The following is a 144179-nucleotide window of genomic DNA, read 5'->3' on the forward strand; positions in this document are numbered from 1 at the left end:
GATTTTAGATAACATGGAAATTTACAGTACATATATTGTTGTAGCAAAATGACTCTTTGACTATTTATTGTTATTATTTAATTTTTACTGGCAGGGAGGGGAAGTCCAGGTGGGATTAGGAAAAGTTAACAAACCGAAAGAAACAGAAACAAAAAGAATTAAACAGAATGCAAAAACAACAACAACAGAAATACATGCAGAAAAAATATAGATCTATAGAAAACTTAATAATTATAGTTTTGTGAACTTTTAATATATTTTTTTAAAATAGACTTTTAAAATGGACATTTCAAGCAAGGATCCACAGAAGCAGCACCTTCTAGTTTCTGAGCAGGAAAAAAAAATAGTAGTTGCATCTCTTGTCATCTTTAGTCACTGCCTTGTGAGGGCCAAATAGCTTATGACATATAAGACGCGGTTCTCAGCCTAGAGAGCCTCTGCTTGCAATATTAATGTTTTTCTTTTGGGAAGACAAGCAGTCCTTACCGCACACAGAGATATCGATCCATTAATCTCAGCTGGTGCTCTTCCTTCACAGCCGTTCGGATTTTTATGTAGACAGAGGGCAGCCGGGGATTTCGATGAGCTGTCACCGCTTTTCTCTTGCTGTCGTTCGCTGCCTTTTACATATTCGGGCTAGCAGCTGTCTTGAAGTAATCCAGCAGAAGCTGAAGGAAGAAGAGGGGAAGGTAGAAGAAAAATATTTCTTACAAAAAAGAAGAAGAAAGTGTGTGTTAAATGGTGTTAAAAAGGGATGTGTGTGTGTGTGTGTGTGTGTGTGCACCCTACATCCCAGGGAGCCTATAACAAAAAATAATTGGTAATTATAGGTAAAATCAATCAATCAATCAAAGAAAAATATGTAGTGGCACCTTAAAGAGCAATAGTTAATTTTTTTAATGAGAGCTTTCATCGACCAGTCAAACTAAAATCTATCTTTTTCTCCTGTTGTATCTTTAGGATCAGCAACCGTAACCTAATAGAATGATACAAGTGGATTATCTGAAATATATTGTCATGTTCATAAATATACTTTGAGATCAGATTATTTGATCTCAAAGTATATTTATTATCATGACAATAATGGCTTCTAATCTGTTTCTGCAGACACGGGAAGCATTTGTAACTTGAAATTAATAACCTCAGAAAACAACACATTGAAATTCCCTAAAATACTCTCTTTTCATCTTTTGAAATAGGTTCTTTAAGCAAGATATACAGGAACACTCACTTTAATAGGGCTGTTCTTTGTATCCTGTTCTCCACCAATGGATTTTGACACGTTTTAGTCCGTTTAAAAAATGAGTGTATCTATAAAACGGGAGCCTTCGTTGACACGGCTTTGATATCATGTACCACAATTCTGAAGGAAGAGACGTCATTAGGTGCTCCGCCTTAGGCAGCAAAATGCCTTGGGACGGCCCTGCTCCTGGCACATTCCACAGACCTTCTTTGATCTCGGATCACCCATGACAGACATGCATGTCAGCAAATCAAATGTTATTTGCCTGCTTTGCCCCTCCCTCATGCTTCTTCAGAAAGGTTATCCGCTTCTTGTTTTTATTTTAAGCATATGGTTACTTCACCATGACAGCAGTTGCGTTGCCAGTACACGGAGATGAATGCTTTGAGCGGGTGCCTTCTCCTCAGTTCCTCATAAGCTACTGGGGAAAAAAAAGTGTCAAATCTTTTCTTTTGTCCATTGGTTTGTTTAGACAAGGTAGAAGGAGCGTGCTACAGGGCCATCAGCATTGCAAATTTAATCAGCTTTAATAGGGACTAAACATAATGGTTTATAAATCATCAGTCGGAAGATGGGCTTATTACTTACCCTACTCTTAGCGGGCATTAAAGCAGAACTTTGATTAAAGACTCAAGTCTATCTCCAGGATGGATAGGAAGAATATATAGCTATGCTAGTTGTCCATGTCGGTTTAGACTGCCTCAGTGCTATGAGAAACCTTGGTGGGAAATGTTACAACCCCACAAGATTCTTTATTTTCACATAAGGCTGTGGAACAATTTGACAACCCAGTTTTCCTGGTCAGTATTGATCTGAGTATGCGCTTTGAGATGGAATATGTTGTTTGGGGCAATTCTTGCATCCACATGCAAGGATTGACCACATTGCATCTCAAGCAGCCCTGTTTATTACAAAAAATATATATCCCCCTCCAGTCTCGTCTCTGCTTTGCATAAGCTGCTTAATAATATTGACAAATGGAAAGTGTCCTTCCTGCCCCCCCCAAAGAGGGGAGTGGAGAGGAATTTTTTCATTTCTTTTTATTATTGCTCTTGCAGTTTTTCATCCATACTGGCGAGGACAAGAAAAGGAAGATATATTTCCTTTACCTCCAGGATAGACTTTGGTTTCCTTCAGAAATCTGTGTGGTGTGCCACATGCTGCTGGACTCCCAGTCCCATCATCCAAGATCACTTCAGGGGCAGGACTGACTGTTAGGGATGACGGGAACTCTGGTGGTTACAATAGGGCACTAGGATTAGGGAGATCTGATTGCCATCTATGTCATCCCCACCGTCACCGGGTGGCCTTAGGCCTGTCAGTGGAACCTAACTTATAGGACTGTTGTGAATATTATAAAGTGACAATGGAAGGAGAACTATGCATGCCGTCTTAAATGTCTTTGAAGAAAGGCCGGATAAACATGTAATAAAATAAAACGTAAGCCACCCTAGCTTCTTGGGATGCCAATTCCTTAAATCTACGTTCTGGAATGAAAAGAGTGTGCTTTGAAAGAAAATGTTGATGATAAGAAAAAAGACACAGGAAAATATTTTGTCTGTCTATCTAGTGAGTCACCACGTTTATTACCTTCTTCCCTGTCTCTTGGCATCCTTTCATTTAATAATTTTTTAAAAAAAAGATGGCTGGAAGTGACCAGAGTCAACAGGAATCCAGACAAAGAGTGGTTCATTTGTGCTCCCAACATTCATAAAGATTGGTTGACCGATAATAGGATACAAAGAAGAACTGCATTCCAGCCGGGCACAGTCAAATAAACAAGAAAGTATGGGCCGTTCCCTATATCTTTTAGGCGAGAAGGCAGAGAGAGATACTTGTGAAGGCAGTATTGCCTGTGGGCACCTGTGGCCACCAGACCTTTACTGTGGCTACTGAACTCTAATGCCACGAGAAGAATTTGACAGAAAAAAGGGCCACCTGATCCTTACGTGGCTGGGCACAATTGGTCATTATTTAGCCCCTGGACTCCTCACCCCACCCCACCCCCACCATCAGTAGCCTTTCAAAGAATCTGGATGCCACCAAAGGTGCCCAGCAGGGGGTTGCAAAATGTTGGCTGCTGGGCACAACAGCTTCATCAGCCTTTGATCCAGCCAGATCTGTGAGCAAACAGTCTATTAAAATTCCCCTTATGGGTAGAGACGGTTTCCATCTTTCCAGAAATGGTGCTCGTAATACGAAGAATTTGTTTCTACAAATGGCTAGAAGATTGGAGAAGGGATTAAATCACCAAGTCGTGAAAATAGATTGATTGTTGTTTAGTCATTAAGTCATGTCCGACTCTTCGTGATCCCATGGACCAGAGCACGCCAGGCCCTCCTGTCTTCCACTGCCTCCCGGAGTTTGTTAAATTCATGTTGGTACAGTGGACCCTTGACTTACAGACGGCTTGACTTACAGACTTTTTGAGTTACAGACTTCTCTGGCCACAAAATTTAGGTTTGACTTGCAGACTGAGATTTGACTTACAGACCAGAAAAAAACCAAAATGGAACAAAAACGGCCTGTTACGGGATTAATCGGTTTTCAATGCACTGTAGGTCAATGGAGACTTGACTTACAGACTTTTTGACTTGAGAACCGCCTTCCAATACGGATTAAGTTCTCAAGTCAAGACCCCACTGTAGCTTTGATGACCCTGTCCAGCCATCTCATCCTCTGGCATCCCCTTTCACTATAAATTTTGGCAAAGCAGGGAGGGGATCATTTCATTTAATAATGCTAGATTCCCCTCTTTAGCTCCAGTTTTTCATCATAGTCTATATTTTGTCAGAGAATGAAACTGTACCATCATTAGGTCCATAACTTAAAGCCAACTTCCTATAGAACTTTGCACTTAGTTATCAAACCAAAGAAAGGCTGGGGAAAAAACATTATCAAGAAATGAAGATCAAAAACCAATTCAGAGCTAGGCTTAATGTCCCTTGAGTTGTATGACTTGTATTTTCCTATGTCGGTGCCGGTAAGCAGACCACGTAATTGAGAACAGAATTCCAGGCCGCAAACAAGAGGTGGTACAAACCCGTTTTATTCTACAATACAATCAGTACAAACCATGACTTGTAATTACTTTGCCCAGAAGGTTGTGAAAACAATTGCTTAGCCCACATTTACAGCAGAGGATAATGACTAGACAATGGTAACTTTGGGCACCCTAAATGTATACCTACAGCGGTAGGAATAACAGCCCTCTGATTTTTGGAGAAAAATATAGTGTTAGTACCTGGAATCATCCCATGAATTTGAATGGTGGGGGAATCAGAGCCAATAAAAGAACGTACTTAACACAGTGGAAAGTTTATGGGTCAGAGCCCAAACAAACCGGGTAGCAAGCTGGAAGTTGATGGCAGGGCCAAACCAGAGCTCACGATGACCTTGTGGCTCAAGCAGGGCGCAAGTGCAACACGACGTTCCCCCCTATGCTTTTTCCCCCCTGTTCTGTAAGACTCAGTGGGTTTACAGTGATTGTTCAGGGCCTGAAGGACCTTCACAAAAGTGGCCAGTTACAGTACAGTAGCTCTCCCAAGCCCATAGAGGCTCCTCTACGGGTGCCATGAACACTTGGCAGGATGCTGAATTTCTTCTGGATTTACTTTCAAACTTCACAAGAGCTAGCCACATTGCTGAACCCCTAAATTTGCTCAGCACTGGATTACCAGCCTCAGCGGCCCACAATGGGACATGGTATGGCAATTTTCCTCAGATACAATGCCAATGTTCTTTCCCAGTCTATGAAAGTTTGCTTCCCTGGGGGTAATGGAATTACCCTTTCGGCTTCCTATTCACATCCTGGTGCCACCCTTCTACAGGACCTGAAAGCAATGGAAGAGCTCATTAGCATGTCCCTCAGATCTGTCCGTGGTGCTGACCTCTACAGCCTGGATCAGGGGTTACTGAATCCTGCACTCGGCACATCATCAGCTCTGTGATCGGAAGGCCCCCTCATCTGGGGGGAGGGAGGAGAGACTTCTGCTACCCAAATGACCAAAAACCCAGGATTTTCAGCCTACACACAAACAGGAACTACTTCTCTTTACTCTTGAGGAAAGCAACAATGGAAAAGGGTGGACTGAGTGATCCGCTCTAAGTATGGTCAGAACCCTGGATTCAGTATTGCCTGATTAAGGCTCATATGTTCCACATTGCATTGCATTTTGACACTTACGAGAGTCCCCTCCCTATGTTGCTTGTGTGAATGGGCAAAGTATCTGTAAAGGAGCCCTTTCTCATTCATTCATGGTTCCTACCTACTTATCCTAGCTTGACTTTTCTTGTGGAGGTCGTCTTAAAAACCTAAAACAGCTGTGCATGATCAGGGTGGGACTAATAGATGGGTCTAACTAAAGATGATTAAATCTGGATCCACCCTTTATTAGAAAATCTTTTGATTTTAATCAAGCATATAAGGTGACATTGCTGCCGTCCACTTCTGTATGTGCAAGGAATGTTATACCTCTTTTTAAAATAAAAAATAAGTTGACTTCCCCCCCTACTGTAATGAGTAAACAAGTAAAAAGTTACTTTTCAGATAAGCAGTGGAAATAAATGACTTTCTAAGTATAACTTTTTAAGCCCCATGTTAGCCAATGACAGCTCAAGTTCTCTTTTGAATTGGGAAAGCATTGTTATACATGTCCCAGGTTTAAAATGGATTTCAAGTTCATTTGAAAAAGAAAACTCCTCCATGGAGAAATGCGTAAGTTCTGTGCCAAGTTCAAATAACGACAGATGCAGAAAAGTTTAGTTTTCATAGGCTTGTTTATCCATGATCTCCTTTGCTAATGAAATTACTACGGGGAAGTTTCCCAAGGGAGGACAAACAGCACGACTGTATTTGAGGCGAGGGGCTTCTTCCAAGGAGAATCAGCTTTTCTTCATTAAAATCAAGAACTGCTATTAGCTCTCCGTAGTCTCCAATCCCCTTCTCAGTCAGCAGAATATAGATTCAATAATAAGCACAGCAGAGCAGCAGCATGTTTTCATACAAAAGCGAGTGATAAAATAATTGGAAAAAGCCCTCCCTCCTGCATTAAAAAACATGCAGTTTTTGAGGCAGTTAATGTATTATCTTTGCTTCTAACTTTTTCACAGCCTTTATGGATTTGGGGCCACTTTATAAGTAAATAAGGGCAGTAATCAACACTACTGAGAAAGGAGGGGGAAAGGCAAAACCATATCTAGAAGGCAAAACCATACCTTCATCTTAGTCTGTTTGTAGCTGCTCAGAATTGGACCTTGAAAAGGATACTATAACTCCCAGAATCACGAGCCAGCGCTACTGGTCATTTGGAAACTGTAATTCCCCAAAGTAATTTTTCTCAGGCTTTGGAACCACAACCTATTTCTCCATCCCAAATCATATTGCACTCCATGAACTTGAGAGGATACGACCAACAGGTTATCTTGCTGAGCATGTTGCTCAGTCCAGCCAGAAGTCTTTGAGATGCTCACAAAGGAGGTAGGAAGAAGAAGAAAAAACCTTTGTGGACATTCTTCCCAAATCTGTTGTTTTTGTTTTTATGTATCACCAAGTTGCCCCCAACTTAGGGTGGCCCTATGAAGTAGTGACCTCTAAAATGTCCTGTCCTCAACATTTCTGCCCGGCTCTTGTTAACTTAAGCCTATGGACACTCTCTAGACAAAGGCTAAAATCAAGGAAAGGTTTTCTGCACATATTTCGATCTATCAATATTAAACCAGAAGAGGCCGGGCTAAATCTGTGGAGAACAAAACAACACACCTAGCTGAATGGAGGAAGGCTGAAGAGGGTCTTCTATCAGGACAAGGGTCTAGCTGGACCATCTGGAAGTCCCTTAATAGACTTTGAAGCAAAGTAGGTAAATAAAAGCCTGATCAAGTAAAAGAGGGCTACTTGGATAAAGCACACAATCATTTTCTGTGATTGTGGAGAAATTCAACCCATGCAGCGATGTAGCAATGCAGTACATGGAATTTATGCCCCACAAAAAACATCTAGCACATGACTGAGGTAACACGACTGAAGTAGCCCACTTCTGATCAAAAATAATCATATTATCTTAACATTTTAAATTTATTTGTAATTTTACCTATATTTCATCTACGGCCATAATTGTAAGTTGTGCAACGCTCCGATACGGAAGAATAAATAAAGATGGCCCTATTTTCTCTGCCGCTCCAGCTCTGATGTTTCCCTAATCCCAGCGGACGGCCTCGATGTTTGGGATTCTTATCGGAAGATCAGAGATGAGCAGCCGACTGCCTGTCTCCGGGCCCCTGCTAGGCGGAGGAGAAGAAGTGCAGCTAGTAATTCAACAGCGACAAAGAAACGGCCGCGGATAAAAACTGCAGAGCACTATGGCCCCCGTCTCCATGAACAACAACATCGTGGGTGTTGCATGTGCCAAATGCACTGAATTGGTGTACAACAGGTTTAGGAAGGAAAGAAGTGCATTGCTATTCAGCAGAAGGAACGTTAGGCCAGCTGCTGCAACATTTACTAGACTATAGTTTTGAGATTCACCCACAGAAGACTCTCTCAATTGGCGATGTTTAGAACTTCAATTCCGAGAATTGTGGACAATGATAAAGTCCCTGGCCTAGATGCCTTTAAAAGGGGATTGGACGGATTCCTGGAGGAAAAGTCCATCGCAGGTGACAAGACATGATGGGGATGTACAATCTCCAGCCTTAGAAGGAAGGGACCTCCAGATGCAGGGGAGGGGGATCAGGAAACAGGAATCTCGTTGTCTCGTGGGCTCCCAAAGGCATCTGGTGGGGCCGCTGTTGAGATACAGGAAGCTGGATTAGATGGGCCCTTGGCCTGATCCAGCAGGGCTCTTCTTATGTTCTTATAAAGGTTTCTGGGAAATGAAGACCAGGCTCTTTGGAAGGTTGAAATCCACTCTTGTAGGCCGTACTCTTCCCCAATTTAGTCTAATTGCTCCCTCCCTCCCTCCCTTCTGTTTTAAGTATTCATTACACTTTAATCTTATATTTTCTTCTCCACAGAGCTCATAGTCTATAGCAGAACCAAGGTCTAAATGTGAGTAGTTGACGAGCAATGGAATCATCTCCACACCCCATTCTCTTCAGGCTTTCCTGAGCTCAGCTGCCTCCTGAGCGTTGCTGAAGAGAGGATGGATTTTCTCAGCAACAACATCTTCTCATAAACTAGCTAACCCTGTTGCACTGCAAGTACTTTGGGACTTTGTTTTGAATGGGCAACATAAACCGAAGGAAACACATTTTTCAGACAGCTTCCTGTCTGAAAAATTAGAAAGCAGACAAACCCTTTATTTATCTCCTGCTGATCGATCACAAAACAAAGTAAGCTCATTTTGAAGGCACGAGAGAATAGAAAAGCTCACAGTGACAGTCAGAGGACTTTTAAGGCTTGAGGATTTGCTGCTTCTAACAACAAGCTCTCTGTAGCAGATAGCCTTATACTGATATGAGGATATAGCTATGAAAGAGAGAAACTGACTGTTGCAAAGTGATCCCTTAGGTTTTGTGGTCACATTAGGATCTGATCTGAAGCTGGATCTCGTTTCTCAAAGTCAGACGCAAGACTCTTGTCTATATCCACTAGACCACATGGACTTTCTGACCTCACGGTGAGCCACGCAGAGCAAACAAGAGCCCTGGCAGTGCCTGTTGCAAACCTCCTGTACAACAGAGTCACCTTTCTGTATTTGGATCTTCGTTCTGCTTGTCTAACAACAATCCCCCTTGCAATAAGACCACATAAGCAAACAAAGATGAAAGCTTTGGAGTACAAACCATCAGTCAGCGTGTTCAGCCAACAGCTGACTTAGCCCCGCAGGACCTTTCTGTCTTTATTTTTATTTTATTTTAATGGTTTTTATTTTATTTTTTTGCAGAGCTCAGATTGCTAAGCCCTCTAGGGTTATTGAGAAGCTCATGTTCTATGTCCTTGGAAAAGAAGGCGCTGTGTTAAAAGAGTAACTCTTCCCCACAAGGAAAACAATCACTTTTAAAAGCAGCATTCAACATTTATGGCTGTCAGCACCCTAAGAGAGCCATGAAACTTTTCTGTGGAAATCCTGCAGAGGGCCAGAGCAAGTACCGGCATGATAAGAGTATAATCAACGTAGAGCAATATGCCATCCAAAGCCCAAGCTTGATATCTCAATAGCATTAGAAGTAGCAAGCAAACTGAGTCAGCAAATAGTCTTTGGAGGGAAAGAGAGAGAGAAAAGCAAGGAGACCACCTGAGCTGGCCACAGACTGATAACAGAAATACATACACACAAAACCAAAATAGAAAAGCTGACCCAAGATACTTTGCCACCTGAGGCAGCATGGCAAATGTCACTCTCTCCCAGTCCAGTCACAAAAGACTCAAAGCCAGCCGAGCTGTTTTGATCCAGCTGGCACCACATTCCAGGTCCCCCGGTCTCAACAGGAAAAAATGCAACAAGGGATCAAAGCTGGAAATGCAGAATTACAAGAAGTACCACTGAACGATGTTTCCTAGTCACGCTGGCCATGTGGCAACAGAAACTGTCTCTGGACAAGCGCTGGCTCTATGGTTTGAAAATGGGGATGAGCACCACCCCCTAGAATCGGACACAACTGGACTAAAAATGTCAAGGGGAACCTTTACCTTTACCTTACCACTGAAACCACAGTGAGTCCTAAGCTAAGAAGCAGAACATAGACCTGTAGGTCCTACATACTCAGTAGATTTCGGATTCGTTGCTAAACCTTGCTAAAAGAGGGACTGGTGATGTGTCGTTTCCTGCTGTTGATATGCTGAGAGCCAGCCCTGTATTGGGCACAGTGAGGCAGCCACCTTGAACGGCACATGCTAGAGGAAAGCAGCAACAATCCCACCATAGCTAGTCCACCTAAGCCCCTCAGCTGTTCTCTCTTTCTGGATGACAAAGCTGTGTCTCTGCCACACAATTGATTCTGAATCCTTTAGCCCAGAGTGCTCTGGTGTGTTTATTTTCATAAACGAATTTATTTATATAACTTTTACTCCACCTTTCTCCTTAAAAAGGACTCAAGGCAGCTTACATCATTGAAAGACAGTTGTTTTTTTTTTTAAACTAAGGGCAGTGAGTATACAATTACAAAAAAAGGATCAAAAGAATACCATATTAAAAGCATAAGCAGCAGCAAAATATATTCAGAGCAGTAAAGTACACCAATCCATTAAAAAACCCCACTCAGGCAGCTAGTCGCTGAGGGAAAGCTTGCCCGGAGAGGTCTTCAACTGCTTGCGGAAGGACAGTAAAGGTGGGGCCAGGCTGGCCTCCCGTGGGAGGGAGTTCCAAAGTCTCGGAGCAGCCACAGAGAAGGCCCTCAGGCCAGCAACCAGGGTGTTGAACGGGAGTCCCCCCAGCACCATCTTCTGAGTTTTGTTCTCTTCCACTACACTCTGGTGTAGTGGAATACCCCACGCAGCAAAATTTGAAGTCTTGAATTTCCAGTCTAGTCAATTTCTACAAAAAGAAAAAAGATTGGGGACATGTTTTCTCTTTTGCTTCAAGCAGCAAAATGTCTTGAGCTGGCCCTACATGTGTTCATCTTTGACTGCTGCCACGTTGGCGTCCAGCAGAGAGATCCTCCTTGCTGATTAGATTGCTTCACACACACACCCACACACACACACACACACACACACACACACACACACACACACACACACACACACCTCCTTGCTGATTGGTTCCCTTTTTTTTTTTTTTAAATCTTCAAAATTTAAATAAAGGTCTTGCCATTTATAGTAGCCTATGAAAACCATGAGTGTACACCTTGACATTCCAGAGGCTGCTTCTCTCACAGCTGAGCAAGAGATACTTTGCCCTTGATTGATATGCAAATATCAGTTCAGCTAATTGGCTTTCACAGCTGCCTCGAAAGAGCGAATGCATTATTCATAGGCTTCTAGATTCTGCTCTATTCAGGATGCTAGAATTAATAAACTAGAATATTTGCAAAATTCAGAATTAAAAGAATCGCTGCGATGTCTACGACCCTAGTCAAGTCAGAAGCTGGTTACTATTGCATTGGTTGATAGGAAAACCAACTCATTCCTTGTACAACTGAAATGTCTGAAACCCTCTGGAAGTAGTTATCTAATTTGTATTTAAGTGCTGTTAGGATTTTTTTTTTAATGTGTATATGGGCCTGTGTGTATCTTGATGTCTGTCTACTGGATGCATTATCTACATATAAGATATTCCAACATATTTATTTATTTGTCCGTTAGGGCTTTTCCAAATGCATCATCTGTTCTCCATATTATACTTGTTTAATCCTCGGTGATACCTGTGTTTTTCCTGCCATCCGTAGAGCATTAACAACTGTCCTGGTTACAACAGTGACCTGCTGTTCCATGAGTTTTTTTATCTCTTGAAGAAACATGGTTTGTTTTGTTTCAGAGTTTGTTCCGGGTGTGGGGTGGAATTTGGCCCCATGCTGCTGCTTCTCATGGAGATCATGACACTGATCGGAATTCCCTGGCTGGAAGTTTGCAATCAAGTTTCAAAGTAGCTTGGAAACGCAAGCACATACAATGGCACCACAAGTGAAGCTGTAGGACGGAAAGGGGCGTTGCATCCATTTATTAGAGAATTCTTAGGATTTATAGAAAAGTGACTCTTACAGCTGATGTTTGGATGCAGACCCAGTTAAGTCCCAGTTATGTTCCCTCACAATGAGCAGAAATGAATGGGAGAAGCATGATATCTCCTCATCTGGTTGGTTAGTGGATTGAACCAGCTGCTTTCTTATGAGCCATCCTGAGGCATGGAATTTTGTTCCGTTGATTGATATTCCATTTGAGGAGTCAGAAAACAACAAGGAGATTTTTTTAAATCGTCAGATCTGCCCGGGAAGAGGCAAAAAGCAGAAAGGCTTGCACTAAGTCTGGGGTGCAAGGAAGCCGAAGGAGGGGTTGGGGGTCAGTTGGTGGATGAGATGAGGAAGAAGACTGGCTGGATATCCCTGCGTGGGGGGGGATGAGGAGCAGAGTGTAGAGGCATCTGCTGGTGTCGTAGCTTTGTAAGGCCACCCTCCTCTGGCTGACGTCGCAGATTATATGAAGGAGCCCGCAAAGACTGGACGTTGAGATGCCCAGAAGGTGTTGAAGCAGGGGCAGGTCTGCTGGGAGGACTTGAACTCAAGTCTATGGCACGGTCTACACAAGGAGAGACAGTTCCAGACGTCGTGCCAGTTGGCCCGGGACAGAAAGCAGGGGTCAAATCCCGATCATATTTGCTGACTCCCCATTATTGCAGTCTGGTGGAGAAGTCTTGTAAGTAGTTCCCATTAAAGGTGTTCTCTGTTTGGGTACCAACTCTGAGGTTTCCTGTTCAGTGATGCAGGACACATTTGGGATTCCATCCTCTTGAATGAGGCAGAAAACCTTCGTAGCATGAGCCGCTCTGTGCAAGCTGGGCACTCAACAAGGCGCAACTAACCATGATTTATTTGGAAGACGAGTATAAAAGGGAATTAAAAAAGAAAATGTCTAAGGCAGTGAAAAAGGAGAAAGCCGTTCAAGAGAGAAGGGCGGGGGGCAAACAGTGTTGGATGAAGTGAAGAAACCTTCCACGAAGGGAACCTGCTGTGCCACCAGGAGACAAACAGCATCACAGTTAATGGAAACGGCTCAGATGATGGCATGTATAATAAAATAGTGGGTGCATTATATCAAATCATAATATTTTCCTGGCAGGGAACTGTATTTTCATGTTGTACGGCACCTGCCCCACCTGGGTTTCAGGAAAGATGAGCTATGAATGTTATTTTATTTTTATTTTATTTTTTAAAAATGAGCTGGCAGAGAGGAAAACTAAGGCTGAAGCCTGTTTTATCACCCAAGAGCCTTGGCGTTTTTGTGTTATCTGCTCCCGACAACTGCTGAATAATACATGGCATCAGCCTTGCCATTCCATTTTTCTTCACTGTCTAGCTTTTCCATTTCACATTCAATTTAGGACTCAGTTATTTATTTTCAAGTATACTCTTTCTCTAGCTTCTGCTTATCTTTCATCGCTGATGTCTGTATATCCCTTTTTTTGCCATTATTCATTGCTTGCCAAGCCCTGTATTCCATCCACCTCCATAACATACACACTTTATTTTACATCTTCAGGTTTCCCACTACCCTGTATCACTGGCTGACTTTAAAAATCCATATTCCCTTAATTAATTTCCCACCTACTCCTTTTATTTCACCTAGAGGTCCTATCTACAGTCAGCACCTCTACGTGAAATAAGATTTTTGTGGTGTTTTTTTCCCAGTTTTGACCTCTGTTAACTATGATGGCTTGTTAACTAGTCTAGGTCTGCTCACAGTTAGAATGTAACCATTGTTTAGCATTGTTGGATTGGTTGGACATCTCCCCACCCAAAAAAAACTGTCACTCACAATATCAAAGTAAGCTACTCAGGATGAATACTTATAAGTAAAGGTACTCCTGAAATTCTTATGGTCTTTTCAGTGCTTAGAACTCAATCAGAGAGAACTTGTTTGATGGGGGAAGGTCCACATCTTAAGTTCAGTGTAGTGGAATCGGGTCTTAGAGGGTCAGAATGTAAGGACTGTTTGATGAGTATGTGCAATGGTATTATATACACTTCTTTAGCTTCCATTTCTCCTCCCAGCTTAGCTGCACTCCTCACAGTTTCAGGAGAGGGGTGTGGATTATCTCAGCAATAATCCATAGTGTACTATTTTGAGTGGGTTGGTTTTGAATGGACAGTTCAGAACCATTGACTTTGCAAAAGGCTTGTTTGTAGTGCAAACAAAACCCACTAGCACTATAAGGTAAAGGTAAAGGTTCCCCTTGACAATCCCAAATTTTAGCTGTCCTAAAGAAAATGGCTTTGCAGAGTGTCATGATTACTGCCTACCAAGTCAAAATGTACTACTACACTAGCGTTTACATCTGTACTTTGTTGTGAATGTGCTTGAGGAAATCTAGAATTTCTTCCCACAAACCTATCCGTCTTTAGCCTCCAGATGTCCAACTTCCCCTTATAAAATCCGGGTTGTCTCCATTTAAAAAGATCACAACCGCCACGTCATCATTAATTAACTGGTTGTTGTAAAATGTGGTGCTTGTGAATTGTGGGTTTTGTTTAGTTTTTGAGATGATAACGGTTTATTTTATTCACTTTTTCCCATGGGAAATTCAGAAATCATAGCAGCAAGTAAAAATTGGCACTCCGTTAAAGTTCACTGCTGTATAATACATTCTTGTTATAAATGTTCTAAATCTGATTCATCTGGATGACAAATATATATCATTAGGAGAGATTAAGATCTCATGATGGTCAACACACTCTCCTTAATCATCCTGCATTTATGCATGCCATAACAATATAATAGTCTTAGAACTGCCATTAAGGTATGTGGTTAAATGACAATCAATTACTTCCAAAGCTTGTTTGCTGTGTTGCGGAAACAGCTGCTTAAAGGCTGTAGCTGCATTTTGTTCCAGTGACATGTATAACAGTAGGTGGGGTAGCCCCTCATTTTGCCCTTTCATTTAGAGGTAGAGCATAAGATCAAAGGGTTATTTTAGCCAGTCCTAGTTACAATTGGGTAACTAGTAACTAATCTGTTTATCTTATAACCTACTATGTAAATCATGCTAAGTCAATAAAGGAGCTCTTGGGGCGTTGCCAGTAGGCTCCGCTGGCTCGGACATCCGCTGTCGACTCCTTTGTTTTCTCTCTCTAAGGCAATTAGCCTTCCTTTGTTCCGTGATCACCCACACTGTGTTGTGATTCTCTTCCTCCCGCCATGTTTTCATATATCTTCTTCCCATTCTGTTCGAGGATTACTATAAATCAAAAACTTTAATTACTCTATTTTGTACTACGAGGTGGCTAAAGATTTTCTATACCTTGGTCCAATCATCAATAAAAGACGGGACTTCAGCGAAGTAATAAGAAGACCAAGACTTCGGAAGGGCAGCAATGAAGGAATTAGAAAAGATCAACAAGTGTGACAATGGGTCACTGGAGATGAGCCTAACATTAAGATCATCCAAATAATGGCATTCCTGCTTACTAGGTTTAGATGTGAAAGCAAGGAAGAAAGCTAGTAGCAAAAGTTCATTTGAAATTTCCTTCGAAATGGGCTGTCAGAGAAGAGCATTAAACATACCGTGGGCTGTTGGAAAGACAAATAAATTCATTCGAGGTCAAATCAAGCCTGAAACCTGATTGGAAATAAATCATCATCATCTTGGAATTGAAGAGCTTAAAGGGGCCCTATGGATCATGGAACCCAGGACCTCTCAAGAAGGCCCATTGGGGGAACTGAACTCCCAGCCAGAGGCCTAGGCCACTGAGCAAATCTCTAAACCAAGGCTATTGTATTTTGGACATAACACGAGAAGGCAAGACAATAATGGTTGGAAAAATGGAAGGTAGTAAGAAAAGAGAAAAACCTAACTTGAGATGGATTTTTCAGTAAGGAAGGCTGTGGCCTTCAAGTTGCAAGACCTGAGCAGACCTGGTAATGGCCTTGGATGGACATCCATTGGGTTTGCGCCAGGCGAAGCCAGTACTTACGAGTGCTTTAGACAAGATCTCCTGACCTCCACGCACTGGTCTTCCCCTCACTTTTCCTCAGCCCCATGTGGGGAGAAAAACACACATCAAAACCCTATCCCCACCTCTTTTTGCATGCCTGGCGCATTTACTAGATTGGGGTCTGTGTAAGAGCATATCTCTATCTGCATGTGTGAGGGAGGACCCAGAGCGAGACCTTCCGAATTTCATCCTTGTCATCTGCATTTTAATCAACTCTCAGAGGTAATTGCACTACCAATGAACCGGGGAGGCTGTTGGCATAATGCTCTCATTATTTGCCAGCTGGATATTCCCTAAGCCAGCCCTTAGATTGTAATAATCATTTAAGTGGTGCAGGACAGGCTGCCAAATGATATCCCTTTGCTTCCGTTCTAAACTACACTTCTGCGGGAGAGGTTGACTGTCATGGCAGCCAGCTAGCAGTGCAATCTCAGGGAATCTCAGAGCCTAGAACGTTAACTTTTGAAAAGGTCTCGTTGCCTTATTTATTACTCCACAGACATTAGGGATGCCCTATACCACTCCTGTTGTTCCACTCCGACAGGTAAATGTGTCCTTTTAACCTCTGGTAACAGCCAAGTTCTTCTACACACTGCAGAGCTGTCCTAGAAGTTGCAAATAGGAGCGGAACAGTTCTGATAAAACTTAATCTTGCACATTAAATAGGAAATTGTGTTTAGAGGATCGAACAATCTTGTGTGTGAATCTACTGGCACAAGCGGCAATTGCAGACACTGCAGGTTTATCCATCAGAAGGGCATCATCTGGAAAACAGCCAAATGCATCATCAGTGATAGAAGGCAAACCCATATGGCAGGGGAGAGCATGCATTTTCCTGGTATTCTCTTCTGCATGAAAGGACCCTTAAAGCCTGCCAGAATTGGAGATCCCAGGACACATACAATTGGCCCGAAGTCCTCTTTCTTGCTGCTCTCATTAGGTAACTTTTGATTTGTAATGTTTATTGCTATTGGATTGTAATTTTTATTGCTATTTGAAAATGGGACAAACTCTTCTGCGCCCACCAGAAGATGCCAGAGTCCTATTTCGACCACGGAGTCTTTTGATCAGCATCCTCCACCGTGTTGTTCATTCTCCTTTCAGGGAATTGTTACTGTTAGAGGGGTTCAGCCAGGACTGGATTATTCTAAGTACCAACTACTTCAAAGCTGCAGAAGTCAAAATTTCCAAAACTTGAGATACCACTTTAGCTTAAACAGAACACTCACTGCTTAATTTTGGGGACCCGCGTGTGTGGAGTGATAATAGCGCTGTTGGTATTCCACATATTAGGGCTCTTTTGAGCAAAGCTGGAAAAGTAACTTCTGTCGATGACAACTGACATAAGCACCCTGTTTATGTGGCCATGCTAAGACGGGGTGTATGAAAGTTACAGTCCAAAATGTAACTTTCCCAAGCAAGTCCAAGCCACCAACGCAATCAGTGAAACCAGAAGAGGGTTTGTGCTGTGTATTGTCAGAACATATTGGGGGTTTGGTTTCTGTACAAGCCAGGAATCTTGGTTTGTAGTTCTTATATCCCTAGAATTCACCCAGAATCTCCAAGGCAGAATCGTGGAAGTGAGAGCCCCCTAAAACCAACCATTTCAGAGCAACACTCCCTTCTTCCATGGTGCTTCCCTATGTGTGTTTTGCTGCTCCTTTGAATAACAAGGAAATGGGCCCAGAACAGCTTGGGAGTCAAAATCCTACCTTAGGGTCACAGAAGTTCACTGGGGGGGAGGGAGGTAATCTCAAGGCCCATGAGTCTCTATAGAGGGCGCTTCCCAGGCATCTACCCCTCTCATGGACTCTTGACTCCGAGGGAGCACTGCAACTCCCATCATGCTCCAGGACAGTTTTGCTTTCAAAGGGATGCTCCGAAACCTGCTTCTTTTTGGTGGACAGGTGTGTGGGATCCCAGGATTCTGGGCAAATTCTGGGAGTAGGAGTCTGAAAAGCCAGAAGTCCCATCCTTCATGTTTATATCCATATTGGAATTTGTAGAGCCAGTTTTAAAAAAAAATGCCACCTCCAAACTACTAAACAAAAAAAAGCAAGGACTTTTTGGGTATAACAGATGGATTACTCTATTATAATTAATGTTACCTTGCACCCTGGCATATATGGAATATTTTTAATGACCTCAGCCGCTCAGCCCATCAGGTGAAGGCTTTCCACAGCTAAGCTCAGAGGCTCCTTGAAACAGGAACTGCTCATGGAAAAGGAAGCCACTCTCTTTGATTGCCCTGGGCAACGCTGTAGGAGTACAAGGAGTGACCAGAATTCCAGCCAAAGCTGTGCTTTTGAATTATATTCCACCTTTGGCCTCCCGAAAAATGAGCTGCAGCCACATCAAAGGGGAAGAAAGACCATGGAGGTCATACTTTGAAGGAGACCAAGTTTGGGAAGGAGAGAGAAAGAATGATGACTTCATAGCATGATACATAATTCAAACAATAGAGATGTGTGGGGATTGTAGCCCCCCAATGAAACTGATGTTAGATGTTGTTCCCTTACGTAAATCTCCAGGCCATCAATGGGACTAAACTATGACTAACTTCCTCGGGACTGAACCTAACAACAGCCGTCCGTTCTGGGTTTCTTTTCTTTCTTTCTTTCCGATTACTAACTTGTTCTAATAAAAACCAGGCACCACTACTTGGTTCATAATTCATAAAAGCCTGGACATCTATCACCACCAATTCTCAGTTCATGCCAGACCTCACTGGCTCCATGGGAGGGGTCTGCATGTATTCTGGGCTGTCACACAAGGTGCTCCAAGAAATGAGGGTGGAGGAGAGACCCAGTGACTACATGACTACTATCAAGGAACAGGAGCAACATGAAGAATGGGACTTCCCAGCACTGTGACTCATGAGCCTTCTTCATTCTGTGTAAGACCTGGCAGTCGCAGTGCAGAGCCAGCATATGTGTGTGTCTCTCTCTGTGTGTAAACTCATCACAGGCTGGTAGAGAGTATTTCACAACTTTCAAGAGCAATGTAGAAAAACTCTCCACATGTAGGATGTGCTGTAGTTAAGACCACCTAGGACAGTATGGTTCCCAACCTTGGGTCCCTCCAGATGTTCTTGGACTGCAACTCCCAGAAGCCTTCACCACTAGCTGTGGTGGCTAGGATTTCTGGGAGTAGTAGTCCAAGAACATCTGGGGACCCAGCATTTGGAAACACTGACCTAAGATGTGTGCCCTTGTGTGTACAGTGGTAACCACCACGACTGTTCAGGTGCATTTTGCCAGCTGCCCAAAGAGTTAGCTGAGTTTACACCCGGGCTCTGCACTTACCTACCAGAATTTCCCTGTAGTGCTTTTTCATGACCACCTGGCCTAGAAGCAGTTCCAGCCCTCCTCCCAAATTTTCCCTGATGGCCTCTGTGACATTTACAAGGGCCAGCCTGCGACAGCATGAGAGCTTGCTCTGGTGTCAGATTCTGGCCCTGAAACCTTAGAGAGATAGGATGCGGCTGATCTGGCAACCCTAATCACCAGTAGGGTAAAAGGTAAAGGTTCCCCTTGACAATTTTTGTCCGGTCGTGTTCGACTCTAGGGGGCGGTGCTCATCCCCGTTTCCAAGCCATAGAGCCAGCGTTTTGTCCGAAGACAATCTTCTGTGGTCACATGGCCAGTGCGACTTAGACACGGAATGCTGTTACCTTCCCACTGAGGTGGTCCCTATTTATCTACTTGCATTTGCATGCTTTTGAACCGCTAGGTTGGCAGGAGCTGGGACAAGCGACGGGCGCTCACTCCATCGCATGGATTTGATCTTACAACTGCTTGGTCTTCTGACCCTGCAGCACAGGCTTCTGCGGTTTAGCCCGCAGCGCCACCACGTCCCTCTAATCACCAGTGCTGAAGATTTAATGATCAATCCAACTGGCTTCTCTATGTGGAATGGAGTGGGAAGACACATCTTGTCCTTCACCTCAGGTGCCCTGAAAATCTAGCTACCTTACTCAATAGGTTAATAGGCTTCAAACCTCTTATTTCCTCTCAAACTTGGAATGCATTGGCCCAGTCAGTCATTTGGTTCTTCCCTCTCTTCCTTTCAGTGTTTGTTATGGCTGCACCCCTTCCCCGTATCAGGATCTTTTGTTAATTGAATTGCATCTTAATGGCCCAGGATGTTCAGGGGACGCCTCTTTATAGCCGCTGAATAATTAAGTCTCTTGATGGAAAGATCTCTTTGGAATATTTGGAATGCAGCAGCCACTGAAATTATCCAGCAAGAGCACAGTGTTGACGGTTTGATTTGTTTGGATCACAACTCCCAAAACCCCCTGGCTGGAAATTGATGGCTGGTATAGTCCGATGGGACGTGGTGGTGCTGCGGGCTAAACCGCAGAAGCCTCTGTGCTGCAGGGTCAGAAGACCAGCAGTCATAAGATTGAATCCACGTGACGGACTGAGCTCCCGTTGCTTGTCCCAGCTCCCACCAACCTAGTGGTTTGAAAGCATGCAAAATGCAAAAATGCGAGTCGATAAATAGGTACCACCTCCGTGTCTTGTCGCGCTGGCCATATGACCACGGAAGATTGTCTTCGGACAAACGCTAGCTCTATGGGTTGGAAATGGAGATGAGCACTGCCCCCTAGAGTCGGACACGACTGGACAAACTGTCAAAGGGAACCTTTACCTTTACCTGACAGCACGTAACATTAGTACGTTACATTAGATTACGCTGAGTGTGTACTTATTAGGATACAGTAGATTTGGGTTAAACTCCATGCTCGGCCATGGAAACTCACTGGGGGGCATTGCTACGGTAAACTAATCCTTGAGCATCTCACAGAATTTGAAAATACTGTCAAGAGCCATCTGAAAGGTCTGAAGAAACTTGATAACTCACTACAACAAGCATTGCTGACAAGTCAGTTCTGACTGATTGCAACCTTTTTTGGGGGGGCTTTCCAGGTAGAGAAATACTCAGAAGTGGTTTACCATCATTCCCTTCCTTGGGGGACACCCTGGGACTGTGTGGCTTGCCCAAAGCCACCCAGGCTGGCTTTTTCTCCCTGGGGGGCACAATGGGAAATCAAATTCCCAAACTCTGGCTCTGTAGCCGGATCCCAAAAAACCAATGAGCTTTCCAGCCAGCTACTGCTATTTTGCTTCTTCTTGTGAAGAACCTCACTTTTCCACCTCCCCATGTCCCACGAGAACAAGCTACATGATTCCTACCCACCCCTAGAAAGTTGGTAACTCCGCAACATTCCTGCATACTATAATTACCAATTTATTATTTGTACCGATATCCTTTTTCCAGCAACCTCAATGTGATATACATGTCTTTCTTCCCCAAACTTCATCTCCACAACAATTCTCTGTGTTAGGCCAGGATGAGAGGGCTTGATTGCCCCAAGGTCATCCTCCAATGAGCTTCATGGCTCTGCCGGGTTTAGAAGCAGAACCTACCACATTTGAATCAACCCACTAACCATGGTACGTACCTACCTACAGTGCTAAACTACTAAGTTACTTGAAAATGGAAGCAGAGGGAGGAAACTTCACCCAAACTTGAAAAAAAATGTATCCTGTTCTACCAAATTTAATATGGAGCATGAATAATAGAGATCCTCTGATCTCATCTGAATGATCCATCTCATAGAAAAGATATCATTTCAAATATTTGATCAAGGAAGGAGGGAGCAAATAGCTCAGCATCACGCTCTGTTCTTGATCCAGCCTGAAAGAAATCCAAAGTTTTTAAAGTGCTGCTGTGGCACTTTGCCAACTTCTTGCCTCCTGAAATGACACGGAAATGCACCGGCTCAATTGGGACAGCAAAACGTCCTGTGGCACTTTTAAGACTAACCAGCTGAAGAAGTTGACTACTGATCACAAACTTTTGTGCCACACAGAAGGTGCCACAAGATATTTTTTTTGGTTATTTTTGCTGCCAGAGTAAGAGCAGGAAAAATGAATCTGCTGTGAAGTCACATCCAGGAAGTTGGTTGTCCCTTGATGAACTTGCTTTGGGAGTCAGTGGAGAGAGGGGAGGAAATTTGCCTTGTTTGCAGCTTGTTAAGCATTTGAATCCCCTCCTTCCCACACTGGTGCATGGGTCTACTTGATTCCTCTTTCCCTTCCCTTCCCTTCCCTTCCCTTCCCTTCCCTTCCCTTCCCTCCCTCCCTCCCTCCCTCCCTCCCTCCCTCCCTCCCTTCCTTCCTTCCTTCCTTCCTTCCTTCCTTCCTTCCTTCCTTCCTTCCTTCCTTCCTTCCTTCCTTCCTTCCTTCCTTCCTTCCTTCCTTCCTTCCTTCCTTCCTTTTTCAGCTTGCTGGCCTAGTGTTAGGTGAGTTGGACAAACAATGGGGGGAAAAGATTGGCAGAGAGAGAGAGAGAGAGAGAGAGAGCAGGAAGTTTTCCCTTCAGCCTTGTTCTAGCTTTTTAAGGTAGCTCTACTCTGCTTTGATTATCTAGATTTTCAAGAGGCACAGGTAGAACAGAGCTACCTTAACAGCTCCTCCATTCTCCCCTGCCCCACTTTTGGTCGCCGGCTGGCTTAATAATAGGCCAGCAAGCCTTAAAAGGAAAAAAGAAAGACAGAAAGAGAACAGGAAGGAAAGCAGGACTAAGCATCAGGTGTGAGGAGGAGAGGATTCAAATGGCAGCCCGTTTCTCTGCTGGCCTGCCTCTCTCTCACTGGTCCCGGAGCCAGCTGGAATGGCTTGACATAGAATGGCTGCAAACCTTCCCCATCATCTCAAGTGATCACTCCACCTGAACTGGTGCAAAAGCATTTTAATTCCAAAAAAATTAAAACCTGGTAGAAGAGGGGGGAAAAAAACTATGGGTTGTGGGGATGCAGCTTCAGACACACCACTGAAATGCATAACCATGACTGATCCCAGGTCCAGAGAGCTTGAGAAAATTACATTTTTTGCACTACACCAGAATCCTCCAGCGAGTGTAGGCATTCTTCCTCCATGCTGGCTGGAACTCTCTGGGGTTTGTGGCTCAAAACATTTCCACCTCTGTAGTTTCATTCATGCTAACTCCCCGCTGTCTATTACCACGAGCAATTAAACGACTCCCATAGCAATTCCTTTATGCTACTTTTGTTTCTTTTTAATTATCTTTGGATTATTAAATCATCCTTGGCTTCTGTTATCTGTTGCCAGGACTGACACAGCTTGAGAGACCCGCTTCCAGCCATCTTTTATGGGCGGTAAATCCATATCCACCGTGAGCCTAACCTTTTGCCAAAACAAACAGCCGTGGAGCCTTCCTTTGGGTTTATATCTCTTCCTAAACAATAAGGCAGCTTTCCCAAAACCAAACAAACAGAAAAGCCAAGCATAGTTCATATGTTAGAAGGACATATTTTCATCTGCAGGCAAATCAAGAAGGCTTTGGGAGTCGAGAAAACAATAATGACCTGATAAATCCAAGTATTAAACTCAAGCCATTGAGAAAATGTAAAATGCAACCCTTTATCCTATAACAATATGTGAAGACCAATATAAAAATTTTAAAAAAATATGACAGATACAAAGACAGAAAAATTTACAATCTAAGCTTCAGTATAGTAATTCCTAGACCAAACGCTGGAAATGTTGTTCCTAAGGTCTACAACTTCCTGAATGCCCAAATTAGTCTTGCTAGTTGGAGGATAGTAGGAATTCTAGTCTAGAAAAGTAACTTTTTCCAAGCTCTGTCCTGTGTCAGATCATCAACTTGCTATCTTTCAGAATAGACAGCAAAAGGGAGCTCCCCCTGTCCATCTGTGGTTCTCCATATGGGCTCTTTGGTGCCTGAGTGTGCATGTTTGTGAACGAGAGCATAAGTGCGCTCCCCATTCATCCAGAAAAAAATACAGTGGCGCCTCGCTAGACAGTTACCCCGAATGACAGTCTTTTTGCTAGACATTGACTTTTTGCGATCGCTATAGCGATTCGCAAAACAGTGATTCCTATGGGGGAATTTCGCTGGACAATGTTTGGTCCCTGCTTCGCAAACCGATTTTCGCTAGAAAACGATTTTGACAGCTCCCTCCGTGCTTGCAAAATGGGTGTTTTCGGGACCTAAGCTTCGCAAGACATGGATTTAAACAGCTGATCGGCGGTTCGCAAAGCAGCTTTCCTATGGCCGATCTTCGCTAGACAACGACGATTCTTTCCCATTGGAACGTATTAAACAGGTTTCAGTGCATTCCAATGGGGAAATGCTTTTTGCTAGACGATGGATGAGAGCTACTGTCTCCCAGCACCACCATCTCGACACGGTCAGCCAGGTAGGAGCAGAACCATCATAAAACGGTGCCTCCCATTCCCATCTCATCCAATCTGTCCAGAAGGACACCATGGTCGATGGTGTCGAAAGCCACTGAGAGGTCCAGGAGAATCAACAGGGATGCATTGCCCCTGTCTTTCTCCCGGCAAAGGTCGTCAAACAGGGCGACCAAGGCAGTTTCCGTCCCATAACCCGGCCTGAAACCCGATTGAAATGGATCTAGATAATCTGTTTCATCCAGGAGAGCCTGGAGCTGCTCAGCCACCACACATTTCAACACATAATATATACGGGCCCTGCACAGAAGTAGCCTGCTGTTATGCCAGCCTGCTCATGGCAGGCCACAGGTCAAAAGCTTATCCAGGTTTTCTGCACATATAAAGGCAAACACCAGTGTTCTCCCACCCCCCACCCCCAGTTGTCTGCCATTTTCACTCAATTGTCTGCATCCTTGACAGGATCACCACCTTCTCAATCAATGCTTTCCTGTTCTTGTGAAGAATAGCCCAGCCCCACGGAAGGGGAGAAATATTTACTTGACTTCCCTTAGACAATGGTGTGAGCAAAGGGATCATAGCCACTTCTGTTTACTGGCTCATTAGGGACCTTCTTTAATGGAGCAAGAGAAAGACAATCCGACGACATGCATTAAGCAAAAAGAACAAACCTCTCTTTATTATCAGAGCTGCTTTAAAGGCAGGGATCTGTATTCCTGTGGACACAACATACAATACAGACTTCAATATAATTTATTTGTTTCTTTTCCTATAAAAATGCTTTGAGTAACAGTCATCAGCATTTGTTAAAAAAACAACAACTCTATAATAAGAGCTTTCTTCACATTACAAGATTTTTTTCCTCACTTGCAATGTCAATTAAAAAAAAACTGCGAGTGACTTCAATACTTAGGGGAATTGATAAGCCAGTTCCCACACGTTGGCCCAGATTATTTTCTTCATCTTGTCATGCATTCTATTTATTACTGGAGTCTGGGTAAGTTCTTTTTTAAAACTACAGCTCCCAGCGTCCACCAGCCTACCATTGGCTGCATTAGCTGGTGGAATGTAGGCTTTGTAGTCCAAAAATGGAACTCTTCGAAGCTCTGCAAATTACCGTTTATTCATTAAAGGCATATCCTTCTTTCCCAACCAAAAAAAATAAAAATAAAAAAAATTGGCACACTAGGAGGCTAGCAACAGGAACATCAAAACAGAAACAAATACAGTGGGGTCTCGACTTACGAACGGCTCAACATACAAACATTTCGACTTACGAACCACTCTCATAGGGATATATGGACTCGACTTACGAACTTAGATTCGAGTTACGAACTCTTTTTTTCCCTTTTTTTAAAAGCTAAGTCATCTTAGGTTAAAAGGAAAAAAATATCCCCCTCTAGTGGCAGAAGGCAGAATAGCAGCTCCCCATTAGTTTCTATGGACGAAAAGAGCAGATATGGATTAAATGGTTTTCAATGCATTCCTATGGGAAATGCAGATTCGACTTAAGAACTTTTCGACTTGAGAACTGCCTTCCAATACGGATTAAGTTCGTAAGTCGAGACCCCACTGTACAATTATAAATACCATTACTACATAAAAATAGGTTTAAAGGACTAGTCAGTAAACAGAAAGAACTTAGAACTAAGAGGAGTAAACATAAATAACTGGAATGGCGAGATTGACTCCAATCTACATCAAATATTTCGTGCCCAGTCTTACCTATTTACCTGCAGAAGAGGAGTGGGGCAATCAGATGTGAGAACTGGCGCTAATGAACTCTCGATTTCTTGGCATGCAATTGCAAAGTATAAAAGACAATGTTCCAATTCTAATTTAGAGGCCAGGGTATGAATTAAGTTCAATTGCCCTGAGCCTTAAAAGTTGATTTAACACCCAGATTCTGATGGACATGAGATTCTTGTGCAAAAGTCAGGGGACTCAAGTAATCCTGAACGATGGGTACAGATTGCTCCTTAGAGATCAGACAGTCCTGAGGTCAGTACAGATTTTTCTTTAACTGCAGGATATCCTTTGTGCACACTTAATATTTTGTCCCCTTCTTAGGGTGCTTTGAAAAGTTCATTTTGTGGATTCTTGTGTGTGTTGATTCCAGAGTTGGAAAAGTTATTTCTGGACAAACAAGTCCCAGAATACTCCAGCAAGCACAGCTGGCCAGGCCAAAGGGATGAGGGGGGAGAGGAGAAAGAGTGACTGTAATCTTAAACGGGGTTGGGATTAATTAATCCCTTTCTAAACACTGGCAGATTAATTGCATCCATGCATCAACGATGACAAGACTAATTCTGCTTCTCACTAGTCCAAGTGAGGTCAACACAGTTGGAACAGTTTATGGAAAAGAATGTTGCACAAGAAAAAAAAAAAGGTCTACCCAAATTTTCAGTTGAGTGTTGAAGGATTGTCACTGAGTGGTGTGGGAAGAGTCAAAAGCCTGGATGAGAAATTCTTGAAGCTTGAAAAGACAGCCGCTTGTTTGAGAAACCATCATCACAGCATTTAAAATGAAGCAAATCACACTCTACAGCTCCCTTGGTAGACCTGGTAGGGCGTGTGCTTCTTGTCCCAGGTTAAATTAGGTGGAGATGGGATAGATTCTGAGTCTCTGAAAAACCAATGCTGATGAACGCATGGGCAACTCAATGGTCTCCCTTGGCAGAAAGTGGCTTCCTCCATTTTTACTTAATCAGAAACAAGAGGTGTGAAACTTAATTTCAAGTTGAGATAAAGGACAGTTGCTCAACAATGGAGCACATGCTTGACATATAGAAGGTGCTCAGTTCAACCACTGATCCCTTCATGGAGGGTTAGAAAAGACTCCTACCTAAAATCAGGGGAATCGTTCCCAATTAATGCAGGTAGAACAGGATAACAGGAACCAGCCATCTCTGTCTCAGCATGAGATTGCTTTCCATGTTTCATATCTGGGGCCCCTGAAGTCAGATCAGTCTTGGCTACAGCCAAATTCTTGTTGCAATGACGGTTCCACTCCATGTTTAAAGTTACCGGGAGTCTTGCATCATCAATAGCAAGACTCTACATTTAAGTTCTGCGCTCAGAGTTAGGGATGAGGTTTGGGGATTTTTTTGGACTACGTAATTCTCCATTCTGGGACGTTCTACTTCACAGATCGACAACCTACAGACACCTAATTTGTGTCTCACCTGGGAGAAATGCCTCAATTGGAAAACTGAGGCTGAGCTCGGCCTAGCTCAGCCTAGCTTCCTGTTCAGAGACAGCTAGCACTGGGGCAGGAACAGGAAGCTTGGACAGAGCTAGGCCTAGCAAGCCTCAGAGCCTTGCATTTGAGACCTTTCTCCCAGGTGAGCCACAAATTAGGTGTCCATCTGTGAGGTAGAACTCCCAGAAATTGGAAAATGTACAATTTACAGAAAAGTTACATTTCCAAGCTCCACTTCTAAGGACCACAATTCATTTGAGGTACAGAAATGGCCTCAAGAGAGCTGGAGGGAGCAGTACCAATTAAGAGATCAAAGCAAGTATGTATAGGAAGGTTTCTTCTCTTGTTGGTCTCCTAAGAAAAATTCTGGAAGCCATATTTGCCCCATTGATGCCAATATCAACTTTCCAGAGGAACCAGTGAGGGAACTTTTCTGCTCCCTCAGGTAGACACCTCATGTGGTCAGTTCTTCTTCTTTGATGGTAGACTGCTCTCTCCAGCTTTGGGAGATTTCGTACAGCCCATGGAGTACCTTCCTATAGATCGCTGGGCTGCAGATTGATCAGATTAAACCATTGATTCATGTGGCACATTTGAAAAATTATCTGAATAACTCTTCTTGATTTTCAAAAGCATTGTGGAAGGACGTTGTGTGGGGCAACCCACGGGGAGACATTGGTAGGGAAACACTGGTTCCTACAGATAGTGATCAAAAATAGCATTCTATCTGTTAATGTGGGTCAGAGTTTTCATACTTTAGCAAAGGCATGCCAGAAGGAAGGAAAGAAGAAGAAGTGTGAGACAAATCAGCCAATGAAACAGGAAGGAAAAGAACAGCAAGCTCTCCATTGCTCCAAATAGCTCTATGTATAGTGGTGCCTCGCTAGACAGTTACCCCGCATGACAGTTTTTTCGCTAGACATTGACTTTTTGGGATTGCTATAGCGATTTGCAAAACAGTGGTTCCTATGGGGGAATTTCGCCGGACAATGTTTGGTCCCTGCTTCGCAAACTGATTTTCGGGACCTAAGCTTCACAAGACAGCGATTTAAACAGCTGATTGGCGGTTCGCAAAGCGGCTTTCCTATGGCCGATCTTCGCTAGACAATGACAATTCTTCCCCACTGGAACGCATTAAACAGGTTTCAGTGCATTCCAATGGGGAAATGCTTTTTGGTAGACAATGATTTCGCTAAACAGCGATTTCAGTGGAACAGATTATCATTGTCTAGCGAGGCACCACTGTATTCTGGAGCAGTATGGACCCTTTCTGGAATATTTCTCATCTTGGAGAGTTATGGCATAATGTGCAACAGGCACATCCCATTCTTACACTGTAGAAAGTAGTTATTTATAACTACAACAATAATAGACAAGCCAGCGCAGTTCAGTGCTTGAAAAGGTTACTTTTTGAAGACTACAACTCCTGGCCAACGCTTGGCATGCAGACCGAACTGTTTTGACCGACCATGGGATTTTGCATCTTGAAAAGTAATTTTTCCAAGCGCTGCTGAAAGCCTCGGATACAGTGGGAATCTGGATTGGTGGGCAGGTGGGTGAGTGGGGATTGGCTTAGACTCAGAGAGAAAGGACCATCGTTTAAGAGTTCAACACATGCTTTGCTTCCAAAAGGATCCACCTCTGGTCCCCAGCAGAGGTGTGAAGACTTGTGGGTTTTTTGGACTACAACTCCCAGAATTCTCCAGGTAGGCTAGGTGCCTGGAGAAGGGCTGAAGCTGTAGTCCAGAAACACCAATCCACACACCTCTGATCCACAGCACCAGTTAAATGATGGGACAGAACGTCACCTACATCATGAAGAATTCTGCCAGTCTTAAGCAGAAAAGATTGAACTAGGTTAATGGCCGAGTATGATATATAGTTGCCTTGCAATTTTGGGGCCAAGACTGCCTTTGAAAAAGGGGTTCCTCCCCACACAGTACATACTCTTTGGCCAGAAGCCCTTGCAGCTCCATAAACCGGCTTTGCAGACATGGGAATGCCTGATGAAATGAAAATAGGTCCCAGAACAGCTCAGCGTAGCAGTCATGCTGGCCTGCAGTAATCTGGGAACTGTAGTTCCCCAAAATAACACTCCCCATTTCAGAGAGGGCTGTTTGCAAAGAGTGCAAGAGATGGAGGCCTTGGGATTATTTGCATCAATCAGATTTGACAATAAGGAGTCCTCAAGCAGCATATATAGCAAGAGCTTTATAGGGTACTGTATTTGACACAGTGCAGATGGAGCAGCATAAATAGATTTCCTTCCATTTACAAGTAGATTTCAGCTTGGTTGTTGTTATTATTTGTCACCACAGGGGATGGTTTGCTTTTGATCCCCTCCGTCCCACCTTTGGAGATATCGACAAACAGCAACCGTGGAGTCCAGAGAGAGACGAGGATTCTTTTGTATTCCTTCCGGAAATTTTGGTTGAGGAGGCCATATATCACAGCGTTCAAGCAACTGTTAAAGTAAGCCATAAAGTAGCTCACCACAAAAAGCCACTCTGGTATCTGAGGTGCGATTTTGGAAGGATTAATGGAGATCGCCAAGCCAATGAAGTTTAAGGGGCCCCAGCAGACCGCAAAAAGGACGAAGACGACAAACATGGTCAGGAAATTCCGGACGTCGGCCGCTCTGACTTTCTGCTTGCAGTCGTGCCTCACTCGGTGCTTGACCTGAATAACCAAGATCCAGATCCGAAGGTAGCAGAAAGTCACAATGGAGAGCGGCAGGAGGAAATGGATCACGATGACGGCGATGGTGTACGACATGCTGACCGTCTGAGCAAAAGTGCAGGAATAAATCCGATGGTCGTATTGCAAGGAGCCCACAAAAAAATTTGGCACGATGGCCATCAAGGTCAGCACCCACGTCAGGCAGAGATACCCGTAGGTGTTCTTCAGGTTGAAGAGCCGGTCGTAGCGGAGGCTGTGGCAAATGTAACAGTACCGGTTGATGGCGATGGCGGTGATGTTGAAAATCGAACCGATCACGCTCAAGCCCATGAAGAAACCACTGACCTGGCAATGAACATGTCCCAGGGTCCATTCATCATGGAAAATGGCACTCAAGGTGAGAGGGTATGGGTACACAGCCACCACAAGATCTGCCACGGAAAGGCTGACCACGAAGACGTTACCTAAGACATTGTAGGGAAAGAACAAAGAAATGGTTACAAGGCTGTCCTACATTCTGTGTATGTGGTTTGCAGAATCCTTCATAGGAAATGGAGCAATGAAGACCAGCCAACCATCTGCGATGACTGGCTACCTCTAGTCATGACTTATAGCAAATCTATACCACACTTTTATGTTTTTAACCATTAACCTCTGCCAATGCAGATTTTTCGACTTTAAGATGGTTGCACCAAGCTTTGGAAGGGACAATAACAGGGCAGTTTCTCTCCTTCATAGTATCTTTGACATCTCTGCCCTTTTTTTGCCTTTTGCTTTTGTTTCAATGTTGATCACAACAAATATCAAACCAATGTCAATCTTAAGTAAATTGACATTTAGATTTGCTCGGCTGGTTCCCCTAATGCAAATTATAGCCACCTACGGTCCTTTTCCGCTAAAACGTTATGGTTGCTATCATTGCATAGGCATAGATATTCCAGCTAAAATGATTTATTTCTGCTGCAGGGAATCTGCATTCTGGTTTGTCTCTCCCTACCCCCGCTGATTTCCTTATTTTTCCCCCCTCTGAGATGTTTACCAGTTATAGATTCTAACTACGTGTTTATTCGTAAGTTGGCTTCCATCTGTTGTAGTTTGCAGAAATGAGGGTTGCAGAATTTAGGAGGCCCGTTGGTTAGCTGGAAGTCCACCTACCTCACCTTGAATGGTTTGCAAATCTCAACCCGCACCCATGGGTCCTCCCCATGTAACTGAAAGAAATGGCAAAATGCACTGCATCACGTCCGATTACCTATGAGAAACACCACTCTGGCAGCCGCCCAAAATGAAAAAAAAAACCCACACCAAAACATATTTAAAAATAACATCCAGAATATAAAACAGATGGGGACAAAGCTTTTCTCCCAATTCCTATCCTACTAGGCTGGTTTTTCTATTCTCAGGGGGTTTCAACCACAGCATTAACAAATACAATTCAATCTTTCCTCCCATTTCGTGCCGGCAATGATGCCATCCATTTCACCATCTCAGTATTCTACCTCTCCGTTGTGACGCCTGGCTGAGAGTGAACCAGGTTTATTGCACACGGAGACAGCCCTAGAGGGTGAGTAATTTGACTCGGGTGGCAGATTTCAAGTCATTAAAGGGCAGCCATTTGTCATGGATGGGTTGCAGAGAGTTATATTTTGATTGCAAGGGGGCAGGAGCTAGCCGGCTTTTCTGCCTTGCATAGAGACTAGAATTTGGTTGGTAGTGCACAGCATGGCTTGTGGTACCATTAGCTTCTCCTCTTCAAGCAGAAAATGTCTTGGGTCACCCCCCGATGATGCATTTTAATCCCACTGAAACTGAGACATCAACGATGTACTTCTCCAGTCATCCCACTCCATCCTGCGCAGTGCAAATAGCAAGAAAGAGCCCTTCATATGTCATTTGATGTGCAAACCAGCTCACAGGCCAATGGACGTCAGCAGCTCCGGTTCCTCTTCCCGAAGCTCATTCTGGGAGAGAAGAAGTTAAAAGCCCTTTGCCAAAGTCTCAGCTCATGTGGGAATGAGTCAAAGGGCTGCTAATTCTGCAGCCCTTCCTCAACTGAAAAGATGGTAAGGTAAAGGTAAAGGTTCCCCTTGACAATTTTTTGTCCAGTTGTGTTCGACTCTAGGGTCAAACACAACTGGGGGGCGGTGCTCATCCCTGTTTCCAAGCCACAGAGCCAGCATTTTGTCCGAAGACAATCTTCCGTGGTCACGTGGCCAGTGCGACTTAGACACGGAACGCTGTGACCTTCCCACCAAGGTGGTCCCTATTTATCTACTCGCATTTGCATGCTTTTGAACCGCTAGGTTGGCGGGAGCTGGGACAAGCGACGGGCGCTCACTCCGTCACGGGGACTCGATCTTACAGCTGAAGATCTACAGACCTTACAACACAGAGGCTTCTGCAGTTGAACCCGCAGCGCCACCATGTCCCTGTAAGATGTTACGTGTCATCAAATCTAATGGTTACTCTCATGCCGTTTTCAAGGTATGTGAGATGTTCAATGAATGAGTGGTTTTCCCATTGCCAACCCCCTAGTGAGTTTCTATGGTTGAGTCAGGATTTGAACCCAGTTCTCCTGAATCCTAGTCCAACATTCTAGCCACCAGAACAGTGGTTCCAAGTCTTGAGTCCCCAGATCTTCTTAGACTGCAAATCCCAGAAATCTGGCCAACACAGTTATTTTTTATTTATTTAATTTAATTTAATTTATATGCCACCCACACTACCCAAAGATCTCTGGGGAGTTAGTGGGGAAGGCTTTTGGAAATTTTAATCTAAGAACACTTGGGTTACCCAAGGTTGGGAGCTAAAATGCTAGACCACACTGACTCTAGACAATGATGGTGGGGAGGAGGTAAAGTCATTAGCAAGAAAGTCCTGCAATGACCCCTCCTCATCCCCATAAATTAAAAAAATGCAATCAAAACAAAGCAATTGTCCATCTATGGCACTCAGGATCTGCTCCCTGAGCCAGCTGCCTTTCTCTACCTCACGGCAGACCAGCCCTAAGACTAAGAGCTAAATATATGATTTTATTTCCCTGTGGAAATATCACCACAAGTGCATGCATGCACACGCCATACACTTTTATAACTTCCATCTGATTCCTAAATCAGTCAGAGCTGCTGTTCTCTCCCCTCTTGAGCAGAAGTTCTAATTCCTTCCACTTGCCAGATGGATCTGTGCCAGAACTCTGAAAATGAAGTTTGGAGGGCTTTAAAAAAAATAAAAATAAAATCCTTATTTAGAGCCCAACTGGTTCTATCAACACACATAACGAATTTGGAAGTTCTGAGCCAAGAGAGAATAAAAATACAAAGAAAAGGTCAACAAAGTGTAAGAAAACAAACTGAAATGCAGCAAAGAAAATGAAAAAAGTAAATATTTAGCATGGACAGAAGGAAAAGATGCAAGAGAAAAAGGGAACCGAAGATATAAGAATTCTACTTAAACACACCTAAGCCGACCGTATGCTTTTATAAATCCGAAAACATAAAATGTGGGGAAATTGAAGGGCTTCAACTCTGGAAGACAAACAAGAACGATTTTGATCTCTAGAGCCTTCCCATGATTGATCTTTAATTCTCTTGCTCCCACTTCAGTTATTTGGCTTTGAATGACCTTCAAGCGGTCATAATATCTCCTACTGTTTAGCACCATAAAGCTGCATTCTACTGACTCCGGGCATCTATTCCAGGCATTCCCCGCATTGGGTCCCCAAGTGCTATTTGACTAGAATTCCTAGAAGCCTTCACCACTAGCTGTGCTGGCAAAGGCTTCTGGGAGTTGTAGTCTGTCAGAATATAGAAATTTTGTAGGCCTGAACATGTATAAGTGTTTCATTAACGAGCTGCCATTGTGCACAGATGTGAGAATGCTGAATCACTCTGGAGATGATGCAATGTCTTGAAACCAGAAGAAGACCAGGTGCAAAGGATGAAGTCATCTTCTGATTGGACAAAAAATGCCATGTACATGTATATAAGTGGACTGTGTCTTTGTGTCTTTCTCTTCCTCCTCTACCACTTGCTGCCATGCATTATGCCCGATTGTATAAAGAGTTCCTGCCATGCTGTTGAGATGCCTGCCTGTAAATATCTGTAAATACTTGTAAATACAACCATCTTGCAACAAAGAAGAACTTGTAAGTGTCTTCAATAACTCTGCGTGTTTCTACTGTCGCCAAATCCGTGACATAGTCACAGAATATCTGGGGACCCAAGGCGGGGAACCATAGATCTACTCCATTATTGTTCACTCTGACTGGCAGCAGCTTTCCAGGGTTTCAAGAAAGGAATCCTTTCTAGCTCTGCTTTGGCACCCTGGTATTTCCCGGTGGAATCTCATCCAAGTATTAGCCACGCCTGACCCTGCAGAACATTCCAGATCAGACAGGATCAGGTGTACCGTGTGATATAGTAGTCTACTAACTGTGATATTGAACACAACGTCCAGAACATTGGTTGGGGAATTTGGAGAGTTGCAACCCAAAAAAGTACCATATTTTTCGCTCCATAAGACGCACCTTTCCATAAGACGCACCAATTTTTTAGGAGAAGAAAACAGGAAAATATAATCTGTTTTCTTCGCTCCATAAGGCGCACAGACTTTCCACCCCCCTGTTTTGTGGGGAAAAAGTGTGTCTTATGGTGCGAAAAATACGGTAACTTTTCCACCCTCTGCCTGCTACAGTTGTTCATGAGTAAAAATTGGCTTGGGATAAAACAGCTTTCCTATGTCTGTACTTGAAGGACTCTTGTTACCTTAAATTCTAGCTTGTTCCATAGGTTAGGGAAATGACTTCTTCTGCTCTACAGTAGGTTGGGCCATTCTGGGAAATGTTATCCAAAAACGGAACTTTTCCAAGTTCTTGTTGTGACAACTGAGGCCCTGTGTATTTCCTTACAGCAGACATGTAAAATAATAAGTCATGGGAGCAAGTGGTTAAAAGGGAGTAAATCAGCCTTGGTGAAGGGGAGAGGGAATATGGAAAAGGTAGAAGAAACTAGGCATTTAGGATGCTGTTTACTCTTGAGACTTCTTTCGTTCCAAATCAGTCTTCCACATGTGGCCTCGAGTTGGCATGTCATCTGGTTTCCCCCGGGAATTGTGTCAAAGATGTCCTTGCATGAGAGAGCTTCTAGGGATCTCTAAGAGAGAATTCTAAGTCACCATTGTCAGATTAGTTTATTTTGGGTCTGTGTCAGTTTTATGAGTGTTCCAAACTTTTTTTAAAGTATCTGTCACTATTAGAGATATTCCGCCAGCAGCGGCTAGAGGATTCTGGCCGTTTACTCAAAAAAAGAGCAAAGTTTTCATTCCTAGATTTAGTTGGTTCCATGTCTATATCAATCTGCATTTTTTTTTAAAAAAAAAGAGAAAAGGCACTCATATCAGAAGACATACATTTGCAGTATTTTGAAACTTTTTTTTTTTACAAAATATGCATTGTTTGAAGTCCTGTTGCTTTGTGTAGTAAGTCAAAGCTAGAGTAGGCCCATTGAATCAATGGAATTAATGGAGGAATTGATTCACCAAATCCCCACTGATTCAGCCTAGGTGAAGGGGGCTCTAGTTGCAGATTAAACAAAAGAATTTCAGCCATTTTGTGAATATTTCCCTTTAAAAATGCTTTTTCATATGGAATTTATCAGTAGGGAACAGCCAAATGCAGAAATAAGGCTCCTCACTATGTATACAAGAGCTGACCTGTCAAACTGGTTCACTTCGCCTGCCAACCACTGAAGTTATTCCACTTTGTGCACAGAAGCACCAGTTCATGATGCCTCACTAGATTTCTGGTTTGAGCTATGAAATGCTTGCCAGCATCTTATAAACAAAGTTTGGAAGAGTTAAATTTTTTTGGGCAAGTTCAAAGACAGGTTGGGAGGTTTTGCAATGTGTAGCTCACAAATTTAGTCTTTCCAGACTCTTGCTATTACTATCAGCCAAGCAGAGCTTTTTTTTTCCTATAGATACGCTGTAGACAGAGAAAGCAAATTGGAAGTAGAAAACCACTGTAGCTTGAAGATGCGTCTGTGTTTCTTCAGACAGAGTGATCTATCAATAGGCACCAGCAACACCAAAGACTGGGATGATGTAGCGTACGGCGCTATAGTGATATGTGGATGAATGCTGATGGACTGTGTGTCAGGCACAGATGGAATCCGTTGCTCTGTCCATCACAGACAGAATGATGCAAGACGGCAAACAAATGAGATCTGCAAGGAATACAGAAAGTGGCTGCAATCCTAAAATTTCGTTGTAGCAATCTGTCTGGCAATCTTCGCTCTCTTTCCATCACTACTCAAATGACACCAAACATCAGGGGTCCAAGCGGTCTTCAACCCACCACCCTCCAGCTGAGTTAGACTACAACTCCTATTATCCCAGCCAGCATGAACATATTGGCTACGGATGATGGGATTTGCAGGCCAGGTCAGTCCCGAGTGGTGTATCTAACCCATTGCTAGGTGATGTGACTGGCTGTAGCTTCTGAAACAGAAAACGTTATGAACACGTCTTCTTGAGATCTTTTTAATTAGGTTTCCCTATGATTTTGCCTGAAACTATTTGCATCTAAAATATTTGTTGCACTACTGTAGAACCCAAATTTGGTGTAACTAGGATCAAACGTTGAAGAGCCCGGGGGTGGGGGTTGTAACTGAGTTGTAAGAGATAAATACTTTATTGAGTTGCTACAGACCATAGAAAGGTCTGTCTTGAGGGATTCCTTTATTAATAATAATTGTGTGCCATCAAATCAGTCTGAACGTCTGGCAACCCTTTTCAGTTTTTTCTAGGTAAGGAGCATTTAGAAGTGCATTCCCCTTCCCTTCCTCTAGGGGCGCCCTGGGATGGTGCAGCTTGCCCAAGGCTGCATAGGCTGGCTCTTCTCCGGAGGCACTGTGCGGAATCGAACTCTCAACCTCTTGCTCCGCAGCCAGATACTAACTCACTCAGCTACCCAGCCAGCCTGATTCCTTCATTAGATCGCTAAAAACTTACAAACATACAAAGTCTGCACAATGCCTCTTCCGGCTGATATGGTGTAAAAGTGTGGGGCAAGGAAGAAAAAGCAAAGAGTACAAAAGAATATAAATGGTCACCAGAAGTAAGGGGGCCATTGCTCTTGAAAGCAGATCATGCAGCTATTTCTTTCCTATGCTGCAGAGAGGCTCATAGGAACCTCCCGGTATCGATTCTACCTATTATACAGTGGACCCTCGACTTACAGACAGCTTGACTTACAGACTTTTCGAGTTACAGACTTCTCTGGCTGCAAAATTTAGATTCAACTTGCAGCCAGAGAATCGACTTACAGACCAGAAAAAAACCAAAATGGAATAAAAATAGAATAAAAACCACTGGTTATGGGATTAATCGGTTTTCAGTGCATTGTAGGTCAATGGAGATTCGACTTACAGACTTTTCGACTTGCAGCCAGCATTCCAATACGGATTAATTCCTTAAGTAGAGGGTCCACTGTACCAGGTAACCACATCTCTTGCCCAAGAGAAAGAGGCAGGCAACGTATTTAGCTCCATAAAAAATTAAATGAGGGGGGCTTTGTGAATTGATCAAATGGTGCCTCCCTTTGCATTTTTCTTTTTGGTTTTGTGTGGTATTCCTGTAGCAGCCGGCCAATCATTTTTCCCCCCAGTGGCAGCTTGTCTGGTTTCTCATTTCTGTATAACATAGTACAGGTACATTTGTATTCCAGTACTACAGAGTGGAACATAAATTACAGTTGGAAAATGGCCTTATCTCAAGTTTCTAGCACACGGTGTAGTAAATCCCAAACCCTTTAACTCTAATGTGATCTTTCTATATTCAAAACTGAACCCACTGACTTATATGGACTTCCTTTCAGTTACACATAGGATTGCAGCCTAACAGCTGAGTATATACGCTGAACCAGAACTAAATCTCTCTTTTGTTCAATGGCATCTCAGCATCCCTAAAATGGACCCAAGGAATCCTAATTCTTATAACACCCCAAACATGCAGAGCCCTGGCACATTTATTTGACAGTACTAAGGACTTGGGTGCCTTTGGAAAAGTGCATTTCCCATGGTCCTTGTGCCTGCAATTCTACTATAGCAGCATTTTTAAAACTATATGAGAAGGAACGTAGTGACTATTCCCAGTTACCACTGCAGAGTTTGGAATTTCTGGTCATATTACTTTTTTTTTTGTTATGCAATAGAAGCACAAAGATCCACACAGGAGAATAGCTACAAGTTCCCCAAATACTCCACTACTTTCTCATTAACTGACATTTAAAGTCTCAATAACTCACTCTGATACTGTGCAGTAGAAAGAATAGAAACATTTTATTACCTACAGTGGTGGACAGGTCAAGAGCAAGCGAACTACTGGCTTCAATAGAGGAAACGGAGGGGAAAAGAACACAGAGCAGAGAGTCAGGTCTTTCTTCAAATCCATAGGTGGGAAGGAATGATTGGATAGTGCTGGATAGATTGACAGTCACCCCAACCCAGAGAAATCCCGCCCAGTCAAACAATCTGCAGGCAGCATGTGAGGCTGTAGAAACATAAAAACTCTAGGAGTTCCCACATCTGCCTGCCAGTAAAGTGGGAAGATATCATGGGGAGACAGCATACGGGAGAATGCAGGTTTAGACAGAGATGTCTTGAGCCTTATTATGCTCCAGGTTCTCTCAATGGGAGGACTGATCAATAACTGAGCTGTTTTTCCATTTCTGGTCCATTTCGAAGTCCAATTCTAATCAAACCAAGTCAAGCTCTCTCATCGCTAGGTAGAAAGCGACATTAAAATTGCCAAATCCAGGGTGAAACCACAGACGTTTAAGAGACAAACCATCTTCTTTTTCAGAAGAATTCCATGGGGAATCCTTAACAGCTTTTGAGAAGTAAATGCCCATCTAGGACCAGAATTTGCCTATTTCAGGACGGTCTTTTGAACAGCTTTTTTTTTTTTAAAATCACCTGCCTTTGATGCAAAATCTGTCTTATTTCTATGGAACTTGTACAGCGGCCTCTTGACTCTAAATCAATGTCCCTTTAGTCCCTGGGAATATGAATGACATCTTGCAAATGAGGTCATGGCAGCCGGGGAAAGGTTGCAGACCTTTCTGTCTGCATCTTCAGAGTATGTGGGATGAAAACAGACCTCCCTAGAGGAAACTTAGAAAACACTGGACATTTGCTTACAAACGCTTGGTGCGCAAATCCATCTGCCTCTGTCATCATGCACACCACATCCGGTGACCACCTCTTTCTCTGCTACACTTTCTGCAACTTTGCTGCCAACTAAATAGAAAACAGAAACAGTCTTGACCTGTTTTTCATTCGCAGTAACTCCCCTCAGCTGACTGAATAGCTCAGTGAGTTGGCTGTGGAGCCTGGTGTCAGGAGTTTGACCCCCCACTGGAGAAAGAGCCAGCCTGTGTAGCCTTGGGCAAGCTGCACAGTCCCCAAACGCCCCTAGAAGAAGGAAATGGTAAACTACTTCTGTACCCAGAAAAGAAAGGGTCCCCATCAGTCAGAATTGATTTGATGGCCTGTAAATTTTAATTGTTTTTTGTTAACTTCCCTTGCAGCTGTTTCCCATGAAATGCTGAAGATTTCTTGCCTTGGGACATAATATGCCCTTTACATGCACACTGCGCAGGGCAGACGCTTTGAGGTAGGTAACAGAGCACTAATCTATTCCCACTTTCTTAATTTGAATATCCAAAGCTCTGTACCTATTTTTCTAAAACGAGTCAGGGTTCTTAACGAAGGGCACCTTAATTCGGAATGTTTCCTAACTATAGCTTCACGAAAAGTCAAGGGGATAAACATTCTTTCCCTCTCCTTTTTATTTTATTTATTTATTTATTTATTTATTTGGAAATGTCTAAACTTTATAGATTGTACTTCCACAAAACTCCCTAGATCTATTTTTTCTGAAAGAGGACAAGCCTGATTCCCTCCAAAGGGGCAGTTGTTCCTATAAATCTCATCCAATTCTTTAAGGAAGTGATCAGTAATTCCTTCGTGAAAGAAACTCAAATTTAGAGCAAGTTGCATACAAACTATTTAACAAACAAACAAATAAGCAAATAAACCACTGTGATTAATGTCTCTGTGTAATTTGGCAGGTTTCTCCACCCTGCTCCTAATGGGCTTTCATGCCTGCTAATTTCAACCACTTCTGGAAAATATGAAGAGGGGGGAAAAATCATCACCTCCGGATTTCCTGCCAATGAGAAGCACAATAATTGGGATTTCTCAATTGAGATTCAGAGGACCGCCAAACTAGAAGCCTCCAAATTAGCTTGATCCAAAGCAGATTGAATTTCCAGATGGATGAACTGGGTTCAGACCACATTTTGTGGTTTCTCTGCCCACCCCACATAATTCCACAAACCTCTTCCATGCTCCACCGCATGATGTTTTTGCAAGCAACACACACAACACTTGGAATTTTCTTTGAGGCAAAGGCACCCGAAGACAATTCTGCTGTGGATGTGAACAAACATATTGCAATGGCTTGATTTAACTCTTTAAAGCTTCTAGTGCTTTCAAATGTTTGCAAAAGGATCAGAAATGAAAAGAACTGAACCCACCACTACACGAGTGAGCATTAACTATCAGCAGCAGCAGCTCCGAACTGCAGATCTGGAAGGGACCCTATGGATCATCCAGTCCAGTCCAAGGAGTCACAGTGGGAAATCAGAACTTCAATCCCCATGCCATCAAAGCACAAGATCAACTATTAATATAGTATCATCTACGTAGGTACTTTGCCAGTATTTACCAACTTCCATGTACATATTCTGACTAAATGGTTCTGCATTAGTGATCCATTTCGAATATTGTTTTCTGTCCGGCTGCTGTCCAAATCAACAAAGCGAGCACCTTTTTTTTTGTTTGTCCTGACAAGACTTTTATCCAAGCCCGCTGGAAAACTGAAAACCCTGCTGAAATTTCAACAAACATCTGGGATTTTGACATGAGGGCATTTCAGCAACGGAAATTTGAGGCAGCTGTGTAACCTTGAAGGAAACCCCACGCTGAGCTTGGGTGAGTGAGCCAGCAGCGGTAGGGTCCTAATAATTGGCTACTCTCCTGCCAACCACTTTTCTCCAGCTTCTAGGTCTGCTTCATTTTGACAACTGCATAATGCACTCACAAAAAAAGTGATTTATCAATGTATAATAGGTTATCAGACTGCAAGTGAGGACACATTAATTATACCAGGAGATAGGCAAAAGCACTAACGGGCCTGTTGTTGTTGTTGTTGTTGTTGTTGTTGTTGTTGTTGTTGTTGTTGTTGTTGTTGTTGTTGTTGTTGTTGTTGTTGTTGTTGTTGTTGTTAGTATTAATAGTATTAATAGTATTATTATTAATTATTAGTATTAGTATAAAATCTCAGCCATTTCAATGTTTTGGGACAGTTCAATATATTGTGTGACTGTGTGTGATGATAGCTAACATTTATGGAAATGTCTTAACTTGAGACAATTTGCCTCCTTTTGCACAGCAGCACAACAAGGTTTCAGCCGCAAGGCAAGTTTTCGTCTTAATCAGCGAGGACCACGGTTAAAAGATTTCTTACCTTCTGCAACCATATGACCTCCATATGTGTCAGTCTACCTACTTCCTCATTCTCACTCAGCCTGCTGGTCAATGGCCGTGGGGATTATGGGAACTGCAATTTCTCATTTCCCTTGGCCTGCCAATTCTACAATAGCAGCATTGACGACACTATGGAACCTAGATTTTCTTCAGAAGGGAGGCTGGGTTGCAGACCACACAAAAGGACTTAAAACCAAGGGTATTGTGTCCTTCAGTAATCCCCCATAGGTGGCAATAGAAGACTCTCAAACTCAGTGGCCAGAATCCTTGTAGGATTTTATTCCAGAGGAAGTGAAATTGCATACATTTCAATAGTGAACTGCGGCTAAATATAAAGGTGTTCATTGTGTGTCTGCTCATATAGCCGGCACACAACCAGTTGTGCCATCAGACATGCAACTGCCACCTTGTTAATTAGCTGCAATTAATCACCACAACTTACGTGATTTTACTTTCTCCACAATAAAACATCAGTTAGATACTGGCATGTGATTCTATAAAATTCTGTAACGTTCTGGGCACACATACATAGCTGTATGTATGAATGACTGATGACGAGAAGGAATTCCATTTTGGACTGGGTTCATTTCCAAGAATGAGGAAGAAACAAGAAGAAATTGTCCCGTGTGTTTAATTCCACCTCATTTCCTTAACGATGAGAAAACCCCAGATATTTTAGATGCTGTCTCCGGCATCTTTCTTGCTATTTATTCCATTTGCGCTAAAGCACCATTGTACAAATCATTCGCCTGGAGCAGGTGGAAAAAAAAAACTCAGAGAACTAAGGGCAGGATGCTAAATCAAGAGGCACAAATCAGTAGAATGTAATTCTGGATGAAGATCGAAATGCCAGATGACAGCAACAAAAAAGCAATCGGTTATAACAGAGGCTGGATAAACTCCTCGCAGATTCCAGACATAGAGTAAACAAGGCTGGGCTTGCATGCCAATCCATCCTTGAACCATTGATCCGCCTCAAACATTTAAGCATCTCTTGGGTGTTTGCATTGTTTTGATTCAAAAAGACTTTTCCCACTTGGAAATAAATGGGATGCCATGGCAGTGCTACTTTTGGGTGGCAGAAATTCAAGAAAAACGAATGAAACCATTTTGCTTTGTCGAGTCCAAGCATGATGCAAACCTCAGAGGGCTTTAATTTTAGCACAAACTGATCCCAGAGTAGCAACAGGATCTGTCTTCCACACAAACGGCTGGACAGCTCAGTGGTGCAGCCAGAGGTTGGGGGTTCGATTCCCCCCCTTGCGCCTCCTTGACACAGACAGGACTCGAAACTTAATTCAAGATACAGTGGTGCCTCGCTTGATGATTACTTCATTAGACGAGGAAATTGCTTGATGATTATTTTTTGCGATTGCTATTGCGATAGCTAAACAATGACTGAATGGGCTTTTGTCTCTTAACGTTGATTGGTTCCCTGCTTCGGGAACTGATTTTTCGCTTAACGACGATCAAAAACAGCTGATTGTCGGGGTTCAAAATGGCTGCCCACTGTGCAAAATGGCTCCCTGCTGTGCTTTAGGATAGATTCCTCGCATTACAGGCACCAGAAAATGGCCACCCTCTGGAGGATCTTAGCTGGACGCTGAGGTATTTCGCCCATTGGAACGCATTGAACCAGTTTTTAATGCATTTCAATGGGCTTTTTCATTTTGCTTGACGAGGATTTTGCTTAACAGCGATTTGAACGGAACAAATTATCCTCATCAAACGAGGCACCACTGTACTGGGTTATGTGCCTCTACAGTCCGACAGTCTGGGTGCAGGATATCTCATTCCAGAGATCATTAAGAATGTTGGAGATGATCAATCACAGGAGGCTTCCTTCAAGGGAATTGAAGTATAATTATTTGAAAACATGATTGAACTCCTAAAGAAACTTGGAATTCTGTTTTAATGGCAGCCTCAGAACTCTGGGATATTTATTTAGCTGCTTTCTTAATAACTACGAACCGAGCAGGAGAACTCTCCAAATGCCAGTGGTTTTCTTTCTTTTTATTTTTTCAGTAAAGCCCAACACATTTCGGCTCTGTATTATGTTTAAATCTTTCCTCCAGGGCTGCAATAAAACACATTTTAATATGTAGCTAAACATACCGAACTTTGTTAAAATACAATTAAAATTATATAACCTGTTACTTAAAAAAATTGAAATCTTTTTGCTTTCAAAAAATTGCCATCAACTCTTGCTGATCCTTCTGGATTTGTGTTTGGTTGGATTGCAAGTATTATGTTTTATTATTATTATTATGAATTTGTTTATGAAATATTTTCCAGTTTTTTTAAAAAAAGCAATGTGTTGTATAGTTTAATTTCGCTTTAATTACATTCAGTATTTCTAGTTACATATCAAAATATGTTTTAATAATACACAGTAGCCCCCAGGGAAGGCCCTAAATGTAACACCGAGATGAAATGTGTCAGCTTCATGGAACAACAACAACAAAAGGATCATAAGTATTCTGAGGTTTTTCCTCCTTGGTTTATACATTTTGGTGCAGGGATGGTCAATCTTGTTGGAGTTTGTGCAATCTTGCATGCTACCTTTAGTAGGTTTGGCTGGGTGGGTCCTTTCTGGGCTGGGGTGACTGTCTATCTATCCAGCACGAACCATTTTTTTCTTTCCTGCCTCTGAATTCATAGAGTGCCCTGTCTCTCTGCTCAGATTTTTCCCCCCTCTAGACTCTATTGACGGTTGCTGCTGAAAGCAGACATGCTTGTCAATTTGCTGTTTAATCTTTTCAACTGTAAGTAATGAAACCTGTCTTTTTTTCTAGGCCTTCTCAGCTCTTCTTGTGCATATCCTAAGTGCAACTGGCCCCACCATCTGACTGCTGTGTGTTCACCAGAAGGAGTGGAAAGGTCCTTTCTGAACCTTTGGCTGTGTGTGCAGAGTTTGGGAGATCAGTGGCTCGTACAATCCTGCCTCTCCTCCACAGGCGTGTATCCTGATGTTGACAACTTCACCTGGCAACGGTTATCAAGTCTTTGTAAACCAGAGGACATTATTCAGAGCCCACCTTGCCTCTGGAAATGTGTACCCTTTGTTAAGGAATTATGGGAGGTGTGGGGAGGTGCAGAGACTACAAGGGGATACCACCACAGCCCACGTTACTGGGGATGTAATGAGTCGCGTTCAGGAGACAAACCCAGCAACGATAATACATTGTCCCCCACTAGGAAATGAGACACAATTCAAGCAACAAAGAAAAAGAAATCCTGCATTTTATGAGGAACAGAGAAGACCAGGAGTTCACTGGAAAATCTCCCTTTCAAACTGGTATAAGAGAAGCATTGTCTGGTATAAGAGGAACTCTCTGTGCCACAGACAAGATACCAGTTTCGTACAGATCCTCCATAAGGGTTCAACAAAAAGGCATTCAAGGTACAATTCTGGCTTGCTTTTCTTCCGAGTACACATGAGAAGCCTGGCTGGAGAACATGCTTTTGAGGGATTAGCCTGTCAGGCACACAGAGTAAGCCATGGGTTTTGATTTCTCTCCTCTTTTTTCCCCCTCCAGCCCCTTGACTGCCAAGAACTTTGTTGCTCAGTAAAGAAGAACATGAAGCCTTGAAGGAAACTATATCACACTCCTCTTGTACTTAATCTCCTTTTCAAAAGTGGCAACACCCATTAATCAAAAAGCCACCCAACCACATACTTAGGCCTCTAGTTAATTCTTCTGTCAGTCATGGCTTTAACGCTTCTTAGGGGAGAAAGAATGACATAGGATGCTTGGAGCTGAATACATTTTGCACCAAGGAAAGCCAAACTGCTATAATAATTTACTGGTTCGAAAAGCAATGTTTGATGTGGGAACAACAACTGGGATCAAACAGGCCAGAAAGGTAGGTAACACATATAAGGGAAGAGAACAGACCAACACAGTAAGAAATGGTTGCCTGCCTTCACCAGGGTCTCTCTGATCGTAGACAATCCCCCAAGTTTATCTTCTTACATAACAATTAACACTTAAGTTCTTAAATAACCAAAGGATTAATCTGCAATCAACAAGGAATGTTTAAAGAAGATAAATGATGGGGAAAGGCCTAGAAAGTGACTGGCAACTGAAGATTTCTGGCTCACAATCACACTGACAAAGGGTTGCTCACTACCTTACCGTGGTTCTTTTATACAGTGGTACCTCGCAAGACGAACACCTCGCGCCACAAAAAAAAAAACACCTCACAAGACGAAAGCATCTTGCGATTTTTCCCTGACTCGCAAGAAAGCTTTTCTTATGGCCGTGCTTCGCAAGACGATTTTTTTTTGGTCTTACAGTCATTTTCGCAAGACGAAAAATGGCATTTGTCTTGCGAGGCATCTCATAGGAATGCATTTAAGGCAATTTCAATGCATTCCTATGAGAAACCGTGCTTCGAAAGACAATTGTTTTCGCGGTACGAAAGGACTCACGGAACAAATTGCTTTCGTCTTGCGAGGCACCACTGTAATAGCAATGGCCATGGCAATAGCAATCACAAATATATATATATATATATAACTTGCTAGCCTCCAAAAACCCATGGGAACATCAGGTAGCAAAGGTGTCAGAAAATGGCAACATGAAGATCTTGTGGAATTTCCAGATCCAAAGGGATAGACACTTTGAACATAACACATTCAGACATAGTAGGAACAGAACAAAGAATTGTCCGGATCATTGACATTGAAAGTCCAAGGGATGGCGGTGTTGAAAATAAAGAATTGGAAAAACTAACAAAACAGTCTCATTCTCATGACTTTGAAAGTAAATATCAACTGATAACATTGGAATTCTTATGTTTCCATGGGAGGCTGGGCCATATATCCCCTCCCATTGCTACCCAACCAAGAATTTTTTAAAAAGCTAAGTTTTTCGTCTTATATACCACTCCATAGCATTTAAAGCACTCTCTGGGAGGTTTACAATTTTAATTCCACAGGCTATACATTGTCCCACCGCCCAGCAAGCTGGGTACTCAGTTTATTGACCTTGGACGGATGGAAGGCCGAGTGTACCTTGAGCTGGCTACCTAGGACTGAACCCGGGTTGCAAGCAGAGGCTTGGCTGCAGTACTGCAGTTTAACCACTATGCCACAAGGCTCTAATGCACTCCTACAAAAATCACTGCCTTGGCTTCTCTCCACCCATTCAGAATGCCCTCATAGTAGCATGAAAAGTTGTGATAAGGAGCAAAAGAGCAGTGAGCGGGGGGAGGGAGGGGAGAAACAGCATCCCTTATGACTGCATCTTTTATCTTGTAAGATGATAAGTATATTGGGGAGGAAGAGAACGTGAGAGAGGAAAGGGTTAGGAAAGACATTTGCCCACAATTGTTTCTCAGGAGCAGGAGAAGGGGGAGTTTTTCCATCCATCTCTTTTGTATATCTTTGGCTTTTGCCTATCAGGAGTGTGTGAAACACTGATTCAAGAGCCAGCACCGATGATTCATCATCATAGCAGAGCACACAGCCATTTAAAAAAGGAATCTGTGAAACTCTTTTTAATCTATTATTAAGGCAACACAATCATTCCTGCCCAGAAGATTCAAGAGGCTTCAATTCCCCAGAGGAAACCTTTCTGGGAATAGAGAGATGCTTCATTATTCCAGAGATATCCGTGCGCTGGCAGTACGACACAATCCAATTAAGAGTTCTCTCCTTTCCAGGGTCACTTGGAAAGTTAACATCCAACAGAGTAATTTTTGGTGGCTGCCCGGCACACCAGATTACCCTTCCATCTCTCACTACGATGCTTAGAAATCAATAGAGCAGAACTTTTCACCCGATTCCTTTGCTTCTCCTTCTGCATATCATTAAAAACAAACTTACAGAAGGCTCAAACTTTTGCTTGGACCATTCAAGCAGAAGGATTTGATATATCTGCTTTGTAAAAGGTATATCCTTTAAGCAGAGGTGTCGCTGTGCCCATGCTACCAGCAGCAGAGCTGAGAAGGTGGCCTTAATTACTACAGAAGACAATACATGGCCATAGTTTGCTATTGATTTGTACTAATATGCTAATATTTCATTTCATTTTATCTATATCATTTCTTTGCAGCCTTTCTTCCGCAGAGGGACTCAAGGCAACTCACAATGATTTTTTAAAAAAAAGTCAAAAGCACAATAAACTAATCACTTATAGTGGTGCCTCACTAGATGATGATAATCCATTCTACTGAAATCGCTGTTTAGCGAAATCATTGTCTAACAAAAAGCATTTCCCCACTGGAATGCATTGAAACCTGTTTAATGTGTTCCAATGGGGAAGAATAGTCATTGTCTAGCAAAGATCAGCCATAGGAAAGCCGCTTTGCGAACTGCTGTTTAAATCACTGTCTTGCGAAGCTTAGGTCCCGAAAACACCTGTTTGCGAGCCCGGAGGGAGCTGTTAAAATCATCGTCTAGTGAAAATCGGTTTGCAAAGCAGGGACCAAACATTGTCCAGTGAAATTCCCCCCTAGGAACCACTGTTTTGCGAATCGCTATAGCGATCGTAAAAAGCCAATGTCTAGCAAAACAACTGTCATGCGGGGTAACTGTCTAGCGAGGCACCACTGTAATTTAAATAGAAAGACAGTACATCCAGTGAGATACTAAAGCTGGGGTTTTTACTTCTGGAACACAAGGGCTGTTTGATAGGTCATCATGGTATCTACCTTTTCAGTTGCCATCATATCACCCTGAAAACGCCTAATATTGTCTCTCTCTTTTTGGAAGCTAAACAGTAATGGGCCTATTTAGCATTTGGATGAAAGGCCATCAGGGAAAACCAGAGATCTCCAGACAGGATTAGGGAAGAATCCTGCCTGAAACCTTCGTGAGTCGTTGCTGCCAGCCAGAGTTGGCAAAACTGAGCTCGATAGAGCAATGATCTGACTCAGTTTTCCTAAATTCCTTTTATGTGTTGCTCAGTCTTCCTTGCTCATGATGGGTTTAGCTATAATCCTCTCCATACCTTGGGTAGTGGCGAGTGGGCGGATTGTTCAAGTAACAATATATCATTGTGAACTATTCCTGCATTAAAAAATATTGGGGGTAATTAGTTCTTGAATAGGTAGTTAAACCTTGTTAATTTTATAAGAAGCTATATCCACAGTAGATAGAGAAGATGAGGTTTTATTTGTTGGTATGGATTATCACAACTTCCCACTTTCTTTGGATTTTCCTTTAGAGTATTACTAGGGGGGAGTAGTTCAGGCTTCAAAATTTACTAATGCCCTAGTGGAGGCTTGTGTGTCCAATGTCAGTGGGGTCAGTGAACGCACTCTGAGTTTTTGTACAAACTTTAAAGAAGTCATCCAACATCCTGAGCCTATTTAAGAGATAGGGTTCAGAACCCTGGATAGCTCCTGTCAGGTTCCATCTCAGCGGCTCTAGTAAAGTTCAGACTACAACCAGGAATATATTCACTAGATCATTGACATTGGAGCTACCAACCTCTACTGCCAATGCACCCCAAAATACCCCTTATCTACAGCTTGGGAAAAGTTATTTTTTTTACTACAATCCCGCATTCCCCCTGCCAGATGTTGATATGGGTATTCTCAAAAGGGTGGTGCAAAAAAAGTATCATTCCCACCCTCTGATATCATCCCAAAGGAGAAGACCAGGTAACCTATGTACTTTTTCAGCCTGTTGTCCATCTGCCATTCCAACAAAATCTCTCATTGCCATTCCTTGGTCTTCATGGACTATGCTTCAGATCAGCAACAGATCACTGTCATTCCACCAATTTCATGCAGGTCCAATAAAGCAAAGATATACAACCTTGCCAGCAAGAGGTCCTTCCCCCTGTATTGTTGTTTACATTTTTCATATCTCCGAATGCAGCCCTTGTGCTCACATCAACCGTGCAATGCTTTCCAACAATTACTACTGAGGCAGTCTGGAGCAATCCAAACATAGCGGGTTGTTTTCCCATCCAGTATTTCTTCACACGTGATTCATGATAGTTCTGAAAAGCACAGGCTTGCTCATCCAAGCAAGATGCAGGGCCAGTTTAAACTGACAAGCCGAGAACACTGGTGGTGCGTCAGAAAAATACGATTATTTCGGTTCCATTCCCCTCAGTTTACCAGTTGTTGCTGCATCCCAAAACTGGTAAATGTAGGGCAATGGAATCAAAATAATGCTCTCTCGTTTTGACACCCAGCCAGTGTCTATGTGGAGATAAAAAATAATAATGAATAGATACCCACTGGACACTAAACACAAGCCATGACCCGAGATGCTAAAGCTTGCCAATATGCTATCATCAACCCATGTACTTTTGCTCCCTCCAAAAACAGTCTGGATTAAAATTGATGCTAAATGTTTTCCAAATATTGATTTACCAACATATCAGGCACTCGTCCTAATACTGATTTCTAAGCTAGGTTCATAAGAATGCTAAAAAGACGTATGTTTCTTGCAAAAAAAAATTGAGAGCAAAGCAGCCCCATTTTGCTTCATAGCTTCTACGAGGGCTTGAGACTTGTGTTTTTAGAAATGGGAACTTGGGGATCGGGGGATTTCAATGGGCGAGGAAGAAGGCTGGACTCATCTAGACTGCCCAGGAAAACTGAGACTGTTGGGTGGCTCAAGAATGCCGGGAGATGCGGTCCAAAAACATTTCCCCACTTAATGCCAAGCTCCTGAGGTACCAAGCCCAAATTTGCCCACAATCTTCTGCAAAACAGTTGGGGATAATGGGAAGTGCAGTCCAGCTGCATCAGGGGGGCCAAAAGCTGCCACCTTTGCTGAAGTTCTAGATATCGGCTTCATTGGGTAAGATTTTGTTCCCCAGCTGCAGCTTGTTCTAAGGCGCTAAGCGGAGGTATCTATGTTTTTAAGCAATCCCCCTGCCATTCCCCATTAATTCACCTGGTTTATTGCACTCCTTCTTCATTGCTATAAAACACTTCCCCTTATGTTAGACAGAAGCCTTCGAAACCATCTATTAGGTAGAATTAATATGTTCATTATGCCACTCCCTGGCTAAACATTTTTTTTAAAAAAAATAGATGGTGATCATCATTATGGTTTTCCTAGACAGGAATCTTGTTTTAAAACTTAGCCTGCCTATTTCAAAAATAAAATCACTCCCCTGCAAGCTAATGGAAATGAAATGTGAGGCCAGGCAACTTTATGACGGCGCAAAGGGAGAGCTGTTGTTTTAGATTTTCATTTGGGGGGGGGGGGGGAACGAGAGCCAGTATGCTTCAGGCCAGTGGTTCTTGTCAGGTTGTCACTATGAAATTTAGGAAAATAAGAAGTGGCCTTTTATACCAGGCCAGGTTATTTGCCCACATTGCCCAGTATTATTACATGGTTTGACCAGCAACAGCTCTCTGAAGACTCAGATGGCCTTCAAATCACCGGCTGCCTAATCCTGGCTCTCCGACCTGGAGATGCCAAGGCAGACGTTGAATCTTGGACTCTCTTCACTGGAGTGGCCAAACTCCAGTTGAACCTCCCACCCCAGGAAGTCCACTTCTGAATTTCTTTAAATTCTTTTTTTTTTAAGGTCAAAGTACACCTTGTCTAGAAGAATTGCTACACTTGGAGACTTCTAGGATCGGCAGTTCTCTTTTTTTCCACCTCACCCCACAAGTGGAGGGTCCGGGGGGGGGGAATGAAAGGCCACAGACATGAGCTTGAGAGCACCCCATGCAGCCGGAAACACATATGTGACTCCCACCTGACCTACAGTTGAAATTCCAGAACAGGCACTAGAAGCTAGATTTCCTGGACCTAATTCTAATCATTACAATCATTTTCGTTTTCGTTTAGTCGTTTAGTTGTGTCCGACTCTTCGTGACCCCATGGACCAGAGCACGCCAGGCCCTCCTGTCTTCCACTGCCTTCCGGAGTTGTGTCAAATTCATGTTGGTCGCTTCGCAGACACTGTCCAGCCATCTCATCCTCTGTCGTCCCCTTCTCCTCTTGCCGTCATACTTTCCCAACATCAGGGTCTTTTCCAGGGAGTCTTCTCTTCTCATCAGATGGCCAAAGTACTGGAGCCTCAGTTTCAGGATCTGTCCTTCCAATGAGCACTCAGGGTTGATTTCCTTCAGAATGGATAGGTTTGTTCTCCTTGCAGTCAAGGGAACTCTCAAGAGCCTCCTCCAGCACCACAATTCAAAGGCATCAATTCTTTGGCGGTCTGCTTTCTTTATGGTCCAGCTCTCACATCCATACATCACGACAGGAAAAACCATAGCTTTGACTATTCGGACTTTTGTTGGCAAGGTGATGTCTCTGCTTTTTAAGATGCTGTCAAGGTTTGTCATCGCTTTCCTCCCAAGAAGCAGGCGTCTTTTAATTTCGTGGCTGCTGTCTCCATCTGCAGTGATCAAGGAGCCCAGGAAAATAAAATCTGTCACTGCCTCCATGTCTTACAATCATTACAAAACACTAACCTCACCCAAGGTTTGGAAGTAACTAGATATAAGTAATGTGATTGCCTATAACTTGTTACTTTTAATGAGAAGGGTAGAATTATGTTACATTGTGAAAGCAATGAAAAAAGTTATATTTCCAGTTACTTTCAGAAGTTACTTTAGAAGGGCATTCTACGGTGTTTTTGGAGAGCTGAATTTATCGTGTCTTATGTTGTTCTTTTATTGGTTCTCACTGGCAAGACAAGAAAAGTTAGGTTACATTTTTCTTCGGAATTTTTGTAAGCCTTTCCAAGTATTAGAAATGGCTCCTAGAGGGAATCAGAAGGTATGAATAACGAATCTGAGGGTATTTTTAGGCTTGATGCTAACCTCAATGCAACGTGTTAAAAATGTGTGACCCAACATATCCCCTTGTCCAATGGATACTGCAAAATAATGGGTTAAGGCAACAAGGATCTTATTAGCTGGAGGTTTGGACCAAGGGCCTTTTGCTTGCAGGGTTTGGTACCAATCAATGAAGCACATCCGTTAGAAAGTTGGGGAGCCATATATTTCTGTTTTGCCTTGCTTTGTTTTTTTGTCCTTGTGTAAGCACTATGGCATGCAGTTCAACCTGCAGGCAAAGGAGACTGATTGAAAGCAGAGCCTGCGTGATGATTTCAGATTTGCAAATACCAAACACAGCAAGACAGCTCTCAAGTCATTTGCTGGCCAGTCATGTTTACGTTGGAAGTGTCTAACTTACTCTAGAGGTGTCGACCAAAACCAGATGATTCTGTCATTTCATGCCAACAAAGCGAGTCTAAATCTGGCTTCATTTCATCTCGTGTCAGTCAAATAGCAATGCTCGTTGGAATCTAGAGTTATAGAGCAGTCTGTCCTATTATTTGAAGAAATTGGGAAGTAACTCAGAGGACAATGAAGAAAGAACCCTATGAAGAAATGCTGAAAGGAGACGATCATGGGCCTTTCGAGTTCTATTTTATCTTTTAGATTCTTTGGTGCGCAGTTCGACACACACAGTCGGGGGGAAACTGTGTATTCGTAAAGCCTCTCCTTGCGCAGGTGGAAAGGCTAAGTAAGGGGGGAAAGACACATGTTATGAATTTGCAATAAGGCATTGCCAAGACCAGAGGTTGGGAGTTTGATTCCCCACTGTACCTCCAGGGAGAAGAGCCAGCCTTTGCGGCCTTGGGCAAGCTGCACAGCCCCAGGGCGAACAAACCAATTCTGAGTATTCTTGACTTGGAACACCCTGGAAAGTGTCATCGTAAGTCAGAATCGATTTGATAGCGCGCACACATGTGCGCACACCGCACATACGTATACACTGAAATATATGACAGTATGAGCATGCAAGCATTTTGGAAGCTTTAAAGGGTTGTTTTGAACCTAGAACAAGCAACGGGGACTGGAACGCTACTGGCTAGTTATTGTGGTATAAATGTGCATAAATTGAATCAGGAAATCGCCTCTGAACCAAAAGTTATCACTTGCATCCCTTACCAGTCTCACAAGCTGGTGTGTAACAAAGGATACAAGCAGCAACTTTGGTCTAGCAGCAATTCTGATTAGAAGCTGCAGCAAATTGATGTTATTGCACTTCTGCCAGAGTAATAAACCACTAGGATTCCTGCCACTGTTTAAGGCAACACTGATGAGCCAACAGATAACTTCATGGCTGAACCAAGACCAATCCCTATATGATTTTGACACTGCAGTAAATTAAGAATTATTGGCTTTGTGTTGAAGAGTCACAACTAATGCAGACAGCAAGGAATCACAAACACTTTAACCATCTTGGTTCCATCTTGGTTCCATCTTGAAGAATCCTGGGATATGTAAATTCCTGGATGACTTAGAAGTCTCTGCCACAGTTCAGAGGCGTGCATTTACAGCTTTCTACCAGGGAATTCTCAGTTCTTCACCAAAATATGTCTCAAAAGATTCCATAAGATAGAACCATGAGACTTAAAGTCTTATGAAATGGCTATAAAACTGTGGAGTACAGATGCCCTCTATGAGCTCAGAGTTTTCCTTCTTCTTTTAGCATGGGTTATTCGTTGGAGCATCTGCTTTATAAAACCTTGCTGCAGAGTTTGAGAGTCTTTTCTGCATCTCAGCATCCTGAATAATTATTGCCGGCTGCGAACGGCAACCGCCGGTGTGCAACTCAAGAAGAATGTAGGAGAAGTTGCCCTGGAATGACATGATACCTGAAAAGGATAAACCCGTTCCGCGCCTTCTGCCACGAAATTATTTGACTCGAGTGAAGTATATTTTGAAGCCAGAAGAGGGGGAAAAAAATCATTCACGGGAAACGAAGGGCTAACGGATGCTAATGGAACCCTATTCCTCTAATAATATGCGGCCATTTGGTGGAACTTCGTACACTTCCCAAATTTCTTTCCATGTTTTGTTGAAAATGTCAAACCCAAGTTGACACCATTGAATGCGTTCTCATGTGGTGCTAATTTAAGCAAGTCCTGCTTCCAATCACTTGTGACAGAAGGAATTTTTCAACTTCTCTGCCATCAATATTAAATGCCCTGCAGCTGCCAAAGCCCCTAAAATTAATTCGGCACCCAGTTCCCTGGAATATAGCCTAAAATATCTACCTAATCAAACAACTGGGAAAATTATCAGGCAAAAGGGGGGCTTGAGAATGGAACTATCTGGGGAGTGTGTGTGTGTGTGTGTGTGTGTGTGTGTGTGTGTGTGTGTGTGTGTGTGTGTGTGTGTGTGTGTGTGTGTGTGTGTGTGTGTGTGTGTTTTTTCTGTTTGTTGAGATATGCTCTCCGAGATGCCATTTCACTGAGGAGACTAGACAACCACAAGGGTTAACTTCAAATATTAAACTTCTCTTTTGCTATTTGAATCACAAGGATCTGCTATTTGAATCACAAGGTCACTGCCAGATGGCAATATTTATTTAAAAGGTTTTTACCCCGCCTTTCTCCTTAAAAGGGCCCAAGGTGGCTTACGTCATTATCATATTTAAAAGCTAAAAACAATAAGTGTACAAATATTTTAAAAGAACTGAACAAGTAGTAGATTAAAAATGTTAAATAAAATCAATACTAAAAAGACATTGAAAAAAAGTACAGCCACCCAATTAAAAAACCTCTCTCAGGGAGCCAGCCACTAAGGAAAAGCCTGCCTGAAGAGAAAGGCCTGCTTGTGGAAGGATAGCAAAGATGGGGCCCGGCTGGCCTCCAGTGGGAGGGAGTTCCAGAGTCTGGGAGCAGCCACAGAGAAGGCCCTCTCCCATGTCCCCCATCAGAGACACATATGAAAGTGGTGAGGCCGAGAGAAAGGCCTCCCATGATGATCTTAACTTCCAGGCCAGTTCATAGAAGGCGACACGGTCTTTTATATAGCTTGGACCAAATATTGGGATTCTAGTTTAGGCTCAGGGTGGAAGAGGGGGACAGGGGTAGGAAAAAAGAAGGAAAAAAACAAATTGGGAGGTCTGTATCACACACACAGAGAGCTGTATTTTCAGGAGATTTTTTAAAAATCCTCTTATTTCTCCTCTCCGAAGTACAAATGATCAGCAAAGATAATCTTAAAAATGTTTAAAGATATTTTTATTAAAAACCATGGTCTTGCTGCAGAACCTCTGGGTCCAAACTGTGCTCAGATGTGGCCAGGGGAAGAGGGAAGTCACACTGAAAGCAACAAGCCTCATTTGCTAACTCTCATTACTTTTTAACCCAACAGCCCTCCTCATAATAATAAATGTGTCCATTATTTCCTCCTCCTGCCTTGAAGCACTAGATCTTCATTACAAAAGCAACAGTGTTCAGGTCAAACTTGACATTAAGGGGAGCACGTATTTCCTAAAGTCAACCCAATTCAATTCTTTCTCCTCCGATAAAGGGATTTTTCTCAACCTAGCATGCCTAAGCCATGGGATTTGCAAAAAAATAAGGCTTTGTTTGTCTTCCAAGGACAAATCCCAAAGCCAAGCGCGCTAAATGCAAGAGAGGGAGGAGAGGAAAAAGCATTTGTGAAGATGACAAACAGATGTTTTTGTAGAGGGCATCTGCAAAAAAGGGAAAAAAGTGATAAATACATTAAATCTGACCCTTAATAAGTATTGCTGTCATGCTGCCATTCCTTTGATTGTTGAAGAGTTGAAGTAGCACTGATGTTGTTAAAAGGACTTTCAGATATTACAGACTGCAGAACAGTACTTGGCCAAACTTGGGAGCCTTTCTAGAGTTTTGCTCCTGCAATATAATGGCAATACCCTTCTATACATTAACTGGGCTATTCTGGGCATTATCATTATCCCCACCAGAAAATATCACCAGAAAGAAAAGGGATGTGGTGTAGAATTATAGAATTATATTTTCCACATACTGGGACTATCATTCACCCCCTCCTTTTTTTTTAACCTAGATCATCATCATCATCCCTCTTCCAGTCTCTGCACACAGCCTCTGATTCCACTCATTTATTTTAGATGCCTCTGTCTTTTGTCCCAAGGGAAATAAACTAGTAAGTGCCTGAAAAGATACAAATCATTTAAAAATAACACAGGTCTCGTCCATAGCTATTGGTGTATATTTGCTTACATGGATGCATAACAAATAGACACGTGATCAGTGGTTTATAATAGAGAGAGAGGCTAAACCTAACATCAGTCCTACACAAAGAAGACCCTCTAGATTGAATGGGACTTGTTCATCACAGCCAACCATTGAGTCCCATTCAATTTAGATTGCCCACTGATTGATTTCAATAGGCCCACTTCAAGTAGGACTCACACTGCATTCCCCCACCCAGTTATTTGGGGTTCATTTACTCTATTTGGGGAGGGGTTATATTGATGGGGATCCCCATTTTGGGGGCCAGGATTATATGCCCCTCCATAAAAGCCTTTGTGCAATCCGTATTGGAATCTCCACCCACTGCCACTTACATTAAATACCGATAATTTATTTAGTGCTTTTTATGTGACCAGTGCTTCAACAAGTACAAGATCACAGGTCATGCCCCATTCCACCCAGAGATGCAACGGGGAAAACAGGATCCTGAATAAAGAGAGAAGAATATGTGGTTATTTCAGATGTGCATATAATAAAGGCCAGTAACCCCCTCTATGAAATTGCCTTCATAAAAACCATACTGTGTTCTTAGAATTCAGAACACTGCGATTAAGGCAAAGCAAAAACAGCTGTGGAAAAGGAGCAGAGATTGGCTAGATATTGCACTAAACAGGAGCGTTTTAGCCAAATTTAACAATTTTTTCCCATTAAAATTCCATAAGAAGCAGCAATCAAATCTTTGTTAAGATCCCGGTAGCAAGCCTGGCATTCTTGAAGTATGCTGTCAAAACATTATGACATGAATAGCAAATCCTGAAGCTTTCCTTTCCTTGTTTTCTGTTCCTTTACAAAGTTTCTAAGAATTCACATGCTAAATCCAGCAGCTATTGCGTGGCTGGCGGGACTGCACAACATTACACAAGACATAAAATCACACTGCCTGCAGCTGGGCGTCTTCACACATTACCTTTCTTGGGTGTAAACCCAATATGGTTTAAATGTACGGTGAAACTTACAATTTATGAGCACAGCAAATATGCATACCGGACACTGAGAGTAAGTTCAGATGAAACAGGCGACTTCAGTTTCTATACAGAAGGAGCAGGCTGGATGTTTTAAAGTAATAACAACTCTCTGTTAAAGGGAAAGGGCACAGGTCCATGGTAGGGCCCATGTTTTGTAGGCCAGAGGTCCCCAGTTCAATCCCAGTTAAAAGGATGATGGCAAGAACTATGCCTAAAACCCTGAGGAGGCCAGATAGAGTAGCCAATGCTCAAGATCCTGTTGCATAACTACGCCTGCGTAACTTGAAGTTGGACGAGCCATAGCAAAATCTGCACCAAGGTGGAAGCTGTATCCAGGAAGCTGTTCTGCAGGCACAATTGCACACTTGTTGTGAAATCAGCTTTGCAACTAGTTATGAAAGCAACTGCACAACTAGTTATACAATCAGACACACAAGACTGCCTGGGCACAACACGCTGTGAACTCTTCTTTCTTTCTTCCAAAAAAGAAGCACTTCCAAACTCTGCTTAAGAGCCAGGAATGGAGTATGGCTGGCCTCCTCCCTCATCGCACGGGTTCAGAGCATCCCTTATGCTGAATGCAAATACTGAAACTCATCCTTTACACAACAGCAGGCTTAGGTTAGCTGCCAAACGGAAGGAAACATCACCAAACACACTACACAGCCTGACACATATAAGGACTCATCTGGATGGAGGGCTTTACTGCTATGTAGGTACACAAGCAGCTGTGAGTGTGACCTTCCCATCTAGTCCTTCTTTTATGCCCAAGAACCAGAGAGCAGAAGTTTCTTCTTTGGAGTTTGACCAAACAGGTCAAACTCCAAATTAAGCATCACAATAAGACGACAACAATTCTGATGACCATGTCAAAATTGTTTGGACTCTGAAGGTTTGCACTGGCCGAGGATACGAGTAGCAGCCTGACGGAGAGCTTGTGATTTAAGACGAAGAACAATCACTCTATAAACTGTTCACATTTGCTAACGCTGTTAAAAATCCTTGCTCTGTAAGTTGGTAACTTTTGAGAGCCTGTGTTGTGTCCTGGACGGAGTGTCGGAACAGGACTCAGGAAACCTTGGGTTCTACTCCTTGCTCAGGCGTGGAAACTCAAGGGTTTCTGTGTGAGTGCCAGTGGTAAACCACTCCTTGAACATTTCACAAGCTTTGGAAACCCCATCAGTCACCGCACGTTGGCAATGACTTGCGAAAATAAGGTACTGATGATTTAGGCAAAATGTGGAAGAGAACTTATGCTTAATTTGCTAAGCAAGTACATTTGTAGATAGACCTGGAGGGGGAAAATTAGAACTTATAGTCACTGTCAGAGCTGGCCTCCATGCAAGCACGAGTGTCTGCAGAAATTTTTCCATGATGACAGGGGAGGGACTGCATAGCAGTATGTTAGCATAATACACATGGAGAGCGCTCACCACTAGAACACAATGTATCCGACTGTGTATATGAAAATAGAGTAGACCTTTGGTCTAGATGGGTGGGATGGAAATCCAATAAATAAATAAATAAAAATAATAAATACATTTAGGATTCAGGAGGTGAGCATCTTCTTGGCCCAGCCCGTGGACACCCATGTTTCCACACGGAGAACCTGCTGGGTGCCCCCATGAAGAAAACACACACAGGCTGCCTCTCTTTGGGAAGGAAAAGAACACAGTGAAATTACCTCAGGAAGGGAAGAAGGAGGCAGAAAGTAAACCTGCAGAGTGACAATCTAACGTACAGATAAGTGAGCAAGGATTCAGGTTATTGGTCTTCCCCTGGGGACTTGCTCTATGCATCTGTGGTCAGTTTCAACCAAAATGGGAGTCACACTGAACAGCCAGGACAGTAAGGTAGAAAACAGTTTGTGTCCCCCAACCCTTCCCTATTGTTGTTGTTGTTCAGTCATTTAGTTGTGTCCGACTGTTCGTGACCCTATGGACCAGAGCACGCCAAGCCCTCCTGTCTTCCACTGCCTCCCAGAGTTGGGTCAAATTCATCTTGCTCGCTTCAATGACCCTGTCCAACCATCTCGTCCTCTGTCGTCCCCTTCTCTTGCCTTCACACTTTCCCAACATCAGGGTCTTTTCCAGGAAGTCTTCTCTTCTCATGAGATGGCCTCCCTCTTGTTAGGTTTACTGGAATACCTACCTGACTCTATGCAGGCCACAATGTTCAGTTCAGATCTGTATTTAACTCGATGGCCTATATGAAAGAGGACTCACGATGCAGAAAGGGATTTCTCAGGAAGGATAAATAAGTTCTAAGAGTCTTCATTAAGCTGTTCACTGGAAAAAGAAAAAAGAGGCTTCTCTTCTTGTGCCAATTCCCTGGAAAAGCTGTAGGTACTTGTTGATGCGCAGCAAATGATTTCAAAGTTCCTTTAAGAAGGCAACCCTCTGTTCTCTTCCTGTAAATTTGCTTTTCCCCACCCATTTTTTTCCTTTCTTTTTCTTCCTTTTCTTTTTTTTTTCTTTCTTAAAAAGCAATTTAATACAATTTAATGACTGGCTTAGCTGCTGTTAAATAGGGCGCGTTCTATTTATGGCAAAGGCCAAGAGACATAAAAAGCCTTTGAATGTTTTTAATTTGCTCTTTTGTTTGATTTGTTTTTAAAGAAGATTCTTCCCTTTATTAAAACCTCTGCTGTCCACCCCAAACTTCTTTTGCAGCCATCGTTGGTGGGATAAAATCCTCACCACTGCCAGCACTTCCTGTGCTCCAATAGAGCAGACGCAAACACTGAATTGTGTCAGTCGTGGAAATGGTCAACATGGCAGCTGGCAGTCAAAATCCTACTGCCGCCGTAAGATTTTGCAGTGAATTATTGCACTGTTTAATATGTCAAGGTAGGCATATTTTTGTTAAATGCAGTAGAATTTTGGATAAATTAGAGCCGTTCAAGTGCATTATGAGTTAGGGTTTAAGTGCCCACACTAAACATATTCATTTATTTCTTTGCTTAAATTACTCACATCCCTCTTTTAACAGCCAGCTTCGAAGCAGCTTAAAAACAATAAAACGTAACAACAACGGAAACACCCAAGCATGGAAATGGACGACCCTTTCAAAAACATGCTGTGGCTCATAGTCCAAAAAAGGTAACATTTCCAATATCTGGAAAACATTAAAATACTTTCAGATTTATATATATATATATATATATATATATATATATATATATATATATATATATAAAACCCAGTCCCGCCTGAGTTGGGGGAGTTTGCAAGCCAGCAAAATCAATTATAAGATGTATTCCAGAAGGATAAAGGATTTCAACGTATATCTAAAAATGGTCATGGTTCTCCATTCTGTCCCAGTGGTGCCAACAATGGACATGCTCGGCTTTTCGAAAACAGGACAGAAATGGCTAAATATGCCCCAGAATTACAGGGCCTGCACTGGCAGTCAAAGGGATTAGCAACAGTTCACCTAGGGACAGCCTTCCTAAAATGGGTGCCTTCCAGATGTGGTGGACTACAGCACCCATAATCCCAGCTGTGGTGACTGTGGAACAATAGGAGCTGCCATCCAACTCATCTCAGGGACACTGGGTTGAACAACTCTAAACATGCATAGGATTGCACTGGGGGTGTACAGCTTTCACAACTGATTTCAAACAGAGTTGGGTGCATTACAGACACCGTCAAGCAACTTCAGGCTGCTGGATGCTTGAATTCCACCCAATGAAGCCAAGTGGAGAACAGTTCTGGGTTAACCAAGGGAAGCATACACTTTAGGTTGGAAGAATAGGGTACTCTGAAGGCACGTCCCAGCCAAGAATTCACTTTTTGGTCCCAGAAGTAAGTCCCATCCACTCAAAATCCAACCGAGCCCAGACTTTCTTCATTCCAGCAGCCTAATTTGAGGGAGAAGCATAGCCCTCTGTTGCTGATGTCATTATTCTTGCTAAGTCATCAGGAGTCAGACAACCCTTCTCCTCCGTAGCAAAGTACTTGGTGTTCTACCAGAACATCCTGATCAGTTCCCCACATATTCTAAGTGCTTGTGGATCTTTTACGCTGGGAGGAAAGAGATATTTTACACCGGGCTGCCTGATGGACTCGCTTCCTTCGAATGCTGATTCAGGTATCCAGTTGGTCACGTTTAAGAAGCAACAGAAAAGGGCACCTTCCCCTGGGCAAGGACTTCACGGCTTCACTGACAAAACAAGGATGACTCATGCACGTCAAAGATTGAGAAGGTTACTTTTGAAGACTTTGTTGCTGTTACTTAGCTGGCTGGACAGCTCAGTGGCTTCAGGATCTGCCTGCAGAGTCAGAGGTGAGGAGTTCCATTCCCCGTTGTGCGTCCTGGTAGTCAAGTTAACCTGTGTAGCCTTGGGCAAGCTGCACAGTTCCAGGACACAACCAAAAGAAAGGGCTAGTAACCCACCTCTGAGTACTCTCTATCTGGAAAACCCCGAAAAGAACCACCATAGGTCAGAATTGACTTGATAGCACATTATTATTGTTGTATGGACCAAATGCACCCTTCTCTGACACCTTTGCCTATTGGAAACCGATCTGCCTCCCCATATTCTGTTCTAACGGTAGCAACTTGCCCACAATACAGGTTGTGCATCAGGACAATCAAGTGCTGAGCCACACCCATCTTTCAGAATAACCTATAGTTTCTCATAATCCATGCAGTCAAAGGTTTTGCTGCGATCTGTAAAGCACAGACTGATCTTCTTCTGAAATTCTTCCATGTATTCCAGTAGACAGCAGATATCTGCAATATGATCTTGAGTGTCTCTTCCCTTTCAGAATTCAGCCTGAGTGCCGGCCATTTCCTGCTCCATATAAGTTTTTAAAAAGCGCCTTTGTTGCAACACTTTGAGCATCACTTTGCTTGCACAGAAAGTTAAAGCAATGATCCTATAGTTACAGCACTCCTTGGCATATTGGGGGCTGGGATGTATATTGAATGTTGCCAGTCTGTGGGCCAATGTTTTGTTTTTCATATTTGTTGGCATATTCTTGTTAGGATTTTGACAAATTCTGTCTCTATGGCTATTGGTATTCTATCCACTCCTGGTCATTTATTTCTTCCTAATGCTTTCAGAATAGCCTTTACTTCACTTTCTAGAACTGTAGGTCTAGGCTTAATCATAGGATTCACCTTCAAAGGAATCTGTCATCCCTTCATTTCTCTATAGGTCTTCCGTATACTGTTTCCACTTTCTCTTTATTTTCTCCTGGTCATTTAGTGTGGTTCTCTGTTGGTAATTCAGACTTCCTACTCTAGGCTTAAATTTCCCTTTTATTTCTTGGATCTTCTGGAAGATATCTCTTGTTTCTTCCCCTTCTGTTGTTCTTCTCTATGTCTTTTCAAAGGTTGCTGCAGTAGTTCTCTTTGAAGGTTGCTGAAAAACTACATTCAGGGTTCTGACCTTACTTCTGTCACCTTTTATTTTAGCTTCTTGCCAGCCTTTTATAATTTTAAGTGCTTCTTCCATCATCTGATATGTTTTGCTTTTCTTTTTACTATAGGAATTATAGATCTGCATTCTTCCCTAGCAGTATCTCTGGTTTCACTCCACAGTTCTTCTGGTTCACGGTTAATTTAGTTTCGTATTGCAAACTGGAGTCACCCACCTCAACTGATGCCTTTCCCTGCTGCTTAAATCCATCAAGAAACCTAAAAAGATCTTTACTTGATGCTCAGATGAGTGAACATAATTGCTAGGTAAACCTGGGACACACTTAATAGAGTATCCACCTGAAGACTGTGTTATATTCCAGCTACTGGCTCACAGAGTCGGAATAACGGTACTTTAGGATTAGCAGGGTCAATAAAATAATCAGCTCCCCCATCGGACTTCTCTGTTTCCAATGAGCTTGGCAGTAGTGAGGTTAGAATTATGATTACTCTGAATTTTTTCAGTGACATGTATTGTTAACACCGATCCTTGTAACTAACTTTCTTTTCTTCTTTGTCTTTTTCCAGATGGCTTAGTCCTGAAATGACAATTGAGAACTATTTGGAGAAATTAACATATTTGCTTGCATTTTAAAAAAAACTCTACTTCAGGTCATGGTGCACTTCACCAATTTATCTCTATAGCACAGGTATACAGTGGTGCCTCACTTGACGAGGATAATCCATTCCAGCAAAATCACTGTAGAACGAAATCGTTGTCAAGCGAAAGCAAAAAATCCCATTGAAATGCATTGAAAACCAGTTCAATGCGTTCCAATGGGCGAAATATCTCAACATCCAGCGAAGATCCTCCATAGGGCGGCCGTTTTCTGGTGCCTGTAATGCGAGGAATCCGTCCTAAAACACAGCGGAGAGCCATTTTGCATAGCAGGCGGCCATTTTGAAGCCCCAACAATCAGCTGTAAAGATCGTCATTAAGCGAAAAATCGGTTCCTGAAGCAGGGAACTGATCATCGTAAAGCGGTTTTTCCCTTAAAACATCGTTTTGCGATCGCAAAAACTTCATCGTAAAGTGATTTCCTCGTCTAAAGAGGTAATCGTCAAGCGGGGCACCACTATACAAGGGGAGGTGGGGTGACATTCAGAAGAGAGGGAGTCCCCACCCTGTGGTCCATCCCCTTACTTTGGACAGGAATAGCACCCCAAGAAGAATCTCTTCTGGCTGTTTTACTGTTCAGAGGTACTAATGATTGGAGGATCTGGTGAACCCAAAATGTGAACAGAGAAAGGGGAGCTGTCCGCTGTCTCTCTGCATGAGTTAGCTTTAGAAGAGAGGAAGTGCTTCTCTGTTGTGTGAGCATGATTGGGATATTCTATCACTTCCAGTCCAGAAGCTCAGGAGGAGGGAAAGCCAATGGGCCAAGAGAGAGGAAAACAGAAGTCTTTTGCCTCTAAAACAGACCCGATCAGCAGCAAATCATCAGCAAATCAGCATGATGACTTGCCGACTGCTGCCAAAAGGGACTGGTCAGGATTAAATGGCGGCAACCTTAGCTGGACTGAAAGATTTAGAGGGATGGCCCAATGGGATTATGGGAGTTGAAGTCCACTGGGGTCAGTTTCCAAGCTCTGCTCTAAATTTGAGTGCTGCTTTGGGATGAACTGGAAAATACTGGTGGCTGTTGATGAAAGAGTCACCTGCCCCTCCAATAAACCTTTGTGCCCAGTAAGGGGGAGGGATTGTTCTTCTGGCAGCAAAATATGTTGAGCCAGCCATTTTTAGGTTACGTGTGTGTCCTGAAGTGGGAACCAAATTATAGTGATTCTAACAGAGCTTTCAAGACTAATGAAATATTTAAGGTGTGGGTTTACCACTTCCACACACCCACACCCCACCAACGGGTTTCCATGGGAATCAAACCCGGGCCTCCCAAATCACAGCCCCATCACTCTATTCACTACACAACACTGGGTAACTCAAAAGTGAGCTCTAGCCATTTGGAGGGAACTTAGTTTGGGATCTCTCTGTCCTGGCTCATCCTCCTGACTAGACCAGACATTTTGCCAACACGAGCATAATAGCCAGCTTCACATTCTCTCCCTCCCTCTGGCCCACTCAGAGCTGTCACGCTTCAAGTCAGGGTGAGAAAGCAAATGCTGGGAACTTGTTTCCCAGAGAGAAAGGGGAAAGGCAGTGCACTCCGGCGGCTGGAAACAGACAGAAGAAAGTTGTACCTTGCAATATATAGGATTGTTGTGACACAGGGCTTGTCTATGCCAGCCCATTTGAAGCAGACTGGTGCAGCCTTAATAGGGTTGCTTAAGGCCACATATGAGTCCTGTATGCCATTTGGTGTGATTGTTGCTTCCAAATGGCATACAAACGTCAAAGGACACCATTTTGGTCTAGCTCTTTAAGAAAGCAAGAGATGGGGGGGGAAATCACTCTTGCCCTCTTCTGTCTTTCCCCACTTCCAGGAGGAAGTTTTTTTTATTCCCTCCTCCCCACAAAGTGATACAGTACATCAGCGCTGTCTTAATACAGTCTGAAAAACCTTTTACTGCCTCTGCCCCTCCGAAGAGCATTTTTGCTTCTTCCCTCTGCTCTGTAGAGCCGCTGGTAGTCAGCAGTGGATTCAACTGCAGGAAGGTTCTCAATCCAAATCTTCAGGAGAAATGAACAAAATCTTCCCCGCCTTCTGCTTCCTCCTGCTTCTGGTAGAAAGCTTTCAATTTTTCTTTACTTTTTTCAAAGTGATGCACTGCATCAGTATTGTCCTACTACCGTATTTTAAGGTCACTTAATGATGTGGGAAATTGAAAGAGGAAGGCAGCTACAACCTCTACTTTGGTTCATTTCCAGTGATCACACATGCTGGAAATGAACCAAAACAGAACAACCGTAACCCACACCAAAAAAAAAAGTAGTAGCCGTGACACGGATTCAGAAAAATACAAGTGGAAATGCTCTGAGGATGGGTTGGTTCACTCCAGCAATTATGTCATGGGATTGCTGGAAACGAGTGTACCAGCTGATCTCAGCAGCAAACCAAAGGGCGGGCCAGTTCCCCATCTGATCGCTGATCGCACCCTTGGTGGCCAAGCAGATTTTTAGAGGTAGAAGATTTCAGGAGTGTTCACTAGCATTTCTGGCTAGTTTCACCAAAGGAGTGGGAAGACATTTCTTTGCCCAAGACTTCGGAGATATGCTGCCAGTCAGGGCAGGCAACAGAGCAGCAGTTGAAAACCCTGCCTACAGCTGAATTCACTGCTGACTCCCAACCACTTCAAAGAGCAGAGGGAGGAAGCTGTTGGGAAAAAAAAATCTGTATTAGGACAGCGCTGATGCACTACATCACTTTTTTTTTTTTTTACCAAAATAGAAAACTTCCTCCTGGAAGAGGAAAAAGACATGAGAGAGGAAGGGTGCAGTTTTTCTCTTGCTTTCTTAAAGGAGCTTGACCAAACAGGGTCACTGTCAAGCACGCTTTCGCGTTGTCCCAAAGTCAAACCAGGATTGGCTTCCCCCACTGCCTCGATGCAGCTATTAAAAGAACGGACCAATGACTTGGTATAAAACAACTTGATATAAAGCAATACATCTCCATAGGATAATTTGTTATCTGCAGATTCTGAGAGCTGCAGTCTAGGAGAGTAACTTTCCTATGCTTTGGTTCATGGTGTATCAAAGCAGGGAAGAGTAAACTGAGGGATGGCAGTGAAAAATCACAAACGGTGAAAGAAGAACTTGAGCTCACCCCTTCCCCTGTTAATAACGTTCTGTGGACCTCCAGCCAGTTGGGGAGTGTGTATAACACCTTAGTGGTGTGCTCTCCAAAATAAGAAACTGACCATCTCTTTGATTACATTCAGACCTTGGAAAAATTCCTTTTCTGGACTACAGCTGCCAGGATGCTGGGGAGCCTTAGTCCAAAATAAAGGTAACTTTTCCAAGCTCTGTTGAAGTGTGATGTTTCCAGTCAGGCTCTGTGTCTCTTGTAATAATGGCAGCTGTCAAGCACGCCTTCTAGGTTATCCCAAGGGCAAACGAGGATTGGCTTCCCTTGCTGCCTCGATGCAGCTATTAAAAGAAACAGACCCACTTAGAAGGTTATTTGATGCTCACATCACTGTTCCCTATGCAAAGGGACACAATGTGGATAAGAGCAGATGGAAGCTGTTTTGCCCTTCATTCCTGAGGTCTAGCCACTTTGTGGCTCCATGCGCTCTCTCTCTCTCTCTCTCTCTCTCTCTGTTTGTGTGTGTGTGTGTGTGTCACACACACACATACCTGAGCTTTCCCACATTAAATGCATGGGAGGGAACTCACTTAACCACAAAACTTTAATACTGCTGCCTTTATGGTTCTGTGCATTAGGATATAATATCAGTACTCTTAAAGTGTTATGCTATTACATGACTGTATCTTATAAGCCCTCTTTGAGTATCCCTGATGTTATGCAGAGGGGTTGCTTTCCTAAGATAAGCAGACAACTTTGTCTGGCTTCTAGCTGCATGCTCATTCTACATGAGGAACAGGCAGAGGATGGCCCTCTGCGGCCTCTCCCCATGGCAGTTGCCACTGCCTGCAACCTCCTGCCCCACACCCCAGGTGTTTAAAAAAAAAAACAGGGCCTGAATTGATCAATCAAAGGAACAGGGATGATTCTGCTAGGCTAACAAATGGCATGGCATAGTCTGAAATTGCCAATGTCACCCCCTAGAGGTGTGATCAGAGATTTCAGGCAAAAAAAAAAGTAAACTAGGAAGTTTGAGTGGGTAAAGGTTCCCTATAAAATTCAGAGTGGGGAATCAAACTCCCAACCTCTCCCTAAACCACTCACCTATATCCCCAGGCTTCTGGACATTGTCCAGACCTGCCTTACATTACATCAACTGCCTGTGTATGTGTGTGTGTTCTTTCCACTCTCTGAAGATAAACTTGTTGCAATGTGAAGAATTGAAGGTGTGGGTGAGCAATTAAGAGCCATTAACTCTGCAAAAGACTACCTCCTCATGAAGATGAAATTGCTGGAACTGTTTTGTGGACAAGATCCACAGAGCTGGCTGCATGTGTTGGACTCTTTGTAGGTGTGTGTGTGATTACAGAGACTTATCACAGCAAGTGCCTGTATTTCAAAATCCACCACTCTCTTTCACTTCAGAGAACTCACCCTGGACGTTACAAACTGCAATGGGGTAGCAGAACAGCGGTATTAGGGAGAAGCTTCTAGTTTCGTCATCCCCAGGCTGCATCCTTTTCCCCACAGGTGGAAAGTAAATGACATGTATTGTCCATCTTCACACACACCCTATGAGACTATAAACAATCCTTGGGATGAGAGATTTCACTTGGAAACACAACGATGTATTTCAGCTGAAGAGCGAGGATTTCCTTCTTTTTTCCCATTAACCATGCTTACATGTATATGCACTCGGGTCAAAGAGATTTTTGAACATGATTTTAGGTGGTGCAATGAGTGTTTGCATCTGCCACTGAGTTTGGTCCCTTCTGAATAGGTCAGACTACGACTCCCACCATCCCCAGCCAGTGAGTGATGGGCCTTGAAGTCCACCTCCTCTGTAGCCCTCTGTGCTTCATGTCAGCTAGTTCCAAGCCCTGCAACTCCTCTGAAATTCCAGGAGAGAGGATGTCCCCACCGCTTGATGGCAGGCACTTCGTTTACTTTAATACGAAACGGCAAGGGTGAATATTTCCGAACACGCACTAATCCATTTTCCTTCAGGCCAGCCAAGAAAAGCAACTCGGTTTTGCTTAGAAAGTCATTCCATACCCCGGTGACCCAAAGGGAAGGGCGTTGCCACAAGGCCTGCCAGCCTATCCTGCGTCTCATGACCAGGAGGTGCACCGTCCTTGACAGAAGACACAAACGGATCGTACAAATCTCCCCCACCCTTTGCACGGCTTTGAGCTGCAAGAAACATCACTTGTTATGTTTCAGTATTTCTGCTCTCTACCAGTTGTCTGTAGCATGCCTGAATGCCTAGTTAACTAGATCTAGCACCAACAGGCAGCATTCTCCTGGGGGAGCTGCAAAGGGCTGCCCCAAACCCTTATTATGGTGCTCCACCTGACATGGAAATTGTCCCGTGTAATGGCCACAAGGGACAAGGATCTGTGTTAATCCAGAGCATTATAATATTATAGCAGTGGCTCAGAGCACCCGAGATGACCACCACCATAGTTTCTGCCTCCCCTCTTCGCTCAGCGCATCTCTCCATTCCTACAGGCTACAGGTATAAACCAGGGACTCCTCTTCTCCAGCCAGGGAAGAGAGGCAGGAAACCCCCATTTTGCATGCCACTCTTGACTGGGACGTGGTGGTGCTGCGGGTTAAACCGCAGAAGCCTCTGTGCTGCAAGGTCAGAAGACCTACAGTCGTAAGATCGAATCCACACGACGGAGTGAACCCCCGTCGCTTGTCCCAGCTCCCGCCAACCTAGAGGTTCGAAAGCATGCAAAATGCAAAAATGCGAGTAGATAAATAGATACCACCTCGATGGGAAGGTAAACGGCGTTCCGTGTCTAGTCACGCTGGCCACGTGACCACGGAGGATTCACTGTGGACAAACGCTAGCTCTATGGGTTGGAAATGGAGATGAGCATCACCGCCTAGAGTCGAACATGACTGGACAAATTGTCAAGGGGAACCTTTACCTTGACTGGGATGTTGGTTCTGGGGTGGGGTGGGGTGGATGGCTTCAGCCATTTGCCCTTTCTGCACCGCAGTCGCAGTCTGGATCTGGGCCCCTGCGTCCGCAGCTGTGACAGCGGGGAACTCCTTGTCAAGGGCAACATGGTATAGTCCTTAGAACACTGGATCAGGGTTTGGGAAACCTGGGTTCAAATCCCCACTCTGCCACAAGAGACTCTTCCCATCCTGCTTATAACTTTTTTGAACTGTTGCCGTCTGGCAGAAGATATAGAACAATTAAGACTCGGACCACACGTTTTCTGAATAGTTTTTATCCCAGAGCTATAATTGCACTTAATAATGAGCTTAAAGACCACCAGTAGTGAATAGTTAGGGTTTTTTTTTTAGTTTATTCTAGTTGTTTTGTATTAGCCATGTATTTGTTGTGTTTTATTGTTTAATTTTATAGTGGAAGCTGCCTAGAGTGGTCCATCGGTCCAGATAGGCGGGGTATAAATCAAATAAATAAATAAATAAAATAAAAATTAGTTGGACTGTGTTACTTGGCCTGCGGTGTAGATGTTTGTATTTTTAGTGGGGACTTTTAGCGGGTGGGGAGTGTTGGGGGATTTTTTAGTGGGTGGGGAGTGTTTGGGGAATTTTATGTGTCTGGTCTCTGGGTGTCTGTGAATTTCATTGTATGGGTATACTATGTATATACTTACAATGACAATAAATTATTATTATTATCAGGTGATTCACTCACTATAACATATCTTACTGGGTGGCTGTGTCCATGAACAAAGAAAATCAAGGATATTGTTTTGATCTCCCTGGAGGGAAGAGAAAATATAAAGGCAACAAATGAATAAATGTAAGATTAGTATGAATGGGAAATTTTGCCCCATGTTGTAAATCACATGCACAACGGCATAAAAGCAAAGTATAATTGGAAGGCATACACCCACAGAAAAACCTCTGTTCTTTTTTGCCCAGGTAGCTTCTGCATAACTCCTTTGCATAATACTGTAGAAAATGTCACATATAAGGATCCCAGGGATTCAAATTATACAGGGCAGTTAATGACTGTGCTATTAAAAGTGTATTTCTAAGGGAAACCAATCTGAGTGTAACTTGTATTTTTGTGAGAATGACATGGACAGGATCAACTTCCCTGCTTAGATCTCAGCTTTGTTCCTAACAAACAAATTGATTATATAGCAATGCATTCAGACTTTTTAAAACAAGTTTTGCCAAGTTTTTATACTGGAGGTTAGCACTGTACAGGGCGGTTATAGTGGGGCAATGGTTGTCTTATAGAGGCTTTGCTTTTTAAAGAGAAGCAGACAAGTAGATGCTACAGAAACACCATTCAGCATGAACCTAAAGAACAGAAACAAGCCTCTTTTCACTGTGAGTGGAGTATCTACGTGGAAATATACACCTCACGCTTAAGCAAGACTCTCTGTGAGATAGTTCAGTAAATCTTAACGTCACTACCATCAAAATTTCACCCCACAATTTTGCAAAAGGTGAGTTTTAGGGCAAAAATGACCAAAAGACCTCCAGCACCTTAAAGATAAGCTAAAGCATTATAGCATGAGTTTTTACAACATGGATTAAAATCCATCCAATGGCTGAAATCCAGTAGCAAGCTACAACTGGAGTAAACCCATTGAATCAGGAGAACTTACATAGGTTTCAACTGACCAAATCCCCACTGATTCAATGGGCCTAACTCTAGTTGGAACTTGTTCCCGGATTTCAACAACCACAATATATGTGGTGCTACAGGATTTGGTGCACTCCCTCCACAGTCTGTACCCTCTCCTTAAATTTGCTTCCACACCCTCATTCCCATGTTTTATTGCCTGCAGGTGGCTTTAGACACAAGTTTAAACCTATGGGCTTGGCTCCTTAAGAGAGAATTACATCATTCATTAGGGGAAACCCACGTTTACCTTTTGGGCACAGAAGTAAAACTGTGCTTTCTTCTCATCTGCAAAATTAAAACAAGATAATTTACTAAATGGAGATTGGATCAAGCTCATGTTACTATTAAAAGCAAACAATATTTTCCTCTTAAATGTGCACTGTTTCTAGGTATGGAATCAGCATCTTATCTAGTGAGGCCCAGAGTTGGTCCTGTGCTCCAGGAGCATAAATATTCAGCTTAATACATACAAGCTGATAAATCAGCATATTGGCTGACCAATTATCAACCTCCTCTCAAATCAGAGCAGACCAACCTGGATGATTAAGATTCCCCTCACTCACTCCACCTCAGAGTTCAGAACTAACACATTACAAATGTATTGCATTACTTTTGGGGGGTTAGCCGAAGCATACTTTTATAAATCATGGTAATGTTACACTTCTAATCAAGTAGCATTTACTCGTTATTTTAAAATAATGAGTAATAAAATAATGATGTTGCTTTCTCAGAGTAATTGGGAGGTTTGCAGGTGCATTTTTATAAATAAATAATTTAAAAAGCAATGGAAACGGTTAATGCATTGCTTTTGGGGGGGAAAAAACCAGTGGCACGTGAGAAATTACTTTTATCAAATATCAGTCTGAGCATTCCTCCCCATAGCTTTTACATGTAACTATTCAGAGAACCATAACGAACTAGGCAGAAGAAGACCAGCTTCTCAGTTTTAGTGAGATCTCCACAAGACAAGGAAAGAAAGCTTTTTTTTTGGCCAGGGAGGGAATTCCTGTTTGGAATTTGTGGGATCACACTGCAAATATGGGCACTGGGGCAAATTGTAGGGAATATAGATGCAGCTCAGCTCTACTAAGAAGTAAGCCCCAGCACAACAGCTTCCCACACAGCAGCAGCAGCAGCAGCAGCAGCAGCAGCAGCAGCAGCAGCAGCAACAACAACAACAACAACAACAACAACAACAACAACAACAACAACAACAACAACAACAACTGTGCCCCATCCGTTTCACAGCCAGACACTTAAACCACTGAGCTATCCAACCGGCAAAGCAGAATCTTGAAGGAAGTGGATTCCTTCTAGAATGGCAATGGGATGCTGGTAAATTCCTTTACGGATTGCATCCTCAAACCACTTGAGCCAGCATAACCATGGGGAAACAGTGCTTTGCAGCCAGGAAAAAGGCTTAAAGGAACCAATCCCCCTTCTGCATCCCAGGAAATATTTGAATGGAAATGAATCCCGCACTGCAAGACTTTTCCTAGCTGCAACCCCCCCCCCCCCCGTTATCCCAAAGATTAGGCTGGCTCATGGGGTTCAAGGATGCAGCCCTGAAAAGTATTCACCTGGAGACTGTTGCCATTCCAGAAGGAATATACTTCTTCAGGGTCTTGTTACTCTTTAAAATTGCATCCCTATCCGATCAAATGGATTGTACGCAGGACTCCAAAGGGGAAACCCTCTTCAAAGCTGGGAAAAGTAATTTTTCTAAGGTCTGCCTCCTTCTGGATACTTCTCTGCCGCTCACCTTCATGCGCATCGCATCCCACAGAGTTCTAGATGCTAAAACTTAAGTCATTCCTTAAGGCTTAAGATCCATCACACTCCAAAGAGGAATAGAGTTTGGTGAATAGGAGTGCTTTTCCTCCCACTCTGATACATATTTCCCTAGTGATAGCCTGCAGTTTTTTACTTAAAGACACTCTGCCCATGCTCAGAGACCTAGTGAAGAAATACACGTCCTGGGGTGAGCTGCTTTTGTTCTGGTCACGGTCAAGGAAGGCGCAAAGAGCAGAGCAAGTAAAAGTTACTTTTGGACTACCGTTTACAGAATCCCCTACACACACTGGCTACATTGCCTGAGGAGCCCCAGTCGAGAAAAAGGAACTTCTCCAAGCTGAGATGGGGAAGCAGCCTCAGCTTCCACACACCCCTAGCCATGAGACAAGAGTTCAAAATAAATCCGGCAGAAATAAGTCCGAAGGGGTTGCAAAGGGACGGAGAAAATGCCTTTTCCGCGGAAGCGACCGGCGCTCGGCAGAGTCGCAGGAGAACCGGTCACCTTTTCCCTCCGGGTCCACGTTAAGCCGGGACACGCGCTTCAAGGGCAAGCAGCATCCCCGAGCCGGCGACATTTCGGGGGGGGAGTCCCTCCTGGGAGGCAACTGGCCGCCTGGGGGCAACTCAGAACCGCCAGGGTGACCCAGGAGCAAGCGCCACGGAATCCAACGGACGGCTTGCCCGGAGACATGTGGAGGCTGGAGTCGTGAGCGGTGGATCAGGACGTCCCTGGGTTGAATAACGGCTCCCCTTTGCCGAGGGGGATCCATCCACACGCTGGCTTGCCTCGCAGGGATGGCTGTTGCGCAGGGACGGGGCACGAAGCGCTTTGGAAACGCCGCGCAAACGCTATTGTCCCGCTTCCCCTGGTTCTCCCAGCGGCTACAAGGCGCTTGCCGGGTCCCTGCTTGGCGAGCCGCCTCGTCCGGCAAAGTGGAGAAAAGACTTTTTTACCACCCTTGACGTCCTCGCTCAGAAACGCAGCGGGGCAAGCGAGGAGCTTGCCCAAAGCACCCTGCGGACGACCAAGCGGCTGACCCGTGTCAGGTTCCCTCGCCGCGGCCCGCTCCCCCCCCCAAGCAGGAAGCCTTCGCAGGTCCGGGGCTCCCTCCTCGTTCCCCCCGGGGAGTACCCCCGCCTCCCCCTCCCCGGTCCCCCTTGCGCTCCCCCAGCCCGGGTCGGCTCACCGGCGTTGCGGAGCTTCCGGTTCCTCAGCACGGACAGGATCACCAGCACGTTGCCCAGGATGTCGACCACGATGGTGAAGATCAGGACGGCGGCGAGCGAGTGGCGCGCCTCGCGGTGGAAGCGGCAATCCGGGCAGCTGGCGTTGCCCTCCGGCATCTCCTCCGCCCGGCTGCCTCCTTCCCCGGACGGCGACGAGGCTGCTCCTGCTGCTGCTGCTGCCGGCTCTCGGAGAGAGCGGCCGGGGAAAGCCCTCGGCGGGATTCCCACCCCATCGGGCGGGGGCGCCAGAAGCGGCTAAGCCAGCCAGCGCCCGTCCGGGGCGCCCCGGCACTGCCGCTTCCAAACGGCGAAGCCGCCTCCAAACGAGGAGAACCAAGCACCGACCGGTCGCCGCCGCCTCTGGAGTAAGCTTCGGCCAAGTCCGCGGGGAAGGGAGGGAGGGAAGGAAGGGGGTTTCTCCTTCTCTCGAGTCTCCTCTATAAAGTGGCGGCGGCCCCGTCGCGTTGCGCCTTTTTGTGCCAGCCGCGCGTAAAAACGCACGGAAGTGGCCGAGCCGTGTCACGCCCCTCGCGGCTCCGGCGCTGCCCGGGAAGCAGCCCGGGGGAGCTCCCCGGCGTCCCGGACGTCTTCTCGCCTGGGAAAGGAAGGCGAAGTGCGGGTTGCCGCAGGTCCCCTCCCTGGTGTCCGTGCGTAAAAACGGGACGCCGGTGGCGCGCGCCCTCCAAAGCAAGCCTTTGCGGTGGTCGGTGCGTCCTAGCAGCTGTGGGAAGCACCTGCCGAAGGAAAGTTGTCGGTCTTTCCGGTGTCACGGGATTCCTTGTCGTTGAAATACCCTTTGAGGAGGGGGGGCGCAGATTGGCGCTCGCCCGGGCCCCCCGGAAATGGTGCTTGCCCCCAAGCCCAACTCGTGTTTCTTTGTTATTCTAAGACGTTTGCAGTGGCTCCGCCTGCCGCCCCTGTCAAAACTGCGAGCGAACATTCCTAGGAACGCGTCTCTTGCGCCTAAAAAGAGGGTAATTATTCAGATCCGACGGACGCTCAAAGCAGCAGCAGGAGTGGAGGAAGCTGCCTCTTGAGGAGACCAAGAACAGGGAGGCGTGCGGGCCACGCGGAAACTACAACAATATTGGGAAAGTTGAAGGCAGTAGGAAAAGAGGAAGGTCGGATAAGACGTGGATAGATTCAACAAAGGAAGCTCTGGTCCTGACTTTGCAAGCCCTAGATAGCAGCTGGGAATGACAGGATCTTTGCAAGGTCATTAATTCATAAGGTCAGCCAAAGTCAGAAAGGTCTTGAGGGAACCTAACGAATAGGTGAGGGTGCATTGATCGCGGCATGGGGGAAAGTATCAGAAAGACTCAGGCATCCAGTATGGTGCTACAAGTCCCAGTGAAATAACAAGGTCTTTGTGACTCGTTTTTGTCTCTTCAAATTTCCTCTGTAGCATCAAAAGAACACTCCATGTTTCAATCGGCTTTTACTTGGGTGCGCCGATGTTCTGCATTTACAGCAACAGTTCAGTGAGCAGCGAGTGTTAATAATCTGATTACAAAAGTGAGCAATTACTTCATTGATAATGTAACAATTGGGTGCCGTCAAGCCAATTCTGACTGCAGCCCTTTCCAGGTAGAGAACACTCAGAGGTGGCTGGCCCTTCCCTTCTTCTGGGGTCAGAACTGGGATGGTGCAGCTGGCCCAAGGCCACCCAGGCTGGCTCTTCTTCACCAGAGGCACAGCAGCGAATCTTCCTCCTGACTTCTAGCTCTGCACTTATATGCCTAAACCACTGAGCTATCCAGCCAGCAATTATTTCATGGTGTGCGTTTTGTACTGTCAAGTTGTAACCAACTTATAGTGACCCTAATAGGGCTTTCAAGGTAAGTGAGACATTTAAGGAATGATTTCACTGGTTCCAATCCCCCAGTGAGTTTCCATGGCCAAGTGCGGGATTTTATCCATATTCTCTGGAGTCTTATTGTATCATTCTGTGCACTGCACCACACTAGGAATGTAATTACTTAATTAAAGGTAAAGGTAAAGGTTCCCCTTGACAATTTTTGTCCAGTCGTGTCCGACTCTAGGGGGCAGTGCTCATCCCCGTTTCCAAGCCGTAGAGCCAGCGTTTTGTCCGAAGACAATCTTTCCGTGGTCACATGGCCAGTGTGATTTAGACACGGAACACTGTTTACCTTCCCACCGAGGTGGTCCCTATTTATCTACTTGCATTTGCATGCTTTCGAACCGCTAGGTTGGCGGGAGCTGGGACAAGCGACGGGCGCTCACTCCGTCGCGTGGATTCGATCTTACGACTGCTTGGTCTTCTGACCCTGCAGCACAGGCTTCTGCGGTTTAGCCCACAGTGCCTCCACGTCCCTTAATTACTTAATTAGAACACCAAAAATAAAAACACCAAACCAGGAAAGCTTTCAAGTCCAACAAAACCATTCTTCGGGCTAGGCACTAAACTCTTGTTCTTGGATTTCATATAAGGAGCACATAACTCTTTTTCTTCAGTACATTATTCATCACGTATCACTGTAATCTCCTTCTGAAATCATTGTCTATAGTCACACACTTTCCTCCCAACAATATGTGCTATATATACTGGCGTTCAGGATAGCACTCATGCATCTGATGAAGTAGACTAGGATGTGATCAGATGGGCATTTGCTGTAGGCAGGAGTTGGTTTGCTCCCTTTGCTGGGGATCTGGCCATGTACTTGCTAGAGCAAAACAGCCTGTCCCCCAAGCGATCCTACCCACATCTTTCTGGATGTCAGGGGCTACCTGTGGGGCAGGGTAGGATCACTCCATTTGGTTTATTTCCAGTACATGCAATTGCTGGAAACACACCAAAGTGGAGGTTGTGGCTTTAAATTTCCCTTCCACTTTCAATTTCCCAGTATTGTTAAATGGCTTGAGAAGACTGCTTAACCACTTCACCATTGTCAAGAAATTAAACACTTTCCCTGCTTCTCCATAGATGGGCAGAGGAAGAAATCAAAAGGATTTTTCTTTTTTCTTTTAAAGTATGTTAGGACAGTGCTGATATGCTATACCGCTTAGGGGAAAAAATTGAAAACTTCCTCCCAGAGAGAGGAAGGGGCAAGGATGGGGGGGATTTGTTTTGTTGTCTTTCTTAAGAAAGGAAGGCCAAACAGAGTTGTATGTGGATGCAAGGATCACAGCAAATATCCTATGGGACCTCTGCCTGACCTTCAGCTACCATGTTTGGCCCACTCCAGCCCACACCAGTTGAGCTGTGTAGACAAGTCCTTAGTCTGGCAAAGCTCATAACATTATATATTTGTTAGTAATTAAGATTTTGGTTTTTGCAACAGATACTCGGGCTATTAGTGCAAGTGTGCATTGAAGGACCCCAAATTCTGCAGCTGAATCACAGGGCGCAGGCAGCAGGCAGCTCATACAGCAAAGCTAACTGAGAGGCTGCCTGCTGGGGGAAAACTTAGAGGTGACAGTGGATGATCTAAGAATATCAGAAGGACTCTAATGGAGCAGATGAAAAGCCCTGTAATTCAGCCTCCCAGTTCCTTGCAGTACTCTCCTATATGCTCCTGGGAAGCCAAAAACAACTTGTTGTATTTACAGGCTGTCAAATCCCTTCTGACTTATCCTGACAGGATTTTCAAGGCATGTGGTATATTCAAGGAGTGGTTCACCGTTGCCACCCACCAATGAGTTTCCACAGTAGAGCAGAGATTTCAACCGAGGTTTCCTGAGTTAGACGGTGTAACTACACAGCAAAACAACTGTGGATTCACTTGCTCCAAAGTTACACTGAGCAAGTTTCCCAGGTCTCTTCAGATTAACTGGTCATGCGACCAAACGGTTTGTGAAGCACAGACCTAATCAACGTCCAGCAAAAATCCCCCATTGGAATGACTGTTTTGTGAATCACTATCGTGATCGCAAAAAGTCATCGTTATGCGAATTCATCATTTAGCGGGGTCATCGTCTTGCGAGGTACCACCGTATGTGCAGCCCTGTGTGGTGTAGTGGATAAAGTGACAGACTAGACTCTGGAGAACAGGGTTCAAATCCCTGCTCAGCCACAGAAACTCACTGGGGGTGTGGAACTGATAAAGCCACTCCTTAAATATCTCACTTACCTTGAAAGCCTTATTAGGGTTGCTATAAGTCGATTTTGACTTAATGACACATAACAAAAACAACTTTCTTCAAAAGCCAGTGTAGTGTAGTGCTTTGGCTGCTGAACTGCAACTCAGGAAACCTGAGTTCGAATTTCCACTTGACCCTGGACCAGTCAGAATGTCTTGGCTTGATCTACCTCTCAGGGATCTCCTGAGGATAAATGGGATGAGGAGAGAAGTGTAGTTAGTTAGCTGGTTGGTTGGTTGGTTTATTAGGCCGCCTTTCTCCTGAAAGGTAAAGGTCCCCCCTGACAATTTTGGCCCAGGGCAGCAGAGACGCCACGTTGTTCCTATGGAAAGGCAGCTGCCGCCTGCCCCGGAAACTGGGCACATTGGATGCCGTGCTTTCGAACTGCTGTTCATTCTCATTGCTGCTTCCACTTCTAGATAATCATTTGCATTAATTAATCAGTAACTAAAAATACCACCAGCGTTTTTCTTCACTCTTCAAAGCATGGAGCACACCACCGACTATGCTGCCGCCTATATTTAGCACCTAGCCAAAGACAGAAAATGAGTTACAATCTGCTTCTAGGGTGCAGGTGTCGTTTAGCATAATGGGAAAGGCACTTAAAAAAAAAAAGCCATTTCCTTAATGGCTCTTGGGCCCTCCTGTGAAATGTGGAGAGGACAGCTATGGTGAGACAAGATGAATGGGAAGAGGCCATCCATCCACACAGCAGAGCTGTCAAAAATCATCATCACCACCCTCATTGTCATCATCAGAAAAACAAACAATTAAAAAGATAGGGTGTGAGATTAAGGAGGTAAAGAGATTATTTGGAAATTTCCTCGTTCTCATTTTCCACGTCTCGCCATGGAGCGAAAGCTTGCAGAACTATTATATCCCATGTCAGTGGGATTTCTCGCTATCCTGTGAAAAGAAGACCGTGGTCTTGTTCTTCTCTCTTCCCCTGGCCAAATCCTGCACCGTTCAGTGCCCTTTCAAAGGACTCTTGTGCAGGAAAATAGGCCAATCCGGGCAGGAATCTTTAACCGTTCTGCTCGAAATGGTGGTGATTCTTTGGGGGAATGATCACAAAATATCCCAGGCATCTCGTGAGATTTCTCAAGGACAAAAGAAAATCGCAGGCAGAGAAGTCTCATCTTGAGGAAGAACGGGACTCCCCCCTCTCCTCAGTTTCTCACCTGCAAGCAAGAGGTTGTGAAACTGACGTTCCCTCTTGCAGCAAGGAACATTCAGAAAGTCTGAAACCAAGATTCCTTCTTTAAGCAGGGGAGGAAGGAAGCTGTTTGAGGATGCCACCTTGTGGCCTTCAGCTCTCATGTCTGGAGAGTTTTCATTTCACAGATCGGCTTTTATTGGCATTCACTATAAATTCCCCAAATACACAAGCTTTCAAGTACTCTTTACCTCTCCTCCCTTTTTAAAAATCTTCTGCTAAAGAATACTAGGAAACTTGAAAACTTGTGTGTTTTACAAAATGAAGTGAATAATACACTATTTTGATAAAGTTATGGCTCACCTGAGGATTTGTGGATTTGTTTTATTCGTTTGACTCAATGTGGCCTTTTCATAGTTTAGCTTTTGTTTCTTTGTGTGTCTGTTTTTACATATTCTAAGTTAACAGGTCTGTAAAGAGTCTTGCACAATCTTTGGTGATCCATTTATTTAGTTTATTGATTCATTGAAAATGTTACTACCCCGTCTTTCTCCGTAGAAAAGGGCACAAAGTGGCTTACATCATTAAAAGGCAATATTAAAAAGCTAAAACGGTACGTATACAAGGATTTAAAAGAGTAAAACAAATGACACAATAAAAGTGGCAAACAAAATCAGCACCATCAACAGATTCAAAGCAACAAGGCACAACAGTCCATTGAAAAACTCATCTTAGATAGCCAGTCGCTAAGGGAAAGCCTGTCTGAAGAGAAAGGCCTTCATTTACCTGCGGATGGAGAGCAAAGATGGGGCCGGCCTAGCTTCCTGTGGCAGGGAGTTCCAGAGTCTGAGTTGGTGGGACCGAGAGAAAGGCCTCTTCTGATGATCTTAACATTCTAGCAAGCTCATAAAGGGAGCTGTGGTCCTTGAGATAGTTTGGACCCACGGCAGAAAAGGCTTTATAGATTAAAATCAGCTCTCTGAATTGTGGCTAGACCCGTAAGAACACAAGAAGAGCCCTGCTGGATCAGGCCAAGGCGTTTCAATGGGTTTTTTTATTTCATTTGACGATGTTTTTGCTCTACAGCGATTTCGCTGGAACGAATTAACGTCGTCAAGCGAGGCACCACTGTATGTATTTACATCTATTTCCAGAGTGTATTTATCAGAACTGGCCACTAGAGGGAGGCAGAGACCACACAATGTACAGTGTTCACTACTACTGCGTTTTTCAACATGGGATACCACAGTCCAACTGTCACGGGAAAATGATTACTTTTATGTTAAACAGAAGGGTAAGTAAATTAATGTCTCTAAACTTTTCAAAATAACATTTCAGACATGACATTCAAATGCTATTACTGAAATGGCGACCAGAATCTTGTTGCATATTTACGCCAAGGGAAGTGAAATAGCATTACTCATATTAGCAAATTGCCACTAATTAAGGAACCCTTGCTTGGAGTCTTCATTTTGTGCTAGTCAGGGGCATGATGCACGACCAGCATTCCAAGTGGGACTTGTTAATTAGCGGCAATTGGTTGCCGTGAGTCATGTCATTTCCGTTCTGCCTGCATCATCATGGGAAAGGATTTTGGCCATCATTTGCATATGTTTGCATAGTCTCTTTTTAATGTAAAAGCACTGGTTTTAATATTAGTATTTGGAATGTAATGTGCTGTTTAGAGGTTTTTGCATTCTGGGAGTTGCATTCCCCCACAAAACCAGCTTCCTGTTTCCACTGACTCTCCCTTTGCACAGAATTCTCTCCCATCTCCCTAGTACCTATCCACATCCTTCCATTCTGTTCTCTACCACCTGAGCCACTGCCACAACAGGTTCACAACGGCCCTGGAAAAGGCACAATGAGCTGGAGATCTGAATAGGAGCACCTTGCGCTGTAACATTTTAATGACAGGTCCCACCGGCCACTTCTAATTTAGAGCCTGCATCATCGAAAACACAGTCAACAGCATCAAGAGATATGTACGTATTGATATGCATGCACCTGCAGGAACCATCAGATAGAATGCATATGAAGGAAGGAAGGAAGGAAGGAAGGAAGGAAGGAAGGAAGGAAGGAAGAAAGAAAGAAAGAAAGAAAGAAAGAAAGAAAGAAAGAAAGAAAGAAAGAAAGAAAGAAAGAAAGAAAGAAAGAAAGAAAGAAAGAAAGAAAGAAAGAAAGAAAAGGGAATGCTCCAAACCTCTACAAGGAAAGCATCCTGCATTCTATCATGCGAGGTCAGCAACCTCAGCCTACTTGCTCTTCCTCCATCCTTTGCCTCCCTCATGGTTTATATACCCGTCTTTCAAGTCCTGGGAATGAACTGAACAAAGACAATGGCTTTCTGATTTAGGTCAGGACTCTCAAATAATCACCAGGGGATAGGAGAGAAATGTGGAACACATTAGAGGAAGCTTCTGATCATCTTTGCTTCACGGAGGCAGCCTGTTTCCCCCCCCCCGCCACCCCCCACCCCCCTGGTTGCAAGGGGGGAACAGCTGCTGGAAGAAACACACACACACACACACACACACACACACACACACACACGCCATACAGCTTTAAAAAGCATTGTTGGCTAGTTTCAGATATGTTGTTGCTGGTAACCACCAACATATAAAGTGAGAAAATATAAAGCAGAGACAGTGTTCTTGCCTCCTATAGCTCATTTGTGTGTTGTTTTGCTGGCTGATGCTAAATTGCACCATGCAAATTGTTCTCTCTCTTTTTTAAAGTGTTCATTAAAAGCAGCCCTGTTTTTTAAAAAAAATATGCACACGTCTGTCCACTTTTTAAGATGTTATTGATGTTTTTCCAGGGTTCATCACTTGCCCCTGGAAAAATCAGTTTACATCTCTAATCAAATAGAGCTGATTTGATTAGAGATGTATAGAAAATATGTGCATGTTTCCTCAAGAAAACACCTCGAGAAAACATAAAATAGTTGCAACACTCACAAAAGGAGAGGCAAAGAAGAAGCATCTATTTATACTCCGTTCCTTTCATCCTAAAGCTTTAATGTCCATAAATAAATCAGATGAAGCAGTTTAGCATAACTTAGTACAGCATCTGGAAATATCAAGCAATGAAAGGCAGGAAGGAAAGTGGGGGAAAGAAGGGCAGGTTGGGAGTGAGAAGACCTAGAATTTCTCTGTAACCGCTCCCCAAGGTGTATTAGATTTTTCCTTACCCGTTGGCTTGCCATCAATAGATGTGTTGACCTTTCATTTAGTCCTTTCTTTGGCTGACGACTAAAGAAATTTTATCCTTCAGTGCTAATGGCTGAAATATACTTGTTGGAAGTACCAGCACTGCTTTAGTGAGACAGTGCAGTGTAATGGATAGAGCATCCTAACTAAGATGCTGGGGGCCTGGATTCAAATCCCCACTCAGCTATGGAAATTCACTGGGCAGTGGCAATGGGAGATCACTCCATAAACATCTCAAACGCCTTCAAAGTTGGGTTCCCCATAAGTCAGAGAGGACTCAAAAGCACACAATGGTAACAAGATCAACCCAAAGATGCTAAGCATGGATGCTGTATGCTCCACTTGTGCCCATTCATACGGAAGCAACTGTAGGCTGTTGAAATGTGGAATCCAGGGCTGGACTTCATGGGGGGGGGTGTATGAGCTGGAGGTCACCCAGCCTAGTGAGCTGAAGTGGGTTGTTAAGGAGGTTTGTTGTAAGGAGAGTTTGTTCTGAGGAGAGAAGGAATTGGAAAAGGTTTAAGGATGAACTTTCTGGCAGAGCAGATGGTGTGTCTTGAGAAGTAGACGCTCTGGGGAAACAGCTCAAGAAGTTATAGAATGAGTGAACATCACACAAAATTTCAGGAAAAGATAGCAGCGGAGAGTAACTTTTGCTGCATGTTATGGCAAGGAATGGTGTAGTCGTAGTAGTAGTATCCCAGGATTTACGGGATGAATCCTTTCTGAGTGTCTGAAGAAGACAGCCGGAACTGGCCTTATGGGTCAACAGATTCAAAATCAGCCACCCATTCCAGGTCGCCCACAAGGCAGGCTTTCAGCTTTATGACCTTTTTGTCCAACCCACCTTATATTCTCCTGTGTTTATAAGGCAAGAAGCAGATGCAGGAAATGTGCAATCTATGCATAGATTTCAAGGCAAAGGAGCCCTTACTTGCCACCACTGTCGTGGCAACAAAATCAACAGCAGAGCATCACAGGACTGTAGAAATATCTGAGACAGCTGCCGCGTAGCCCATGCATGTCCCACCCTGCTGGAGAGGTTTACAGTGCACTTCCGTAGACACCTGATGGCGAGGACCAAGGCACTAATGTCCATTAAGGTATGGGTCAGAACCTGGAAAAAATATATTTTGGTACTATAGCACAGAGAACACCAGCAGCGTCACCCCACTGCCAAATACCTGGGGAAATGGAGGGTTTGCAGTTAAAAGAAAAGGAGAGGAGAATGCAACTAAACTCTGGTAGTTAGAATTCCCCAGTTGATGCTCCAAAGGGCCATCCCATGGCAAAAGAACAGGGGACCCAAGCAGAGTGTGTGGCTTGCATCCATGAGAGATGCAGGAGGCGCCACCGGGCCCTGGTGCCACTGGGTACAGAGAAGCCACTCTCGGCAGCCATTCGCAGGGACCCTCTGTGGCTCCACCTGCCACGAATGCCACGGATCCAAGCTCGACTCCCTCCCCCTCTCACAAGCATGAGATTCGCAACAAGCCCATCTCCCTGAGAGAAGAGCGGCCTCTCGCATTCCTTTCCCTTCGTCCCGCATTTCCCAGGAAGAGCTTGCCAGGAAATAATGTCCATACATTCATGCACAAATACGCTGGAGGAACGCTTGAGTTCACAAATACAGTGTCTCCGTGGGACAAGCCTCTCGGAGAACAAGAAGGCTTCCGGAGCACACCATGCAGAGGTGTCGTCTGCTGTGCGTGCGCTTAGAAGGGAAACCTGTGCTCACTGGGCATGGCTAGATGACAGCTGAGAGCTCTCTGCCACGTTGGCCAAGTTCTGATCCTAAGTATAAGTAACTACTGTATCTGAGTATAAAGGTAAAGTTTCCCCTTGACAATTTTTGTCCAGTCGTGTTCGACTCTAGGGGGCGGTGCTCATCCCTGTTTCCAAGCCATAGAGCCAGCGTTTTGTCTGAAGACAATCTTCCGTGGTCACATGGCCAGTGCGACTTAGACATGGAACGCTGTTACCTTCCCACCGAGGTGGTCCCTATTGATCTACTCGCATTTGCATGCTTTCGAACCGCTAGGTTGGCGGGAGCTGGGACAAGCGACGGGCGCGCACTCCGTCGCGTGGATTCGATCTTACGACTGCTTGGTCTTCTGACCTTGCAGCACAGAGGCATAGATAGATAGATAGATAGATAGATAGATAGATAGATAGATAGATAGATAGATAGATAGATAGATAGATAGATAGATAGATAGATAGATAGATAGATAGATAGATAGATAGATAGATAGATAGATAGATAGATAGATAGATAGATAGATAGACTGTATCATTTTTCCTGCAACAGATGGATAGGGGTGCTCTTCTGGGAATCTTTTTCAGGGTGGAAGGCCTGGAATGAAGTTTCCTGCCTTGCAGAATCCTTGTTTTCTTCACCTCCATGTTCTGTTTTAAATAATATTTACCAACTCAGCTATTTTGAATTCTGAAACATTAAAATTTTAATCAAAATTACATTTTTCAGTCTGCTTTTGCCTGCGGGTTGCTTTCTTTGTTCTCAACCATTGTTTGGATTTTTGCAAACCGTCTTGATTAAAAGGCAGTTTGTACATGCGGCTTTAAAATAAATAAGAAAGCAATACTAAGCGCTTGGGAGACTGAAAAAGCATCTTAAGTTCTATTATGTTTTTTCCCTTCCCTATTATTAAAAATTACTTTGATTATTGTTGTAATTGAAAAGGGCCAGGGTACAAATAACAAACGGAAGTGTGTTCTGGCACTCCGATTCTCGCCCAAACCCTCTCTTGATGTGCAGACCCATGGGTAATGACAACATTTAGACGCCGCTCAAAGTATCACTTTTCCTAGGAATGTCGCCGCAAAAGGTCGCATCTCAAGGAAGATTCCATCGCCTATCCAACCATCCACCCCGGTGGTAAGATTCGACGTCTCCTTGATTGGAAAAAAACAGCTTGCATCTTTTCCTCTTCTCTGATGGTCGAAGTGCTGACTCTGCAGGAAGAGGCAAGACAGAAGTGATGGATGGAGGGGATGCCGGAGAGAAGCGCATTTAAACGGGATGGGTCTGGGATGAAAGGTGAAGTTCACACACCTCTGATTCTCCAGCTGCTGGCATCCTGAAGGCCAAATCCGTCTTATTAGCTCATTCCTCCCTCCAAGACGAGGCTGTCAGATCGCCACACAGCTGCTGCCCCCTGGTGGCCCCGGGACAAATGTGAGGTCTGCGGCTCCTCACCGGCCAGAGCGGTTACAGGAAAATCATGGATCTTTCTGTACAGCTGTGCTGGTGTCCATTGCAGTGGGTGAAGTGAAAGGGTGGTGGAGGTGTGGAAATAGATAGGGCCAAGGCAAAAATTGGTATTCTCACTCTCTTTCTCTCTCACACACACACAGGCAGGGCTCTGATCCTGTGCCTCTAGTAAGAAGACAGGTTGAACTGAATTGATGCTCCCCCCCCCCCCAGATAAACACAGTGGTGTTCCTCTGCCATGATGGAAGTGGTAGGGTTGTCCAAGTCGCAGATCAGAAAGGAAGGCTTGCTAAGTTCCGACTTGTGTGTTGTATCTATCTTGTCGATTTGCACGCGGTGTCTGCCTGGAATGTGAGTTTGCTAGGCTTTGGCAATAACAATGGTGTGTTTTCTTATATGTTCACATGGTAGGGCACAGATATAATAAAGAAGGATGCATTTGTTCCCACTGGAGGGGCTGGAAAGAACGGGCAGGACGAGACCGTACGAGAAAGAATCACACTGTGGATTTTTTTCCCCCTCCAGAGTGTACAGCATTCTCAGCTGCCTGGGGTAACCAAGTTACGGAATGTTGCTATGAGTCAGGCCCTCTAAAATAAGCCTGTTTATACTTTAGGAAGGACAGAGTGGTGAACGGGTAGCATCATCACCCCGCCTCCTTCTTTCTCCTGGCATCCCATGCCCACTTTCCCAGAAAGACAGCAGGTAGCTGAATCCCCCCCCCCCATGTTACATATAAGTATGGCGTGCTATAATCTTGCATGATCATCTTTGCAGAGCGCACCCACGAGCCCTAAAACAAACAACAGCTTCTATCACTCCAAACAAGCTCAGCCTTGTAAAGGAGATAACAATGAGTGTGTGTGTGTGTGTGTGTGTGTGTGTGTCAGTCTGTCTGTCTGTCTGTCTGTCTGTCTGTGAGTCTGTCTGTGTGTGTTAAACAGTCAGCACCAGCCTGTTGCGAAGGAGCAATTTTCCTGCTGTCCTGAGAAAGCTATGCTGGACATTTGACGGGGCCACCTCTTCCTCCTCCTCCTCCTTTAGTGGGAAAAAGACAGTGTCCCCATTTGTCTCCAAGATCTGTCTTTAATTAGTGAAAGAAAAGTGTTTCTTCTAGATGCTCGCCACCCATCCCTCCCCCCCCGCCTGCTGTTTCATGACGCATCAGGGGAGAATGTCTTTAAAAGCAGAATGTGAAGAAAATAGATGAGGAGACAAGAGGGTAATTGTGTGGCGGCTGGACTCACAAAAGCCCTCTCCGTTCCATGTTTACTCCGTCTGTTCTCTCTGCTTTCTCTCCTTCCCTCCCCCTCCTAGCACAAAATATTTCAACAACTTTCAGCCCCTCCTGGGCGCAGCCTCTTTTACCTGAAAAACACGCATTCCCATGTACGCTTTCAAGGAGACAGGACAAAGATTAATCCGTTAATATCCTTAGGTTGCATTTGATAGACTTTTATAGTCAAACACTGCCTTGGCAGGGCCTCCCAGAGTTTTCGAGGGAAGGTGTTCCTGTCTTACCTGTCACCTTCCACATTAGAAGCATGTGGTCTACCACTAGAAGCTCTGGTGAGTCTTTCTGTTAAACAATAGGGACAGCAGCTTTGAGACAGTCAACAAGCGGTGCTCGGTTTCAAGAGAATTTTGAGGTTTTTTGAATTTTGATGGGACGTGGTGGTGCTGTGGGCTAAACCGCAGAAGCCTGTGCTGCAGGGTCAGAAGACCAAGCAGTCATAAGATCGAATCCACGTGACGGAGTGAGCTCCCGTCGCCTGTCCCAGCTCCCGCCAACCTAGTGGTTCGAAAGCATGCAAATGCGAGTAGATAAATAGGTACCATCTCGGTGGGAAGGTAAACAGCGTTCCGTGTCTAAATCACACTGGCCACGTGACCACGGAAAGATTGTCTTCGGACAAATGCTGGCTCTATGGCTTGAAGAGCGGGATGAGCGCCGCCCCCTAGAGTCGGACACGACTGGACAAAAATTGTCAAGGGGAACCTTTACCTTTACCTTTACCTGTCCCAGCACAAGTACGTTCTGGGCAAACAAATAAAGTGGTGCCTCGCTAGACGATGATAATCCGTTCCACTGAAATCTCTGTTTAGCAAAATCATCATCTAGCGAAAAGCATTTCCCCATTAGAATGCATTGAAACCTGTTTAGTGTGTTCCAACGGGGAAGAATCGTCGTTGTCTAGCAAAGATCGGCCATAGGAAAGCCGCTTTGCAAACTGCTGATCAGCTGTTTAAATAGGTGTCTTGCAAAGCCTAGGTCCCGAAAACACCTGTTTTCCAAGCATGGAGGGAGCTGTCAAAATCGTCGTCTAGCGAAAATTGGTTTGCGAAGCAGGACCAAATATTGTCCAGCGAAATTCCCCCATAGGAATCACTGTTTTGCGAATCGCTATAGCCATCGCAAAAAGTTAATGTCTAGCGAAAAAACTGTCATGTGGGGTAACTGTCTAGCGAGGCACCACTGTAGATTATGGAGGGATGTATGGCTTTTGCTTTTATCTTTGTGTTGTTGCACATTATTTCAAGGGTTGAGAACTGGCGAAAAAAAGTTCAGTTCTTTTTTTAAAAAACCCTCCACTTTATGAATGTAATATATTGTGCTTCTGTATCCACAATCCAAAAGGCAAGGAAATGGCCCAACACTGATGCACAATATTGTACCAACATTACCACCGGGGAAAAGGATGCCAAACTTTACATAGCAAAGGGCAGCCTGAACATTTGCAACAACCATGTCAGCTGTCAATATGGTCTACGGGATACCCTCTTGTGCTCACTGCCATTTCTGCTAGGGATTTTTGTATTTTGTAGCTCCAAGCAATAGATACCTAGAGGACTTGTTGAAAAACGACCCTGACAATTGTTTTCAGCTTGGATGAGAAGTGGTTAACTGATGAAAAAAGAAGCCAGGTTATGGGATATTCCTCTTCGTGAATGGCAGTGAGCACAAGAAGCTATCCTGTAGGCAGTCTTGGTTGACACTTGAAACGAAGATCAAAATCATCAATACTATGTCAACGATGGACAGTGAAGAAAGAAACTCAACTTGTTTGGAATGTAGTGTTGGAGGTGAGCCTTACAGACCACCAGAAAGGAAAATCATTGGGTGCTTAATCAAGTCAAGTCTGAACAAGAGCAGAAATGAGCAATCTGAGACTCTTCTACCTTGCACATATAATGAGAACACTGAACTGGCAGAAAAAAATAATATTACTGGGGAAAATATTTTGGGAGGGCAGTAGGAAAAGAGGAAGACCTAACGTAAGATGGGTTGACCCATCAAAGGAATCCACAGCCATTTGCAAGACCTGAGCAGAACTTACTGGAAAAGACAATAATGCTAGGAAGGGGGGGGGGATTAGGAAGAGATAGCAATCTGACATGAGATGTTATTTTGCAAGATCAGAGCAGAGCTGTTGACAGGACATTTGGGAGATCCTTAACTCATATAGTCACCACACATCAGAAATGATTTGGTGGGACATGACATCCTTGGAGGGTTTTTCTTTTTAAATGACGAAGCAATTGTATGGTGGCAAATTGGGTGGGGTGGAGACTACGACAGGATATAGGCACCAAAGTTCTGCTAAAATCAAGTACAATCATTCCTAGCCACAAAGCAAAAAAAATAAATAAAAATAAAAATGCAATTTCATGGCTTAAATGAGTGAGCTTCTGAATATTTGTTCTGTATTCTTTTTTTAATACAAGGGGAGCCAGTCAAGGAGGAGAAGGAAGGCAGAAAGGAGAAGATAAGAGCAGAGCCAAAGAGAATGGGAATCCACCCACAGCTCAGAGAGAGTGTCCAGGATCAACAGAAAGGAAGATGGGAAGTCCTCTGAGAACAGGGGAGGTAGAAGAGGTGAGGCCTACAAAGGAGTAAACAACAGAAGGTGGTGGGTCTGTCCTCCTTGCTGCGGCAGTCTGTGTGCAACCCAGCATCAGTCCCTCTGTTCCCTCATTGACAGGTTGGATGGAACTCCCCATCATTAAGAGAAACTGTGTTTAATGTTACCAGGGATCGTTTGGTTGAATCCTTCCTGCTGATGTTAGAAAACGAACCCCTTGAACTGGTGATGGAACAACTGCCAGTCATCTTCAATAAAGATGCTGTTACTAAACCCACATTCTCCTCATTTGTGGGTCTGGAGTTGGGAGGAACTTCTACCGTCAACCATGAACCCAATCATACCTAGTAGTAATCACTGTTTAAGCTTATCCTTTCTGCCTGCTTCATCATTCTGGAGAACGGGACAGTATGGTGAGTTAACAACTCATAGGGCCACCGTTGTGGTTTCCCCTGCTAACGAAGAGATTGCCTAACAGATCTCCCCCACAGATTTAACAGTCTGGACCAATTTTACAAGAGTGGTTGACTTGCTAGCTACACACAGAGCCACATAGAGCTGGTGTGGGGGGAGAGTAGGAGGGAGAAAGCCAACTAGAGGAAAAACAGAATATTTGGAGAAATAAATAATTTAAGAAGTGATACACATCAGGTATTCTGGGGCATTGGAGAGAGGTCAAAATGACAGGCAGATTCTCTGTTATTGCCAGGCAATAGATTAGTTATCAAGAAATCAAGATGATAAAAGGGGGCCAATGGATGCTGCCATAGCTCCTTCTGCCCTACTGGGGTTTCTGTAGCTGCCCACAGCCATTGCCAGCTCTTCCTTGACATCTAGAAGTACGTAGTCCCTGAGCAAAACATAAAGGGCTCCAATGAAACGTTAGATGTTCTCACAGATCAGTAGCTCGGTGGCTGATTGGCCACTCTTTATTGAAAACCTTATGAGCCCTTGGCAGCAAGCTCCTATTTAAAGCTGCCACCAAGATGCCAGAGCAATTAAGACAGGGGCATTTAAACACTCCTACTTAAGAGGCCCTGCGCTCTTAATTAGAGAGCCCTGTTCCAAGCAAGGCCCTAATGTGGGCTTGAGTAAACAGATCCGTGCCGTTTGCCACATAACACTCCTGATGTCACTCTTTATTATCAGAAATCAACTCATAAGGGCGGGTGGATATTACCGGACAGGTTTGCTGTTAAAGAATTTATTGCTATTCCTTCCCACCCCATCAATTACAGGGCCCGAGCTTTATGGGCCTGAACAAATTGGAGTGTTGAGAGCATAATAGATGTACACAAGAACATATTATGTTCCCAGCAGCAGACTCTGTTAAAAACATTGCTAAAAATGTATAGGTCAAGAAAAATAAACAAGGACCAGGAAGGGGGCGGGTGGAGGGGGGATAATCATGAAGGGCAAAGTCATTCTGAAAGATCGGTGGAACAGCATCCATGCTGTTGTGTCTTGATTTATGGAAAATCCCAGGGGGGAAAGGAGGTCGGTGCTGTAGCATAGGGCACACTTCACACGCAAAAGATCTTATTCCTGTCCTTTCGAGTTAATAGTAACTTGCATGGGTCCATTTTATGGAATCATGAGATTTATAGTTTGCTGAGGAGTTTAGCATTCTGTATGAGACCACTTTTGTGCACTATCCTGGACAAGAGATGAGAATTCAAAGACCCTCTCCAACTATAAGTCTCAGGAGCCCATTGGACAGACCATGGCAATCCAAATGTTGAGGTAAAGGTAAAAGTTCCCCTTGACATTTAGTCCAGTCGTATCCGACTCTAGGGGGCGGTGCCCATCCCCGTTTCCAAGCTGTAGAGCCAGCGTTTTATCCGAAGACAGTTTTCGTTGCCACGTGGCCAGTGTAACTAGGGAACGCCGTTTTACCTTCCCACCGAGGCAGTACCTATTTATCTACTCGCATTTTTACATGCTTTTGAACTGCTAGGTTGGCGAGCAGCTGGGACAAAGTGACGGGAGCTCACTCCGTTGCGTGGATTCGATCTTACGACTGCTGGTCTTCTGACCTTGCAGCACAGAGGCTTCTGTGGCTTAACCCGCAGCGCCACCACATCCCTTGTTGAGATGTTGTGAATCCACCATAATTATGTAGATATGCTCTGAAAGAGCATGGCAGCCAGATCCAGCAACACTGATGTAAAGAAAGCTGGTGGGTGCAGCACGGCCATCCGCTCAGCTGGGAACAACAAGCCCTCAAAGAACCATCTTCCATCCATGGCCGTCTGCTGGATGACACCTGAGGGGAAAGTGAAAGAGGGGGCCCTTCCTTTCGATCTAGTCTGGACCAACGGACTCTACCTACCCTTTCCAGAATTCCCTCTCCGGAGGGCTATTCCACCTGTTTGTTCACACAGATTTAAGAAGGTCAGCAGCATGCATGAGAAGGCTAAAACCTGAGAGCGTGGGGAGGTCTTTGTGATGTCACACAAAGGGGCAAGACAGACCAGAGGGGAGGCAGGCAGGCAAGAACACCTTCGTGCAGAACTCTTGAGCTCTCGCATCTCCTGTGCGTGGGTGGAGTGGGGCGCCCAGGCTCTAAGCTAATGAGAGTAGACACATACACACACACACACACACACACACCCGACTTTCTCTTCTTACAATGCAGCTTGTTTTAAGATTTGTCTTCCCATCTGGAGACCCAGCTGTTCCCGGAGATTTTAGCTACCACTCTTAAACCTGGTGATTCTACTAATGCCTGAGTTTGCTACTTTTATTTTATTTCCTCCTTTCCTTTTGTGTTCTATTAAACTTTAAGTTGTTGTCTTTCTGGATTCCTCTAATGGTCAGTACTGGTAATACATGGTAAAAAAACTTTTCCCCTGGATTTTTTCTTTTCTTTTGGCATGCTATGTATGTATAGCATTCACTGTTATCCACAGTTTTCAGCATCCTTTGGGGGCTTGGAACCGATCCCCTGTGGATACTTTATATAGTTAATTCTGAAAAATACAATGCATTTTCTGTTTAGAGGACAGGTGCTTAAAAAAACACACACGCAACCACCCAGAATTACATAACAGTAAAAACAGCAGCAAAAGCAAGGCCAGTTGTTCTTCTAAAAATGCCAGGAAAATAACAAAGAAATCAGATTAGCAGCCTTGCAGAGTCCTGCAACTGTGAGAACGTGGCAAAAGGCCCGTGGCATGGCCTCTCCCTGAATCTCTAGGAGAAACATTCCGTATTGCGGGGTCTCCGTGGAAAAGGCTTTGCTCCAGTTATGACCGACTTTATACCTCTTTTTGTAGCAGGGCCTCAGAAAACTACCTTTGCATTGGGCTCAGAAATAAATCTCGGGTGGTCAAAAGGCTGGCTACAGAATTTTCTGCAGGGGAGGTGGTCTACGAGCCAAGAGAAATGATGGTTTAGGGTGATGAGTAGATTTAAATCCTTCTTTTCAAACTCTTTCTGGGCTCCTTTGACCTCCGGATACAGTTTTCCCTTCTCGAAAATTACACCCAAAGCCTTCCATTTGTTCATTCTGGAAACTGCCCTAGCAATCTGATTTTCAGATCTAAAAAAGCAAAAAGTCAGCATGTTGCTTCTTTTTTTAAAAAAAGTTAGCTAGGAGGAACGAGGATAGAAAGATTTTGTTTTATTTTTACTGGACTGAGCAACTCGAAAAGGACAACAATGTTTTCTAGGCTTCCTTTAGAGGCCTTAAGAAGCAGAAGTTACAAAACTGTGCTTTCTCTTACCCGCCGCCTAAAGTAGAGACGAGTCGGTATTCTAGGGTCACATTCTGACATGTAATGCACATGGAGGCTACGTGTGCAGCCATCTGAACTTCGTTAAGGGCGATGATCAAATCCAGAACTGCCTAGCTGTGTTTGAGGAATCTCCTGCTGCCTGCATTGTAGGTACTTTATTTCTGGAATTTATTACGATGATGAAAATAACAAGGTCTTTACGACTAAGCTACTTTTGCCCTGAATGCTGTGGAAGAACTGCGTTAGCTCTTCCAGCGGCTCTTATGAAAAACTGCAAGATCTGTGTGTGTCAGCTAGTTTTTAAAGGATGCACCTGACGAAGCAGGCTTTCAGTCCAGAGAGGCTTCTGGTGAATAAAACACAATCGTCTTCAAGGTGCCACGAGAGTCTCTGGTGTCTGGAAAAGGGAAGCTGTAGTAACCCACTCCAGCCTAGAGCTCTTTATGCAAACTCAAACAAGGATGCCTTACGCAAGGTTTTGGGAGCAGTTCCAGCTGGCTTCCGTGAGGTAAGCCACACTCCAATCTTGTTCATTCATTTCCTGCCGGCTATCCTGTCTGGCAAACCATGGAGGAAGCAAGACAAAGCGAGATTATTCTGCGCCACTTCGGAGGCTTTGCGATAAGTTTAAATATAGACACCCAAAGAAATAATTACAATTAACGAGAAAATAGACAACCTTGCCCTCTTCCCCCTGCTCCTTTCCTCCATGTGTTGCTATCCACTCTTGCTCCTGTGATTCTGAAAATATGATGCGAGGCATGAAGACCATCAACCAGGCAGTAGACCACCCCTTGTTGGCTCACCCCACCAAAATCAGATGATTTCGATACCTAAGGCCCAAAGTCCCACAAGCGGTTGCCCATTCGGCAGCGTCCCATTCCCTCCGATCCCAGTACAGAAACCTGCGATGGAGGGGGCAGGCTTCTGAGATGTCACAGAGGCAGGAGGGCAGGCAAGAGTGGAGAAATAAACAAGCACACGACACATGCAAACAATGTCACATTCATTTGCTGAGCCCTGATGGACGCTGGGAAAGGGTGCTCAGGTTTTTTAAGACACCCACTCACAAAAAACAGACTTTTTCTTCTTCCAGCAACACTTACTTTGAGATTTATCTCCCATCTAGAGGAGCCTAGCCAACTCTACGTGACATCAGCTGGTGCCCTGAGACCCTTCTTCCCACTGAAGCCTTGCATCACCAACATCACTCATTAACCATTAACCATGCCACTCAAATCAGCTGCTTTCAGCCTCGGTGGCTCTGCTTGTAGCTACTACTGCAACTGACCTCCGCATGTGGAATGGAGAGGTCCTTCTTGACCCTTGGCCTCAGATAGCAAAATGCCATGGTTCAGCCTTCAACCCCTGGCAAACCTATAGCTGCAATGGCTATGAAGTTTTCACAAGACAGAACGAGACGAAGAGGCACTGCTTTTCTGTGTAACAACAAACCACTTTAGTGAGTGATTGTTCCCTAAAACCATTCTCAACAAGCAGGAAACAATGGCGGTGTGTGTGGAACACACACCCTTGCTTTACGGTGCCCTCCAGTTTGAAAGGCCAGCCTTACACGGCAAGGAGAGTTCCAACAATAGTAACAACGGATGGTTTTTAAAGGGGAAGAATAACACTGGAATTACAAGACAACCATGAGGTGAGTACAATGCGTCCTTCTAAGTGGGAGGAATCCTATATACATGCTTTTTAAAAAAGGATACAAAAATAAGTGGAAATAGAAGTGTGGGGGGCACCTTTGGAGTAACCAAATTCTTTCAGTGTGAGCTTTTATTTGTGGGTTAAGATGAACTTCTCCAGACACGTGTGGTGTGCCTGTTTCAGATCAGTAGCAAATAAAGCAGGCCCACTGTTGCCACCTGTTCTAAACCGAACAGGTTATCTTGCGGATGATCACCATGCCAACACAAGGCCTGTAAGCTTTTAACCGCAGAGCTGCAAAGCATTCTATGGATGAAATCCTGTTTCTTCATGTAGTAAATCGCAGCTCAAGTGAGCCAATTGAATCAATTGTTGTTGTTGTTTAGTCATTAAGTCATGTCTGAGTCTTTGTGACCCCACGGACCAGAACACGTCAGGCCCTCCTGTCTTCCACTGCCTCCCAGAGTTGGGTCAAAGTCATGTCGGTCGCTTCGGTGACCCTGTCCATCCATCTCATCCATCTCAATAGATGAAATCAATAGATTCAATCCATATTGAATCAATAGATTTTGCCAAATCTTCACTGATACAATGAGCTGACTCTGCTTGAGACTTACGACCCTACCCAACAGGATTTCTTGCTTCTGTCCCTCGACATAACAAAATAGCATCCTTTCTCTTAATGCAGGAAGTTTAGGCTCTGGGTTAGGCAGCCTGGTCAACGTTTGTTGTTGTTGTTGCTGCTGCTGTTGTCACCTGCCTTTAAGTCGGTTCCGACTCATGGCAACCCTATCAAATTAATGACCTCCCAAATGTTCTGTTGTTAACAGCCTCAGTCAGATCTTGCAAATTCCAGATGATGGCTGAACCCATTTTGTATCTGGTGTTCCTCTTTTCCTGCTGGATTGAACTTTTCCCAGCATGGCATTCTAAAGGAAATCAACCCTGAGTGCTCACTGGAAGGACAGATCTTGAAGCTGAGTCTCCAATACTTCGGCCATCTCTTGAGAAGAGAAGACTCCCTGGAAAAGACCCTGATTTTGGGAAAGTGTGATGGCAAGAGGAGAAGGGGATGACAGAGGACGAGATGGATGGACAGGGTCATCAAAGCAACCGACATGAATTTGACCCAACTCCGGGAGGCAGTGGAAGACAAGAGGGCCTGGCATGCTCTGGTCCATGGGGTCACGAAGAGTCGGACACGACTGAACAACAACAACATGCCTAAAGTATGGCAGCCTCAGTTTAGTCTTGTGTGTATGTGTCTATATACACAACTAGATCGGGTGGTAGAGTCCTAGCAGGATCGGGAATGGACTGCACCACTTTGGATGGTTCAAGAAGTTAGTTCTAAATATCCCGGCACATTCACACAAACAAACAAACTTCTCTGCAACTAAAAAGTTAGCATATCAGGGTCAGACATTTCAGCTCAACTGACTTCCTGCTGGTTGTTGTGGGTTTTTTGGGCTCTTTGGCCGTGTTCTGAAGGTTGTTCTTCCTGATGTTTCGCCAGTCTCTGTGGCCGGCATCTTCAGAGGACAGGAGTAGCACTCTGCGCTCTGGTGCCGTTTGTTTGGGAGTAGAGTATTTATGGCTGTGAGATCAGCTTGTGTCCTTTTCAGGAGATGGGTGACCTCCTGCTCCTTGTTCTTGATGGAAACATGCAAACCAGAACAAACAATACAAAAGTCCACCTGTATTTAAACTGGAGCAGCCCATTCTGGCCACGTAGTACCTTATCACTGTTCATGGCATGCCACTATATAACTCTGTAATCTCACCTTCAATGAGCTCTCCTCTCAGCACACTACAATGTGGAAAAAGATGGAGACATCCAGCTGTTTGCAGATGTCGAACTTCTGTTCAAGTTTTCTGATGAGGAAGGTAAAGGAGGTAGTTTTCTCAATAGAACCCTCTCACTGGGGCTACACAACATCTTCCCAAGTAGTACAACACAATAACTGATCGCATATTTGTGGAATATAGAAAAAGTGAGCAGGTGTGGTGTACAGTTCTAGATTAGGACTCCAAAGGCCCGGGTTCAAATCCTTACTTGGCCATGGAAACTCACTGACAAGTAGCAACAGTGAACCACCCCTTGGACACCTCACATACCTTGAAGTTAGTATTAGGATCACTTAAAGTCTCAAGCGCACGCTTTCGAGAGCTAAGCAGCACCGCATGCGATTTTGCAAAGAGGTGAGATGACGGTGCAAACTTCAGCCCTTGGGCAATTAAGTCATTTAAATTTTGTCTCTTCTGGAGGTTGAGGGAGCAGCAAAAATACTACTGAGATTTATTATTTTTCTCGTTTTTAGAGATGTAAACTTTTTCAAAATTTTCAATTTTTTCGCCAGAAGAAAACAGAAAATGTGTGTGTTTTTTTGGGGGGGGGGAAATATGGACATTTTCAGAAATTTTTCATCTCTACTCATTTTCAACATGTTACACTCTACATTCCATGAAATAAAGACGTTTGTTTTTATTGTTCATGTTCATGAGTAGCTGCCTGCCTGCATAAGGTTTTTAAATGGATTGTTGTACCTTACTGGTTCGAATGTGTTTTGGTGTAGCTCATGTTTTTAGTAGGATATTTGTTTGATCTTTTTTAGTATTTGTACACTCACTGTTGTTAGCTTTAATACTTCCTTTTAATGATTTTAGCTGCCTTGGGTCTTTTTAAGGGGAAAGGTGGGGTAAAAATATTTTAAATAAGTAAATAATGAATTTGTTGCACCTTTTTATTTTATGTGAAGTCGCATCAAATTCTTCTGTTATAGTTCTTGGGAGTTTTGCTGTAAATTGACTGATTAAACAGTCATTGGCGTTGAACTGCAACTTGGGAAGCTCAAGATTCTAGTCCTTGATGAATCGCCAAACTCCCTTTAGAACTTGGCAGATATATATACAGTAAATGAATGCGCAATGAAACAAAACATTGCCAAGGGAATAAAATGAGTTAAAGTTAAGGGCAACAGCATTGCACATGGAAATGAAAGATAATTGGTCAGTAGTGAGAGAGCCTTTGAGCCTCTGATGCTCAGGGCACAGGTTTCCAATAGCCTCACAAGTCAAATCTGCATTTTTCCATCTGATACGTCAAGGCATCGGAATCCCTGAAACATCTCCTGGCATCAGACACAGAACTCGTATAACCCAGGTTCCTATGAAATGTTCAGGGCAAACTGCAATTCGCACCAGTTACCTAAAGATGGCGAGATAATCCCACACTCTTAAATTCACATCACCGGGAGGAAGTGGAATCGGATCTCCACACACAGCAAATAGGAACAAGGTTATTATATTTGCAAATCGCAAGATGCCACAGGGGGGAAAAAAAGAGGGGGTGGGTGGGAGGAAAAATTGTCATCCCTGGTTTTTTTTCCCCTGACACTGGCCCATTTGTTAAAAATGGAGAAGGGAACCCAAATCCGTTGTGTCAAAGGATGGGTGCAGTGGCATTCTGAACTCACCCTCAGAGTGCAGAGACCAAATTGGGCTCCATCCCATTGCACTGGGGAGCCATCAGGCAACCCTTTGCCTCCAATAACTTATCCTAAGCCTCCGAGTGGCGTTTTATGTCTTTTATGCCGTGGCGCTATTACGCCTTTGATTACTCCATTTTTATGTTTGTCAGCACAGCCTACGAGAGGGATCATTTGTATTCAATGTATTAAACTGGCCGTGTAAATTATTAAAGACCCAATTCGTAGAGGCATTATGCACACCCCCTATGCAGATTCCTCCTCCCCGTTCCATACGTTCGGTTTTGCAGAACACATTTCCTTTTGGTGCGCCTTTTCCAAGCCAAGGAGAGGGGGGGGCCTGCCTTGGGCCGCACGCATTCTGCTCACTGAGAAAGAACAAATCCACCTCGCCAGTTTCACAGGGGCACAAAACAGCCGGGGTTGGCCGGTGGTGCCACCCATTCAGTGCTTAGCTCACAAAAAGTGGGGTACAAATTTTTATTTGTTATTTATTTAAAATATTTTTACACACACACATACCCTTTTCTCCTTAAAAGGACCAAAGGCGGCTTACATCATTAAAACGACAATACTTAAAGCTAAAAACGGCAATTATACGGTATACTGTAAGTATGAATTCTTCTGCTTATCTTGATAGCTATATAGATGTATAAATGACTCTCGCCCTTATCAGCATTAAAAAAGCAAGAGGGATTGTTCTACGGGTATATCTCTAAATGAACACAAACAAAAAAACCTAGAAATATCCAATCATCTATGAATTTCACTGGTCTGAGGTTGTTCAGTCCCTATCTTTCAAGCTCGCTAACCTCACAGGGTTGTGGCGAGGAGATAAAAAGCAGGTCCACATATACCACACTGAATACCCTCGAGGGAGGCAAGGGTATTAATGAGAGATGGGCACAAAGCGGAAAAACCGTGGTTCACGATTTGTGGCAAACCACGAAACCACCATCATGACACACGCACACACCCAAAAATGAACTGGTTTGCTGTTCGTTTTCTGGGTTCATGCTGAGGAGGACCACCTGCCCCCCCTTTCCATTGACCCCCCCATCGCCTCCCCACCGGGTCCTGCTGCTGTCATGGTCAGAGGCAGGGGCTGCCTCCAGGGAGGGAAGCTTCCCCACCGTCTCTGACCATGGTGGGGACGGCAGGATCCGGTGGGGAGGTGACGGGGGCCGCAGGAAGGAGTGGGCAGGCCTCCGTTTTGCTTCAGCAAAATGAAGTGTCGGGGGGGGGGGGGAGTTTGGTGTTTTGTTTTGCTGAAGCAAGACAGGATTCCTGAACTGGGTCGCGAACTGAACCACGAACCAGCCCAGTTCGTTGGTTTTTCTGGCTCGCAGTTTGGTTCGTACCGTATTCACGAACCAAACAACAAGTTGCAGTTCTGTCTCTATTGCTTCCTCTGTCACTAGTGCTTGGTCACCATCGGCCTCCTCGTCCTACGTGTGCGACCATTGCAAAACTGCCAGTCCCCCCCCCCGTAAAAAATTTGGCCAATTAATTAGAAAATGCAAACATACTCAAGTTTAAGAATTAGATGTGGTTCACGTTTGGTCCTGGAATAGCATGTTGCTGGCGAAAGACTGCCCTTACCTTCCATTTAAGAGGCTGATGTCACGGACCTCTTGTGCGATATTCAATTCTCTCCAATATGTTTCACCTTCCAAATACCACTAGAATATGAGAAGTGGGTTTCCAGTCACTTCCAGTTCTGTTTTACACCCCCCTCCCCATTTTTGACAGGCTCTGTCTATCCCAGATACACAGAGGGTCAAAAAATTAGGCACAAGTGTGCCGAAGTTGCACACTCATGCATTCAATAAGGGTAATGTAATCATTACATGGCCAAAAGTGATTGATTTCAGTGGCAGAGTTGAGTGCTCTTCTATGGACTCACACACTTTCATAACATCTTTGCAACAACAAGGACTAGAAACTTGACAGCCTTTTATTTATTTCTTCCTCTAACAGCTTCAGCCGGTACCACATTTTGTGTTTCTTAGACAAAACACGGACACATAGGGTTGTTTTGCATCAAGCCCACGTCAACTGAGTAGCCATTGCAACCGGGCATGTGATTTCAGAAGATGCCTTTAAGGCACCATGTATTCCAATCCCTCCCTTCTTCTTCCAATACACACTTGTGGTCATCATCCAACCTAGCAAGGGAAACACAATGTGCTTTCATTTATCACAAAATTATTGTACTGATAAGATCAACAAGGACAGGGACTCCAGAAGTGGCACTCGCTGTCAGGTAGGACTTAAGCCCACCGGCAACTCAACTTGGTCTCAATTTTGGGTTGTTGTTTTTCCCCAATGGTTTGGATTCAACTTACAGCTCAGAACCCACCGCTCCTCTCCCTTTTTTTCTAGAGAAAATAGCTTGTTTTTAATAGAGACTCAGATGCAAAGTTGAAGACCAGGGTGTTTTTTTTAAAAAAAATAATAATAAAATTCTGTCAGTTTAAACACTGAACTTTTAACATTGTTCAAAGGTCCCCTACTTCAAAGTAGAAAATATTGAGGGGATGGTGTTACACACTCACCTCAGCTTGATTTTAAAAAATGCAAAGATCCTTTTTCATTCAAGAAGGATTTAGGCAACCGACTGAGGAGGTGGCTTTAAGTGAAGGAGTAATTGTTTCTAATTCAACTGAGTTTCAATATTACATTCGTTTAGCTTCATTTTTAATATTATAACATGTTGTGGGTTGATCCATACCTTTATAAAACAAAAATGTGAGCTGTCTTGAGACCCAGATGGGGGAGACATGTGGGATTTCAATTGAATAAGTTAATAATCAATCAATCAATTCAGGGAAGCAGGTTTCCGTTTCCACTAAACAAAAATGCTCCAGAAAAAGGGTCAAAGGTCTGAAGCCTTTCCACCTTCCCCAGATGATGGGGCGGTGGTCCTAAAACCATTTCCTGGTCTCTTCACCCCTCCATTGACAATTAACAGCACACAACTCTGCCGTGTCCATCTAGACATGAGAGAGCCCGCTCAGCCATTCACCTTCCTTCAGCATTTTCTGTGCCAGCTCTTCCCATTGAGGCGTCCTAAACATATACCGGATCACAGCCCCCATCATTCCCTGTCACAGCATGGCCACTTAGCTGTGGATAATGGTGGTTCATCACCTGGAATGTGGGACACTTAGTTGAGAGGAGGCTTATCTGCGCTGCCTGGCAGCAGCTTCTCTGAGCTTTCAGACAAACCTTTCCCGGCTTTCTGCCAGGATGGTGAGGACCAAACTTGACGGAAACTGTAGGCCTGAAAGCATTTGCTCTACTGCCAATCTCCTTCCCCTCAGTTGCACAGTAGTTGTCAATGAGGGAAAGCAGACCGAGTAGTTTATTATTGTTTCGCTGTGCAAAGTGTTTCGGTTTCCCTTTTGGCAAGTGTGCAACATATGCCTAGGTTTCACGACGGACCACTGTGAACTACACCTTTCCACACCTCTTGCGCATGTGTGTTTTGTTTTTTCCACTTGATCTCCTTGGGTGCACCCTCTCAGAATTCTCATAGGTGATTTCTGTTTCGGGCTGTGATGCCGTATTTTATTTGTGCCCCTAATGGTGTCACCACCTGATGAGGTCCCCATTCCCACTTCTGGTCTGCCCAGGGGTCTTTCCCTTCCACTCCTCTGCCTTTATAGCACTGCAGCTAAAACCTGCTGTTCGATGCTTAATCTGAGTATCTCTTCTAATATAAGAGGATTCTTATTTTCTTTCCTTGGCGCTGATTGCGTCTACTATCACAACATGTCAGTAAAACGACGTGAAAACCATCGCAGACTCTGGATACACTGCTTGAAACCTCAGTGTCTGGTTTTGGCCTCACAGCATCTTCCATAACATTACGATGACCTGGTAGAAATAATGTGGGGTGTGCGACCACAGATGATCACAACATCCCCAACCCCACTCTGTCAGTGCCAGTGCAGGTGACATACTCAAGGTGCCAAGAGGTTCTGAAGGCTAAGGGCATAGCTTTACCCACCGAGTCCCTTAACATGTCCACATGGGAGTGGCATGTGAAAACCTACTTATACAGAAACAAAGGGATAGTTGGGATAGCAATAATGCACCGCAAGTTGCAAGACCCAAAAAAGCAAGGAAGGAATGGAAACACCATCCCAGTGTGGAAGGACCATCCAACAGGTTGGGGTAGAAACCACAATAGGAAGAAATTAGCATGGAGCAGAAAGCAGTGCAATAAGAACCAGTATCTGTTTTCCCTTACAGTGGCAAGGAAAGCCCATCCTTTAACTTTTCAGTGAGAAGAACCTATTAAGTTTGTGGCTTACCAACCAACAACCTGCAGAATCACAGTTTGGTATAATCTAGAGGAGGAGCGTCATCTGCTACTTTCTTGGTGGCAATGATAAGTGTGAGCCCTTTTGAAAGGGCTTCTTGCCATGTTAAAAGGAATGGAGGCAAAAGGCAGACCAGCAGTCTTTTGTGGCTCAACTGCTGTCTTTGATAAAAATGGATATAGCATTTTGCAGGTGACATACATCACAGACCCCGTGATAGAACTGAACGGCCCCCTTTTGTACGGAGAATGCTTTTCGAACTCGGTTTATGGCTGGGAATGGCCACTAGGCAATACAGCTAGCTCATGTTTTTAAATACAAACCTAACCAAGCTGAGTAACAAGGTGTAACAAGGTTAGATATCAATCTAACCTCAAGGTCACCATCCTTGAACGAAAGAGCTCCAAAAATCCATTTCCAAAAGGAAACAGTGGCCTAAATAAATATAAGGCATTTAAATCTCTCTCTCTCTCTTTTTTGGCATTAATCAGATCATCCATGCACGTGCATTACTATCCCGATGCTGTACATTTCATTCTGCCCTGCTCTCATACCAGCACCGATGTGCCTAGAAACTCAATAAATGGTGTTCTTCCATTATACTGGACCTAAACCAAGGCTTTTCCCAACTTCTACTGTCTTAATCTGTTTTATCTAGGCTTGAATGTACCTGTCACTCCCCTGTCAATCCATCAACGATGCTGAAAACCGACGGTTTAGATCTCTGTCTGTCATGCCCAAAGATTTTCCAGGAGACTTAAAACCCTCTGATGGACCATCAAGTGTTTGATACCTTACATTTCTCTTCCATCTTTTATCACTGTATCTCTACAGAACCTACACTCCACGCATCAGACCAAAGGGGCTTGAGGTCAACCAGTCCTTATGCCAAGTAGAACTTGCTAGTCTTAAAGACTCTTGTTTCCCCCCCCCTCTCTCAGTAACCCACCAATGTGCCTTGGTTACCCATCTTCCCCAAGATCCAGAGACTCCCGCAGACCACACACCTTGAGGAATAAGCTGGTTCTCAGATTTATACCATCTGTTGGTATCTGATTGGCTGTCTTCTGTCAGCTAACATCTTGAACCTGGAGAATTCTGAGTAGCCGTATGATGTTTCCACCCTAAGCTATCAGCCCCAGTAGCACCGGGACCTAGTATTTGGTCCACATAAATCAGGGATTGCTGTTCAAGGCAAACAGAACCCAGCATCCTGCCCCTTTGGCTCTTTCTTGGAAACCTCAGGCAACCACTTCGATTCCTAAGTTCAAACTTCTGCATGAGCTTTTCTGTTGAGCCCTGCCTCCCTTCAAAGATCCCTCAAGCCCCCCGGCTCATCAACTTACACCCTTTTGGTGGCTCCATTTCTCTCAGTCTCTTTACCCTGTGGTTTCATTGGGAGGTAACAGCACAAATTTAAATTTCCACACTGGCAAATTAATACTGTACATGCAAATAAGGAAGAGAGGTTTAATTAGTTTTTTCCTGAGAGATGGCCGTATTCAAGTAAATATTTTAGTGCCACATTAATAGGTGGAAACGTACCTACAGGGTGTGTTTTTTTTTTTTTTTTTGGCAACAAAAAGCCCTTGGAAACCCCTGTATTTGCAAAACCTTCTGCTCTTGGCAAGTGTTTTTGCCGTCATTTTAATCATGATCTCCCTCTTCAGTACAAAAATGTGCAATAAAATAGTCATTGCAGACAATAGAGGATGAAGATGACAACTGATGTAAAAAAAACCCGAATATTGTTTATAAATAAAAAATAATCTGGGCCCCAGTGTGGGGTAGTAGCTAGATTTTAAGATGAGGGAGAGCTGGGTTCAAATTCTCCACACTCATGCCTTTGGGCCAATCGTAGCCTTTCAGCCTGCTCTACCCTACATGGAGTGTTAGGAAGATAAAGTGGGAAGGTGGAAAGCCATCTAAGCAGCCCTGAGCTCATTGGAGGAAAGCTATAAATGTAATATACAGTAGAATTGCAAATAAACAAATCAAATAAGGCACACCATGTGTTACGTTTGGGTGAATACCACCTGTAAAATATCTTTCCAGAAGTCTTATCTGCTTGGAAAATTGACTGAACCATTTCTGATTTTTTTCAGGAATCATTTTAAAGCCTGGCCACTTGGAGCCATGAAGAATGAATGGCATGAACTAAAGCTTACGTTCAGATGCTTCGTGTGTCTTAAAACCCTACAAAGCCTTTCCCAACCTGGCGCCTGTTGTACAATGGGCTAAAATGCCATCACTCCAAGCACGAAAAACCAGTAGCTGAGGATTATGGGAACTATGGTATGACACAATGAGAGGGCAGCAGTTCAGAAAACGCTGATCGATTCTCTTTATTGTATTTGAGACGGCAAGGGGTGTTACTGAAAACAGACACCCGGATGCAACTGACTTTCACAAAACTCAGCCCACCGTAGGTGTTTATAAGAGCACACCTTGGGCTAAATGAAATGGTAAAACAAAGATCTGACCAGCCTGGACACGACTAAGGGGAGATCTCAGAGAGATTTGATCCATTGGTGTGTTTCTGTGTGTGTTTTCCCCTTCAATTTTCAACCCATAAAACGTTGGCTTGGGCTCCACAGCTGCTGGTGAAAAGGATTCCAAACAAACCAGCTATCAATTCTTGTGTAACATCGGCTGACCAAAGTTTGCAAGGAAGGAAAGGAAATGATTAACAGAGGAAAGTCACAAGTGTGAAAAGAACATGCTCAAAAAAACTCTCCTCAAATAGGTCCAATTTAATAAAATCTTATTTAGGAAGAAGCTTGGTAGCTTTTTTTATTGCACTCTGCTACCCAGCCTGAACTTTCTCATTTACAAGCATCATTATGTAGAGTTCCCCAAAGTTTCTGGCTGCTAAAACACACATTACACCCCCCCCACACACACAATTTATATATGAAGGCTCACAGCAGCCTTACATCTGGAAATCTTTACGGTTAGTGTGTGTAAGGGAAACAACAACCAGGCTTTCCAGGGCTCTGCCTGACACACAATCCTAGGTCTGCTTCGAAACAGCCATGCCCCGGACAATGACTCATACAGCGCTATGATAGCCTCTTCTAAGAGGGTCAGGCTGGAAATTCTGCTCCTATGTTTCTGTTTCAGCAAAATGCAGCGGGAGGGGGTAGTTGAAAGAAAGTAATCCCAGTACAGGTGATCATGCAGATACACAACAAGCAGCTTCTTTTGTGAATGTAGATGGCTTCCCAATCACTTGTTTAGCATTTCCTACTTGGGGCACATGATTTATCTTAGTCACTGAGCAATCAGGGGTTTAATTTGCTACGTTCGACAGACTGCACTTCAGAGTGTGTATTTTCCTCTTAGCTGCCTCCCTCCTTCTCCTACAGGCCCATTGCATCAACCCCTTTTCCGCATAAGTTGCAACACAAAAAAAAAACAGAAGTAAGCATTTTGAAGTCCACAGATTTCAATGGGACTTGAACAGAGTTCGTTCAGGCTCAACAGCGAGCAACCGTGAGCTCCCCGCCAGAGAGCTTTGCTCCGTCTCTGGGGCCTTCTCCAGTGATAGGACACCCTTAAAAAGGAAGCTTTTCTGAATCTGACCCATAATTATTCTGTGGCAATAAGACAGCTTTTTTTAACAATGGCTTCCCACCCAGGATCTGCACATGGTCTGATTACTCATCTGCAACACATATAAAGAATGCTCCCTTTTAAAAAGAGAACTCAGCATTTATTTTTCTGAAAGTATTACAGAGAAAAATCAGATTTACTATTTGATCAATAACTTTGGCCTCCTTCTCATGGTTAATTTTGCTACCATGTAAGATTCTGCAGAAGCACATAAACCCTGTACCTCTAAAGCAGTGGTTCCCAAACTTGGGTTCTCAGATGTTCTTGGATTAAAAGCCTCCCAAGCTGAACATGAAACCCTATTTCAAGATACAGAAGTACTGAACAACACCAGCAATCATTATGTCAGACTACAGAGGGAAGCCATTAAAATCTACAAACATCAGCACAGCTTCAACAAAAAAGAAGAAAGTCTAAAACTCAACAAAGCCTGGCTCCCAGCACTGAGAAAAATACAGGTTGCAAAAAGGTCAATGAACTCTACCCAGCCACAAGGACCGGTGATCACTGCACACAAAAGACTAGCCAACGACACGCATCAATCACAGTTACAGATCTTCCCCCCTTATCACAACAAAACACCTGTAACAAAAAACACCCTGATCATAGGAAACACCCAATCTCCTAAAAAGAATAAAAACCCTGATCCCACAGCTACAAATACTCAACAGTCCCACATACGACACCAGAACATAGACAGAATTCTAGCACCTGTCCTCTGAAGAGGCCGGCCACAGAGACTGGTGAAACATTAGGGAAAAAAAATCTCCAGAACAAGACAAAACAGCTTGAAAAACCCACAACTTTCCAGAAGCCTTGACCACTAGCTGGACTAGCCAGGATTTCTGGGATTTGTAGTTGAAGAACACCTGGGGACCCAGGGTTGGGAACCTCTGCTCAAAAGTCACAAGTACAGTGGTGCCTCACTAGACAGTTACCCCGCATGACCATTTTTTCGCTAGACATTGACTTTTTGCAATCGCTATAGCGATTCGCAAAACAGTGATTCCTGTGGGGGAATTTCGCTGGACAATGTTTGGTCCCTGCTTCGCAAACCAATTTTCGCTAGACAACGATTTTGACAGCTCCCTCCGTGCTCGCAAAATGGGTGTTTTCGGGACCTAAGCTTCGCAAGACAGCGATTTAAACAGCTGATCGGCAGTTCGCAAAGCGGCTTTCCTATGGCCGATCTTTGCTAGACAACGACGATTCTTCCCTACAGGAACACATTAAACAGGTTTCAATGAATTCCAATGGGGAAATGCTTTTCGCTAGACAATGGTTTTGCTAAACAGCGATTTCAGTGGAACAGCTTATCATTGTCTAGCGAGGCACCACTGTACATTCCTATATATTTTTACTTAAAAGTTAAGCTCCATTACAGTATATTCTATAGGGCTTACTGGCGTGCAAGTGTGCTTAACAGGGAAACCTTAATTGCAAAATGGGATCACAAGGAAGGACACCTCAAGGAAGATGAGCAGGGGGGAAAAGTGCATTTGCATCATGACCACCAGCTAGCTGTTTATTAAGCAAAGCTCTTTGAAATGTGGCTGCTAAACCAATAGGATTTGTCATTCCCAGCTGACACTTATTCTCTCTTTTACACATTATAAGACTCCCAAGTAATTACTCTGTCATTATTGTTGCTGATTCCACATTGGCAGAAACCTCCACGTTCAAGACCCCTCTCCCATAGGCTAATGTCTCGGCAATGATGAATTCTCCCAGTAATCCACAGCACAGCTACTGAACTACAACTCCCAGAATCCCCAGCCTAGCAAATCACAAAAGAATCTTGGGAGCTGTGATTCAAGAAATGTAACATCTTCCAGCTCTACCTGGTAGCTTTACTACAGAAATCTAAATGCCAGTGATTGCTCGCTAAAACAAAGCACCCCTGGACAAAGGTTTTTCTGTATTAATTTTACCATGAAAAAAAAATTAAGCCACAATGAATACCCTGAGTCAATTCCCTTGATTAATTTAAGAAAGTTAGTGGGCCGTTAGGAGCTTCCATTCCTCTCTAAAACACCATCTGACATGGAGCATATACAGATATTTATCGAGTTTTGGAAGACTTCATGATGACAACTGCATTTTTTAAACAGCTAGAGCAGGACATTGGCAAGGATATTCCCACTTGAGTTGAAAATGCACTTAAGCGGCATTAAAGGCACAACTCCCCTCTCGAGCCTCTGTCCTAAAAATATATAGTTCTGGCCTGCCTTACGGGGTTGTCATAAAGTTGGTGAAAGTGATGTAAGGAAATGTTTTTAGTGTTCAGCAGTTGCTGCGGTTGTGCTATGAATATAAAAACGTTCATATTCAGAATTACAAGTGGAGCTTTTAACACAATGTAATGTAACAAGGCTTGCTGGCTGGCTAATAGCTCAGTGGTTTAGGTGTCTGGCTGTGGAACCTAAGGTCGGGAGTTCGATTCCCCCACTGGGCTTCCTGCAAGGAGAGCCAGCCTGGGTGGCCTTGGGCCAGCTGCACAGTCCCAGGTCGCCCCCTGGAGGAAGGAAATGGGAAACCACTTCTGAGCGTTCTCTGCCTAGAAGATTCTGGAAAGGATAACCATAAGTCAGAATTGACTTGGTGGCACATGAATATTACTTATATTAATGTACCGTATTTGCCAGTGTATAAGACGACTGGGCGTATAAGATGACCCCCCAACATTTCCACTCAAAATATAGTTTTGTTATATACTTGCCATATAAGAGTACCCCCTCTTCTGTACACCTTTCACATACCAAATAAAATGTGCTAGTCATTGTCACCATTGTACGGCTGCAGCACAACCGCGCCTTCGTCCCGCCCCTGCATCTCCCTGTGACCTGCACTAGTGTGCATGTGTGAGCTCTGCGTAGACAAGGGGCGGGCTGGAGCGCCGCTGCTTCCCGCCGAACAGAACAGGCCGGTCACGTCGAAAAGGCTGGCACCCATCTTGCTGCTGATGCTTGCCGGGGCCGCGTTGGATACCGTACGATACTGGACGGTATGTAGAATGAGGTGGGCAGGCATCGTAAGGCTACTATGGGCACCGGGCGAGCATCGGAAGGCCACTATGGTCAGCTATCTCTATCCCAACTGAAGTGCACCCGGCGTATAAGACGACCCCCCACCACTTGGAGGCATGTTTTTCAGGGCAAAAAAGTAGTCTTATATGCCAGCAAATACAGTAGTAAAGAGATACCCATTATGGGGTTAGTGCATAGAATGACACAAACGAGGACTTAGGAAGCTTGAGTTTGATTCACTGGCTCTGCCATGAGAACTCAAGAGGGTGTGGCACTGGTAAAAACACTCCTTCAATACCTCACTTACCTTGAAAACTCTTATCGGGGACACTCTGAAGCCAGTTGTGACTTGACAGCACATACCAGCGTAATGTGTAAGGAGGTCCCAGTCTGCCAGTTGTGCCATACGACACAAGACTCCCGTCTCCCCCTCCCACCCACAGAAGCTAAAGGGGCTCAGACACCATTGGCCTCTTCTGGCCTTCCCCCTCAAGGAGAGGGTGGGAGAAAGGGACTGTACAAAAGCACATTCCTGCCGAAAGGGTGCTGAAGCCACGGGTTGGGTTGGGAAGCATTAAAAAGCATTCCCACCTTCAAAAACGTGTTTGAGCAACAAGACGGTACCCACGGGTGGGACTCCTGCTCTCCTGGTGGGCGTTGCTAACTGGCATCTGTATAAGCCTTGTTCCGAGTCTTTCTGCAAACTCAAGTCAAGTGGATTTAAGCCACAATTCCACCTTTCTTCCTGTTTTGATTCCTTTGCCACCATTTACAGCTCCCTTGACTGTTCATGGTGAGATATTCACACAGCACCTGCATCAGCTGATAAACCTTCCTATGGCAGCGACTCTGCCAAGGTATTCATGACACTTCTGCATTTCCTAGAAATACAGCTCAGGGTTACATAATGCCTTCCTTGGCCCACCGAAGTGTAATAAATATGGCAAGTTCTCAAATCCTGGAGGACTCTTCCTTCAGGTTTAGCAGACAGTCCTAACCAGCCAAGATGGCTATGGGCCAGCTCAGCAGATTCTAGGCTAGCTGAAGCTGTGCTGAACCTCATCCACATCCAGTCTAGGGATATTAGAAGTGTTATTTTGGTCTGGACGAAGAGTCGGCCATGACTAAATGACAACAACACAATTTTGTGCCAGCATTGTTACTATTTTCCTAAGATGGAGTAAGTGTTCTGCCTTCTCCACCATTCTTGGCTTTTCCGCTGATGGGCACCTGTAACTGGCAGATTTTTCAGTTCAACCAGTAGAAAGGGGCTCTGCCAGTAAAAGCGGATTTTTACCTACTCCCAAACCCGTCAAGCTAACCTGTCTTTAAGTCGACACAACATTTAGTAATTGGGAAAGTAAGTCCAGGAATCTAGCCAGCTGTTAACGGCCATTGCCGCATCTTATGACCTTTGATGATAAATTACCGTATTTTTCGCACCATAAGACGCACTTTCCCCCCACAAAACAAGGGGGTGGAAAGTCTGTGAGACTTATGGAGTGAAGAAAACAGATTATATTTTCCTGTTTTCTTCTCCTAAAAAATTGGTGCGTCCTATGGAAAGGTGCGTCTTATGGAGCGAAAAATACGGTAGTCGAATTGTGGATCACAAAGCTACTTTTCCAGATTTTTAAATTTTTTTTTACATTTTACAAGCTGCTCGGTTTGGATGCAACTGGCAGGGGCTGGGAATGAGCCCTCACCCACCCCCTAACCCCTGGAAATCCTTCATTGTTGATGGAAAACGCGATCTGATTTTATTCTGTACATCATGCCCACATCAAACCACTGGGTTCAGGAAGGCCACCGACTTCTTATGCTGGAAGTAAAGCCCTTATTTCAGCCCATATTTTTGAAATAAGCCAGGGGGCCACGTTTCTTGCTGCTCTGTCCACGTGGCTTTCCTTTTCTAGAACAGAGGATTAAACTCAAGTCCGTGAAAGACAGAATTTCAAACATCGGTCTGTAGAGCCAATTTGGTCCCCCCACGCTGGCTACTATGCCTGTCTTTCAAACGGGAGCGGACACATCCTGAAGCCTTCTTCCATCCAGTTAGCCAGGGCTTGGGATGTTCCTTCAAACACTACTTTGGTATCATTAACTTCATGACCAGCATGTTTCTTAATGAAAGCAATGCAAGGTTTCTTACTCGCCCAACGACATTCAACCAGCTAGATGGCGCACACAAAGATAGAAGCAAACCATGCTTAAGACCATGAAAATGCAGGAAGAGGTCACCGGTTTCAGAAATGAGCAATGAGACGGGGGAAAGAAAGTCCCCCTTCTCTTCTCGTCATTTCTGCCTTCTCTTTCCAAACATTCCTAGTGTGAGAAAGACTAAATTAATACCACCACCACCACCACCAGCCCGAGGATTCTTGACCTTTAGCATTGCTTTCCTCAACCTAGCAGGTTCGAGATGGGCTGAACTACATCTCCCATCATCCCCAAGGCAATATGAAGCCACGCCAACTCTGCCTCCCCCCCCCCATGCACAACAGGAATGGAGAAAACTGAATTAGTCTTCAACTTCCCTAACTCGTGAATGGGAAAGACAGCTGTGAGAAAGTGGCTCCAGCAATTGCACGGCTAAAAGCGAAGGTTGGAATTAGGGGGTTTCCATCATCCTCCCATGCTATTTCTCAAGCCAGAGGGTGCTATAAAACTACATACACAGATGCAGATTAACTAGGTGTGGCTATTTGTGTGTGGTGAGTAAAACATCACCCCCAGTGGAGGAAAAAAATATTGCACCCCCCCCCCAGTACCAAGAATTTTTTTCTCAATATAGGGCAACTTCTAAACCTTCCCAGAGGCAGGCTGCCTCTTCACGTCACTCCACGTGCACAGAAATTTAACATTTGAGAAGGGGGGGAGGCTTTATTAATAAATGCAGTCACGAGATACTAGAACACTTGCCTTTGAAGCTTCTATGACAGGGTCTTCAGTTCTGTCATTCTACAGACACTTTCTGAAGGTCCTGGAGAAATTTCCTATTCTGGGTCTCACAGAATTCTTTCGCCACCACAGACATGCTGGCGGTGGATTTCTGGGAGCTATGGTCCAAAAGGAGTTACACTGGTCTCCATTCTTTAGCTACTCAGACAGTTGCACACACCAAACTCACTTTTGAGTAGCTCCAGGAGTGAGAAGACAGGTTACCTACCTGTAACCATGGTTCTTCCAGTGGTCCTCTGTGAATCCACACAGTTGGGTTGCCTCTCGGAAGGTTCTAGAGCTTAAAGACATGTGATTAGTAGGATGTTCCCTCATGGAGCACGCATGCTCTGCCCGCCAGAAGTCCCCTCAGTTCCTGTAAGAGTCCACAGCTGTCAAAGAACTATATTAAAAAAGACAACGTGATGGAGAGAGGGAAGGATGCACGGGATGTGTGGATTCACAGACGACCACTCGAAGAACCATGGTCACAGGTAGGTAACCTCTCTTTCTTCTTCGTGGCCTCTGTGAATGCACACAATTCACAGCTCTTACCGGATGGTGGGACGTCACGGTAGAACGGAGGTCAAAACAGCTCTGCCAAAAGCAGCATCATTTTTTGCCCGGACATCAAGACGGTAATGTCTCACAAAAGTCAACGGAGTAGACCATGTAGCTGCACGGCAGATGTGAGGGAGTTCTATTCCACGCTGGCAGGCAGTGGAAGTTGACAGTGCTCTGGTAGAATGAGCTTTAAAGTGTTCAGGCAGTGTTTTGCCTATCAGCTCGCAGGCCAATGAAAGGGTTTGAACAATCCAGTGAGAGATAGTTTGAGGCGAAGCTGGAGCACCCTTATGGGGCCATGAAAACATAGGAAAAGTCTTGGTGATTTTCTGAATGATTTAGTTTTATCAATGCAGAAGGCCAAGGAGCGTCTTACAAGCATGTGGAGCATGCGCTCGAGAGGTGTAGGAGGAGACGGAAACAAAGTAGGTAGAATTAATGGTTGTTTAAGGTGGAATTCAGAGACAATTTTAGGTAAAAATGATACCTTAAAATAAAAGGGTGACCTTATCTGGATGGAATTAAAGAAAGGGTGAATTTGATCTGAGGGCTGCAAGTTCGCTAGCATGCTTAGCAGATGTTACTGCTACAAGGAAGGATGTTTTTAGAGAAAGTAATTTGGGATTGGAAGTAGGCATCGGTTCGAAGGGTGGTTGAGTGAGTATGTTGAGGACAAGTTGTAAAGACCACTGAGGAAGAGGATGTTGACATGGGGAGGGGTGAATATTTTGGAGCCCCTTGAGGAATTTTTTCAAAGTTGGGTGGGGGAAAAAGTCTAGCCGAATCAGAATGAGAAGGTTGGTGAGCTACAATAGCTGAAATGTAAACCTTCAAGGTAGAATGAGACAGTCTGAGATGAAATAGATGAAGGATAAAGGTAAGTAAGATCTTCAGAGACACTGGTGTTGCAGGTAAGTTCTGAGAATTAGCAAAGGAGAGGAATGCCTTCCATTAATTTTGATATAACCATTGGGTCAAGGGGTTTCGAGCTCGATCAAGTATGTCTCTTATGGCGGGAGTATCCTCCACACGGTCAGCTTCAGAGAGTCTACATCCGGTGGTAAATCATCCCGTTGTCCTGAGTGAGAAGCTTGGGGATCGACGGGAGACGGAACACGTTTGCTGACATCAACTGCAGGTGTGTGAACCACGGCTGTCACAGCCACTATGGAGTGAGGAGGACGGCATTCAACGGGAACTGTTGAAGTTGAATGATGGTTCGTTGTACGAGTGGTATCGGAGAGAATAGGTAGAGTAGGTCTCTGGTCCAATTTATCATAAAGGCATCTCCGAGTGAGTTCCTGTTGGTACCGGCCTGAGAGCAATACTGTTGACGTTTGGCATTGGTCTTGGAAACAAAGACATCGATGGACAGAACACCCCACCAGTGACAAAGATCGAAGACTCTGTCGTCTAGTGACCACTTGTGTCCTTGTGGTAAGGCGGCTAAGCTGGTCTGCGAGAAGAGACCTCATTTTGAGCCTTGCATGCTGAATAACACCGATGGTGGAAGCCCTAAGCCCAAGGAGGTGCTGTGCTTGGTATGCCGATAGAGGCCAGGAGGTCGAAATGGTTGGATTGCCTGTTTCAGTTTGATGATTCTCTTGTGAGGGAGAAAGGCTTTGGCTCGGAGGGAGTCGACGTATACTCCGATATAGGTGGCGGTCTGCGAGGTCTTGAGATGGAATTTAATAGGGTTTACCTTGAGTCCGAGGTCTTCAAGAGTATCGAGGGTAAACTGGGTAGCTCTGACGGCATCATGATAGGAAATAGCAACTATCAACCAGTCCTCTATGTATGGGAATATGGTGACACCTTGAAGATGGAGGTAGGCAGCCACTGGTGCCATGAGTTTGGTAAAAGTCCTCAGTGCCATGGAAAGTCTAAACGGGAGAGAGCGAAACTGGTATGAGATGTCGAATCAGAATCGAAGAAATTTGTGGTGATGCGGGTGAATGGAGATGTGCAAATACGCCTCCTGGAGGTCGATGACGACAAACCAGTCTCCCTGTGAAAGGAGAGGGATGATGATGTCGAGTGTCAGCATTCTGAAGCGTCTAGGTCGAATGAATTTATTGAGGTGTCTAAGACTGAGAATTGGATGGAGTCCTCCATCCTTTTCCGGTACCGTAAAGTATCTCAGATAAAATCCATCATGAAGGGCAGAGGAAGGGACTATGAGTATGACTTGCTTTAGGAGAAGAAGGGAAACTTCTTCTTGGAGAACCAATGAGAATGGAGTAGTCTTAACGGTACCAAAAGGTGGAATGTTTAAATTCAATAAAGTAACTGTTTGGGACAATGGAGAGAACCCATTGGTCATTAGTTATTTGACGCCATGATCTAAGAAAAGGGTGCAGTCTGGTTTGGAATGCCAATATACGGGGTCTATGGATATTGCTTACCCTTCTTTTGTGGGCGTCAAAAGGACTGTCAACATGGCTGTTGTTGTTGAGGGTGAAAAGCAGGTGTGGTAGATGTCGACAGACTGGAGTAAGATGTTAAATATTTGTGGTCCGTATGCTTGGTATGCTTGTTGATATGGCTGAAAAGGTTGCTGGAAGAAAGGCTATCTGTGAAACTGAGGGTGCTGATACCGGTAAGGTTGTTGCGTGCGCCCACTGCAGCCTGGTAATTGGAGATTCCCATAATAAACTACATAAGGGGATAGAGGCATCTACCAAGGATGTCACGTTTCCTCCATTCCTGGTTAGTAGGGGCTACAGATGATTTATTACATGCTTTTGATTGATGAGACTCAATAAGTCCTTTTTCTGAGGTGGTGTTTCTTCAATATTGAGTTGAGGGGATTTTGCCATTCATATTACTAGTTGAGAATAAGATGTGAAATCTTCTGGAGGGGACGGAGGATGGTTCTCGCCCACATCAAAAGAGGGGGTAGGCAAGTTAGAGGGTGATTCTTGAGAGATACCAAAGGTTTAATCTTGGATAGAAAGAGAGGATTCAGAAGATAGTGATCGATATGGTGGTTTAGTTGCCGATGTCGAAGTTAACAAAGATGTTGGCCGTTGCTGTATTGAAGGTATGTTTGGTACAGGATCTTGGTCGATGTCAGGAGGTCCTGTATAAAAGATGGTAACATGGAGAGACGTATGGTGTCGACATTGTCTGGAAGAGTGCTTGGTTTGTTTAGCTTGAGAATGAGTATCTAGTGAAGGAAGAGTGCACTTAAGAGCTGACTTCGTGGGGATCGATGAATGTTGAGTTGATGTATGATATATTGTAGACGAATGGTGTCAATGCCGTGGTGGTGAAGGTGACACAGAAGGCGAACATCGAGGTGGATAGGCATATCTCACTCTCTTCGGTTCATAATAGACATGTTCAGTCAGGTCTTTGGGATAGTAGGGTTCGTAGTAATGGTACTGAAGTTCATTATTATTATTATTTATTGTATTTATACCCCGCCTATCTAGTCATTTCGACCACTCTAGGCGGCTTACTCTGGTTGGGTATCGAGACAGTTCAGGATAATAATATAACTCCCTGTGTGGACGGTCATAGTGGACCGGAGAAAGGTGTCGTCTCTTCTCCTGGTGTCTTCGGACAGACTGATGAGACACTCCGAGACAGAAACCTGAGTAGGTGATCTAGGGCTGAGGCTGGGTTGGAATGAACGTCAGCCAGAGATAGGCCAGTGCTCAGCGAAAGGCTAGCAATAGAAACTGCAGCCTGAGCCAGTGGTAAATTAGGACCATCTCTATCCGAGATGGAGCCTTGGCCGTCTCTGGATGACTCTTCAAGGATCGGTGCTGGAAGTATCGATTGAGGTGGATCTAGTTGAGTTGATTTCGTAGGCTTTATGGTCTTCTTAAGTTTAGCCTTATCTTTCTTTTTCTTAGTCATCTGGATGGTTTGAAGTCTTTAACGTGGACGTTGAGCTTGGTTTTGAAGTTGACTTCGAATGGTCTTTTTGGCAAGGTAAAGGGATTGTCGGGATCGATATCCAGTGAGGAGTTTCTCAATGCTCTGGACATAGAGTTGGAGACGTCGCCATGTCCATAGTGGTCGGATTAAGAGATTTCTCCCAAAGGTACGAATGAAGTCTTTGTAATTTTAATTTCAGAGCAAGTTTTGTGAGCTTCTTACACTCAAGACAAGAGTGTATGTTGTTCCCCGAGGCAGAAAAGGCAACAGTCGTGACCATCGGTAAACAGGATCTTATTTGTGCAGAGCATGCACTGCTTGAAGGGCCCTGGAGGGGCCAATAAAAGGCTGGGGGAAAGGGGAAGGAAAAGTGGCGTGGGGGAGGGAGAAAAACAAAGTGAATAAATTCAAAAGGGCAGTGGATAACTCACAGGGGAAACATCCTACAAAAGAGATGATTGTAAGAGAAAATAAATGATCTCAGTAATACAATGATCTTAGTGATCGCGCAATCGGTCTAGTGTTCCGAAATAGGTCAACCGAAGTGGTGGCCAAAAGGAGCCGAGGGGAATTCTGGCGGGCGGAGAATGCACTCCAAGGGGGAACATCCTACTAACCACATCTTTAAGCTCTAGAAACTTCCGAAAGGTCCTGCACAGGCACAGAACAGTCCAATTGTGTGGATTCACAGAGGCCATGATGAAGAAATGGGACTTTTGACATCATGGCGCTGATATTCTGATATATGACTTACTCCACACTCTGAGAGACTGAGTTACACTTAAATCAGTATTAAACACCATACCCATAAGAATTTTTCAGTTGTTTTACCTGAATGTAACTATTCTATTTAACTGTGTCTCAAGAATATAAATTTTAATTGTTTTCACTGCAACATGCTTTTGTGTATACCTAGTTCTTAAACTCTGCAAGATGCCTCGAGTTCCAGTTCTCAAAGAAAAGCGAAATACAAAACAAATCCTTATCAGGCAAAAACAAAAGAAAAATTAAAAAAGATACAAATGTCGTGGCACCTTATAGACTAACTAATAATTTTAATGTGAGTGTTTGTGGCCACGTGACCACAGAAGTTTATCTTAGGACAAAACGCTAGCTCTATGGGTTGGAAACAGAGATGAGCACCGCCACCTAGAGTTGGACACGACTGGACAAATTGTCAATCGGAACCTTTACCTTTCGTGGGGAAAGCCCACTACTTCTAAAAGAAATTAATGCTTTAGTTTTAATTTAAATGTTAACTCTTCTGTGGTTTATGGTTTGGCAATACCTTGGTTTTAACTGCCGATTCATCTACAAAAGCAGAACCTAAAACAGCCTTAGACATTTTTGCTGGAACTTCAACCCAGACCAGATGGACCTGGATAAATCCATATCTCAGCCTAATCCATTTCAGAGAATTGTTGTAAGCCACCTAGAGACTTTTGGGTAGAGTGGGCAGCATATAAGTTAAATAAATAAACAAAATAAATAAATAATTCAGCAGGGAAGCAGAAGAGAACAGTGCAACTTTCTAGATGCCAAGACTTCAATTCTTGATTTTCCCTGACGGTCAGCTATAGTGCTTAGGCAAGTCAGTATCGCAGTCCCTACCTGTCCCCCGTTCTAAAGATGCATTTTTAGCAGTCTGAGATCTCTTGAACTGCCATGGCTCCAGTGGCGCTGGAGAAAGCATCAACACAGTTTATCGGAGAACTTTGTGCATCACTTCAAACTACAAACCGCAGGATTCCTTAGGATTTACAGGTAAAGCAGAACTGATACTACTTTGTCGTGCAGACAGGTCTCTTTTAAGTTTTGTCTGACCAAACACATACCCATGATCAGAGGAACCCATTTTTCCACTTTGACCAACCTGATATTAAGGGAAGCCATGGGGTGAGAGACTTGTGCCTCTGTGGTTGTTGATTCCCAACTGTTATTTTAGAAAGACACCGTTCTAAGTGGGTAACGTATAGCTTATCATGCAAGATGTATACAGCACACCACCATGTAACGTGTTCCAGGAGGCCAAACGTTATCATAAAAGGCTCACTCACCCCCAATAAGTAAAGCATGGCACCATACACCCATGCTTTTGCTGAGGTGTTGAGGTTCTACGTACGAGACAGCACAGATATTAAGAGAAGAAGACATAAATCAGATGGCCAAGCCACCTTCGAATATTCAGCAAGGAACACTTAAGAGAGCACATGTTTTCTTACCCATGATCTGGCTGCTGGGGGTGTAGAGGAAGAAGAGTAGGAGGGAAGCAAAAAAAACACCACAAGTCTGAATCGGTTTAAACACAGGACAAAAAAGGCACATTTTAATATTTACAAAGCATAGCATTCAGGCCATCAGTATACCCAACACAGCTATAAAGTAATGCCTGCCCACTCTCAAATCACCTACCTTTTTCTGAATGACGGTACTCACACATTTCTAAGGGTCAGAAGCGTTCGGTTAGGGTTCCGCTTTCAAGTTAATAGGAGATTCAAACTTGCATAGCATCTTTTTTTTAAACATCCAATCAGCTCAAGAAGTCACCTTTCCTAGAAGAGAATTAACTTTGCATCGTGTTCAGCCAGGGAGGGAGAAGGATGTATTTCTGAAAGGTTTGATTTTTTTAAAACAAAACAAACAAAAAATAAGACTACCGGTGGGGCCTAGAATTGCAACTACATCCCCCCCCCCTTTGCTGCTGCTAAAAGTAATCTTGTTAAAAGCAGGAAATTTAGAATATTGTCAAGAAGTTTTAAAAATGTAATACTGTTTATTTTTGCTTCAAAAACATTTCAGCATTCTAAACATACAAAAAACCAACATAACGTTTTTGCAAATTTTTTTTGTTTCTCTTTTTAAAGTACAGAGTGTTTTTGAACTTCAGTTTTCTGCGTCCTCTCTTCACTCGATGCTGGCCATGAAGAGACCCTACAGCTTCCGTTTAAAAACTACCCCCACTTAACTAAAAGGAAAAAAAAAAGATTCCATACAATTTTCTCATGCCACCTGAACTCCCCCCGCCCCTTCCACAACTAAGAATGGCCGCAGAATGCTAATTTCACTATATACAGAAAGACAACTTTAAGCTAAATGGACGCCCACTGTAGTGTGAATAGATCTACTTTCGTAGTGCATTCCCTGAGACATGACCCCTTTGCGGAAAAAAAAAGCATAACAGCTTTCCTAAAACTGTTTTTACCTTCCTCTCCAAGGTTATCACCGCTCAAGGCATGTACCACAAGAATCTGTCTAGTTTTTACAAACTATAGATATGTACAGTTTATAACCCAGGAGTTTCTAGCCAATAACCATATAGTTAAACACCACCTTACAAATTAAAAAATAAGATGCTTGAAACATTTTTAAATGCTTTGTTACACCAACAGGAAAGTGCACAGAGTTGAGGAGAACACTAGAGTGTATCGTTTCCACCTTTTTTTTCATATTGTTTTAAAAATGTTTGGAAATATGTACAACTTTGTTACAAGTTTCAGGGCGCCTAAGGAAACCCATGGCCTCTTAATGTAAACCAGTTACAATGGTTTTTTCTTCTTTTTTTTAAACTTCCACTTCTGTATTTTCCTAGCACGCTTATAGTTAAATTTCTTCCCCAAGAAGCTACGGTGTGATCAAAATCCAAATTGTGTCATTAAATCTAATAAAGGGCAAATAAAACACCATCTAAAATAAGAGGTGCAAGGTTTGTTATTTTTCCGAATGTGTTTCCCCCTACTCTATGGTATTCACATGGAGACAAGTATGATACAGTTTTTTTTCATTCATCGTCCTCCTCCTCGTCTTCCTCCTCCTCTTCGTCTTCTTCGTCCTCCTCCTCTTCCTCTACCTTTTTCCGAGTTGCAGCCGCTGCTTTGGCTGCCGCGCTCTTCGCACCATCAAACTTGCCTTTAGATTTGTAATCTGCAACATCCTGCAAGAAGCGGAGAACAGGTTTCGTTGATCCCTCTTGCACACAACGCACCGGAGGTTTTACGGGCCCCTCCGAAAAGCAACAGGAAGGGCTTGGCAGACCATGGGCTCAGGACACATAAAAGTCCAGGGCTCAACCCACCTAGCTTCTGCAGGTAGGGCTGGGGGAAAAATTACTGAAAAACACGCAGAGCGGCTGCCAGCCTGTGCTGACATTAGGCCAGATGTATCTGCCGCTTCCTACATTCCCTGCTGAACAACTCACTTTGTCTTTCATGATTGAATCGCAGGGCTTTGGAGTCAGAAGGAATCCCCCCCCCCCAGGACCATCCAGCTGAAACCTCCGGCCTACACAAAAATCTCACAGCTAAACCATCTTGGGAGGGTATTACTGTATGTGCCCCCCGGGGATACCTGGTGAATACCTGTCTGTCCAAGTCAATAAGGACTTCTGATTTATTCGACGGCAATTCTTTAGGCCAGTGGTCCCCAACCTTGGGCCTCCAGATGTTCTTGGACTTCAACTCCCAGAAATTCTGGTCAGCAGAGGTGGTGGCGAAGGCTTCTGGGAGTTGTAGTCCAAGAACATCTGGAGGCCCAAGGTTGGGGGCCACCGCTTTAGGCGACAGCCAGTGCAGTGAACCAGGCAGTGCTCAACCAGGTCTTAGGAGACACCATTTTATTTATTTATTTATTTAATTTATACCCCGCCTATCTGGCCCACCGGACCACTCTAGGCGGCTAATTCAAATCCCTGCTTGCCCACGGAAACTCATTGTTACAATGGTAAGCCAATCCCATCTCAAAAACTCTACCATGGTCAACATAAGCGGGAAACAACTTGATGGCAGTTGTTAGTTTATCTGTGAACGGCAGCTGTTAAAACCCTTTGCTGAACAGTGGCTTTGACAGTAAGAATTGGAGGTAGAATGCCATTTCAGTTACAAAACTTCTTCCCTTGAGTGTTCAACACACACCCTAAAAGCAACGGCCACTGTAGCAACGCAGGGTACAACGGAACAGGGATTCCCACCACTCAGCACAAGCAGAAGGACGTTCCACTCCCACCAGTGACTCTTTACACCAAGGCCAGGATTACTGTGTGTGTGTGTTTTATGTTTTTAAACCAAATGGCACAGTAGACAAGGTCATAGGCCTTAAGGCAGGATTAACGCACGCCAAGCAAAACCGCATAGGCTCCAATCCTGTTAAGTTAGGAAGAAGCTCAAAGAACATTCAAGTATTCAGGTACTCCGATTTTCTAAATGTCTCATCTGCCAATCCCTTCCAGCTTGCCGAAAAAGGTGCTGCTAAGCAACTCTTAAGAGTCATGGATAGTCCTCTCTCTGCTTCTCTGTGTACAGAACTCTGCCTTCCAGTACCCCACCCTCGCCACTAATGGATGGGTAAGCTTACTGTCCTCCCACTTCTTAAGTAGAGATTCTTCACACTTACGATCCCAAGGTGGTGGTAGTTTTTTTTTTTTAAGCTGAGTCTACTACTTACTTTCTCTTGTGAAATGGAAAAAAATGGGGAGGAAAAAAAAGAAGAGGGTCATTTTGAAGATACATTTCTTTTTAGGGTCTTTGGGACTGAACTACCAACAGGTGGGAAAGTTGAAATATATATATCCAGAGGCATCCAAAATTGCCGCCGCAATGGAGGAAAGTCGCAGAACGGTGAGTTTTAAGCCCATAGGAACGTATTAAATCAGTTTTAATACGTTCCTATGGGCTTTTTTATTTCACTTAACGATGGATTCGCTGAGCGAGGGTTAATCCGGAACGGATTAACCTCGCTAAGCGAGGCACCACTCTGTCTGTCTGTCTCTGTGTGTCTCTCTGTGTGTCTCTCTGTGTGTGTGTGTGTGTGTGTGTGTGTGTGTGTGTGTGTGTGTGTGTGTGTGTGTGTGTGTGTGTGTGTGTGTGTGTGTGTGTGTGTGTGTGTGTGTGTGTGTGTGTGTGTGTGTGTGTGTGTGTGTGTGGAGAAAGATAGGAGATCTCGATCTCTCTCTCCTGTCTTTCTCCTTAAATGGAAGGAAAAAAGGAATTTCAAGTTTTATCCAGTGAATCTGGAGAAGATGCCACGTTTTGCCAGTGTATACATGGGATACCCTGTCATTTCAAACCAATTTTAGAGCACATTTTAATTCTCACCGATTGATGGGACTAAGATTCATTTCCAGCCAAGCAAATGAGACAACCTGGATTTACACCCACCGCTAAGGAAATATTCGAAAGATAAAACACTGCTCGTTCATGGAGTTTTTAGAATAATGACAGGAGCCCCAGCGAAGAAGTCCCTGCTGTTTGGGATCAACCGTCCTTTTGCATTGTACTGTAGCTTACCTTTTCATATTTCTCCTTCAGCTTTGCAGCCTTGTTATTGTAAGGCTGCTTCTCCCCATCGCTTAGATTGTTCCACATTTCCCCCAGCTTCTTTGCCACGTCTCCGATAGAAATGCCCGGATTAGTCGATTTGATCTTGGGGCGGAATTCTGAACAGAAGAGGAAGAATCCAGACCTGTTGGGAGGGAAGAGGAAATGAGCCAGGCTGCAATCTGGTGTAGCGGATCGGAATACAAACGAACTGAATAGTTAGCTTTCCAATCCCCGGAAAACTACAGCGATTCTATTCTATTATGCACTACTTATCTATGTTTAAATGTTATGCACATTTAATATTAGCCCTTCTACAATCCAATCCATGTTGGATGGGAGCTGGCAAGGAGCTGGCAAACTTTAGAACAGCTTCTGACCAGTTCAGTCAAATTTAGTTTAAAACAGCAGCAAAAGCTATATTGGATCTACACCTTTGCAGCAGACGATGGAGACTTCACAAGCCCAGAGTTTACCCATTTTAGAATTACATTCAAACTAGGCCAGCTTGCGTTGTTTATGTGTAGGTAGAAGCACAAGGGATCACAAAATTTTCACCACTATTACAGTTCCATCCATTTTTGGGACTGTTGGGATGGAGATACAACCCTATAAAAACCAACTACAATACACACATTATTGCAGTGAATGCTAAAAAATTCCTTGGTTTGAATTCAGTTTATTATCTCACTCAGCAGGACCTTGGCAAGCCACTAGTCCTCAACATTAGCACCCCTCTCCCCAGAGCAACCTTGAATAATGGCCTCTCCTCCAATATTGCTAAGTTTCACTGTATGTGTAACACACTGAAAGCTCTGAAGTGCAGTATCAAGTAAATTAGAAAATTAGCAAGTCATGATCATTAAATGAAGACAACATTCCATGCTCTGCCCCATCCCACCTCCCCCTTTTTCTGGAGTGGTCAATGGGGATAAAGTGGGTTGCTGGTAAATAACCGCACCGTGCCACAATTTCCAACTTGCAGGGGGAGGGGGATTAATAATGAGAAATCTTGCAAGGAACAGCAGTGAGAAATAGTTGGTTATTTTAAGAAGACACATATCTTCCTAAGAATTTATTAATACACAAGGACCTTCATATCCACACAACTTATATCGAGTTTCGGTTACCATTCGTTTGACAGTGTCCTATATACAACTTACAAAGGGTCAGCCTTTCCTGCCCGCTTGTATATTGTGTATAGGGTGCCCTCGCATCCGCGGTTTCAGGCATCCACAGTAGATCACGGAACCAATCCCCTGTGGATACAGGGGTTCTACTATAGCAACTTTCAGTGGCTGAAATCCAGTGCAAATCACAACTAGAGTAGACCCATTCAATCAGTGGGACATTGGTGAGTCAACTCCTCAGTAAGATCCACTGATTCAATAGGCCTAGTCTCGTTGGGACTTACTACTGCATTTCAACCACTGAAAAGCAGAGGTAAGACACTGTGGCTAGATTCAAGGAGAGTTTAAAGCAGTTTCATGAAGCTTTATTAGCATATATTTTTCTTTAATGATGGTCACAACCCATCTAAGAAAGCTTGGGTCCCAGGAAGAATGGAATCCATCATTACTTACGGTGGCCGTTTGGGGGCATTAGGATCCTTCTTCTTCTTACCCCCCTTCGCTGGCCCATAATCTTTCATTTCCCGATCATACCGTACTTTGTCGGCTTTGGCCATCTCATCAAATTTACCCTTCTCTTTGCTCGACATGGTCTGAAAAAAGCAAGTACAACTCATGACGGGTCTTACTCAGAAACAGCCCCAATGAGGGCTAGGAACTTGGAGAAGACAGACTATGTGGTTGGCACACCAGTTAATGACCACCCTGATGTGTACGACAGGATACTGGGCTAAATGGGCAAACAGCCTTGCCCTGATAAAAGCAAAGCAGCTTTCTGTGTTTCTAAAACCTGGTTTGAGATGCCTTCATCCACTGGATGTAGATTCCACAATACAAAACCCAAGTCCACAGAGTTAAGTGGCATTCCAGGCCACTGTTAAGCCAGTTCTGAGCCAAGAGAGGCAACATCTAAGAATGGCAAAACTTTATCTCTAAAGCAAGACAATACTGATGTAGGTTGCTGCTGACCTTCCCCACTTCAAGATAAAGCAAAATTGTCGGCAAAAAAACCTTATTAAACCTCATCCACAGATAAAACTGTGTGTATATCAAAAATACAATTCAACTGTGGACGCTGTAGTGGGCAGGGGTGCAGAGGAGTCTTCCTGAAATATCTATAGCCTGAAGTCAGGTTTCTAGCCCTTATGACTGCACAGAAATATTTTTTAAGAATGTGTCAGTCGCACAGAATGACATTTTGCAGAAGAGAAATGACTTTAAAAGATTCAATAGACACACACAAGGTTTTACTACATTTTAACTTGGGCTGCATATCTACTTTGGAGGCCTTATTTCTAATTTTTATAGGATAAGGCTGCATATATTATGAGAGATTGTCAAAGCTAAAAAATTGTGCACACTAAGAGGCAGTGCGTATAGCAGTTTATGTTTGGCCAAAATGCTGGAAAATCTCCATGCAGCTCTGAAACTCACTGGATCACCTTGAGCCAGTCACACCACACCTCACGACTGGGCCTACCGCGCAGGGTTGTTTTGAGGATGAAGCAGGGAGAGGAAAATGTTATAGGAACTGTAACTTCTGAGAGGAAAAGGGGTATGCCAGTGTAGCAGATAAGAGGCCGTAGAGTTTTGCAAAAGCTAGATTACAGAATTAAATTGCACTTTACTTGGGTTTAATTCATGTTTCGTTCACTTGCGTTAAGCTATAGGGGTAACACAGTGTCTGCTCGCGATCTTTATATCTGAAGGGTGCCATATTTGGCAAAATGTGACAGAACTGAGCCACGAAAATACCTTCCACCGCTCCGAACATTTCTTGGAAAATTCTGCAAAGTTGACCGGAACTTCTGGATTCTTCTTCTTGTGCTCCTCACGGCAGGTCTGCACGAAGAAGGCATAGGCCGACATCTTCCCCTTCGGCTTCTTCGGGTCACCTTTAGCCATTTTTTAAATTCTCTGAAACAATATTTTTTTCAGAAAGAGACACACCCACCACCAACACGGGATTGTCAGTTGTTATGTTCTAGGCAAAACAATACACTGATTCAGCAATACACTGGACAAGAACTAAGGAAGCTTAGACTGAGTTTGAGGCTGGTCCAAACATGCATGCTGCTTAATTCTAAGCCAAAAATGTAAGATTTTTCTGTTCACTTGAGAAGTCGTGTGCTTTGAGCTTACATGGACACAAGAGCTGAATTGTGGCTCTCTCTGACTCATTCCCACAAGCACACCAGTAATGTCTGTTATATCACTAGGCTACCATCAACACTCCTTGCTTATATTTTTTGGGCAAACTTGTGCGAACTAGGAAATTAAAAGCTTTAAATAACATACTTGCCCTTTTTGGCATTTGGCTCGTCCACCTGCCCAAACGATGCCTTGCAACTTATTCAGACTTTACAATATGCTGTACGTCTGAATAGCTGTCATGAATTTGGATGCAGAATCTATCTTTTCATTTATGCATCCATGCCTAAAAAAATCAATTTAAATATGTCTAAAGAGTCCACTGTATTAGAGCACAAGTTATCTATCTGTAGCGATGCTTCACTAAAAGTCAGGTTTAAGCGTCTAGGTGGCCACTGAGTTTAAGTCACCAGCAACAGCTGCTAACTTTTCAGATATTAAATCCTCTCTTTCCTCGACTTTCTGCAAAAAGGGCTGATTTGTGGGATAAAAAAAAAAAAAACAAACCAGAGAAAAAGCTTTTAACCAGACGATGAGCTTGTCATTTGTGTTTTTTTTCTGCAACGTTAACCAAGTAAAAACATTTAGGAGTCAAAAGTATTTTTTTCCCCTTGTTCAAACATATTGTCTTAATCCTCCCCCAGGGAGAAAAAAACAACAACAACCAACCCACTGAAAGATCAACACTGAAACAATCCCCAGTGGTTCAGGAAAAAAAAAGGTAACATTTCCCCCTTTTTTAAAAAAAAAATCCTATTTCTCTTTTTTAAAAAGCGGTGTGACTATCTGAAAAAGTTTCCGAGGAAGGAAGAAATAAGCCTGAATTTTGTTTTTTTTCTAATGTTTTCCCCACCCCCAAGGTCATTGGGGAAAAAAATCTCCCCCCCCACCCTGTATATGTTTTATTATATTGAGACAAGTTGCTTTTAAAAGGTCTTTTCCGCGCCGTAGCCGGCTGAGATAATGCTAGCGATCCACTATTATTTGCTGAGACTCCGATATATATAGTAGGGTGGATGGGGTAGAGAGCGAGAGAAAGGCAAAAAAAAAAAAAGACAGGTCACCAAGACACCAATAATTCATCTTCCATTTTGTGAAACACTTCTTCATGAAAGAAAGTGCCCCTCAAATAAGCCCTTGGGCTCTCCTAGGGGGTGCCTTCGGCCAGGGGGGGCCACGGCAGCTCAAGCTGGGGGGAAAGGCAACGGGGCTCCTTGCCCTTCCCATAGCAATCTCTATAGTCTAGTAGTACTAAAGGCAAAGGGATAGGGAGTGAAGGCTTTCTCTCTCTCTCTCTGCCCCCCCCCATCGCCCATTAAGAGCCAAGGCTCCATTCGCTAAAATGGCTTCTCTTCACCAGGCAGTGGAGGTTGCTATGCCTAACAAAGCCGCCGGCACCCCGCCTGATGAAACAAACCCCCTCAGGAGAGCCGACCGAAGCCCCCAGCCCCTTAAAAACCAGCCAGTCGGGTAGAAAAACCTCTCCTCTTCAAGACCCCCAGGGTTTGAGGGAGCCCCGAGGGGGAGAAAGGGAAGAAAACCCGCTTTGAAGCAGCCTCCCCCCCCCTTTCCTCCTAGCGCAATAGGCTGTATAACAAAGACTGCCGCGCAGCCATTACAAGCAAGGCACAGGCGAAACACACTCCTCCTCCTCCGCGCCGAAATATACGAGGGGGGGAGAAGGGAAAAAGTGCACAGACCCCCAAGGCGGGGGCCCAGCCCCAAGCCGAGGGCACCCCCGGGGAGAGATAAAGCCCCCGAGAGGGAAGCGAAAGGTTTGGGGGCGCCGGGGGGGCTCCCCCCGCGGATTTTTCATGCGGGTCCGTCTTTCTTCCTTTCGCCGTCCCTCTCCGACGCCAGCCATGTTAATGCACACATAGCTAGAAGAGGAGAGGAGAGCTTCCTCGCGGGGAGACGCGAAAGGGACGGATCGGGGCTCCGCGGGGGTCGGAGAAGGGCGAGGGGGGCTTTTTCGGGGAGGGGAAAAGGGGCCGAGGGAGAAGCGAAAGCTCGGGGGTCGCTGGGGGGGCCGAGGAGGGAAAAAAAGAGGCTAAGAGCGGAAAACAAGGAGGGTGGGGGGGTTGGCTGGAGAAGCACGGGGGGGCACATAGGATTGAGAGAGATACGTGTGTGTGTGTTTTTTCTCCCCGGGACGCGCAAAAAAAAAAAAAAAGCTGATCCCCCCCCCTGTCAAGATGCCGAGGAGCGACAGCCATTATTAATGCAGAATAAACAGCAGCCACCAGCAATGCGCACGGCCAAGCCAACTTTCGTGTGCCCCCCACACACAACCGATCCCCGAGGCGAAAAGAGAGGCACATTCACACGTACACATATATCTATACACGCGCGCGCGTGGCGAGCAAAGTGGCGGCGGGCTGGCATTGCCCGTTTCCCCCAACCCCATGCGGGCAAGGGACTGCAAACCCAGCCATATTCCACTTACACCGGAGGAGCAAAGGAAATCCACGCTGCCCGGCTTGCACTTTAATGCATGCATTTCACACACACACGCCTCTCTCTCTCTATATATATATAATCTATATAATTTCATCCCTATACCCTGCGCAGTAAGAATTCCGCGCTTCCCCCCCCCTCCCTTTCCATGGAGCATTTATTATCCCCCGTTTGCAAAGGAACATTAAAAAGAGATTAAAACCAAGCTCTCCCCCCCCCCTTTTTTTTAAAAAGATCCCTTTACACCAAAATCTGGGACAAGTCTGGCTTTCCCACGCCTAGAATTAAATATATATATATTATTAAAAGGGTGGGTGGGGGGGTTGAAAACGAAAAAAAGGCGAGGCAGGGGAAGTCGCGACCGAAAAGTTGAAAGGGGGAAAAAAAAGATTCTAGCCCATAAAAATCAGGAAGGAAAAAAAACTAGAAAAAAAATGCAAAATAAATAAGAGATTAATTTTTAAAGAGCAATTCCATATGGGAAGCATTTTAAAAAAAAAAGCAGGGGATTTTTTTTTTTAAAAGGCCGGCTAAAGCAGCAGCCGCCCCCCCGGAAAATATATATAAAAAAAGTTGCAAAGTGCAGGCTCTCCGCGAACCTACCTGTATTGTTCGCGTTAACCTCCTAGGCGGATAAGCGAGGCAAAAAGGAAGCGAGCGAGCGAGCGAGGCGCACACACGACGCGCTAAGACTCAGCGCTAGTAGCTGGGGCTGAGCCTCGCGTTGGCTGCCTACGAGAGCGGCCTGATTGGCTGCCGGGCTCCGCCGTTTAAAACAACCTCCTCGCCCGGCCATTGGAGGAGAGGCTGATGAATATTAAGCAGGGCGCGGCGCCGATTGGCCGGGATCCGTGAAGTCATTCATTCAAAAAGAACACCCGCCTGGGCGAAAGAAGAGAGAGACACACCGCCGAGTTTAGAAACTACTGTACTTTGGAGGAAAGAAAGCCGAGCAAGAAGAAGAAGAGGGTGGAAGAAGAAGGAAAAGTTTGTCGAGGAATAGGAAGGAAAGTAACGGGAACGTAAAGAGGCGTGTAGGGGGGCTTCATTCAAAAAGAACACCCGCCGTGGCGAAGTCCAACGAGTTTAGAAACTACTTTAGAGGAAAGAAACCCGAGCAAGAAGAGGAGGGTGGAAGAAGAAGAAGTTCGTCAAGTAAAGGAACGGGAACGTAAAGATGCGTGTAGGGCGCTGCAGAGCATACACTTGATACGGTTGCGGAATTTCTGCGAAACCCCTCTAACGTCTGGATGCTTGCTCCGATTTGGCTTCTCTACGGCTGGAGCTGAAACCGGGTCTGCTCGGAAAGTCAGGGAGCTTGCGCGCGTGTACGGGGACTGGTCGCAACGACCAGATAGGCGGGATACAAATAGAATAAATAAATAAAATAGAAATAAATAAACTGGCTTTTTTGGGGGGAAAGCTTGCGATCCTCAAGAGGGGATCCCCACGACGTCTGCCGGGCTGGAATGGGGGGGCGACTGAGTTCCGAGTCAAAACAGGCGCAGGCTGCGCGCCGGCAATTAAGTTCCGTGCAAACGGTGTGGGCGCGTGTCTGTGGCTTACACGTGGAAGGAATGAGCCTTTTTTTTTTTTTTTGACTTCCCAAGCCGAACGGATCGTGACTCCCAAGAAAAGAACACGGGGCGATTATTCAAGGATACGGACTCGACAATCAAAGCAAAAACGAAACACAGCAGTTGTCGTGGGGATTTCCCCCCCTATTCAATTACGGGGGCGGGGAAATACTAGCTTTAACTTCACAGGGCAAGATTTTAGTTTTCTCCTGGGTCCCAAGACACAAGGAAAATTATAATTTCACTAAATTATGTTATGCTAGCAAAATTTCCAGAAATATATTTCAGCGTTCTTAGGTTTTCTAAGCCAGAGCTGTGTGACTTGATCTTTCCCGGGGAATTGGCTTACATCCCAGTAAGCCCTTGGTAGGGCCTACTTGGAAGTAAGCCCTACCAAGTCTAATGAAGCTTGCCCTCGAGTAAATTTGCAGAAAACTGCAGTCCTTACAGAGCTTATTTTCATTTAATCAAGGAATTACATGATTCTATCAATTTCATCCTCAATGTAATCACTTTGATTGGGGGGGTGATGGTGAAAAACGTAAGACTGACCCTGCATTTCAGGGTGAGTTTAACTGGGTGGCTGTAGAAATTGCTCGGAGATAATGACCTTAATCCAATGTTTGTTGCAATTCGAGTGGACTTATGTCCCTATTTAAAATATTTTTACCCTGCCTTTCTCCTCCTAAAGGACCCAAAGTGGCTCACATCATTAAAATACAAAATTTAAAGCTAAGAACTATGAGTATAAAGAGGCAGTTTACATCATTAAAAGACAATGTTAGAGCTAAAACAATATATATATACAAATGTTAAAAAGGAACCAATAAATACCACTCTGAGAAATGATAAACAAGTACAGTAGTGCTAAAAACACAGTCAATGTAGTAATGGCTAACAATCCATCTGAAAATCACACTCAGACAGACAGTCACTAAGGAAAAACTTGCCTGAAGAGAGAGATCTTTGCTTGCAGAAGGACAGCAAAGATGGGGCCAGGTTGTCCTCCAGTGGCAGGGAGTTCCAATGTCTGGAAGCAGCAACAGGGAAGGCCCTCTCCTGTGTCCGCGCAAAACACACCTGAAAAGGTGATGGGATTGAGAGAAAGGCCTCCCCTGATTATCATAACACCCGAGTCAGCTCGTAATGGGAGACACAATCTTTGAAACAGCTTGGACCCCATTGAAATAAATGCAACATACCTAAGTGGTGAGGAATAAATGTTGTCCATTCCACTGGGTTGGACTAACACTGGGTTGAACCCAATGTAAACCAGACATAATATTATGTTTTGAACACTAACTTTTGAACAATGTGTAGAATCTTTTTTCAGAAAGAACAATAATTAATTTTGTACTCAGTTCCGACTTATGGTGACTACCTCCAAGGTTTTCAAAGTACAATATAAAGTGGTTTACAAATCTTTTTATCTGGTAGTGCGCCGAGACCACACAGCTTGCAAGAGTATATTCAAAGCCCTAGATTGCTTGGATATAAGCGATCTCAAATACTGTGTCTCCCATTATAAGCCTGCCTGGGTAATAAGATCATCAAAGGAGGCCTTTTTCTTTGTCCCACCTTCCTCACAGATACGCTTGGTGGGGACACGGGACAGGGCCTTCTCTGTGGCTGCCCCCAGACTTTGGAACTCCTTCCCACAAGAGGCCAGCTGGGCCCCATCTTTGCTGTCCTTCCACAAGCAGGCAACGACCTCTCTCTTCAGGCAGGCTTTTCCTTAGTGACTGACTGTCTAGGAGAGGTTTCAAAAGGAAATGGTTTGCATTTTGTTGCTTCTAAATCTGTTTTGGCAATGCTTTCACCTAGCATTTGAAATATAATGTTATAAAATTTTTTAGTATTTGAAAAAGTCACTTTTAAATTTAATATTATGTTTTATTGACGTCAACCTGCTTGTCCGTTCTTAGGAGAAAGGCGGAGTAAATATATTTTAAATAAAATAAATTAATAAAATGTACGTACAGGTCTTGTTATACTCTGACCAGAATCCTATTGGTCCTCATGTAAGGTCTGTGTGACCTGCTGCAGCTAATTGTGGCTTATTGAGGAGAGGTAGAATAATAGTCATGGGCCAAACTATTCAGCTGAGACCTGCCCCATCATCTTGTGAATGAGTTGCAGTTAGGTACCACAAATTATGCAGATGTTACATGAACACCAATAGGATTCTGGCCTTTGAGTGTTTTCCTCTCTGTTATCTAAACATTTTCAAGATTTTTTATTTTCTTTAAAGGTGACTCATAACAGATAAAATAAGAAATATAAAAGCACAATATAAACATCACTCTGTAGTGATGTATGGAAGTGAGAGCTGGACCATAAAGAAAGCTGACCGCCGAAGAATTGATGCCTTTGAATTGTGGTGCTGGAGGAGGCTCTTGAGAATCCCCTGGACTGCAAGGAGAACAAACCTATCCATTCTGAAGGAAATCAATCCTGAGTGTTCACTGGAAGGACAGATCCTGAAGCTGAGGCTCCAGTACTTTGGCCATTTCATGAGAAGAGAAGACTCCTTGGAAAAGACTTTGATGTTGGGAAAGTGTGAAGGCAAGAGGAGCAGGGGACGACAGAGGATGAAATGGTTGGATAGGGTCATCGAAGCAACCAACATGAATTTGGCACAACTCCGGGAGGCGGTGGAAGATAGGAGGGCCTGGCTTGCTCTGGTCCATGGGGTCACGAAGAGTCGGACATGACTGAATGACTAAATGACGACGAAACATCACATTTTAAAAGTGATTAAACATACATTAAAATTAAAATGCACGAGGAAGGTTAGCTGAATTCGACCAAAAGGCCCTCAGCCAGATGCTAAGAGGTCTTCCTCCTGCCTCCTTCTGTGATTTACTGTTCTGGGTCTGATAGCTGCTCTTTAGGTGGCCCACTCGGAAAATAAATGGAATGGTTGGCCTCTTCCACAGCCAGACCTCTTGCCCCTTCCAAAATCTAAAAAGTCAATTTTGGAAGAGTAATAAAGGAACGTATTGCACCGATGTTTCCCATTTCAAATTCTGAAAATACTTGTCCTAATTCTCCAAAGTAGAGCTATGTTGGAAGGGCGGGAGGGGGCATGGCAGTAAAGTCATTCTATGGATCAGAATTTCCCCCAAGAAATGTCTAGTATCTCCCTTTTTTTCAAGCCAGGCCTCACGTTTTAACTGACCTCCCTACAACACCTCCCTAGGAGTTCCTGCAATGAAAGCCTTCCCAACTACTTAACAAATTCCTTGTTTGCAACTAAAACATTGTGAAGAGAAAAGAAAAGTGAACTGCAGGGTAGACCTTGCCAAGCCCCATGTGCTTAGAAAGCCAGAGGTTAATCCGATTCTAATTTAAATCTATCAGGAGCCTAATGGGAACAGCAATTTAAATATTCTTTCACATTTGGATTGATGCTCATGCTTTCCCTCCACTGTGCTAGTTTTTCGTAGGTTTCTCCCCAAGCACACCTGCATTTTTCTTCCTAGCCTTGTTTTTATTTCCTTGTGAGAACTTGCTTTATTTTCCTTTTTGCCTGGAAATTCATGCACATTGAGCCATATTTTTTTTGCTAATATGAGCATGTGTTTATGTGTTTCTCTTAGATTTTCCCCACTGAATAAAGCATGGGTGTTTATTCCCCCTGGCCGAGCTGTGTACAACTTTCATCTTTGCTTGCACTACTGTATTTGCTTCACTGCCCTAAGACTCACAAATGTGCCAATTTTTCAAACCAACTTTTTTTTTCCTTGTAAGAAGAAGTGCAAAAACGCAATTTTCTTCAAAACCACTAAAAGCAACAAAATAATTTCACTGCACAAAAAGGATCAAGGACTTTGTTCCACAATGGAGAAGAAAAAAGGTATGTGTTGAACAGAGCAGCCCCCCCTGCCAATACTTACACAAATAGACACTTTCATATCTTGTTGTGGACTGAGCTCGGACAATTTGCAGTATTGAATGATGAATGCCAGAATTCCCTGATCTACATGTTTCTTCTGAGTGTGAGACTCTGGGAATTGTAGTTTAAAAAATAAGTAACTTGTCCAAGAGGAATTAAACCATCCATGGATTGAGGTCAAGGTGTAGCAGGAAAATAGCCCTGATCCTTAAGGCTTGTTATATCTGAAACCACAGAAGGGTTGAAATCCTGTTGCTTAGTGTAGTGAATTGCCCAATCAGTACGCCAATCAGAATCAGTCAAGTCCTCCAGAAGGACTGACAGCCCGTCAGGACCTTGTTTCTTTGTTGACACTAGCAGATCTGATGGAGATGTTCAACACACAGGTTAAATTGGAACAATGTCAAGTAATATGGCCCGAGGATGTGGACAAGGCACTTGAACACTGTAGACGCCTTGTCTAGAGCCCATCGTGGCTCTTAAAATCAGGAAAGGAACTGATTGTGTAATGGACCACATCATCAGTGCAACCCTACAGGTGGGTCATTTGCCGTCCCTTCTAAAGGAAACCATTATGTGGCCCAAAGAAATCCAGCTTAGCACCAGGTGATCTTTACTGTAGGCCTGTTGCCGACATTTCATTCCTGGCCGCGTTGATTCAGAGGGTGGTTGCTAACTAGCTTCAGATGTTCTTGGAGGAAATGTATAGTCTAGATCCATTTCAATTGGGACTCAGGCTGCGCCATTGTACTCAAACAGCATTGGCTGCCCTGCGAAATGGTCTCTCGAGGAGGTCAGACAGGAGAGTACAACGTTGCTTGGGAAAGAGCCTCCTGGATCTTTCTCCGGCCTTCAATACCGTTGATCACAGTATTCTTCTGGGATGGCTCTTGAGGTTGGGACTTCTTTGGTAGTTCCAGTTTTTCCTTGACAACTTGGGGAGGTGTCATTCCCCCCCCCTTGGGGTCTCTGTTATGGGGTCCTACAAATATTGTGATTCGTGTTTTTTTTAAAAATTCGGCATCATGTCTCATTTTACTATCTATATGAAGCTGCCATGAAAAGTCATATGAAGATTTGGAGTTTGCTGTCCTCAATATGCAGATGACACACAGGTATTGCTCTCCTCTTCATCTACAGGTGATGTTGTCCAGGTCCTTGAGATCTGCCTGGTATTGATAATGGGCTGGATGAACTGAAGTTGAATCCAGATAAACAGAGATTCTACTGTTGGGAGGATCATCAGATCGGTTAGAGGGATATTTCCATGACATCAGTGGGGTTACGCTCCCCCTGAAAGATTGGGTTTGACCTTTTGGATACTCTTGGAGTCAACTCTCTCTATGGAGGCACAAATACTGTATTTTTCGCTCCATAAGACGCACCTTTCCATAAGACGCACCAATTTTTAGGAGAAGAAAACAGAAAAATATAATCTGTTTTCTTCGCTCCATAAGACGCACAGACTTTCCACCCCCGTTTTGTGGGGGAAAAGTGTGTCTTATGGTGCGAAAAATACGGTATCTGCTTTGGTGAAGAGCGCCTGCTAAAAACTTCAGTGGATCGCCCAGCTGCACACCTACCTGGATAAGAAACGCTTAACAACAGTGGTTCATGCATTTGGTCGCCTCTAAAACTAGACTGCTGTAATGCTCTTTATATAAGGCTTCCCTTGAAGTAAGTACGAAAGCTTCTGCAAGTCCAGAACAAGGAGGCCAGAGCGATTGCAGGCACCAGAAGATGTAAACGTATGTCTTCAGTCTTGGCACACCTTCATTGACTTCCTCAATTTCCTTCATTGACTGAGCTCAATTTCAGGTGTTGGTCATAATCTACAAAGTCCTTAATGCTTTAAGACCTCAATATTGGGCAGAACATCTCCCACAAATACATTCCACCTGCTCCTCACAGCCCTTGAGGTTAAGAACTGTAACACCTAAGGAGACCCCAAAAGCCAATGCCAGGAACCAAGTCTGGGGCCCCTTCTCTCTGGAACAAGCTTCCTGTAGAGTTTCACCGGGCATCATCCCTGTCTCGTTTTAAGAAGCTAGCTAAGACCACATTATGCAAAGCTGCCTTCTTCTATTGTTTTGAGATGTTCAAATGGATTTTAATTTGTGTATTTTATTTAAAGGTAGTTTCAGCTAGGGTTTATTGCAAATTTTCTTTTGGTATTTCTTATATTATGTTTTAGCATTTGATTTTATTGCATATTTTGGACCGCTTAGAGAATGGCAACATTAATGGGACGATATAGAAATGGAAATAAGTAAGTCTACTCTAGTTGTGAATTACTTCAGCAAGTTGCATCAGTAGCAAAGGAGAAGAAAGGATTTGAATGCAGATCTCCTGTGATGTGGTGGCACTGTGGGTTAAACCGCAGAAGCCTTTGTGTGCTGCAAGGTCGGAAGACCAGCAGTCGTAAGATCGAATCCACGCAACGGAGTGAGCTCCCGTCGCTTGTCTCAGCTCCTGCCAACCTAGCAGTTCAAAAGCATGCAAATGCGAGTAGATAAATAGGTACCACCACGGTAATGGCGTTCCATGTCTAGTCACGCTGGCCATGTGACCACGGAAACTGTCTACGGACAAACGCTGGCTCTATGGCTTGGAAACGAGGATGAGCACCGCGCCCTAGAGTCAGACACAACTGGACTAAATGTCAAGGGGAATCTTTACCTCCTATGACATGTTCTGTCCGTTTGTCTGCTACACTGCACTGGCTCTCAAGGGAAGAAAACACGGAATTGGGGGCGAGGGCCTCCCAAAACAGCCTGGTGACGACTCTCTGGCCTGGAGCACAAAAAGTCTAAAATAAATCACTCACTTTGGCTGGACAGGTCAACTGTAGGTGCACAATCCAGGGAAAGTCACATGCCCCTCTTTGTGCTGAACAAATCCAGGAAGGGGACTTCAGGAACATACCTCTTGCCACTCACGCACACCATAGCTATTGTCCCCACCAGAACTGTGGCAGAACTGCTTCATCCTTATCCACGTAGACTGGCATGGGAGAGAGCTCTTCCACGTACGTGGCAGGAGGCGACTGGTCCAAGTAGACTCAATTTCATGGAAATCTATTCAAGTGCATTAGTGTGGACGTAGAGCCCTTCCCCGTAATAGGTGAACACATTGATACCAAGCTGGCATCAGTAGCAAAGGACAAAGCACCAAGACACCATAGTAGAGGGTGACTATGGACAGCCTGTGTGGCAATATAATATTCGCTTTTTTTGCAACCGGTTCCATGAACATCCCAAAAGATAAAATAAGAAAGTTGTTTCAGAAGTCTTCAACCATCCCGAGGTGAGGATTATGGGCACTGTTGTTCACAAAAGTCCCTTCTCCCAGTTCTGCCATGCCTATAACACTAATTCAAAACAGAGGGGAGAAGGCGACAGACCGCAAGAGAGAATTCTCCGGTCTTGCACTCAATGACAATTTTCAAGATTCTTTGGGGAAGAAATGGGGAAGGCAGCTGAGCTGGTACAAAGCTAAAGACAGATTTGTAGTGCGAATATAGTCCTTAAAACTGTGCCATTGGGCGTATTTGGTGGGGCGGGATGATGCAGTCCATTTGGGCAAGGGCCAACATTTTCTATCACAACCTCTCTTTTTTTTTCATTCTTGCAGTGACAGGTAGAAATTCAACCGATGCAGTTTGTCCCAGCAGGACCAGAAAAAGTGTACTCCCTGGATTACTGCCTCACTCTGAGGCTGTTTAAATATGGAGAAGCCATGCCAGCAAGAAAGTGGTAGCCACGCTCGTAGCAATCTGCCAAACGCTGGCTGGTTGTTTGGTCAAGCCCAGATACTCAGCTCCAATTAATTAGAGCTCTATTTTAAAAAAATGCAATTGAGCTATTAATTAGTCATAAATCATCGAACTAATGCTTTCAAGCCCAGCAATTTTCTCTCTTCGGGCTTTGGAATTAGGTGAAAAGGGGGAACCGATTTGGGTTTTCCTGTGTAAAAACTCTGGTTAGCTCACACTATCCAGTGGAGGATTCCTTTGAAGCTGAGTTGGGCATTCCTTAGGTACTTTATTTTATTTACTTATTCAATTTGTATCCCATCTTTATTCCCAAAATGGGACTGTAAACGGTCTGGCACTAGTGCTTGGCTAAAAACTTGGAAACGGAGCAGAAGGCACTTATTTCCCCAAAGAGAAGGAACGGCTGGCTTTAGAAAGGAAGAGGGGAACATCTCTCAAAGAATTTGAGCGTTCCTCAAGTTCGGATTTGCAAACATCACATTTACATCTTTCTAAATTAATCCACCCAACATTCTCAGATACTGATTTCTTTAAAAAGAAAAAGATACAGCAGTACACATTTTAAGTTAGCTCACGTATAAGCAAGACAGTCTTCAAATTTCCATCCACAAAACGTACGTGTCTCCTAGGCAGAAAAGGTAAAATGGAAAAACAGAATCAAAAACAACTGAAACTATTCTTCCAAACTGTGAAGAAACTTTTGTCTGTTCTAACCTTTCTTTCCCCCCTGAGAGCACTCCGGTAGGAATGGGTTGGTTCAGAAGTGTCTGATCTTTTTTCACAAATATGACCACATCCATCCGAAGGGATGAAACGTAGCGTAACCATTTATCTTCCAACATATCATGGATGTATATGGTATCCTACTTTCCTTATTCTTTTATTAGAATTCAGTGTTCATTAACTCCTACTGCCACGTATTACTAGAGGCTCTGCTTGAGTATGTGCCCACACCTATGACACCACTTTAGCTATTATGGCCGCATCTTACAGAATTTTGGAATTTGTATATATAACTTTAAACGGAAGCACTAGAATTGCTAGCAGAGGCTTCTAAGGCTCTTATGGCATTTAAAGTGGTTTTGAATTGCTAGGACTCAGTCGTACAGATACACTGCACTACAGAATGCTGCTAGCGGCCAGCATCCCTGATGATGAAGAATGATGGAATCTGTAGTCCAGCAAAATCTAGATGACTACTTGTTCTCCGTGTATTCTGTCCCGTGGTTCCCCATGAAGTATCCCTCCAGGTACAGTGGGGTCTCTACTTAAGAATGTCCCTACTTAAGAACAATCCAACTTAAGAACAGCTCCATTTGCTAAATTTTGCTTCTACTTGAGAACAGAAATCCAAGATAAGAACAGGGAAAAAAAACTTTTCCTGCTCTTTTTTTAACCTTAGGTCATCTTAGGTTAAAAAAAAATTCTCCCCCTAGTGGTAGAGTTCGTATTAACCAGCTTTGCATTAGTTCCTATGGGAACTAATGCTTCAATGTACGAACGCACCTCTACATAACAAAAAAACAGCCAGAATGGATTAATTGGTTTTCAGTCCATTCCTATGGGAAATTTTGCTTCAACTTAAGAACGTTTCAACTTAAGAACACCATTCCAAAACGGATTAAGTTCTTAAGTAGAGGTTCCACTGTAGTTTCTATGGACGGAAAAGAGCAGATACGGATTAAATGGTTTTCAATGCATTCCTATGGGAAATGCAGATTCAACATAAGAACTTTTCAACTTGAGAACCACCTTCCAATACGGATTAAGTTCTTAAGTAGAGACCCCACTGTATGCTGGATTCAGCAATTATCCTGACCAAAACTGAGATCGCCTTGGCTTTTTAAAAAATTTTCTTTGCCAACCCATCGAATGACAACTTGCCTCTTGAACTCAGTGATCAATTGTCAAAGCTGGAATCCAAAAGTCAAAATATCAGGAGGCTGATGTGAGAAGTATTTCTTATAAAGCACCACCTGAGGCAGGGGGAGGTGGGGGTATTTTGATGCATTTTCCCTTCCTGCGCTTGAAAAGGGTAATTGTTTTCAAAGAATAATTCATTTCTTGTTATAACATTTGAAATGCAATTTGTTATTGTTATTGATTGTAGTGAACCCCCAACTCACCGAATTGCCCATTGTGTTGCATTTTACTTCTTGTTTCGCTTTTGGAGGAATGAGGGCTACAGATGGATGGAAGAATGACATAAAACTTGAAAAACTCTTGCTAGATGCCACTCAAAAAGGTTTATTTGAAAATGCGCCACAGAATGTTACTTGTTGTGTCCATGAAATAATTTGGTACCCACTTGTTACTTTACTTTTGAAATACAACCACTGCACCTTTGTTATCAAACAAGAGAGTATCTCGTGATAGGCATTTCCTGGGGATGAAATGGGGTAGCTGTGTTAGTCTGTCACTGTGAAAACAACCAGGCATCTACCATCACCTTAAAATGCCAGTTTGAGAAACGAGATCTACCTCTGTGTTCTCCAATTTTCATCTGAATGAGCCTGATTTAGTCTCATCGAAAGCAAAGAAAGCACAACCAGTACCTGTAAGGTAGAAATTAGGAAGATTCTGACCTAGGAAATTTTATTTGGCATTAAGCTTCTACATTATGGACTGCAGGCCGCCCTGTGTTAGGCATGGGGTGCCACAGAATCTCTATATACTTATGCATAATAAATACATCTATAAACCTAATAAATCTATTAGTTTTAAAGGCGCCACAAGACATTTTCCCCCACCTGCCTAGAGTTTTATGAGGTATTATCACAATTATTATCTTAAGACTAAAAGGGACAGTTAAACCTCCTACATTGCAAAGGAGGATAATTAATGGATGTCAGTTTATAAACATTTTTAATGTAATGCCTCTTAGTGAGCACTTTGGTAAAATCCTGCCAGCCTGTTTTCCTTTCCTTTTCCATAAGCCAGAGTGCTACAGCTCTGCTTTCCAAAACAAAAGCCAAAAATATTGGACAGGGGTCTGGAGTTACTCCTCAAGAGCCAGGTACCTCACAATACTCCCTGTGGTCATTGTTGTGGCCTTGATCCAGAAATGGGGGCTGCCGGAAAAAATGCCACTGCTGAAATAGTTTAGGCTCTCCGGTTTCCCCAACTTCTGTCCCCATGTCTCTTGCGCTTAAGATCACATCCAGTAGCAATATTCATAAAACAACGGTGCTATCTATAAATATCAGTTATATCCCTGTTTATTTATTTTATTTACTTAAAAGATTTTTACCTTCCCTTTCTCCTTAAAAAGGGCCCAAATTGGCTTACATCACTAAAACATAATATTTAAAGATTTTTTTAAAAAAAACCAACAACTCCAGTGAGTATGCAAAGGCACTTTACATCATTAAAAGACATTATTTAGAGCTAAAAACTTAGTATACAAATACTAGAAAGGATCGAGCAAATGCCACTCTGAGAAACTGTAAACAGAAGCAAAGGAGTAAGGCATAACAATCCATTTAAAAACCCCACTCAGGCAGCCGGTTGCAAAGAGAAAGCTTGCCTGTGTTTTGGTGTTGTTGATGTTTTGGGGTATTGTATTCATGGATCCTTTTAGTATGCTATACTTATTGTTACTAACTTAAATCTTGTCTTTTAATTGCTGTAAGCTGCCTTGGGTATTTTTTTTTTTAAGGAGGAAGGCGGGTTAAAAAATATTTTAAATAAATAAATAAAAATCTCCCCAGATGCCTCTCCCATCAGATGCAAATTTATCCAAGCTCCATCTAGAGACGAAAGGCTGGCTCATTGACATTCCACAGAAGTACAGATCGCTGCGCTGAATTGACAAGATGAGCAACACAAGTAATCAAACTACAAATTAAAGAATTTATTGCATATGAGAAGGAAGCTCGAGATGAGCAGTGTAATATCGGAAGTCAGATCTCTCGCAACTTTTGTGTAGGCGGATATGTCTTACAGATTATTCTGCTCATTTTGTTTCATTTATAACTACCCATTCAGATTCTGCCCACCCACTTCCAGTTCCTGAATTTACAGGAGCCTAACGAGCTGCTTTGTTATCAAATAACCATGTTTGCCCATATCCCCTAATATTGTCAGCTCTAACTGGCAGCATCACTATAGAGTCTCAGGGAAAAATGGTCTAAATCCACCACATGCTACCCCAACGAGTGATTCACCAGTCATCTTTGAAGTTTATGCTCTCATTATGACAGTCTCCATCACCAAAACCCAAAGGTGTGTCCAGAAACGACAGGCATATTTTTCAAACGCAATAACAAATCCCTCCTTTGAGACTTTGACAACACCTTAGAGAAGGTTGTCTGTAAAGCTAATGGATCTTAATCACCATTCATGAGCAAGCCACTTTCAAAATGCTTCAAGTTACATCAGGGATTACTTACAACAATATATTGCTAGGATTCTGGGACAGATAGCCCAAAACAGATTTATTTCCCTGTCCATTTCCCGAAATCCCACATATACCCATCCAAGAATATGCCTGCAATTCACCAACATAGCCAAGGATACAATATACCAATTGAACCCACTCATGTACTGTCTGAAAGCGCTATCACTAGATTCTGCCAAATTTATTTACTGAGACCCTGCCTGGGTCTTAAGATCTTGGGGGAGGGGACTTTTCTTTCTGTTTCACCATCCTCACATGTGTTATGGGGAATGTTCTCCTAACAGTGTTTTATCATCATCATAGCTGGAAGGGACCTTTGGATCATTGAATCCGGCCCCTGTCAAATAGGGAATCGAACTCTCAATTTTAAACCACTGAGCTATCCATTAGTTCAAGAAGTCCATTCTTAGAACATACAAGTCATTACTCCACATGGCAGTGTTGGACTAGTATGTGTAAACAGGACATAAAAGCAAACGGAAATCCTTATAAGAAAGTGTACCTATAATAACTTGGACCAAGACCTACCCATCTCTAGATCCCCAGAAATCAAAGCTGGCCATGAATAACATATCCCATTAACTTTATAAGATTAAGTCTGGATCTGAACCAACGTATAGATTTCAGTCCTTCATTTTGGTCAGCCTATCAATAACTCTCATTCGCAGAGCTTGAAAAAGTTACTTTTTTGAGCCACCCCTTCCTTAACAAGCATCTATCAGGATGGCCACTGGATATGCTGCCTGAAATTTTGTCGGAGTCTCAAAAAGTGACTTTTCCAAATACTGTTTGTTCCTAGCGAGAAAGATCATGTCATGAAAACAGAATAACAGCTAAGGAGAGGATTATGTAATGCGTGGACACTTATGGTTTCAAATACATTGTGCCACATTTTAACAACATGTGCAAAAAAAATAATACAATTCTTACAATTAAAATCATTTTTACAACCCCTTTTTTTCCCCTCCGCTCAGTTCTTTTTAGGCTATATAATGGGATTCAGCTTGAGAGAGACACATTCCCTCTCCTGGCTTCTTCACCACCACTCTGATGAACATTTAAACAACGGCAGAAGTTTGAACACAGTATTGTTTCATAGCTGTGGGGTGAGAACCAACCCAGAGAAGCTTTCTTGTGTTTCATTAAGGCATTTCACATGGAAGGACCACAGGCCACAAACAAAGATTAAGTTAATTAACTTTAATAGGAGTATGACCATCCGCAAATACATCAACAAGTGGTTGCAGATCATGCTAATGTTGTGACTTGTAAAAACACCCACTGATGTAATTAGCCTATAATTAGTTTCTAAACGAAGTCTAACATTTGATAATAGTTTTAAATTGTGGTCC

General features: G+C 43.9%; 2 protein-coding genes and 1 long non-coding RNA gene across 4 annotated transcripts; 1 reads left to right on the top strand and 2 right to left on the bottom strand.

Moving 5' to 3' along the window:
- Positions 1-24730: 24730 nt before the first annotated feature.
- On the bottom strand, positions 24731-74995 carry GPR50 (G protein-coupled receptor 50). The gene is made up of 2 exons (XM_078380595.1): positions 74275-74995; positions 24731-30423 (listed from the first exon to the last, which is right to left on the bottom strand). Exons 1-2 carry the CDS (start codon positions 74429-74431, stop codon positions 29552-29554), a joined length of 1029 nt encoding a protein of 342 aa, XP_078236721.1. The 5' UTR covers positions 74432-74995; the 3' UTR covers positions 24731-29551.
- A 5814-nt stretch (positions 74996-80809) lies between these two features.
- Positions 80810-90017, top strand: LOC140702306 (uncharacterized). Of its 2 annotated transcripts, XR_012081427.2 has the most exons (3): positions 80810-80865; positions 85616-85682; positions 89745-90017. It is a non-coding gene; the product is annotated as an uncharacterized LOC140702306 (long non-coding RNA). The 2 variants fall into 2 exon arrangements; XR_013538690.1 differs by lacking the exon at positions 85616-85682.
- A 29409-nt stretch (positions 90018-119426) lies between these two features.
- HMGB3 (high mobility group box 3) lies at positions 119427-129925 on the bottom strand. The gene is made up of 5 exons (XM_020801008.3): positions 129782-129925; positions 126326-126487; positions 125024-125163; positions 123411-123585; positions 119427-121063 (listed from the first exon to the last, which is right to left on the bottom strand). The coding sequence occupies exons 2-5, from the start codon at positions 126473-126475 to the stop codon at positions 120911-120913; spliced, it is 618 nt and encodes a 205-aa protein (XP_020656667.1). The 5' UTR covers positions 126476-126487; positions 129782-129925; the 3' UTR covers positions 119427-120910.
- Positions 129926-144179: the final 14254 nt, after the last annotated feature.

Source organism: Pogona vitticeps, chromosome 11, assembly GCF_051106095.1.
Source record: "Pogona vitticeps strain Pit_001003342236 chromosome 11, PviZW2.1, whole genome shotgun sequence".
NCBI lineage: Eukaryota > Metazoa > Chordata > Lepidosauria > Squamata > Agamidae > Pogona > Pogona vitticeps.

Coding starts and splice junctions, on each gene's coding strand:
- GPR50 (XM_078380595.1), bottom strand. CDS start 74,431: ATGCCGGAGGGCAACGCCAGCTGCCCGGATTGCCGCTTCCACCGCGAG. Junction 30,424..74,274: donor CCGGAAGCTCCGCAACGCCG/GTGAGCCGACCC, acceptor ACAATGTCTTAG/GTAACGTCTTCGTGGTCAGC.
- HMGB3 (XM_020801008.3), bottom strand. CDS start 126,475: ATGGCTAAAGGTGACCCGAAGAAGCCGAAGGGGAAGATGTCGGCCTAT. Junction 123,586..125,023: donor AATGCCCCCAAACGGCCACC/GTAAGTAATGAT, acceptor CCCTCCCAACAG/GTCTGGATTCTTCCTCTTCT. Junction 121,064..123,410: donor TGAAGGAGAAATATGAAAAG/GTAAGCTACAGT, acceptor CGCTTCTTGCAG/GATGTTGCAGATTACAAATC.